General features: G+C 43.5%; 1 protein-coding gene across 1 annotated transcript; it reads right to left on the bottom strand.

Annotated features, from left to right (window-relative positions):
* Positions 1 to 239: 239 nt before the first annotated feature.
* On the bottom strand, positions 240 to 91,046 carry FER1L5 (fer-1 like family member 5; the record flags this gene model as incomplete). The annotated part of the gene is made up of 50 exons (XM_083368855.1): positions 240 to 410; positions 745 to 892; positions 1,669 to 1,778; positions 4,963 to 5,174; positions 8,431 to 8,530; positions 9,597 to 9,738; positions 11,012 to 11,107; positions 12,780 to 12,868; positions 14,625 to 14,764; positions 16,040 to 16,188; positions 17,081 to 17,251; positions 18,967 to 19,058; positions 19,572 to 19,727; positions 20,661 to 20,783; positions 21,692 to 21,811; positions 25,682 to 25,707; positions 27,624 to 27,867; positions 29,192 to 29,353; positions 30,447 to 30,545; positions 32,342 to 32,503; positions 34,123 to 34,304; positions 37,045 to 37,122; positions 38,308 to 38,449; positions 40,444 to 40,617; positions 41,742 to 41,905; positions 44,986 to 45,088; positions 47,500 to 47,614; positions 50,450 to 50,613; positions 51,378 to 51,509; positions 54,186 to 54,341; positions 56,399 to 56,588; positions 57,752 to 57,852; positions 59,398 to 59,522; positions 60,225 to 60,402; positions 61,212 to 61,325; positions 62,619 to 62,731; positions 65,286 to 65,368; positions 66,315 to 66,358; positions 68,836 to 68,904; positions 70,110 to 70,207; positions 71,296 to 71,419; positions 72,596 to 72,711; positions 73,987 to 74,017; positions 74,799 to 74,849; positions 77,383 to 77,445; positions 79,826 to 79,954; positions 81,548 to 81,655; positions 85,661 to 85,769; positions 88,566 to 88,657; positions 91,005 to 91,046. The coding sequence occupies 50 exons, from the start codon at positions 91,044 to 91,046 to the stop codon at positions 240 to 242; spliced, it is 6,102 nt and encodes a 2,033-aa protein (XP_083224981.1).
* Positions 91,047 to 121,896: the final 30,850 nt, after the last annotated feature.

Here is a 121,896-nt window from a genome sequence, read left to right as displayed (position 1 = left end):
TGGGAGCTGCTGGTGGTCCTCTCTTGGGAGCTGCTGATGGTCCTCTCTTGGGAGCTGCTGATGGTCCTCTCTTGGGAGCTGCTGATGGTCCTCTCTTGGGAGCTGCTGGTGGTCCTCTCTTGGGAGCTGCTGATGGTCCTCTCTTGGGAGCTGCTGGTGGTCCTCTCTTGGGAGCTGCTGGTGGTCCTCTTTTGGGAGCTGCTGATGGTCCTCTCTTGGGAGCTGCTGGTGGTCCTCTCTTAGGAGCTGCTGGTGGTCCTCTCTTGGGAGCTTCTGGTGGTCCTGTCTTGGGAGCTTCTGGTGGTCCTGTCTTGGGAGCTTCTGGTGGTCCTGTCTTGGGAGCTGCTGGTGGTGATGACACCTTTGAAATTGTCTGCATTATTTCTGAGGTTGTCCATGTTATTTGAAAGCTTGTGTTAATATTATTTTTCGAAGACTGCTTGGACCAAAATGGACCCTGGGATTTCATTGGATTGACCAACTTCATGGCCAGATAACCCTGAATAAATAAAGAAAGAAGATGGAGGAAACCAGTGAAAGCTGTACTGTATTATTCATCCACCTCCCTCTCTCTCTCTCTCTCTCTCTCTCTCTCTCTCTCTCTCTCTCTCTCTCTCTCTCTCTCTCTCTCTCTCTCTCTCTCATAGCACTCATATGACTGACTGAAAGAGTCCCACCCTTATTACTTATATGATGATTCCCCTTCAGGATTACATTTTTGCATTCTTTTCTCAGAAGACTTACTGGAGCTGCGTAGATGAAATCTACAAATAGCCAGATCACCAGCAGGATGCAAATGAAAATTAGGATCTTCCATTTACTCTTCTGCCATATAATAAAATGGATGCTCTTTAAGGGGGCTGTGAACCATAGGAAAGAGGTCGCTGGTCTCCTAGTTTGAGGGAGAAGAATGAAGAGAGAAGTGATGAGACAGCAGTTGTATTCATCTTAGCTTCATTCATCTTTTATTTGCTTATGCTCAGTCATCAGCTGAAGACCAGCCAGGGTGGTTTGGCATCTTTGATCCCTTACCATTTATTTCTGCTTCATCCTGGACTCCATACTTGAAGGACCCCACAATGGTGTCACTGGGGCACTGGGAGAAACATACATTGCCCATCACATCTACAAGACTTTGGTCAAAGATTGTGGTTTCTCCAAGATACATTTTACAGAGTCTTTTAACCCTTAGACCTGGTCAGGGTAAACTAATTGGGATGAAGGTGGTTTAATTTGCACTTTCCTGCCTGTCTGTTGAGATTCTCAATCATCCAGGTCACGGTTGTCCCAAATGTGCTTTGTCCAAAAGGTAACTGAACTTTCTTGGCTTTTTTTCTTTGAAAGAGAGCAAAGAGAAACACGCGTCTTCAGTCTCCCAACTACTAAGAAACTACGGCCAATTTCACCCAAGAAAGAGAACCGAAGAAGCTTCTAGGATGAGAAGCAAAATGTTTTCAAAGGAAAAAGAAATCAAGAGAGTCCGGTCGCCTTTCGGAAAAGCACGTTGGGGATACTTTCCTGCCTCAAAATCTGCCAAACCCTGTGAATGGTGATGTAAGGCTACCGCTTCCTTCCATACTGTCTAAAGATGAGAGGCATCACAGTTCTGAGGACAGTCACTTCCTCCACCAGGTTTTGTGTCAGAGGACACCCAACTTCTGATCTTACTCTGGTGACTTCAGAAAGGGGTTCGTGTTGGGCTCTTCTCTTCCTCTCCCAGCTGGCAATTCTTCAGCCTCAAGATCAGTCAGCAACTCCAGAGACATTTCAATCTTACCCTAGAAAGCCAGAGACACAAGAACATGGGTTGGAGTAAAAAGTCATTCCCGGTGGGCTTGGCACAAAACAAGCACGGAGCCAACTGCTTATTTTGTTGTTCTTCAGTTACTCAGTCATGTCTGACTCTTCACTACTCCAGGGATCATAGCATGCCAGGCCCTTTTCCCCCACTGTCTCCCAGAATCTGCTCAAATTCATGTTCACTGCGTCAAGAATACTATCTAACCATCTCATCCTCTTCCATCCCCTTTTCCTTTTGCCTTCACTCTTGTCAAGAGTGAAAACTTGACAGCTACATGCCTTATAGTTTTCATCTTGTCATTAAAGTAAGGGGGAGGGGGGATGAGGCTTCTAATGAGCTAGTTAGAGAAACGAAACCACTCCAGTTCTGCGGATGTTTGTTGAAAAACAGCTGCAAGAAAACTTTTTTGAGGACATTCTAACCATGGGGAAGAAGATAACAGAAGGTTCTCCAATCAACAAGAAGATGTTTACATGAACTACATGGACACCTGGGAGGTTTGGCTGGGAATGTCATTGTTATATGCTTTAGTTAGATGTCTTCAGATTTTAGAGTTAGTTTTCCTTCACCTATACCATGCCATGTATTCAATAAACCAGTAAGATCTTTAGAAATGAAAGAAATCCTGGACTTTATTTGGATTCTCAAGCTGGAGGTTGATGCACCCTTTCCCAACCTTAGGGCCTTTTCTAATGAATCCTCTCTTGTCATTTGGTGGTCAAATTATTTGAGATTCAGCTTTAGGATCTGTCCTTCCAAAGGACAGTCAGGGTTGATTTCCTTTAGGGTTGACTGATTTGATCTCCTTGCAGCCCAAGGGACTCTCAAGAGTCTTCTCCAGCACCACAGTTGGAAAACATCAGTTCTTCGATGCTCAGCCTTCTTTCTGGTCCAACTCTCACAGCCATACTTTACCATTGGGAAAATCATAGTTTTGACTATGCAGATCTTTGTCAGCAAGGTGATGTCTCTGCTTTTTAAATATGCTCTCTAGGTTCCTGTGATACAGGTAGTCCTCAACTTAAGACCACATTTATGACCACAATGTTCATTACTAAGCAAGGTATCATAGTTCTGATAGGTGAAACTCTTCAAAGAACTTCAAGGCATTGTTTACCTTGAAGAATCTTTATTGGAGTAGTATAGCTTCAGCAGTAACATAGTTGAAGCCAAAATCTGAATTCCCCTCCCCTGAGCACCTAGTATCAAAGCACAATTCCCTCCTCTAATTAACAGTCATAAATCACATTCTCCAGTTAGTTTGAAATGCAGGCTTTCCCTCCATTACTCCATCCCTCCATTTCTTATCATCTCTTATTTCAAAAGCCCTGAATTCACACACTATTGCAATATTGTTATGTCTAACGTAACTCTCATCACATTCCTCCTCCTCCCACAGTATCATCTAATTCTAAAAGTATAAGAAAGAAAAAGGCTGCATCTCCATATGTTGTCAAAGCAAGAACATCCAATGTTAGCAGCATCGACACAAGGTGGTTGTTAAGTGACTCATGCCTGATTTTATGACCTTTTTGCCACAGTTGTTAAGTGAAACACATGGTTGTTAAGGGAATCTGGCTTCCTCATTGGCTTTGCTTGTTGGAAGTTGGCTGGGAAGATTGCAAATGGTGATCACATGATGCCTGGGACGTTGCAATGGTCAGAAATCCATGGTGGTTGCTAAGTACCTTAATTCTGATCACATGACCTTGGGAATGCTCTGATGGTTGTAGATGCAAGGACCATTATAAGTCACTTTCTTCAGTGCCATTGTCATGAAACAAATGGTTATAAGATGAGGACCACCTTTATATATGTATCACACATAAAGCAAAGGGGGATCCCAATTTGTGGACCAAAGCATCGGATAGCCAATATGTCAGCCTTAAGAACTTGAGTACTTTGCTCAGTCTTCCTTGATTAGTACTCCACCATAGCCATCCTAGACTTGCAGGAAATATTCTGTGCTGTCTGGATTGGTAGACATGAATCTGGAGCATAAACACCAACAAGATACTTCAGCCTTTTGGGTTGGTCTCAACCAGACTTTCCCAGGCTGATGATCTGCAAGATGAGTTCGTAACACATACATCTGGGAGGGTTGGGTTTGTGGGATGCTGGCTCAAAGACATGGAGATGCTGAAGAAATAAAATATTTCAGAAGAATGATCTTTCCAAGGTGGAGGGGTTAAAAATGAACACATCTGCCTCCTAATGGAATATGAATTCAAACTTAGAAGCCGAATCCTGAAGGATCATCAAGAGATGAGAGATTCCAGTACCCCAAGTTCTTAACTGACCCATCATTGCTTGATCAATTGTGCAGAGAACCCAATAGCCCAGACATGTTAAACACAAGGCCGGGGGGGCGGATCTGGCCCGCGAAGTGGTTTCATGTGGCCCACGAAGCCATCCTGGAAACAGTGAGGGAATGGCCCCCACTGCCTTGGCCCTGGCCCAGAGACCCTCCTTCTGCCAGAGACCCTCAGATCTGTCCCACTCCTGCCCAGGCCCCCATAGGCACCCTTGATGCGAACGATGTAGAGCTGGCCACGCCCACCCAGTAGGCCATACGCACTCTAGCCACACCCACCCAGTAGACCACGCCCACCCTGGCCACACTCACCCGGCCCCTTGAGGGCAACTGCAATGCTGATGCGGCCCTCAATGAAATTGAGTTTGACACCCCTGCAATAGCCGATAGCATACAGGAAATCCTCAGCTTAGGACCACAACCGAGCCCCACATTTCTCTTGCTAAGTGAAACCAACAATTTGCTAAGTGAGTTTTGCTTATTTTACCACATTCCTTGGCGCAGTTGTTATGTGAATCACTGCAGCTGTTCAGTTAGTAACACGGTTGTTAAGTGAATTTGGTTTCCCCATTCACTTTGCTTGCCAGAAGATGATCATGTGACTCTGGGACACGGCAACCATCATTAACATGCATCAATTGCCAAACCTCTGAATTATGATCACACGACCATGGGGATGCTGCAACGGTTGTAAGTGTGAAAAACAGCCACAAGTCCGTTTTTTCAGTGCTGTTGTAACCTCGGTGACTAAAAGAACTGCTGTAAGTCAAGAACCACTTGTAATTGGATGTTTTAGAGACAGCCTACCCCCCCTACCCCGCCCCCCCGAAATCTTTTCCTGACTTACGGACACTCGTGGTTTATCTTTCTCAAAGACAATGCAAGGCCACCAGCCTCTCATGTTCCTCTGGGTGAACAGAGAAATGCACTTTTGTTTGCGTCGGCCAAAAGGTGTGGAAGAGCCGGCAGCTCTGCTGTCATCCTGCAGGACTTTCAAAGTGCAATCACGAGGCCGTTTGGCCGGCCGTGGGATGCTGGTCAAGTTGATTTCCAGATTGCCTACAGGAGGAACACAAGTATAAGGTCTCCTGCCTTGAGCCAGGGGGCTGGACTAGAAGACCTCCAAGGTCCCTTCCAGCCCTGTGAATCAAGAGTGATGACGCTAGCCTGCTTCAGCTGGGTTCACATACTATGTTAATCTTGGGCTAACAAAATATTACAACGGGGTTCACACAACATGCCATCTCCAGAAAAATGTACATTGTGGTTTACTGTTATATTCTGGCTTTTACGATGTGCTAAGACAATGGGATCCGTGATATTTAAAAATCACAAATACCCACCCTGCTTTTCACACAGTCTTGTGAGGTTTACAAACTCGGTTTTCAAGAAGGGTCTGATCTGTCTTATTTTAGCAGCAGGCAGAGCTGGGGGGGCAGAGTTAAGCATGTTACCAGCCTAGAATAATTATGTTCCCAACTCCTCTTGAATTAAGTCCAACTCCTCTTGAATTCCATTGATTCTACGTTCTATGATCCGATGGTTCACAGAAGGTAACACCAAGCAGCCTTGCTAGGTTACCAATTAAGACTATGCATGAAAGAGCTGCAAGAAGTAACAGGTGGAAGATCATGAAAGAGAAATCCAACCTAGAATTAAGGAGAAATTTCCTGATAATGAGAACAATTAATCAGTGGGATTATAACAGTCTGAGGGGCTGTCACATAGAAGAGAGGGCTCACCTATTCTCCAAAGCACCTTAGGGTAGGACATGTAGTAACAGATAGAAAGTTATCAAGAAGAGGCCCAATCTAGAAGTAAGCAGGACATTCCTGACAGAACAATTAATCAGTGCAACAGCTTGCCTTCAGGAGCTCTGGATGTTCTTCTTTTTAAAGAAGAGACTGGACAGCCACTTGTCTGAAATGGTGTAGGCCAGGTTTCCTGCTTGAGCAGGGGGTTGGACTAGAAGATCTCCAAGATCCCTTCCAACCCTGACTCCAAATCCTCACCAGCTTCTCTCAAATGATGCACATCAGATCGGTTGGACATCAGCTTCATTGATGCTTCCAACCATGAAGATGTGAAGCCAAGCAGAGGGTTTTGTATCATCCAAACCTGGCCTAGTTTTACAGAATAGCTTAAGAGCAGGGCTCACCAGAAAAGTACGCAGAAAAGGGATGCAGTGGCTCAGTGGGTTAGGATGCTGAGCTTGTTGATCAGAAGGTCGGCAGTTTGGCGGGTCGAATCCTGAGTGCCGCGTAACAGAGTGAGTGTCTGTTACTCGTCCCAGCTTCTGCCAACCTAGCAGTTCGAAAGCATGTAAAAATGCAAGTAGAAAAATAGGGACCACTATGGTGGGAAGGTAACAGCGTTCCGTGCGCCTTTGGCATCTAGTCATGCTGGCCACATGACCACAGAGACATCCTCGGACAAACACTGGCTCTTCGGCATTGAAACGGAGATGAGCACCGGCCCCTAGAGTCGGAAACGACTAGCACGCATGTGCGGGGGAACCTTTACCTTTACCTTTACACCAGAAAAGTAAGCAAATAAATACATGAAATAGTGCAATGGACCATCTTCGCTTGGAGAACCCGAGATGAGTATGGAGAAACTGGTTATTCTTTCTTACATATGATGCATTCTCTTGCACTTTTTTCTGCAACTTTGTTACAGTCCTTGTTTAGTAGCTACCTTGGACAGCGACCAAGTTACAAACGGTGCTGAAATCATAACTTTGCAACTAATAGCCACATTTAAGTCTTTTGCATTATCAGGTGTTTGCCATTGAAGCCAGGATGCGCTGTCCTCCATAAAATCGCAAGCATGGTCACGAGATTTTTCACTCAGCAACTGCTTTGTTTAATGACCGAGTTGCCAGTCTCAATTGCAGTTACTAAAGTGGACTACCTGTATTGGATTTATTTCCTACTCTCCAGGAGTTCAAGGTAGCTTACATGAATACAGAAGGGACCTGGGTGGTCTTTTAATCCACCCTCTGCTTGAGCAGAAGATCTTATTCCAGGGGTGTCCAACCTTGGCAAGTTTAAGACCTGTGGACCTCAACTCCTAGAATTCCTCAGCCAGCCATGTTAGTTGGGGAATTTCTGGGAGTTGAAGTCCACAAGTCTTAAAAGTTGCCAAGCTTGGACACCTTTGCCTGATACCATTCCAGACAAATGGCTGTCCAGTCTCTTTTTAACAACCTCCAGTTTTGGAATACCCACCACTTCGGAAGACAAGCCATTTCACTGATTAATTATTCTCACTCTCAGGAAATTTCTTTTTAATTCTATGTTTGATTTCCATCCATTACTTCTTGTCTTGCCCTCTGGTGCTTTGGTTGAGGCTGTCTCTTCTCTACAACGATCTCCCTATGAGATTTATTGGGCAGAGAGAATGTGTGATTGGCCAAAAGTCACCCAGGCAGTTTCTAAGCCTGAATGTGGGTTTCCTTGCACTGACTGCTGGTTCTCATTCAGCTTGACCAAAAAGAATGTGCTTTTGAAGCTCCTGTCAAAAGGAAAAGGGTTTGGGTGATATTCTCATGAGCGGACACTGTAAGTGTTCCTGCACCTTTATAGGAATATCATGTAACAAAACATGTCTGATCTCAGAGGTTAAGCAGGGTTAGGCTTGATTATTGTTGAGATGGGAGACAAGGGGTAACAAAGCTGTAGGCTAGACTAGGGGGAGGAGAACATACACTGAAATAAAGCAAGAATATGTAATTCTTGAATGTCGTCATGAAATGCCTGGTTGCATTTATGGACACCAGTAGTCAAGCATGACTTCTGACATGACACCAAAAAAAAAAAAAAAGATGATGAGGCTGCAGAAAGACTGCAGAGAAGAGCAACAGATAAAGGGTCTGGAGACTAAACCGTACAATGGAAGATTGAGGGAAGTAGGTATATTTAGCCTAACAAAGAGAAGGACCATGGGTGACATGATAGCAGTCTTCCAATATTTGACAGGCTGTCACAGAGAAGAGGGAGACTCAGCCCAGTCTACCTCACAGGGTTATCATGGGGAAACAATTGAGGAGAGTGTTGATGCATACCACCCTGCAGTTCCTAAAGGAAAAACAGGCTATACCTCAAGTGAATGAACCATAAATGAAGGAGGTCCTTTTTAAGGAAGTTCAAACTAAAGGAAAAATGGTTTGAAGTGGTGGGTGGTTTTTTTTGTTTTTGCTTTTTACTTTCACACAAAATGAGAATGCTGAGGGGGGACTCTTGTTGAGAAGTAGCAGAAAAAACATTTTTCCCTCAGAGTTCCCAAGGGCCTTCATCACGTTCAAAAACCTTACCTATGAAATCATCAGCTGAGAATTTATCATTATCCCAGACTTGGATGATCAGTTTTGGAGGTACTTTCTGCATGGTCTCATCCAGACTCCAAAAATGTTGCTGCAAAAAACAAAAACGGACGGGAGGAAAATGGGCATCAACAATCGTAACTGTGCGAGGGATTAAAGTGTCCCAGGGGGCCACCACTTAAGTAGGAGTCAGCTGTGTGTCGCAGCTGTCAAAAAAGCCAACGCAGTTCTAGGAAGCATCAACAGAAGAACAGCATCAAGATCGCCAATGTTGGTACCGCTGTGTACTCTTGCTGCTTAAAAAAAGACTAGAAAGTATATATATCATTGCATGGCTTCCCCGGTCCATCTCAGAAGGTGGCACCATTTCACCATCTTTGGGCTTGGAAGATAATGGCTAATACTTGGATAGAGATCACCAGGAAATTTCACAGCTAAAAGTGAAATTGGGAAAAAAAATTTTTTTTAAAAAAAGGAAGAAGCCAGTGGCTTGTCCACAAAATCATTAGGAGTCAAGATTGACTGGCAAGAGATTGGAAAATGAAAAACAATTCTAATAGCGCCAAGAAGGCCCTCAAAACCTTGCTCCTGGTGTTACCTTCAAGTTTCCACTTTATTTGTATCCCACCTTTATTATTTTTACAAATAAATCAAGGCGGTGTGCATATCCCATGCACTTTCCTCCTCCTATTTGCCCCAGAACAACCACCCTGTGAGGTGGGTTGGGCTGAGAGAGAGAGAGACTGGCCCAAAGTCAGCCAGCTGAATTTCATGACTAAGGTGGGACTTGAAATCATGGTCAACCGCTTATTTAGCCTGGTGTCTTAACCACTCTAGTTCTTCAAAGAGTTGGATTTCAGTCTCCCAAGGGGTTTTATAAAGGGCAAATGAGATTACACACACAGAGTGAGTGAGTGAGTGAGTGGGAGGGAGGGAGAGAGAGAGAGAGAGAAAGAGAGAGAGAGAGAGAGAAAGAGAGAGAGAGAGAGAGAAAGAGAGAGAGAGAGAAAGAGAGAGAGAAAGAGAAAGAGAAGAGAGAGAGAGAGAGAGAGAGAGAGAGAGAGAGAGAGAGAGAGAGAGAGAGAGAGAGAGAGAGAGAGAGAGAGAGAGAGAAATGGGAACTAAAAGCCAGCTTATGCCCCTATGCTTCCACCCACCTTCTTAGTGAGGACACAGACTTGCTCCATGGGCAAATAATCCAGAGTAAATATGAATCGCCAGTTGAAGTTGCCTTCTCCTGCCAAGGACCTATAATGGACATCTGTTCTTTGCTTGTCTTCCTCCTGGCCATCCAGCCATCTGGGACCAAAGCAAAGGAGAGGGAAAGAAATATTTTTAGTCAACTCGAGTGTGGGGACAGATGTTGTGAATGGTGCATTATGCAAGTAGGTTGGAGTTTTGGCCAACAGGTGTAGACAGAAATGACAGTGGCAAATGTCCATTGACTCTCTGTTGGCGTGTAGGTTGTGTGGAAATGCATTAAGGAACTTGATGGTGGTGGAAAGGAAGCTGTGGTCAATGACTGCTTTGATCCTCCATTTCTCACAGAAGAGTTTATGGTTTGGGGTTACGGGATGAACAAGGAAAGAGGAGTGGAAGTAGGAATCCAGGAGCGGCTGTCAGGGGATTTTATTGTTGTTTTTAATATATTATTTATTGTTTTAGCTTGGGCATTGTGTTTAATTCTTTTTAACTTTTGTATCTTTGTATTTTTATATGTTTGCCCTGTTCACCACCCTGAGTCCTTCGGGAGAAGGGCGGTATACAAATATTATTATTATTATTATTATTATTATTATTATTATTATTATTATTATTATTATTATTATTATTATTATTATTATTATTAAATGCAAAGAAGAGAACAAGTAGGACTGAGGCCTTAGAATAGAATAGAGCTGGAAGGGACCTTGGAGGTCTTCTGGTCCAGCCCCCTGCTCAAGCAGGAGAACCAATACCATCTCACACAAGTGACTGTATAGCCTCTTCTTAAAAACCTCCAGTGATGGAGTGCCTACCATTTCTGGAGGCAACTTCTGTTCCACTGGTTTAATTGTCCTCACTGTCAGGAAGTTCTCCTTAATTCCAGGTTGCTTCTCTCTTTGGTCAGTTTCCAGCCTATGTTTCTGGTCCTTCCCTCTGATGCTTTGGTGAATAATTTGACCCCCTCTTCTTTGTGGAAGCCCCTCAGATACTGGAATACTGCTATCATGTCTCCCTTATTTCTTTTTTTCTTTAGACTAGCCTTAGCCAAAGGAAAGATAAGACTGGATAAAAGAGAGGGCCAGAGTGAGGGATCTCCATGAACTTTTTCTGTATCTCCTCTTCCTGCCCTTATGCTGAAGAGATGGGAAGAGTTATGTTACTTTTGGTTTCAGAAGAAACCAGCCAACTTTGGGACTGATGACCTCTATTTGTATTATGTTACTACTTTTGAATATTGTGGAACCACTTTCTTTCATTGGAGGAAAAAAACAACCCCGTGCTATTAAGAATGGGGGAAATGGATTCCTTATAAAAATGCAATTGTTTGGGACTCTGCAATTCCCCACCAACATCGCTTATCTCATACCCTTTCACATAGATGTCGCTCATCTTGTCTCCAAAAATATTGGTATCTTCCAGATCTACATCTTTTGTGTTCCAAATTATGCAGCGAAGCTCGTATCTAGAAAGAAGAGAAAAGACGTTGACATTCTGTTGGGAGGGGGGAATCTTTGAGCTGCCTGTGATGTGTTTCTTTCACTTTGTTCTTCTGCTACTTTGATGTATCGTTGTGTGTGAAAGGGGGAGAGATGAGCCTGGGGCCACCTGCCTTATCTCTACTCTGGGGGAGCAGAGGATGCAACGCCTGGGAACAGCAATTTATATATATCTCTCTCTCTCTCAGCCTCCAGTTCCCATAACAACTTCACACCTTTGGATTGGCTGGAAATTTTATTTTATTTTATTTATTTTAATCCCATTTATATCCCGCCCTTCTCCGAAGACTCAGGGCAGCTTACAATTTTAAAGCACAAATCAATGTGCTTAGCAATAGCAATAGCCTTCATTCTATGTATATGCCTGCTTATTAGGGCTTTCGGGGGGCCCTCAAGCGGCATTATTACAAAGTCAGCTTATTGCCCCCAACAATCTGGGTCCTCATGGAGATGGACTGGGCAGTTGGGCATCTGGGAGGGTTTTTGAAGAGAAGGGTTTAATGTAATGTTTTTCCACGGGAATATTCAGATCTTGCCTTGCTGTTCTGCTTTCACTATCTCTCAACAAAAGTTCCTTTTGAAACAATGCCAGTTTCAAGAGTTCTGCTTTCTTGAGAGAACTAGCTGAGGCAGGACCTTACACTTTCCTATGGTACAGAGTGAACCTGAACCTGGACCTCCCCATTCTTAGCTCAACAAGGTTGCCGCTACCCCACTCTACTTCTTGGAGGACAAGGAAGAAGCTTCCACAAAGAGGAGGCTACACTTGGGCATCCCCTGAGCAACAACATAGAATCGGCTAATTCTTCCACAATGGCAGCCAGAAAGCCCATGTGATCTCCTGACTTACAACACATCATTATGAGAGGACTTCAGGATTTGCCATATACTACATAATAAACAAACTCTGGCTCTTGACAGAGTAATTGATCCAGAGTCCCTCAGTGAGCTTCTGTGGCCAAGAAAGAACTAGTATGTGGGTTTTTCTGTTCCTAGTCCAGCCCTTTCCTCTTTAGGCCAAATGACCCTTGGGCTAAGAAAGAGGGTCTGGTTCCAAGCATCAGGTGCAACAAATCAGGATAGGGTTAGGATAGAGCCAGGATACAGTTCAAAAGACTTCAAGGGGGTGGGGCAAGGCTGGACTTAGATTTCTAACTACCTCATCAGTAGTGAGTTTAACTGATGATGCATTTAATCCCCACCTCAGGCTCACCTGGTTGTTTCCTACATCAATTCATCTACAGAATTTCCCAGGACTTGGAACCCAGATTGCATCAGCCCTCGTCTGACACCTTCACTATTTTACCACACTGACTGGGGGGCTTTGATTTATTTAGTGTCAGACCAGCCCACAAACTTAAATCTCTAAGTAAAAAAGCAATTGTTGGCTCAATTTCCTCAGAAAGGTACATTTTTATTAGAGATCAAGTGTATTGCAGCAATGCATAGCCAGGTGACCTTGAAGCAGCTTCTCAAGATGGCACAGCACCTACTTTTGATTTCCCAAGCATGGCCCACCCCCTTTGCCCCTCTTCTCAACAGTTAATGGCAGACTGTCAGCACACATCAACGAAGCACAAGCAAGCCTGAGGTGGCAGCTGATGTTTAGTCTTAGGGGAAAAAATTGGTAGCACCTACTTTCTGGTTTTTCGTGGGGTGATATCAAAAGGAGGTCCTGGGTCACCCAAGTAAAGTGGGAAGATGTCCACCCACATTTGCAGTTTACCCTGGATAGGAGAGAGGCACAGGATTTATAAGACAATATTCATAATGACAGATTTGCTGAGCAGGAATCTCTCTTCCTTGTCAGGGATGTCCATAGGAGGACTAAAAAAAGTCAAGGTGGCAGCCTGGATTTGGAATTCCACTCCTTTTTATTTTTTATTTATTTTATTTTATTCAATTTATATACCGCCCTTTTCCCGAAGGACTCAGGGCAGTGTACAGGGCAAATTAAAAAATACAATATACAGATTAAAATATGATTAAATTAATAGCCCCAACACATTAAAATTGGATTTAAAACCTGAAAAACCCCTCAGTCCAGGCTGGCCAGCTCAAATAGCCAGGTTTTTAGGTCCCGGCAAAACGAACGAAGGGCCGGGGCGATCCGGAGTTCCACCGGCAGCTGATTCCATAGGGCAGGCGCACCCACTGAGAACGCTGTCCCCCTGGGAATCACCCGCCGGCACTCCTTGACTGGCGGGACCCTGAGGAGGCCTTCCCTGTGGGAGCGCACGGGATGATGGGAAGTTGATGCTGGCAGCAGGTACTCCCTAAGATAATCCGGGCCCATGCCATTTAGGGATTTATAGGTCATCACCAGCACCTTGAATCTCACCCGGAGGGCAACTGGAAGCCAATGCAGCTCGCGGAGAAGAGGCGTTACATGGGAGTATCAGGAGACCCCCATCACAACTCGCGCGGCTGCATTCTGCACCAGCTGAAGCCTCCGAGTGGTCCTCAAGGGCAGCCCCATGTAGAGAGCATTGCAGTAGTCTATCCGGGAGGTCACAAGTGCATGAGTGACTGTACGTAGGGCATCTCGGTCCAGATAGGGCCGCAACTGGCGCACCAGGTGAACCTGCATTTTTGCATGCATTGTGCATGCAATGCATGTAAGAAGGGGGGGGGCTTCAACCAACAGCTGTGGTCACCGTCTTCACTTTTTTTTTTGACAGTGCTCCTTGCCTATGTCCACAAAGGAGAGAAAACTCCACAGGGATCTGATTTAATTGATTACATCCTAAAAAGCTTTGTGACTTTCTGTCATTCATTCATTCAATAAAATATGTATACCTTTCCTTATTGTCTGAAAATCAAATGGCATACAAAAACTCAAATAACGGATGAAATGGATGAAATAGTTATCTAAGCACATCACATCATCTTTTGTCCTCGAGGATTTTTTTTTTAATGTAGCTATCCCATTGGCTTCTCCAACTGAGCTTAAGTGTACAACTCAGGTTTAAAATATTCACAAAAGGGAAACATTGGGGTCTTTTATGGGTTTAATTCACAGCTTTCTATTGGCAGAAAGGAAGCAAATGGATTGAAATCAATAAATGCTAGAGAACTGAAGCAAAATGGTGTTGGACTGAAGGTGTGGAGATTAAAGTATACTTTACTAAAGCCAAGCGGTTACAGAAGAAGTGGAGCTTGATCAGAGGGTTTCCCACTCGTCCCCCTCCGGCCCCCGGGTGATCAAGATCAAGAACCCATTTCCAGAAAACTTGGGAAATTTGCATTTGTAATCCAAAGACATATGGAGACCACCAAATTGTGAAGTTGTGGAGCTGTTGTAGAAGATAAATAAATGTGTCCGGTAAACACTTAGATGCTCTAATTTCCCAATCTCTGAAACTCAGCCAAATTATAGGATTACAGTATTGTCCCCCCCCCCCACTCCCTGGACTGTCTGATTCTTCTTTCTATCAGCTAACAAGCATAGTGTGAAAATCTGAATGTGAGATTAAGGGTTACTTGGTCAATTCCAGGTAGAGCTGAGTCGTAGAGAGTGCGAGTTTCTATGTGTTCAAAGACCAATCCGCACATCCGGAGAAGGTGGAGGGCCATACGCTCTTTGGCAGGTCCCAGATATCCATGCGAAGGCAAATTGGTCTCTGAAAGGAGGAAACATCGGATGGAATCCCGTCAAATTGAACCCAAGGCTTTGACTAGGCAAGATATTCATTGTTGTGGTTTTAAAAGTGGGGATAAGAGGAAGAATCTAGACTGAAAAATATCTAGTGAGGGTTTGAGTGAAAGCCAGGAGTTCCAAAATTTAGTTCATTCCCTTTCCTTTTGGTCAGGAGAAGGGTGATAGCTGGAGAAACCTTTAACCTGCTTTCCAAACTGGTTGCTAGACAACAGCTCCTGTTACTTGACTTTCTGCAGGCATCTTCGTAGCTTTCTTACCTGGGTTTGCAACAGTTAAAGGAGTCTCTGAATTTGCCCCGAGCTGCCAACCTCCACTTCCAAGTTGTGGTGCTCTTTACCCATTCAGAAAACTACACTGCAAAATTAGTTGTCTGCGGTGCTGACAACTACCCTGCCTCTGATTGTTCCTAGTGCCTGCTAGTCCTTTGATTTCCCTGCTAGTGGCAAGGATGAGTAGAGTATCCAATGTCGGAATAAAGTGAAAACATACATTCCAGAACGGCTGAGAAGAACTTAGGCCCATCTCATTTGAGGAAGGAGGATGAGATGAAGACCATGTCATGGGAACATGACAGGAAAAAGAGGCTAGATCATATCCATAATAGCCAGTTTGGACTACTGTTTAAGGCACAGGCTAGAAAATGGGAGACTATGTGTCCTGCCTTAGGCATGAAAGCCAGCTGGGTGATTTGGGGCCAATCACCAGGAGACAGTGAATTCTAGTTCTGCCTTAAGCATAAAAGTCAGCTCAGTGACTTTGGGCCAATCACCAGGAGATGGTGAATTCTAGTCCTGCTTCAGGTATGAAAGCCAGCTGGGTGACTTTGGGCCAATCATCAGGAGAAGTGAGTTCTAGTCCTGCCCTAGGCATGAAAGCCAGCGAAGTGATTCTGGGCCGGTCCCTCTCTCTCAGCCCAACCCACCTCACTGGGTTGTTGTTGTGAGGAAAACAGGAGGAAGAAGGCATGTTCACTGCCTTGACTTAATTGTAAAAATAATAAAGGTGTGATTCAATCATATAAACAAAATGGGACATGGCCTCAAGGTAACGACAGCTTCAATCAGGCTCATGTTTGTTGACCACAAGGAAATACCTCATTCCAGCTATGTGAATTTCAACTCCCAGAATTCCCCAGCCAGCAATGGGAATTCTGGGAGTTGAAGTCCGTGCAACGCTGCCAAGGATGAGAAGCACTGCCTCCAAACCGTACAGTACTGAAAATTCCCTGGAAACTCACCAAAGTCAGAAAGCAGATAAGTTCTACCCATGAAAATGGCTTTGCTTCCATCTTCACTTATCTCTGTATGAGGCAGGTTTTTTGCCTGAGTATGATTTTCCAAGAGTTCACTTGGAAGAAGCTGATCTCTCCACTGTGTGGGGCCAGCCCTGCAAGAGGGAGAAGAGGTTAAACAATGTTTGTAGAGAACATTTTCAGAAAGACTGTGCTTTTTCTTGAAGGTATCACTTCAGTACAGAATAACAGAGTTGGAAGGGACCATAGAGGTCTTCTATCCAACCCCTTGCTTAAGCAGGAGGCCCTATTCCATTCCAGACAAATGGCTATGCAATCTCTTCTTAAAAACCTCCAGTGATGGAGCACCCACAACTTCTGGAGGAAAGATGTTCCACTGTCAGGAATTTCCTCCTTATTTCTAGTTTGGATTTTTTTTTTGTTAAGTTTCTATCTGTTACGTCTTGTCTCACCCTCAGGTGTTTTGGAGAATAGGTTGACCCCCCTCATCTCTGTGACAACCCCTCAAATATTGGAATACTGCCATCATGTCTTCCCTAGTCCTTCTGTTTGTTAGACTAGAGACATTTCCAGTTCCTGCATGTGGTAGATGAAAGCAACCTGAATTTCTAAAGTTTATTTATTTTATTTATTTATTTAATTTTATTTATATACCGCCCTTCTCCCGAAGGACTCAGGGCGGTGAACAGGGCAGATGTATAAAATACAAAAAATACAAAAGTTAAAAGGAATTAAACATAATGCCCAAGTAAAAACGATAAATACAAATGTTAAGAGCAATAAAAAACCCAGCCCACCCCCTATCAGGCCAAGCCGGCTTGTTCAAACAAATGCGTTTTCAGATCGCGTCGGAAGGAGCGGAGGTCGGGCGCCATCCGGAGCTCAACTGGCAACCGATTCCATAGCTCTGGGGCGCCCACAGTTGAGAAGACATTCTTGGCAATTTCTGGGGGATGACTCCCAAAACATCTGGAAGCTGCTATGATGAGAAAGATGGGATTACTCACACGTAGCCTTAGTACTTACACACAGTAAGTCTGTGGCAGCCCACAGTTGGCCCCATAATGAGACATGAGTCGGTCCTCCAGGTCTATGGTGGTTTCCCCAATTGGGTCATCAGGTGAAAATAGATCAAAATCAAATAAGGAGATCTTCAGGTCCTTTTCTAGTGGGATGGTGCATGTAAGTTCATATGTTCTTGAGATATCACAGAAAAAAAAAGAAGATATCAAATTCTGGTTAAAAAATCCAACAAGGCAAAGCAGCAGAGACATTGTATTCTCCAATGCAGAGGCGTAAAACTGCCAGCCCACAGGCCGAATGCATCATAGTGAAACCGCGCCCACCCTATTGCCGGCAATGGGGAAAAAGTACGATATGTCGTGACACGTCACATGACGTTGCGAGTTTGACACCCCTGCTCTAATGTAAACTTTATGAGGCATTAGCAAACCAGTAAGATAGAAGGGAAGCTAGCTCTCAGGAAATGGCGGGAAGCAGATAATTAAAACAGTGAAATTTTCCCTCCCCCTTCTGAAAGTTCAGGTCACATTGTCCAATGTATCTTCCAATAATTGTTATGAGAAGAATCTTCAGTTTGCCAAAACAATTCCTCAACGGCTTTGGCTATCATATTGATAAGAAACACCTGTGGATCCCAAACTCTCCCCACTTCCCACCCCCCATACTGTAGGTAAGAAAGAAGCATTACAGTGTTCCTAAAGGCAGTAGGCTTCGTAACTTGACAGAAGATATAAGTGCCCCACTCCTATCATTCTGGTACCTTTACTCGCTGAATAGGCTCCTGGGCCTAGGAAATTTGGGAGCTGTGACCCCCAATAGTTTTAAATGTTGCCTGGTTACAGAAGGCTAGGCCAAACCTTTGAATGCCTTGTTCGTGCAAGCAGAAACTTAGGACTCTTGTACAGAAGGCTCTTTGTAAAAATAAATTTCATTTTTAACAATTAAAAGAGAACGACACTTAAACTTGATTTACAATTACAGAATGAAGCAAAATATTTTAACATTAGATATATTGAAAGGATATTTTGAACAATGGACCCAGAAGCTAATTTTAATAATATCTGCCTCTATAGATAGACTGTGTTTAGAAGGTGTTACAGAAGAGTAATACCTAACAGGACTGATCCTAAAGTGGATTTAAAAAAGACAAGCTACAACAATATGAAAAAAAGATTTTCTTCTATAGAAGGCTATTGCTAAGCACATTGGTTTGTGCTTAAATTGTAAGCCGCCCTGAGTCTTCGGAGAAGGGCGGGATATAAATGGGATTAAAATAAATAAATAAATAAATAAATAAATAAATAAATAAATAAATAAATAAATAAATAAATAAATAAATAATAAATAAACTTTCTATAGAAGAAGAAAAAAGAATTATGTAAAGAAGCGATTTCCCACATCACAACAAGTCTAAACAATTTTAGTAACTTATGTCTTAAAGTACAACAAACGATCTCATCTTTTCATATCCCATCTCTTATCTACCATTTTTCTTTCTTTTCTTCTTTCTTTTTTTATGTACCTTCTATTTTCTTATTTTCTTATTTTTATTTTTAGGTTGTATTAATTTTTATCATTGTAATCTATATCTGTCTATCTATCTATCATCTATCTATCTATCTATCTATCTATCATCTATCTATCTATCTATCTATCTATCTATCTATCATCTATCATCTATCTATCTATCTATCATCCTCTATCTATTGCCACAAAATAGTTAACCACGTTTGAGAGGAACATGGTAATCTGCTCCATATGTAAGAGTAGTATTCAGCATATTCTGCAGTCCCAAACTATGTTTAAGCATGTGACTTGAATGCTGGTCAGCAGCAACAAAGCAATTTGACCCAACGGACAGTTTTCCACAACTAATTTGGTAGACTGACCTTCCAAACACAGGATCCAGGGTGTTGGGTATATACTCTTCTCGGTCATCCAGTCTTTCTTTTCCTAGCTTGATCTTGATGTAGGGGTCACACTGTAAAGGGGTGCAAAGAAAAATCTCTACATTCTCTTCTCTGTGTTCTGTCCCCAGCCCAGTACACACAAGACACAAAGGGGTGGTTTTGTTCTCTTTCTTAAATTAGGCTCACAAACACACAGTTACAGAATAGAGACAGGCTTCTCCCCAAATTTCAACAAGTTTGGCTTACCAGAGTTCCAAATCAAAGCAGGATGAAGGAGAGTAGCCAGGTGGAATCTGAGAGTCAGAGCTTTTAGAATCTGCCTGGCTACTCTCCTTCATCCCGCTTTGATTTGGAACTCGGGTAAGCCAAATTTGCTGAATTTTAGCAGATTCATCAGCTGGTGCCGATTCAAAATCGAAGTTGCAAGGTTCACCAGTCAAGACACATGAAATAGAAGTTAATGGGCAGTTGTTGTCAATGTTTGTGGTTGCTGCTCCAAACTTTACCTTGAATAACTCTACCAACTGGCCTCTGGAAGAGGATTTTCTACGACTGCAGCAAAACAACGAAGAAAAGATTATTACCAATCCATTGAGGTCTTTCGGCTGGAGATTAAAAGCTCGAACGATATAAACGCGAACCAGACAGTCCTGGGAGACATTGGCAGGAAGCTCCTGGAACTGACGTGGTGGAGGCAGAATTCTGGGGTCTTCTGGCAAAGGATAGATCCGGAAAAGGCCCTGTAGAACAAGGCGGTGGTCAATGGAGGCTTCCAGGAGAAGCACTACTGCATTTCTTTCCCTGAGACAAATTCTGTGATTTTGAGCAAATGAACAAATGATATTGTTTCCCCTGACTCAATGATGCTGGGAATTTGGTTTTCCACAGGGTATTAAAGAATTGGGAGATTTGTACACATCAACCTAAAAATCAAAGGCCCTTTCACTGGAACACGTTATACTCTTTTGTCCCCACTATACAGGAGTAAGGGACGCGGTGGCTCAGTGGGTTAGGACGCTGAGCTTGTCAATCAGAAGGTCGGCAGTTTGGCGGGTCAAATCCCGAGTGCCGCGTAACAGAGTGAGCACCTGTTACTCGTCCCAGCTTCTGCCAACCTAGCAGTTCGAAAGCATGTAAAAATGCAAGTAGAAAAATAGGGACCACTACGGTGGGAAGGTAACAGTGTTTCGTGCGCCTTTGGCGTCTAGTCATGCCGGCCACATGACCACGGAGACGTCCTCGGACAAGTGTTGGCTCTTCGGCTTTGAAATGGAGGTGAGCACCGGCCCCTAGAGTTGGAAATGACTAGCACGCATGTGCGGGGGAACCTTTACCTTTCCCTTTTTATAGAGGAGCACGACAGGAGTTATTATTTCCACTTTTCATTAAATAGCTTGTTGTTCTGATTTGTTTTATCTTAAAATGCTATCATCAGATCAATTTGACACCATCTCTGTCTACAGCCAAATCTATATATACATTCATTTCCTTTCTTTTGCATTTAATTTAATTAATGCAATTTCTCTATTCTACATGCTGGTCTATGACTTAATAAAGATTTAAATTGAGAAGTGGCTAATTTAGAGAGAACAGGAAAGATAGGAATCCAGATTTCCTGGGTGAATTTCCTGAGGCAATTTGCCAGAGAGGGGGATTGGGGGTCTTGTTTTCACCTTAAATTCTCCCCCCACAACAGGGTCATCATCTTGGACCTTTCCTCGGTATAGCTGAAAAGTCTGACAGAAATCCTGGAAACCGTGGAATTCGGGAACTTCTTCCAGCTCACAATTATAGATCTGGGAGCAAATTATTTAAAAAAAAATCAGTTGAAATATTCTTTATTTTCTCTATGTATGTTTGCATGATCTTTATTCTCTATAGGTATCTTTATATTATTATAGATTCTTCTTCTTCTACAATATTGTAAATGTAATGTAGACGTAGATTATTATTAATTCTACAATATTGTAGATGTAATACACCTGTTTGTATTACATCTACAATATTGTGGATATGAGTATTCAGTAGATCATTTAAAAGTCAGTTGATTTTACTTCACTTTCTCTGTATATGTTTGCACAGTCTTTATTCTCTGGTCTGAGCATCCTTCCATTACTGCACTAACTAACCACAAATGGTCCAAATATTGTATACATTTATTGATTTGCAAAATTTGTGAGCATTTAGGCCTCCTCCTAACCCATAAGAGATTATATTTACCACACTGCAGGATGTTTTGTCTGTATGAGAATATTCCTACTTGAGTTTGGATTTGGTTTTAACATAGTTTGAATTATTGTATTACATTGGGCATAATTATTTAATTCTTTTTTAACTTTTGTATTTATATTTCGATATTTATTGCCCTGTACACCGCCCTGAGTCCTTCGGGAGAAGGGCGGTATAAAAATTTAATAAATAAAATAAATAATAAATAATAACGGAAAGTACTTTGAAAAAGTTCCCTGAATTCCTCAGCCAGCATTGCGTCTGATTGCAAAAGGTGGCTTACAATATCCATTTTCACTGGATATGGAGACCAGCGCCAAGCTTCAGAGAAGGGTGGAGACCCATTTGGTGGAAATTTGATGAAGTGAAAAGCAGTTGAGTCACCTGCTCTGTCTGAGGGAACTTGGGAGCCGGTGTTTCTTGTGACAATTGTTGCCTGCCCTGTATTCCTATGATATTTCTCTTAAAAGCACACCTTTATGCTATCATAGCCCTTTTCCAGGTAATGCCCACTCTTGGATAAATCTCCCATTGTTGCATAGTACTTGCTCCACCAATCAACTTCTTCTTCCTCTTCCTCGTCCTCCTCATCTACCTGTCAAAAAATAAAGAAAGAAGGTCGAGCATGGCCCTCTCCATGTTTTCCAAATGGAATGATCTTGGTTTGCTCTCTCCAACCAAAAGACTTCCTTGCACTGACCTCATTTCTTATTAGCTTCAGGGACCAACCGTCAGGCATGAAGACTCAGGACCATACATTGAATTCCTGATGAGCTGATCTATTGCTCATGCCTATTCTCAGGGCTTTTTTTTGTCATAGAATGCCCGGAACGGCATTCCGGCCCCTTTTTTCAACGGAATTTGTGGGACTAAAAATAGTTCCGTCAGACCTTCCAACTTCTTGTGAAAAAAAAAAAAGATCTCACAAGGAGTTGGAAGGTCTGACTGAACTTTTTTTCAGCCACACAAACTCCGTTTCCCTGCAGCAGAAGAGAAAAATGCCAGAGCTGGAAAACAGGTTAGCAAAGAAATGCTTTCTGGAAGAGGGAGGAGCAGCGCCAGGAAGAGAAGAGGCAGGAAACGGGGCTGCCCTTTCCAGAAGGGAGAAGGGAGACGTGGGACAATGCAGGGCAGCAAGCAACTGCTCTTCTCTGCTCTGCATCCTTGCGCAGAGCTGCTCTGTTCTCCGTTCTCCGTGACACAGGCAACAAAGAACTGGCAGAGAGAGGCAGCGGAGCAGGCTTGTGCCACCCGGTCATGGCGCAAAGCCATGGGAGAGTTGGCGGAGGACAAGGTGGCTGCACCCGGGCAGATGATCTGCTGGGGAAGCTTAAAGAAAGTCCCTCCAGTGGCACACAGCAGCAGTGGAGCCATTCAGCATCACTCCCCCCCTGGCTCCAAAATGGCGGAGAGGGACCAGGCCTACCCTGCCCATCCCATCTGCCGTAGCATGGCAGTCCGGCTCGGGAGGGGAATGAAAGGTCGCTGATCAAGGAATGGCCTGGCTGGGGAGGGGGGCTGAGTTCCGGCACCATTTTCTTAAAAAAAAAAGCACTGCCTATTCTCAAGAATCCAGTCAACTAACAGTCAGCACTAAACTAGTGCTAGATAAGAGTCAATGGAATTCATAGGGGCTGGACTTAGACCACTTATGGGAACATAAAAACTCTAAGCCGATTCCTCTCTTGACTCCTCCCCCAGTTTCTGCCTCTCCTTCTCCCACATTGACCCACATAACTTTCTTGGTAGCAATACAGGTAATCCTCGATTTATGACCGCAACTGAGCCTAAAATTTCTGTTGCTTAGAGAGTTGTTAACTTAGTTTTGTCCCATTTTATGACCTTTCTTGCCACAGTTGTTAAGTGACTCATTGCAGATCTTAAAGTGGTAACTTTGTTCTTAAGTGAATCTGGCTTCCCAATTAACAATTAATCAGTGCAATGGCTTGTCTCCAGAAGTTGTGGATGCTCCATCACTGGAGTTTTCTATGAAATTGGTCAAGAAGAGCATATGGGGTTGGACTAAAGCAACCATGAGCAGGGAGTTGGACTAGAAGACCTCCTAGGTCCCGTCCAACTCTGTTAACTGTAACCTCTTTAACTATATTCATCAGTCTTACAGGGCTGGCCCTCCCATGAAGTAGAGTGAAGGAAACCCATCAGGCAATCAATTCCAGACCAGGAAAAAATTGAACATGATAACTATGTATATACTATGTACAGTATATTACCATAGAAGAGGGTCTCCAAACCTGGAAACTTTAAGACTTGTGGACTTCAGCTCCCAGAATTCCTCAGCCAGCATAGCTGGCTGAGGAATTCTAGGAGTTGAAGTCCACAAGTCTTAAAGTTTCCAGGTTTGGAGCCCTACTTTGGAAAGCAATGTATTGATAAGGCTTCCTACTTCGAGTGCAACCTTAACATGGGGAAAGATTTAATTTCCCCTCTTGATTTGGGGAGATCACCTTTGGCATTTATTTCTCTGTCAGGCAGCAAAATATCTCCAAGGAAATGTTTGGGTGGGAAAAAACAAACAAACCAGGCTCCATGTTTCAGAGGGAGATCTGCAAAGGCTTTGGAGTTTTTTATCACACAAAAATGCAACAACATGAAAATTTTGACCCTGACTTACCTTCTTTTCTTTTGATTTCCTCCATGACCATAATTTAAAGCTGCCCAATCTCTGTAAGAAGCAGCAGAATTAATCTTAATTATTAGTTATTACTAGAATTCGTTATTCTGTTAATCTCTTGAGAAAATTAGTTATCATGCTATACTTTCTACTTTTAGAGGATTCTGAGATTAAAAACCTGGATGCTGATGGTGAAGTTATGGTTGGTAAAGACAGTCTGAACCTCCATGGAGCAAATACTTTACTACTAATCCAATACCCTTCCTACACAAGGAGGATACTCCCTCTCTATTTATGGAACTTACATACCACTTTAACCATGATGTTTTAGTGGTACTACAACGCACTACAATACAATAGGTACAATAATACACCAGATCAGTGTATTCTTAGCATGACGGCTGGGAAATTCTGGAAGTTGAAATTCATACATCTTAAAGTTGCCAAGATTGAAAAACAGCCAATTAGAGTTTTATAGCTGATAACCAGTACCTTGAATTAATAATAAATGCAGATTGTGCAATATTCTTATGCCACACCAGGCCTGGCTCATTGTGGATAGCTACATTCCACACTAAATGAAGCTTCCAGAAAGCCTGCAAAAGCAGCTCCAGGCAAAGTGAATTACAGCAGTCCAATTGATAGGTGACAAAGGCATGAGTGACAACAGCCAGTACCCTGTTTTAGGAAAGGCTGCAAGAAGGCAACAGAGATTTCTCCATCAAGATAATCTTCTTTACACCTGGCCGTGGCATCTGAGCAGGACTCTTGAGTCCAGGACCACTAACCCTCCTTGACTGTACCTCTGCTCTTCTAGTAGTAGCTCAACTTTGTAAGAGTCAAACCTGGAATTGCTTGGAAGAACATCACTGGAACAGCAGCTCTATTGTGCTTGGATGGAATCTGAACCTGTTCCCCTCTATTCCATCCCTGATTCCCACCAGATATTGAATTAGGACCTCCAGTGCATCCCTACATGGTCTGGAGATACACAGCTGGCTATCACCATCATATGGATGATAACCTCTCTTGTGCTGATGGATGGCCTCCTCAAGGAATTTCATGCAGACATTGTCAACACAATGAGGGAAGAGAATCAAATCCATGGTGGAATGTCCAAGGACTGATCTCTCTTCTCCCATAACCACAAATGGATCCTCCTGGTCAGAAAGGAATTGGAATAAAAATTAAGGAAGTATTAAAGATGCAAAGATGCAAGAATAGAATGATGGTCTTGTTATATCCTATCAAGTTGTTCCTTTCCTTAAACATGCATTTATTTTGGGTAATGGGGCTATGCAGGAAGGACTTTAAGAAGTTGCTGATAAATGCAGTGAGTGCACCCACATTCTGTCTTCACCATGCCACTTTTTTCCACTCCAGCCTATAAATGACTGGATCTCACTGAATCCTACACACACACACACACACACACACACACACACACACACACACGTGTGTGTGTGTGTGTGTGTGTGTGTGTAACAGCTTGCCTCCAGAAATTGTAGGTGTTCCTTCATTGGAGATTTTCAAGAAGAGGTTGGACAACCATTTGTCCAGAATGGAATACGGTCTCTTGCTTGAGTAGGGGTTTGGGCTAGAAGACCTCCAAAGTCCCCTCCACACCAATTATTCTATGTGATTCTGTTTTAATGGGCCAGATCCTAAGTGTCTAACCTATAGCTTACTATGTAATTCAGTGCTCTGGGCCAAAGTCATAAAGCAGAAGTCTTTTCCAAGCTCTGCTATTAGAAATGCTAAAGCACAAGTCCCATCACAAAGAAGAAAAGAAACAAAATGTTGATTGTGACACCAAACAATAGGAATGCTTACCTTTTTAGTCTTCACCTTTTTCGTGACTGTTAGGGGGAAAAATACATTGAGAAAATTCATAAACGTTTGAGCAGGAACAGAATTCACCCTCTTAAGGCGGTCTAGTTCAATGAGCTTTCACTTCTTGTCCTTCAGAAAGTTCAGAAGGGTTTTTGTGAAACTTCCAGTGACCTCAACTGGCTTCGCCTAACCTTAGTTGTAGATAGATTACAAGCTCCCCAAAATCTGAGCTGACTGTGCTAGCTCATCTGAGCAATGATGTTACCTAGTTTGGGTAATGAAAATAACTAGATTCAGAGAGCACCAAGACCCCTCATTTCAAACCTAAGCTACAAATGTTCTCCTTTATTGATTCTGACAACCTTTTCTCAGAAAACATTGTGGAAGAGAAACATTATTGGAAATAAATAGGAGGCTGAGGATCTTGCTTTGATTTGCAAGATACTGGTGGTCAAGTTAAAAAAAATGAAAAGAAACCACAACCAGAAAAGGTGAGGACATGAAGACGTTGACAGTCATATTGGTGCTATTAATTACTTCTACTGACCCAGGGATTGAATGTAGAAGAACCACCTCTTGCTGCTATGAATTTTTTTTGAATACAGGTAATCCTCATTTAACTACCACACTTGGGACTGGCAGGTTTGCCGTTAAACTAAATGAGAAATCATGTCACCATGACTGCACTTTCCTTTTTCCCAGGCCCCCATCCTTTGGAATACTGACTCTGGCATTAGGCAATTGTCAAGAAGATAATTAACATTTGTATTTACATTCATTAGAGAGGAAGGGATTTCTAGAGAGCAAGCGGATACACAATGGGGTATATATTGGCTGATTGCATAATGTGCTAGAGGCTGCTGGTGCTACCTCATTCCTTTCAATGTGTATTCCCCATTGTGTGCTTGCTTATTCTCTTGTAATCCCTTTCACTCCAATCTCTCTGTTTGCAAGAGATGATGATGGGGAAAGAAAAACAGGCCAGACACAGGACAATACATACTAATTGTAATGGTGATCACACGACTGAGGGACTCTGCAAAGATCATAAATGTGGACATGGTTTCAGCACCGTTGTAACTTTGAACAACTGCTGAATGAGACAGTTGCTAAGTGAGGACTACTGTAACTAGAACAAATAGATGCTACTTCATTAGAACTTTTAGAATGGTGACTGAACGGCCATCCACTTTTCAGGAATTAGCAGGTGGTTGAACCTAAAGTTTTCTCCAGCATGAGGCTGTCTTTATGTTGGCTTAGTTTACATGCTGTGCTAGGCCGGAATGTGGGTTGCTTGGTTGTGGCTTAGATGCTGTGTGAACCCATCCCATTGCGATATACAAAACAATAACACTGCATATGTGATCCGAGATTCTCTCTTGGTTGCCAGTAGGTTTCCTGGACTTCATCAACAACATCTGGGAGACTAAGAACAAAAGATATGGGACCAGGTTATCTAAGGGACCATCTCTTGCTGGTCACTTCTACCCAATCCACTAGAGTGGGGAGCCAAGGAACGTTGCAGTTCCTGTCCCCTAAGGAGATGCATCTGGCGGGACCCAGAAGAAAGGCCTTCTCTGTGGTGGCTCCCTGTCTCTGGAACATCATTCCCCCAGAGATTAGACTGGCCCCCACTCTAACACTCTTTCGGAAGGCACTGAAGATGTGGTTCTGCAAGTAGGCCTGGGGAACCCAGAGCGGGATGGAGACCATGAAATGGCTAGTTTGAATGTGTGTTGTTGCTGGGGTAGGGAGTTATTTATTTTATTATTATTTTTCTTATTTTTACTTCTTGTGTATGGTATTTGCATATCCGTGTAAGCTGCTCTGAGTCTCCATGTGTACGTAGGTGGCAATATAAATTTTCTAAAATAAATAAAATAAATTTTACGAAATGGTCAGCATGGAAAGCATTAAGACCAGTCTGTGGCATGCTTGTAACTATTTGGCGCCATCCTGTTTTCCAATTTGATGAATAAAGTGTTGACAACTGACTTATTAAGACATTTATCAAGTATACCTCGGGGTGGTAGGTTGTGGGCTTTGCTTTCTTCCAATGGATTGCAGTAATATTGACTCAGAGATCTGACAGTTGCTTGTCCCACCACTGGCTTATATCCAAAATCTCGGTGATCAATCACCTTCAGCTCAATGGGAGGGGAATAATCTTCATCAACAGGCAGGTACTGAAAAAAGTAAAGATGGAAAAAGGAATCTTTTCAAGAGAGTCAACAAAGGGAGCATCCCTCAGAGATTACTGATTAAAGGTAGTCCTCGCTGAACAAGAGAAATGGGGACTGGATGCAGTTGTCAAGCACAATGTCACATAACTATATCATTTAATGACGGCAATAGGAACAGTATCCCCTTGATTTTGGGCAAGTCCCTTTGTCTCAGCCCAACTTACCTCCCAGGGATGTTGGGTGGAAAAATAGGAGGAGGAGAAAGGAGCGTTGATAATTTCACCACCTTGAGTTATTGATAAAAACAACAAAGGTGGTGTATGAATAAAAAAATATTAAAAAAAATAAAAAAAAATATGGGTTCTTAAGCGAGAACCTAACATGCCTGCATCTTGTGACTTCCTGCTGGCTTCCCACAAAGTCAATGAGGAAGCTGGTAGGAAGTTGAAAATCCCAGGGGACTCGCAAGTGGTTTGTGGGGAAAGTGAGATCTACAGAGTGAGGTGAAGGTATGCTGCGTCGAGTGAATGTGGGCTGGGTACACGGTCCTGTAGTCCCACGGAACTGCATGTGGGCTGGGGAGGAGTCGCTGTGATGCCATGGGAGGGTATGTGGGCCAAGCTGGGGGTGCTGCAGCACTGTGCAAGTGTGTGCAGCTGGGCAGGGAATGCCTGCTATGAAGGACAAGAACCTTGGGATTTTGTGCTCTGTAGGGTCTCCTTGAGAAAAAAAGTGGTCGGAGTGACTTTATTTGTGGGAAATCAGCAGAGAAGGTTGCAAAGAGCAATCATGTGACAATGGGATGCTGCAATTGTTGTAAGTGTGAGCTGGTGGCCAAGTGCCTGGATTGCAACCACATGACCATGGGGTGCAGCAACCATCAGAATTTTGAGGACTGGTTGTAAGTACCATTTTATTTTTTATTTTTTATTTTAATTCCATTTATATCCTGCCCTTCTCCGAAGACTCAGGGCGGCTTACAAGCTTAGCAGTAGCCTTCATTCTATGTATATGTCTGCTTATTAGGGCTTTCACACACACCCCAAGCGGCATTATTACAAAGTCAGCTTATTGCCCCCAACAATCTGGGTCCTCATTTTACCTACCTGGGAAGGATGGAAGGCTGAGTCAACCTTGAGCCTGGTGGGACTCGAACCTGCACTAATTGCAGGCAGCTGGTGTTGCTTAAGGAGGCATTAGCCCACTGCGCCACCAAGGCTACCATGCATTCGGTGCTGTCACAAGCGCTGAAGAAGCGCTTGTTAACCAAGGACTGCTGGTATTCTGCTCCTCCCTCAGTTTCTTAAACTTTGCTTATGTAACTCACCACTTTCATGAGGTAGATGTTAATTGAAAAATTGGGGTATTCTTGGAAGTTCCTGATGGTTGTTGTCTGAATGGACTCTCCTCCGCACTCTATGATGAGGCTAGGATTGTTGACAACCATCAGATTGTAATTCTTCAAGTCTCGAAGACCCCAGGCAAGAATCTATGGGGAGATTGGCAAAATAGTCAGCTGAATCTTCCATTGATTGGGTATAAGATTCCCCCTCCTCCCCCAGTTGATCTTAACTTTTAATAAAATCTCCTGGTCAGAAAAGGGGCTAACAGAACTTTATGCTGCTATTTGAAGAATGGGTGGAGAGGAATTCAGTTTAGCAATAGCAAAAGACCCTATTGTAGCCTACAAAATATAAGTGCTTGGTGAGGAGCCAGTAGAGGAAGGTCATTCTTGTTGTTGCTCACTTTGTCCTGTTCCATTGCTTCAAAGCTTCCTTCATAGGTGAAGCCTGTCACTCACAGTGGGGCTTGACCAGAAAGAGAGATTCATAGGATAATAATAATAATAAGTTGGAAGGGACCTTGGAGGTCATCTGGTCCAACCCCCTGCTCAGGCAGGAAACCCTATACCATTTCAGACAAGTGGCTGGCCAGTCTCTTCTTAAAAACTTCCAGTGTCAGAGCATTCACCGCTTCTGGAGGCAGGTTGTTCCACTGGTTAATCGTTCTAACTGTCAGGAAGTTTCTCCTTAGTTCCAGGTTGCTTCTCTCCTTGACTAGTTTCCATCCATTGCTTCTTGTCCTGCTTTCAGGTGCTTTGGAGAATAGCTTGACCCCCTCTTCTTTGTGGCAGCCCGTGAGATATTGGAACACTGCTATCATGTCACCCCTCACCCTTCTCTTCATTAAACTACACATACCCAATTCCAGCAACCGTTCCTTATATGTTTTAGCCTCCAGTCCCCCAATCATCTTTGTTGCTCTTCTCTGTACTCTTTCTAGAGTCTCAACATCTTTTTTACATCGTCGTGACCAAAACTGGATGCAGTATTCCAGGTGTGGCCTTACCAAGGCATTGTAAAGTGGTATTAGTACTTCACGTGATCTTGATTCTATCCCTCTGTTAATGCAGCCTAGCACTGTGTTGGCTTTTTTGGCAGCTGCAGCACACTGCTGGCTCATATTTAAGTGATTGCTGGATTGCTGGGCCTGTCGCCATTCTTCCATTCCCAGGATACCTGTGGAGAAACTGCCTGCCAACCAAGACGTCTGGAGCCATCTGAACTGGTTCACAAGCTCACCTCCACAGCCATCAGCCTCAAGATGGGCCGGATTCCTTTGGGGATTGTGTAAACGCCATCTTTCCAAGCAGGAGGTGGAAGTTTCCCCATGGATCCATCCTGGAAGAAGAAAAGGGAGAACTTTCTGAAGTTGGGCACCATGGCTTTCAGATGAAAGTGATAGAACCATCCAATCGATCAGAATAGAACTGGAAGGGACCTTGGAGGTCTTCTAGTCCAACCTCCTGCTCAAGCAGGAGATCCTATACCTTTTCAGACAAGGGGCTCTCCAATCTCTTCTTAAGAACCTCCAGTGATGGAGCACCCACGATTTCTGGAGGCAAGCTGTTTGACTGGTTAATTGTCATCACTCTCGGGAAGTTACTCCTTAGTTCTAGGTTGCTTCTCTCCTTGATTAGTTTCCATCCATTGTTTCTTTCTAGCCTCCTGGTGCTTTGGAAAACAAAATGACCCCCTCCTCAAATACTGGAACACTGCTATCATGTCCCTCCTAGTCCTTCTTTTCTCCAGACTGGCCATATCCAATTCCTGCAACCATTCTTCAAATGTTTTTGTCTCCAAGCCCTTAATCATCTTAAGTTGCTCTTCTTTGCAGTTTTTCCAAAGTCTCAACATCTTTTTTTTAATGTGGTGACCAAAACTGGACACAATATTCCAGGTGTGGTCTTACTAAGGCTTTATAAAGAGATACTAATACTTCACGTGATTTCGATTCTATGCCTCTATTTATACAACCAAGGATTGCATTAGCTTTTTTGGCTGCTGCCGCCCACGGCTGTCTCATGTTTAAGTGATTGTCCATTAGGACTCCAAGATCCTATCCTCCTGTGAAGAATCAGAATTGCACATAAATTGATTTATTGCTCAGGCTATATATAAGATCTAGTCAACTAACAGTTGGCAGTAAATTGGTTCTTGGTAAGAGTTAATGGAATTCAAGAGGGACTGGACTTCGAAACTAATCAAGGACAGAAGCAAGCTGGAATTAAGGAGAAACGTCCTATCATTGAGAACAATTAACCAGTGGAACAGCTGGCATTCAGACATTGTGGATGCTCCATCACTGGAGGTTTTTAAGAAGAGTCTGGACAGCCACTCATCTGAAATGGTATAGAGCAGGGGTGGGCAACCTTGGCTCTTTTATGACTCATGGACTTCAACTCCCAGAATTCCTGAGCCAGCCATGGTATAGGGCAGGGGTAGGCAACCTCGGCTCTTTTATGACTAATGGACTTCAACTCCCAGAATTCCTGAGCCAGCCAAGCTGGTATAGGGTGTCCTTCTTGAATAGGGGGCTGCACTAGAAGACCTCCAAGGTCCCTTCCAACTCTATTCTGATTCATTTGTGGGCATGTAGCAATTCTAGGCTAAGTCCTCTCTTGGCTCTGCCCCCAGGCTGTGCCAGCTCTTCTCCTACAACACCACGCTGAGCAGTAATTGCAAGAAAAATTACTGGCTTTCAGATGCAGGCATACAACCCTGGCAGAATCTTTCTTTTTTCCAAATTTTTATTAAAGTTTACCATAAGATAAAATACAAACAGAAATTAAGAAAATTAAAGAGAGAAAAAGAATAGTGCAGAAAGCAGTAAGAAAAAAAACATAGCAGCGTCTTTTTTCATTGCAGTAGAATAGAAAAAAAATTACAGAATCAACCTTTTGCTTTACATTTCTAAATGTTTCAAGCCTTTTCTGCACCATTTGACTTGGAAAAGACCACTCAGTTTCATGATCACATCCCCTTCCTCCTTTTCCGAAAATGCCAAGGTTTGCTGAGAAAAAGGATCAATCCATTGCTCCCTTTGACAATTTGGTGCTATGTACTTCTGACAGTTCCTCTGGGGGTCCTCAAAACCTGGAATGTGACTTTTTTGTTGTTGTTGTTTTGTGTTTTACCTTCCTGTCCAAGAGAAGCTCAAAAGCAGCCATGAGATAACCATTCTCCTCTTCGTTTTTGGTGATAGAATACTTTTGGAGACGGGGTATCATTCGTAAGTTGAGGTCCAAGCACACAGATGGAATACAGGTGCATCTTCCCATATAATCATTGGATCTGGCCTATCAGAAAGAAGTGATGCAAAGCGGATAGGTGTGTGAACAATGTAACCGAGGGCAAAAAAGATGCATCTGGGTGTTGGGTACGATAATAAAACAACCACCCAGATGCAGAAGACATTTAGAGAAGTTCTGTGTAGGGTTAAATGTTCTGTGTAAAGTTAGATGTTCTGTGTAGAGTTAGATGTTCTGTGTAGAGTTAAATGTTCTGTGTAGAGTTAGATATTCTGTGTAGAGTTAGATGTTCTGTGTAGAGTTAGATGTTCTGTGTAGAGTTAAATGTTCTGCGTAGTTAGATGTTCTGTGTAGAGTTAAATGTTCTGTGTAGTTAGATGTTCTGTGTAGAGTTAAATGTTCTGTGTAGAGTTAGATATTCTGTGTACAGTTAGATGTTCTTTTTATCATGTACGAGGCACATCTTGAAATGACAAGAACCAGTGGGGTACAGTGGTGAAGATTTTGAAATAAGACCAAGGAAACAGGTTTACATTCTGATTCAGCCAAAGAAACTCTTGGTGTCATTTGGGGCCATCTTGCCTCAGTGAGTTCTTCTTTTATGGATAAAATAAATGGAAACTCCCAAGGAGCTGGTCTGAGGATACTAATGGGAGAGAAATCTAAGAAAGGTGAATGAATGTAACTTTCACGAAGCAAAGGAACAAGTAGCTGAGGGAATATTGGTACCTGAGAAAATGGAAGGCATGAGAAAGAAACTCAGAATAATGTCACCTTGATTTTGTTAAGCGTAACAAAGTGGGGGTGGGGTGGGGTGGGGTGAAGAGAGAAAGTCGAGGCTTTCAAGATTCCACAGTCATATCCTGCAATGGTGTTTTTTTTCAATTTTGACAACGTCAAGATGTTTGGATTTCAACTCCCAATATTCACACATCTTAAATTAAATAATTAGATTAATTACTAATAATCAATTAATAATGTAATTAATTACTTCACATTTTTATTCAATTATTTAATTACTTAATTAAAATTAAAATAATTATGTAGCAGTCTGTAGAATATATAGAATACCATTACATTCTGTAATGTGGTGTCTCTCTTGTGGGGAAGTTCATAATTATGGTCATTTTGATGGAGAGAGGGAGGGAAGAATGGTTTGGGGAGCTGAGTCCTGGAATCATTAGTCCTTTGGAGTTTAGGTGAGTAGAATGAGAGAAGGGAAGCAAAGGAAAGTCTACAAAAATCTGAATATTGATTAGCACTAAGTTAAAAATGTTTTGGAAAAAAAGCCAACTTTTCTTCATCTAAATTGGGTGGTTAAGATGTCCCACAGATGTTAGGCTTCAGACCAGACATGGTCAGGATCCCTCCAAGTTCAGAGACAATCAAACTCTGCATAAAATCTATACTCTGACTTATTTTAAACAGGATGGTTGAATTACATGGGCTTCATCATCCAGTACATACTCTTGATACTCTCAGGCTAGATGGTACAACTGGAGAAGTAAGCCGACATAATGTTGGAATTTCCTGGAAATTATTGTAAACCAAAAATAGCAAAATGCCAAAGTGACAAGGGCTGAATCTCGACAGGGTCAGTAAGCTGTGACTTATTCTGATGCTCACTTTCTGTTCTTGTCAGCCAGTGAAATGTCCCAGATACGTACGCTTGAATCATAGTCAAAGATCTCCACGGCCACAATGGGGGGGTCCTGCGCAGTCCCTTGAGGGTCTCCATAAACCAAAACGTCTTCAAACAGGAGGGTCTCATCCCAGCAAGGGTGCAGTGTACCATTGATAATGTGGGTGCATTGGCTCACATGAAGGAAGGAGACATGAGCCACAGGATCTGTCAGAGACACAAAACCTCACTTCACTAAAGTATTTAATTCGCATCCTGCCTTTACTATTTTTTTTTATAAATGACTCGAGGTGGCAAACAAATCCAACACTTCTTCCTTCTACTTTTTCCCTACAACACCTGTGAGGTGAGTTGGGTTGAAAGAGAAGGACTGGCCAGCTGGCTTACGTGGCTGTGGCGGAACTAGAACTCACCGTCTCTTGGTGATTGGTTCAAAGTCACCTAGTCAACTTTCATGCCCAATGTGGGACTAGAACTTGCTAGTATGTTTGCTCCAAAGTCACCCAGCCAGCTTTCACGGGGATCATTCCAGACGAATGGCTGTCCAGTCTTTTCTTAAAACTTCCAGTGATGATGCATCCACAATTTCTGGAGGCAAGCCATTCCACTGGCTAATTGTTCTCACTGTCAAGAAATTTCACCTTAGTTCTAGGCTGGATCTCTCTTTAGTGATCTTCTAAGATGAGATTTGAACTCACACTCTCCTGCTTTCTAGCCTGATAACTTTAACCACTAGACCAGGGGTAGGCAACCTCGGCTCTTTTATGACTCATGGACTTCAACTCTCAGAATTCCTGAGTCAGCATAGCTGACTCAGGAATTCTGGGAATTGAAGTCCATGAGTCATAAAAGAGCCGAGGTTGCCTACCCCTGCACTAGACCAAGCTGGCTCTCTTCACTTCCTTCTTCTTTTCTTTTCTTTTTTTCTTTCTTTTTTCTTTCCTTGGACTTACATATTCTTCAAAAGGCCTCTGAGCATTTTACATTCCCCTCTGACAGTAAGAAGGGTAAAAATCAGAACCAAAACCTAACAACCCTTATCTGTCCTGTTCTTTGACAGCGGTAAATTGAAATTGACTATAACACCAATTGCAATTATAATAACTTCAGGAACAATTCATTATCAAACAAAAAGCCAATTTCTGTGCTGCTCAGGGCTGTTTTGAAGTAGAGTGGCTAGAAATATAAACAGAAATGCAATGCCAAGAGAAAGATGTCCTCTCGTACATTTTATAAAAAGATGCTCGTCTGTCTATAACACAGAGGCTGTATTTGTTCTATCTGTTGTTTCCTTGTGCTTATTTCCAGTTGTGAGAAGATGTAAATCCACTCTATTCAACACTAGCCAGATCCCATCTCAAGTGCTACGTTCAGGCATCTCACTAACAAGGTTTACTATTTTGCTCAGTATCTTCTCGTTAGATCCTCACATGATAAGTTCATTTAGCTACTTTATTGCTCATGCTTATTTCAGAGGAATCTTCCCAGACTGATAGTCTGCACGTAGACCAGACTAGATAAGTTTCAATAGCATTCAAAGGAAGGGAGGGTGTTCAGATCTTGTTCTCTTATGCCCAGTGCTTTTTTTTTTTAAATAAAAGTGCCGGAACTCACACATGTCATACAACCTGTCTTGCCTAACCTACAAGGTTCCATCCAAAAAAAGGTGCCAGAACTCCGTTCTGGGCGCTCTATGACAAAAAAGCCCTGCTTATGCCTATATAAGGATTCCAGGCTAATTCCCTGCTTGACCTCTCCCCCAGGCTCAGCCAGTCTTTCCTTAGTACTTCTCCTGAGACTTAGTTTCTAGTCCTTTTACTATTGGTAACCTAAATTTATTTATTTTATTTATTTATTTTTATTACATTTATATCCCGCCCTTCTCCGAAGACTCAGGGCGGCTTACAAGCTTAGCAGTAGCCTTCATTCTATGTATATGCCTGCTTATTAGGGCTTTCACACACACCCCCAAGCGGCATTATTACAAAGTCAGCTTAATTGCCCCCCAACAATCTGGGTCCTCATTTTACCTACCTCGGAAGGATGGAAGGCTGAGTCAACCTTGAGCCTGGTGGGACTCGAACCTGCACTAATTGCAGGCAGCTGGTGTTGCTTAAGGAGGCATTAGCCCACTGCTTCACCAAGGCTCATCATTTAGTTTCAGATTTGGAGAATGTCACCAATAAATAGTAAAAGGACTCAAAACTAACTCTTACGAGAAGATACTGAGTAATCTAGTAAGCCTCAATAAGACGATGGGAAGAAAATGCTTATATTCTTCAAGTCCAGGAAATGGAGCTGGTGAAGAAGCTGAGAAGTCGGTAAACTATTATTCCAGGTGGTAGAACATGGAGTAACAGTCTTAAGATAAAGGAAAGAAGATTCTAGCTTTCTCTGGAAAATTTCCAAATAATAGGGACAATTTGACAGCGGAACCAAAGACTCAGAGAGGAGGTGGGTTCTCTTTAACTTGATGTGTTCATGTTAAGGCTGGACAACCATTGGTCAGAAGGCTTTAACCTGGATGGAGGATTGGACATTCAACCTTCCAAGATTATGATTCTAGGATCTTTAGTCTTATATAGGATTCAGGACTGTCCAAGAATTTAGATTTGGATAGCCACATTGCGTTGAATTTAATTCCCTTTCTGTTCCTTCTTCTGGTCTAGATAGTTCCCCATGGAGAGGACTGTTCTTTCCATAGGAAAGATGGAGATACATAGAAAAGCTGCATTAAGTCAGATTGACTTAATCCTAGCATATGGGGAGGAATCTAGATCAGAAAAGCCATCAACTCCTCCCAACTTCAAAGGAAGAACAACACTTATGCCTTTGCATGCATCTGAGTAAATGAATAGGGATGTTCACGATAGACAGACACGAGGGAAGGGTGAACCAATTTTATCTTAGCTGGGTGTTTAGGAGGCATCTCTTTTATAATGCTTACCTGCAGTCCCTTTCACAATGCTTCCCAGGAGATCCCTAGCTTGGTACATGTAGCAGCGCAACTGGAAATACACTGGACCTAAAAAAGCGGGGAAATTTTTTATGAGTTCAATTTTTCTTCTGGCTTCTTTAGCATCGTTTCCCAAAATGATACTTTATCAGTTCTCAGAAGGCCCTTTGGGAATCTTAGAATTTTTAGGTTCACACTAATGGTATACTTGGATTTCAGTAACACATTTGACAAAGTAGAATTTCACAGCCTACTTCTTGGAAAAATGTGGGATAGACAGCATCACCACCTGATGGATTCGCAAGTGGCTGACCAACCCCACTGAACTTCTAGTCTTCAATAGAACGGCATCTACATGGAGGAAAGTAAGCAAAGGGGTACCCCAAGGGTCTGTTTTAGGCCCAGTTGTCAGAACCCATTCCTATTTCATTTCTATCTATCCCCTCTAACCCAAAAGCATATATCACCTTTCCCTGGATTCTGCCAAATACCCAAGGGGGAGGGGGGATGTGCCCATGGGTTTATTGCCTCTGCTTCCTCTATCTGCTACAATGTAACCTTTTGCTTTTGTTTATTGCCTTTGCTTCCTCTATCCGCTACAATGTAACATCTTGCTCCCCTGCGCTATCTCTCTCTCTGAACTTATTTCCCTAAACCTTCAGATAGAACAAGGGAAGGAATAAAGAATGTAACCTCCATGCCTGGTTTATTTCTACGATCCCAGAGGAAGGTGTGAAGAGCCGTAAACCATCGCTGTGTGATCTGGAGATGGACCGATGTTATCTCCCCTTTTCCCACGATGGACCCAATACCTAGGGATTGGTCATCCCACACTGGCCGGATGGACTATGGGGCGGGGTCTTGCCTGGGAATACCTTAACCTATCATTCTGCGGGGAAAATCTCAGATCCTGTCTATTATGCCTGCTATCAACTGCTCTTAATAAAAGTTCCTGTTGGAAGAATTCGCTTCCAAGAGTTCTGCTTTCTTAAGTTGTGGGATTGAAGTGGGTCCTGACACCAGTACTCTTTGATATCTTCATAAATGGTTTAAATGAAGGAACAGAAGAGGAACACATCAAATTTGCAGCCAGCACTAAGTTGGATGGTTTTCAAAAGGATACGTTGGACACCCTTTGTGGCTGTCCTTATATGAGCCAATCTTCCCTAACACTACTAGTTGGGTCTTCTAATGTGTGAAAGCCAACTCCATCTGAAGGACCTCAACTGGAGAAAGATAGTTCTGGGAACTCACTCTTGAAGACACAGAAGAGAAGAGGAGTATTCATCTTCAAGAGACTTTGTGAAGCTGTTGGTTCTAATTCAATCTCCTCTTTTTCATCTTTCCTTCCTTCTTCAGGTTTTCTTTTTTTCTGTTGTCCACCAACCTCCACTCCCTGAAATAAAGGAGATATTCATAATGCTGGGCAAGGAATACCCCAGTGCTGTTACTCTTGGGGGATTTATGGTCTAAGATCCTCCCAAAAGGTAATGCCAAGAGCTAACCCAAGGTACTTTTTCAAGAGGCCACTGGACTTCCTTGTTTTTCTTTGAAGACGTTTCGCTTCTCATCCAAGCAGCTTCTTCAGCTCTGGCTGGATGGTAGGGAATGGAAGGATTTATACTCCTTGCAGACAGCTGGTCATTTGCATTCTTTTAGAGAGTTGTTGAGGCAACCTGGAGGTTTATCTGTGTTCTCCGGGTCACCTGAGTAGTGCAAATGGGTGTGGAGCCTTCTTGGCTGCAGGATTTTTTCTTCCCTGTGTCCCTTCCCTGTTGAAGGCAGGCACAGGCTGTTGGGGATGAGTCTGTGTTGTCCGCATCTCAAATTGAAGCAGAAATGGTTTCTGTAATCTGCAATGTTTTCTGGAAATCTGTTCATGCTCCCGCATCCTTCGAAGGATGTTCATTCCAAAGTACATAACTAAATGTCTATGGAGATTCTCAGTCATCCAGGTCGTGGTTGTCCCAAAGCAACTGGACTTGCTTGTATGAGAAGTGAAATGTCTTCAAACAATAAGAAGAATGTCCACATGCCACCTGAAAAAGTACCTTGGGACAAGGTGACCGAGAATCTCCATAGATTGCCAGGGGCTAAACAGATCTTTCTCCAGAAGGAGCATCTGCTTTGTCTTGAAGCCCAGGCCAATAAATAGTGCAGGTTAATTCACCGAGGCTTCCTGATATGGAAATTGCACATGGGTGCTTAATATCGAGAGAGAGAGGCTTTTGGAGGAGTTGGTGGCGGCAGCAGCGTGCTCCAGGGGCGAAAAGAAGCAAGGCCTCTTTAAGGAAAAGGTGGAAGAGTCAGGATCAGAAAAAGGAAAGAAGGCGAGGTTGTCAGAATACAAGCTAACTTGAGGGCTAATCCACAGGGAGCCCCATTTCCATCTGTCCTGTTTGCCATCGTTCACTCCCTAGAGACTAAAATGGACAATGTGAAATTTGAGCGGGCCACGAACAAGGAGTATATATCGGAGGTGGTGACCCTTTGAGAGCTGTATGCAACGAAATTTCATTTTGATGTATGCCGATTGGTGTACATTCAAAGTGACCATAAAGTTATCATCATTTGAGTAAGGATCTGGATCTCTTAAGGAGGACAGATGAGACATTGTTTGCCCTTGAATACCAACTTATGTAACGTTGTATTTTCAAACCAGTTCTTGCACCCAAACATAGTATCTTTCAAAATCCGCCCTTTTCCAAAAGTTGCAAGAATGGGGGGAAAAAATGAGCTAGAGAAGAGTTTGGACAAACAGTGCATACTTTGATGAAAATAAGGGATAAAAAGATTGTTTAAGCAAGATTGTTTGCAAAACTACATTAGACAAAATTGAAAAAAAAAGATGCATGTTGGAAGGAATAAAAGTAATCCATTTTCTGCAATCTCACAAGGTCTTCACTCCTACCCAAAACATACAGTATATAATCTGGGTTTGAACAACCCAATAGGCAAGTGACAAACTAGCCAAGATTCAAACAGGTGAAATTTAGCTTGTTGCCAGAGAGACCATAGCTAATTTTCCCAGATGCCAAATTTATCCACCAGTTCCCCCAAAGTTCGGAGCTCAAGGGTCAAACCTAACCACTCTAGTGACCTGGATAAACTCAAAACTGATCTATACAGCAAGGAGGCAGGCCACAGACTGCCAGGAGAGAGAAACTTTGAGAAAGCAAAAGACTGAATTTGGCTTCTCCTTTTGGCAGGGAAATTCCTGGGGAATGTCCCTGCCAAAAGGAGAAGCCAAATTCATATATAAAGACGGAGATTGCAACCATGTAATTGAAGTCCATCCCCTTTTAATCACTGCCGTCTTTTTGACACACACACACACACCGCTGACAACCCTGGTTGTGTAACAGCTGCTGAGCAGCTGCCTTCTCTTACCAAGGAGCCTTCCAAGTAGAAAATGGGGGCCACCAAGCTGGGTGCCACAGGAGCAAGCTTCCTGCGCCAACAGCGTCGCCGGAAAACATCATCCGACTGCCTCTGGAGGTGGAATCTCCAGCCGTAGAGCGGAGCATATTCCCAGACATCCTCTTTCACTTTAACATCTGAATGCTGCAGGAACCACAGGGAGAAAGTCACTGATTGTGAAGTCTTATCTTAGCCAGAGTTAAGCCCTGCTCAAGTGGGTAACCCAGAGAGGTAGCGTGGCCAATGATCGGAGTTTTGCAATTTATTTATTTATGGATATCCCACTTTTACTATTATTCATTTTGGAAATAAGGTGGGGAACGTTCCTAATACTCTTTCCTCCTCCTCCTCTTTTCCCCACAACAGCAACCCTGTGAGGTGGAGCTGGGCTGACTGACTTTGGGCCAACCACCAGGAGACCCTGAGTTCTAGTCCTGCCTTAGCCTTGAAAGCCAGCTGGGTAACTTTGGGCTAGTGCAATGATGGCGAACCATTTAGAGACTGAGTGCCCAAACTGCAACCCAAAACCCACTTATGTATCATCGGGTGCTGGGTGGGCGTGGCCCATTGGGTGGTTGTGGCCCATTGGGTGGGCATGGCCCATTGGGTGGGCGTGGCCCATTGGGTGGTAATGGCAGACTAGGTGGGACTAAAAAGTTCAATCAATCAATTCCAACTTTACGAGATCTTTTTTTTTCCCCGCAAGAAGTTGAAATTGATTGATTGAACCTTTTTTTTTTGCACACAGCAGCAGAGGCCTAAAGCGAAAAGGTTTTATAAAACCCAGCTGAAGGCCTGGGACTGGGGTGAGGGCGCACGTGCCCACAGAGAGGGTTGCGCATGCCATCTGTGGCACGCGTGCCATAGGTTCGCCACCACGGGGCTAGTCCCTGTCTCTCAGTCCAGCCTACCTCCCTTTTTTTTGTTGTGGGAAAAAAAGGAGGAAGAAGATTTGTTGGATATGTTCACTGCCGTGAGTTATTTGTAAATATAATAAAGGCGGGATATGAGTAAAATAAAAAAAATTAACAAGTTATGATGAAGACGACGTAATGGAGCATCTCCTTGATAGACGAGCTCCATGCTAAGGCTACCATCTTGTTCAGGTTTCCCAGTGCAGTCTCCTTAGCAGCACTCTGGGTCAAGCCTGCCCTCGACTCGGGCCGCCCTCCACCAGCCTGGTAAAATGTCCTGGCTTCCAAAGTCCCCCCCTTCCTTCACCAGTGACTTTCTGCTGGACAACCACCCCCCGAGTTAAGATTCGGTACCAGCTGGAGAAAGGCGGCCATCTGGTTTTCTCGCGTCTCCCTGCCGAGGTTCCGGAAACGCTTCCTCAGCCAGCGTCGCCTCCGCTGCGTGTGGTAGGTCTTCTCAGCTGCATTCCAGGAGCGAGGAAACTCAGCCGGCGGGATGGCAATGCCGTACTCCCACCCTGAGGAGGAAAGAGGCCCGTAGGCAAACGATGGAGCAACCGCTGCAATGCTTCCCTTCCAACACCGCCGCCTGTTAGGGACCCACTTAGAACTGTCAGGCGTGAAAAACCGGGATCCCACCTGAAGTTTCAATTAGATGGATTGTTTACTCATGCCTGTGCACAGGAATAACACTACAGCCGCACTAGGGGCCAGTACATTTTAATCCATATTGTGTGGCTGTAGTATGATCATTTACCCTTGTGGGAGGAGATTTTGCAGTATCCGAAGCAGAAACAATTAGATTCTGCAAGAGCCTCGCGCCATATAGCATCAACCTTGTTAACTCTCAAGAGTTTTTCCCCCACTATGTATCCTAAATGGTTTGTTAAGTATTTAGAATGCACTTGCTTAAGTCCCAAACACGGGACAAATCTTATTGTCCCGTGTATGGGACTTAAGCAAGTGCATTCTAAATACTTAACAAACATTTAACACATATCTCCCTTGCTTCTCAGCTAACAAAGAGAGACAGCCTGTGGCTCCGGAGCCGCATGCGGCTCTTTCAGCTGTCTCCTGTGGCTCCCAGTCCTCTGCCATGTGCAATCCCCCCCCAAAAAAAAGTGGGACTAAAAAAGTTCAACCAATCAATTCAAATATGCAGGGTAGGTGCATATCTCGCCTTGTCTCCACTCTTCAGTCAAACCCTGTTCTGCACATGTGCGCATGTATGCGCATGTACACACATTTTTTGCGGCTCCCAGTTTTTTCTTTTGTGAGGGAACCAGTTCCAAGTGGCTCTTTCACTGTTTCAGGTTGCTGACCCCTGGCCTAGGGGTTAAAACAACTGCTTAAGATGCAGTTGGCCCAGGTTCGAATCTCAGAAGGGTATGGCTGACTGATGAGAACAAATAAGTTTGAAATGATCATATCTGTCTCCCTTTATTCTTTGTTAGCAAGCCAAAAAATTTACATACACACACACACAAACACACACACACACACACACACACATACCTCTCACCTACCAGCCATTTGGAAACCCGCCTTGATTGACAGACGAGTCCCAACCACCAAGAATGATACCAGACCCAAACTCATGATAACATCACATGACATCACCACCACACAACCATTCAAAGAGCAAATCCGAACCCACAATGATAACGACGCACAACCACAAAACAGAAACCTAACTACAGCTGCAACATCAGCCACTTTAAACCCCTCCAAACCACACAATAAGCAAACTGACACCCACTATAAAAACATGGCACCACCACAAACACGAAGCCGAACAAAAGCAGCACAACTCACCAGCTCAGGTCTAAGGCTGGCAGCTGAGACCAGCCCATCCACTCAAAACACACCCCCACCCAATCAGAACACACCCACCATTCAAAACACACTCCCACCCAATCAGAACACACCTAATCCCCCACCCAATCAGAGCACACCTTCACCCACAGAACACACCCCCTCTGGCAGTTTAAAAAAGAGGAACAAACAGCCACTACCACATGCTTCTCCCAGAAGAAGGAAGCTGAAGCCACCAGCCTGAGGATGACGGATGGGATTCCGTCGAAACGTTGCTCCTACACCTTCAATTCTACGCGGGAAAAAACCCAAATGACTAAAGATCCACATACAAACACCCGCGAAAACCTCAGAAAACATATATATACATATACATATACATATACATATACATATACATATACATATACATATACATATACATATACATATACATATACATATACATATACATATACATATATATAGTCGGCAGTTTGGCGGGTCGAATCCCGAGAGCCACGTAGCAGAGTGAGCGCCTGTTACTCGTCCCAGCTTCTACCAACCTAGCAGTTCGAAAGCACGTGAAAATGCAAGTAGAAAAATAGGAACCACTACGGTGGGAAGGTAACAGCGTTCCCTGCGCCTTTGGCGTCTAGTCATGCCGGCCACATGACCACGGAGATGTCCTCAGACAAGCGCTGGCTCTTCGGCTTTGAAACGGAGATGAGCACCGGCCCCTAGAGTTGGAAACAACTAGCATACATGTGCGGGGGAAACTTTACCTTTTTAATCTATATATTATAAAGGTTATCTTATCTTGTTATTGTCTTTATTTCATCATCATCATCATCATCATCATCATCATCATCATCATCATCATTATTATTATTATTATTATTATTATTATTATTATTATTATTATTATTAATTGCTTTGTGTGAACACTGAGTGCTTCTGTACCAGAGACAAATTCCTTCTTTGTCTAATTCCACTTGGCCAAATAAAGTATTCAGTTCAATTCAATTCAATCAACTCAACTCACGGTTAGCACTATTTTGGCACTGGACAACAGAATTCAGGAGGGGTTGGACTTAGTCCGTTTGTGGCTATGTAGGGACTCTAGGCTTCTTTTGACTCCACCTGCAGGCTCTGCCCCTCCTTCTCCTACATCAACCCTGCAATGCGAGTAGAGATGGCAGAAGCTGTGTTCCAATGCCAAAATGCCTATTTTGTCATTTTCCTGATTAGCAACAGAACACCCCTGTTCATGCAGGGCAGAACAGAACAGATACGATGGGCCTTTCAAGAGTCATTATTCTTTTTTATTCAATCACCATCCTATCCTCCTACCCAGAGGAAACCATAAGACAATATTCATGCATTGGGTAAGGTTTGTATATATTACTAGATTTTTTTTTAAAAAAAGCCCTGCTAAATCTCCCTCCAGAACTTTGATGGATGGTCCCCAGTCATTTATCTCCCTAATATATAGTAAAGTAATCTTTATTGTCATTTTTTTACTGTGGGCACAACGGCACACATCAAAAATGAAATTTAGTTGCCCGATCTCAAAGTAAAACACATACATGACACACACCTAAAGCACACTATAAACAACATATGTATAGACCCACACCCCTACATATACATAACAATAAAATATTAAATACTGTCCATCTTGAATATATATAATATGTGCCCTTCCCCTCAGTACTTTTCTTTCAGCTTAAAACTGCTTCAATTAAATAGCTGTGTTGTATTTCCCAAAGAAATATCTATCTAGCTGTAGCCAAACACTTGCCGGCATCGTCCACGGCTCGATTCACCTCCACTTTCCATTCTTCCACAAAGATCCATCCAGGAGGACACAAAATGTCTTCTTTCCGGGGAGTAGGAGCGCCGCTCTAAGAAGGGCAGGGGACAACACAGAGAGTAGAAAATGGGAGGAAGGAAGTCCTAAATGTGTATTTGAAATGCAACAGCCCAGAAGCCTGCAATACCAGTATGCAAACTGGCCACCAGCATTTTGGAAAACTTTTAAAGAGCTAGGAACGTCTTCGCAGTTGAGTTTCCAAACCATGTTTGGGGGGGAAAATGGTAGAGTTCGTTAAGATTTCCTGATAGGTTGATAGGAAACAAACTTGTGGTGGGAAGATGAAAACAGAACAAGAAGCAGGAAAGGAACAGGCCACCCAGGAGAAGCATATGATGTGAGCGAGGAAACCTGTTGGACAAGGAAGTGTTAGAGTTAGAGAACCTGCATATGGAGTTGTTTTGAGTTAGGAGACATTCGGTCAGTTGATAAAGCTCTTTGTAAAGTCGCGTGCTTCACATAGAGACGGACACAGAGCTGGGGTAAAGATGAGTTTATTCTGAACAGAACGAACTGGGGAAACAGGGAAGCCTGGCATCTATTTGTACCTGCCCAGGTGGATGGCATCCAATCAGTTCAAAACTGGGCTTCCTGCCAGTGCAGGTGACAATGGGTGTAGATCCTGGCTTCCCACCAGGCTGACCATGCCTGGGGCTGTCAACAGCTTAACTCATTAGGCTTATCCTGAGTGAGCAGTTATCGCCCGGAGCTGTCCAACCCCTCTGCTGATCTGCACCATCAGCCTCCTGCTGTGCTGTCCTTTGTGTATGCTGGGAGGCATACACTGCACTCTTCATCATTATTGTTAAGGACACATTTTGGAATCTGTCCTCTCTTTGTTTCTTCCCCCTTTGTTTTATTTCTCCTAGGGGGGAAGCCAGGAGGGAGAAGAACCCTCTTACTTTGGGCCTTGATGATTGGACGAAGATATCTCAGATGTCATCTTAATTGGAAAGCTGAACAGAATGGTGGAGGGAAAGTGCAACGAGTCCTCCGAGGTCAGCCCTGTTTTGAGCAATCTGGGAAGGCAAGTTTGGACGATTGAAGACCCCCCCCCAGAAGACCCAATACATTGTTATGTGCCGACTGTAATATTTTTGGAGACATCAAATTGCCTGGCCGACCTTGTCTAGGCTGAAAAGCTAAGCAGGAACATAAAAGTAAACAGTTGAGGTTTTACACTACGACCTTATGCTACTGCACCAAAAGGAGTTGGAAGTCAATGCCTTTCTTTATCTTTTCCCCTTTCCCCTACAGTTTTCTCTCTTCCCCTCTCCCTCCCTTATTTTCCCACTATCTTCGTTTTTCTTTGTATTTTCATCTTTCATAATTTTGATGAAGTAATAAAAATATTTTGAACCAAAACCTAAGCAGGTTCATATTTGGCTAACACTTGGATGGGAAACCTCTGTGAAACGCTTGAGCGCTGCCAACACTGAGAAGTCAAAAGACATCCAAGAAGAAGCCAGTAGCATTGTGGATGTGTCAATCATCAGCAATCAAGGGAGAATTTACATTTAGAAGGCTATTCCAAGGATTGGACCTAGTTCAGGGGTAGGCAATCTTGGCTCTTTTATGACTCGTGGACTTCAACTCCCAGAATTCCTGAGTCAGCCACGCTGAGGGGAAAGGGAGAGGTTTCCAAGCTGAGCCGTGCTGGCTCAGGAATTCTGGGAGTTGAAGTCCACCAGTCACAAAAGAGCCACGGTTGCCTACCCCTGACCTAGTTAGTCTTTGGGTGGGAACTCTTGAGGTTCTAGGCCAGGCAGTGAAGTCAAAAGAACTGCTTAGAAAGGAAGCAGGAGAAAATCTCCTCCATATTGCTGCCAAGAAAATCTTACGCATGTGTCCTAGGAACTAGCTGGACTAGAAGGAGACTTTCCTTTTTAAGACTCTGAAAGCCTTTTGCTTTGAAGATTTTGTACAGAGCTCACCTTGAAAAAGAGACACCCTTGAAACACATGCTGGGAGATTTTGTATGCTCCATTTTGGGTCTTCCAGTTTCCCCCCTCCCCCAAGGAAAAGAGCCTTGGTGGAGCAGTGGGCTAATGCCTCCTTAAGTAACACCAGCTGCCTGCAATTAGTGCAGGTTCGAGTCCCACCAGGCTCAAGGTTGACTCAGCCTTCCATCCTTCCGAGGTAGGTAAAATGAGGACCCAGATTGTTGGGGGCAATAAGCTGACTTTGTAATAATGCCGCTTGGGGGGTGTGTGAAATCCCTAATAAGCAGGCCTATACATAGAATGAAGACTATTGCTAAGCACATTGATTTGTGCTTCTTAGATTGTAAGCCACCCTGAGTCTTCGAAGAAGGGCAGGATATAAATGGGATTAAAAAACCCCAAACACTTTCAGCCATCAAAGAGAAGAGACATCCCCCGCCAGCAATCCTGGCTTACCTTCTTTATTTCTCTTTTATAAGTTTCAACCTGAGCCACTCACCGCATTGCTGTAAGGGATCTTGGCTGGTTTCCATCGACGGCCAGATTGTCGACTCTGGTTCTCGTAAACTTCCTGCATCACTTCAGAATAATTGGTCTCTTTGTCCAACAAGAGCCTAGTCAGAAGCATAGTTCAACAGAAAGCTTGTGCTGATATCAGTGGAAGCGCTTGCCTTCTGGAGTTATGGCCCACTGGGTGGGTGTGGCTGCGGTGGTAATGGCAGACTGGGTGGGACTAAAAAGTTCAATCAATCAATTCCAACTTTGCGAGATCTTTTTTTTCCTGCAAGAAGTTGAAATTGATTGATTGAACCTTTTTTAATTTTTGCACATGGTGGTGGAGGCCTAAAGCGAAAAGGTTTTATAAAACCCAGCTGAAGGCCTAGGACTGGGGCAACGGTGCGTGTGCCCACAGAGAGGTCTCTGTGTGCCACCTGTGGCATGTGTCCCATAGGTTCGCCACCATGGGTATAAGGTCTCCTGCAGGGCTTTTTTTGTCACAGAACGCTCAGAACGGAGTTCCAGCACCTTTTTTGGATGGAACCTTGTAGGGTAGCAAGACAGGTTGCATGACATATGTGAATTCCGGCACCTTTTTCTTTTACAAAAAAAGCACTGGTCTCCTGCCTTGAGCAGAGGTTGGAATAGAAGACCTCTAAGACCATTTCCAGCACTATGATTCAATGATTCTTACCTCTGTCGAGCTTACTTTATTTAGCACTTTCTCAGCATTATGGATAAGTCAGGTTTGGTTTTTTAAGATTAAGGATTTTTTTTCTAAATTTGCATTAACATTTTAAGTCTTTTGACCATACACATGTACACATTTTGGGGTCATTTAGCCTAATGTACATGGTTTCTGCACACATCTTTCCCTAAATTCTTTGATGGTGATCTCTGCTTGTTTTCAGGAATGGCTATTCTTTTTTAACATCAATAGATCACCTGTAGCTTTGAGTTCTGAACATACTGCTGCGTCCTCTTATTCTTCTCTGCAATAATCTTCTGAAATAGGCTGGGCTGTTTGCTGGTGGAGCCATCAGATGAGAAAGTCTCAAGAACAGGAGCCATCAGTGGGAGGGATGTTTGAGGGAAAGCACATGTCTTGAAGGACAGACCTTTCTCCCACGGAAAATAGCTCGGCTTCTGGACTTGGGTGAAAAGCAGGGGTGTTCAGCAAATGGGCATTATGGTCCAGACAGAATGCCTGGGCATCACCATGACCAAAAAATGAAGGAAGGGGGTTACAATCTAAAGAAGTGACTTCTTAAGCCAGCTTCATTTCCAGCTGGTTTATACCCAGGAATCAAACAACTGATAGCTACAGTATGAAAAAAATAAAACAAAACAATTTTAAGATAGAACTGAAAGCTAAATTTGTACTTTTGTTTCTTAGAATTTTCTTCTTAGCCCGTTCAAAAAGTAGGTTAAATTATATGTTTGGGTGTATCTACGTGAGCACTTAGCACTAGCACTGCAGTTTTATGCTAAAAAAGATTTGTAATAATTAGAACTTTCCCAAGGGCTATTTGCTGGGATTTAACCCCTGAACTTTGAGCTTCCAGTAAAAGAAAATATATGTAGCTCAGGGTTGAACTATGCCAGGGGTCGGCAACCTCGGCTCTTTTATGACTCGTGGACTTCAACTCCCAGAATTCCTGAGCCAGCATAGCTGGCTCGGGAATTCTGGGAGTTGAAGTCCACGAGTCATAAAAGAGCCGAGGTTGCCGACCCCTGAACTATGCAGTCCTTGGTGCCTTGATGATGTTACATAGAAACATTTTCAAGCAAACAACCCACCTTAGAGAGCACCGAAGACTGCACAGTTCTAAATTATTATTTTTACGGAATTTAACTTCCTTGCATTCTTTTTTTCAGCTTCCGTTGAAGCAGTCTTTCCCAACCTGGGCAAATTCCAGGTGATAGACATCAGCTTCCAGAATTCTTTAATCAAGTCCAAAAACAAATGGGCAGAGCTAACCTTTTGAAGGAGAACTTAATTCATTTGTGCCTTATCTTATCTGGATGCTTCCTCATAAATGCTTCTCTGCACGGTGCAGAGAAGAGCAACAAAGATGATTAGGGGACTGGAGGCCAAAACATATAAGGAACAGTTGCTGGAATTGGGTATGTCTAGTTGAATGAAGAGAAGGGTGAGGGGTGACATGATAGCCGTGTTCCAGTATTTCAGGGGCTGCCCCAAAGAAGAGGGAGTCAAGCTATTCTCCAAAGCGCCTGAAGGCAGGACGAGAAGCAACGGATGGAAACTCATCAAGGAGAGAAGCAACCTGGAACTAAGGAGAAACTTCCTGACAGTTAGAACAATTAACCAGTGGAAAAACCTGCCTCCAGAGGCGGTGAATGCTCCAACACTGGAGGTTTTTAAGAAGAGACTGGACAGCCATTTGTTTGAAATGGTACAGGGTTTCCTGCCCGAGCAGGCGGTTGGACCAGATGACCTCCAAGGTCCCTTCCAACTCTGTTATTCTATTCTATTCTCAATTTAGTAAAGAAATGGTAAAGGGTGACTTCCGTTCTATTCAACAGTTAAGATCCTGTCCACAGGTATGCAATCAAAGCTCCATCCATTGGCTGGCATCTTGATCTTCCAGATTATATCCCATGGATACCACTCTTTAGACACAGCTTCGTCGATGTCTCCTCAGAATGCCCCACTTTTGGGCCATCATTTCCATCTGTTGTCCTACTATTTGAGACATCCTGCAAGACTTGCTTTGCACACCATTACTTTGATAGTTTGTCATTTATTAAGCATTTCTTCACATTCTCCTGTTCTCCACGTTTTGGGTTTTATGGTGGACAGGTATTTGAGACCTTGTGAACCAAGGACATGTGTGTGTGTGTGTGTGTGTGTGTGTGTGTGTGTGTGTGTGTGTGTGTGTGTTAAAGACAAAAAAAACCAAACATAATTATTAAATCCATCAGCTCACCTCCTTTGGGGTTCCACAGCCCACTCGCCGTCCCATTGCCAACCGGTGGGTAGCTGGAACTTGTCTTTGGGGAGGCTGACCTGTCCAGTCACATCTGAAAAGTTGGGGTGCGGCATAAGATCCATGACTCCCCATATTCCGTGTGTTTTCTTTTGGTTTTCATACTGAAAACATCAGAACACAAACCCTCATCCATGGGCCAGTGCTGGGATGCCTTCTAGATTGTTCTTTCTCACTTTTGGGTTCCTTCACTTAGATATCGCCATAGAGCAGGACTTGGCAGGCCGGCCTTCCCCAGGGCTGCCCTGTCTTTTTGGAACAGTTTCCTTCTCCCCCCAAGATTAGCTAGGACAGTGATGGTGAACCTTTTAGAGACCGGGTGCCCAAACTGCAAACCAAAACCCACTTATGTATCGTTGGGTGCTGGGTGGGCATGGCTCATTGGGTGGGCATGGCTCATTGGGTGGGCATGGCCCATTGGGTGGGTGTGGCTGCAGTGGTAACGGCAGACTGGGTGGGACTAAAAAGTTCAATGAATCAATTCCAACTTTGCAAGATCTTTTTTTTCCCCACGAGAAGTTGAAATTGATTGATTGATTGAACCTTTTTTTGTCTTTTGCACATGGCGGCAGAGGCCTAAAGTGAAAAGGTTTTATAAAACCCAGCTGAAGGCTTAGGATTGGGGCGACAGCCCGCATGCCCACAGAGAGGGCTCTGCGTGCCACCTGTGGCACATGTGCCTTAGGTTCGCCACCACGGACCTAGCATGAAAATGAGCCCCAAAAATATAAAGTTGTTCTGCATTCTGCATTCCATTCAGTGACCTTGCTAGCTAACCAGAGATTTGAATTCAGTTCCTGCCAACTAAGAGCATCCTGGATTTCCCCCCCCATTCCCGCCCACCCCGAACTCTCCTGCCTCATCTCACCGTTTCCGCAAAGACGGCAATCCTCCCTTCACAGCAACTCATGAAGTCTGCGCAGTCGGCCATCCGCCCCATCCACATTCGAACCCGGAGCAGAGCCGGGATGGGGCTGTAATTCATTTTGCTTTGCGTACCCTGGAAGGTGGGTGGACGAAAAGGAAAGCCTTATGCACTTCACGTTCCTTTCATCATTAGGGTTGCGAATGACTTGTGGGTCTTAAAGGCTGGCTGGATGTGGCCCTGTTGTTTCCCATCGCTTTGGCAAAGCCTGGGATATTGCAAATCCTTGACATTATGCAGGCAATCAAAGAACGTGACTGACACGGAAACTCAGAATGGAGAACCCCTAGAGCAGGGGTAAGCAACCTTGGCTCTTTTATGACTCGTGGACTTCAACTCCCAGAATTCCTTAGTCAGCATGGGGGAACTATGTCCCCCTCATGACTCGTGGACTTCAACTCCCAGAATTGCTGAGCCAGCATGGGGGAACTATGGCCCCCTCATGACTCGTGGACATCAACTCCCAGAATTCCTGAGCCAGCATGGCTCAGCTTGGAAACCTCTCCCTTTCCCCTCAGCCTGGCTGGCTCAGGAATTCTGGGAGTTGAAGTCCACGAGTCATAAATGAGCCAAGGTTGCCTACCCCCACATCATCTTTGTTGTTGTTACAGGTAGTCCTCAAATTACAACTGCAATTAAGCCCAACATTCCATTGCTAAGCAAGATGTTTGTTAAGTGAGTTCTGCCCCATTTTACGGCATTCCTTGTGACAGTTGTTAAGTGAATCACTGCAGTTGTTAAGTTAGTAACAAGGTTGTTAAGTGAATGGCTCTCCCATTGACTTTGCTTGTCATAAAGTCTCAAAAAAGGGGATCACCAGGACCCTGGGATGCTGCGACCGTCATAAATATGAGTCAATTGCCGAGCGTCCAAATTTTGATCACATGACCGTGGGGATGCTGCAAGGGTTGTGTGTAAAACGGTCATCAGTCACTATTTTCAGCGGCTGTTGTAATTTTGAATGGTTGCTAAACAAATGGCTTGTAAGTGGAGGACTGTCTGTATTAGCCTTCAAGTTAGCCTGGAGAATTCCCTGCAGTCTTTTTTGGGAACTTTTTTGGAAATGGTTTCCCCTCATCTCCTCCTCCTTCTTCTTCCTGGGTTTGAGAGGGAAGGACTGCTCTGAGAGACCTAGCTGGCTTGGTGCACAAGATTGGACTAGAACAGGCTTTTCACCCATTGTACCACTTTTAGGATATGGCAACATCCGAGGACCACCAGTCACCCAGCAAGGTGTCAAAACCTTGATGACCAAAAAAAAAAAAGGAAAAAAGGAATGAAGGACAGGTAGTCCTCGACTTACAACAGTTCGCTTAGTGACTGTTCGAAGTTACAATGGCACTGAAAAAAGTGCCCCAAGCCACAGCCGAGCAAGACACCTGCCTGCCCGCCCGGCGGCGCTCTTCCTCCTGTCCGAGGTTTTCATTGCTGTGAGCATTTCTGTTGAGGATTGGCAGTGGGGGTGGGGTGGGGGGTGTTTGGTTTTTATTTCTCCCCCTCTGCTGGGTGGTTGCAGCAGGTTTTGGTCACTTCACATGACCCTGGGACACTGTGACCATTAAAAATATGAATCAGTTGCCAAGCATCTGAATGTAAATCACAAGACCCTGGAGATGCTGCAACATTCCAGCTGATCGGCGCTTCTTCTGGGCTCAGCAAAAGCACCAGGATCAGCGCTCCAGCTGGAGCCTGGCGCTGATCCTGGTGCTTCTGCTGAGCCCCGACAGCCCTGCAGCTCTAGCTTGTGTGTTGCTGCCTCCGGTTCAGCTGATTACCCTCCCCCACTACCACTTTTCTAGGTGGTCGCGTACCACCTGCCAGGTGCCAATGTACCACAGGTGGTACCCGTACCACTGGTTGAAAAGCCCTGGACTAGAACATAATGCTAGCGTAGACTTATAATGCATAAGATATCCTGCTTTGGGCAGGGAGTTGGACTAGAAGACCTCTGGGGTCCCTTCCAGCCTGATAATTCTAGAATTAGCTCATCCAGTTGTGCTTTCTGTGTGGCCTAGGTGGGAAGGCTGGCGCTGAAAATGTGGAATGGATTGTACTGGAGTTCCTACACTTCCTTTGAACGGAAAAGAGCTGCCCCATGAAGGGCGGCTTCTCCTTCACAGAGAACATAGAACGTAGGGCTGGAAGGGACCTTGGGGGTCTTCTAGTCCAACCCACAACTCCTGGAGGCAAGCTGTTCCATTGTTCTCATTGTCAGGAAATCTCTCCTTTAGTTTAGGTTGGATGTCTCTTTAATGAGCAGCTTCTTCTTCTTCTTCTTCTTCTTCTTCTTCTTCTTCTTCTTCTTCTTCTTCTTCTTCTTCTTCTTCTTCTTCTTCTTCTTCTTCTTCTTCTCCTCCTCCTCCTCCTCCTCCTCCTCCTCCTCCTCCTCCTCCCCCCCCTTCCTCCTTCCTCCTCCTCCTTCTCCCTATTCCTATTCTTCTTCCTCCTCCTCTTCTTCCCCTTCCCCTCTCTCCTCCTCCTCCTCCTCCTCCTCCTCCTCCTCCTCCTTCTCTACAGACTTTTCAACAAAGCCTGTGATCCTCTGTGAGAGATGCTGTCTAGCAGATCCTGTACTGAGCAGGCGCTGGGAGTAGAAGACCTCTAAGAATCCTTCCATCTCTATGGTTCCGCAATTCTCGGAAATAGGGAGGGGCTTGCAAAAATGTCTGTGGAGAACCAGAAAAACCCAAAGGCATCGATTCCTGAGTTGGTTGGAGCAAGAATGACCCAAACCAAAATGCCTCTTGTTACCTTTAGGAAGAGGGTGTGTGTTTTGCCGCACAGCCTGCCTTTGGCGTAGGGGCCATCTTTGGAGAACATGATGGACTGAGACTTCACGCGGGTGTAGGCCACACGCCGGTCATCCAACAGCATCCAGATCACCACATCTGGGATACTTATTTGAGTCTGAAAAGGGCAGAAGGAAAGAGAGGCAGCCATTGCTTCCTGAGGCATTTCTTTATAATCCTGCTGTATTCTGGAGTGCTAAAAGCAGGGCTTTTTTTCTCACAGAATGCCCAGAACGGAGTTCCGGTACCTTTTTTGGATAGAACCTTGTAGGGTAGGCAAGGCGGGTTGTATGACACGTGTGAGTTCCGGCACCTTTTTCTTTTACAAAAAAAGCACTGGCTAAAAGGAAGCAGGTCCGTGGAGATTCTCAGTCATCCAGGTCACAGTTGTCCCAAAGGTGCTTGTTTTTTTCTTCTTTTCTTCACGAGTCAACCTGACTTTCTTGTTTTTCTTTGAAGACGTTTCGCTTCTCATCCAAGAAGCTTCTTCAGCTCTTCAAAAAGTGAGAAGCGAAACGTCTTCAAAGAAAAACAAGAAAGTCCAGTTGCCTTGTGGAAAAAAAAAGCACCTTTGGGATAAAATGAAACATGAGTGGATTGGAGAAAGCTGCTCTATTTTATAGCCAACTTTCAGAAACAACGTTCAAATCCTCCAGAAATCCTCCTCACATCCTAGACCAGGGGTAGGCAACCTTGGCTCTTTTATGACTCGTGGACTTCAACTCCCAGAATTCCTGAGCCAGCCATGCTGAGGGGAAAAGGGAGAGGTTTCCAAGCTGAGCCATGCTGGCTCAGGAATTCTGGGAGCTGAAGTCCACGAGTCATGAGGGGGCCATAGTACCCCCATGCTGGCTCAGGAATTCTGGGAGCTGAAGTCCACGAGTCATGAGGAGGCCATAGTACCCCCATGTTGGCTCAGGAATTCTGGGAGCTGAAGTCCACGAGTCATGAGGGGGCCATAGTACCCCCATGCTGGCTCAGGAATTCTGGGAGTTGAGGTCTACAAGTCATAAAAGAGCAGAGGTTGCCTACCCCTGTGGACCTAGACACAAACTGTTTCAACTTCTCCCCTCAGGATGCCACTACAGAGCATTGAAAGCCAAAACAACAAGACACAAAGATAGCTTTCCCCCCATGCTATCACTCTGCTGAACACCTAATTCCCACAGCACTTTCTTAGGCCTAAAGATATTTTACCCATGTAGTAGGCTGCACAGGTAGTCCTCAACTCATGACCACAATTGAACCCAAAATTTATGTTGCTAAGTGAGAAATTCTGTTAAGTCAGTTTTCTCCCATTTTACGACTTATCTTGCCAGAGCTGTTAAGTGAATAACTGCAGTTCTTAAGTTAGTAACACAGTTGTTAAGTGAATCTGGCTTCCCCATTGACTTTACTTGTCTGAAAGTTGCAAAAGGGGATCTCGTGACTCCGGGATGGTGTGACCGTCATAAATATGATTCAGTTGCCAAACATCCAAATGTAAATCCCATGACCATGGGGATGCTGGAATGGTCACAAGTGTGAAAAATGATCATAAATCACTTTTTTCTGTGCCATTGTAACTTCAAACCGTTACTAAATGAACTGTTGTAAATTGAGGACAACCTTGCTATTATCCTTCTCATTTTTCTCATCTTTCTTACTACCCTCTCCTATTGGTATCTTATGGTTTATAACTTGTTGTTTGTATCCTATGATTAATGATTGTACTTATGTTTTATGATCTATGACCTATCACTTTGTGGTTTGAATTTATACTGAGAGCTTATGACCAATTCTGTGTGTGTCCAATTACACTTGGCCAATACATCCATCTCTCTCTCTCTCTCTCTCTCTCTCTCTCTCTCTCTCTCTCTCTCTCTCTCTCTCTCTCTCTCTCTCTCTCTCTCTTCTTTTCCTTTTGATCCTGGTGCCTAATATTCCTTCACAATTAATCAAGAGATTAATTTTGGATTATATAGATTTGGGTGAATTTGCATGGTCTGATCCTTGATCACAACTTTCACTTGAGTTCTGGACACATCTAGGTTCCGCTTCTGGAGAAGACACATTGGAGAAAGGCATTTTGGAATGAAAAGAACATGAAGGTAGATGGCACCTTCATGGGGCAGAGCCCGTTATCCTGACAGTCCACACACCCCTCCACCCTCTAGAAGCTACAACCAGGGGTACCTCCGTTGCAACTGAGGCAATCTGATTCAGCCAACCCTCAACTTTAGGGATGAGTTTCTGCAAGGGAGTTTTCCAGCTGGTTTTCTCTGCGGCCTTGCTGATTTGTTGGAGCACCCGAACACGGAGCTTCCACAGCTGTTTATCAAGGACAGTCACAGCTTTCTGGATGTCCAAGGCTGGCAATGGCTTCCTGAAGATGGAAAGGGGAAGAAGAGTCAATAAAGATGGAGGCTCAGGAGATCAATGCCCTAGAACAGGGGTGGGCAACCTTGGCTCTTTTATGACTCGTGGACTTCAACTCCCAGAATTCCTGAGCCAGCCGTGCTGAGGGGAAAGGGAGAGGTTTCCATGCTGAACCATGCTGGCCCAGGAATTCTGGGTGTTGAAGTCCACGAGTCATAAAAGAGCCAAGGTTGCCTACCCCTGGGTTAGGCCTAGGCCGCTTTATGACTTGTGGACTTCAACTCCCAGAATTCCTGAGCCAGCCATGCTGAGGGGAAAGGGAGAGGTTTCCATGCTGAGCCATGCTGGCCCAGGAATTCTGGGTGTTGAAGTCCACAAGTCATAAAAGAGCCAAGGTTGCTTATCCCTTGCCCTAGAACTAGATAGGTACAGAGAGATAATGCTTTTCCAAATTTGGGGCTGTTTAAGATGATGTTCTCCACCAGCCCTCTTTCACCAATGGATCACCTTTTCCCACAGCTACTTCTTTCCCTGACTCTTCCCTCTGGGTCACGTTTGCATGAAATCTAGGTTAGTTCTAGGCCAGGAAATGTGCCCGCATTGTTGTTATTCATTAGCATTGATTTTCCAAACCTTTCAAAAGAGGACTGAAGTCTCAGAGGTGGGATGTATTATTCTCTAATATATTTAGTCACTCTTTAGGAGAAGGGTAAATAAATGTTTCCTTAAATTTCTTTATGGAAGGGGTAATCAAGATTAAATAGGCAGTTCTGAACAGTAATTAAAACCTGAGTCCATCCTTAAAAATTAGATTACTGTGCTAATTCAAAGCCTTTTTTTCCCTAAAGAAAAGCATTTGGTTTTTGTTGTTACTGAAAATACTTCCTCTACTTAAGTCATAGTTAGGTCTCTCAGGATTTGTTGAATAAACCATACCTGATTGGATTAAAGCAACACGCCAAACTATAAATCAGGGGTCTTTGAACTTGGCCCTTTTATGACTTGTGGACTCCCAGAATTCCTCAGCCAGGCACGCGTGCCTGGCTGAGGAATTCTGGAAGTCCACAAGTCATAAAAGGGCCAAGTTCAAAGACCCCTGCTCTAGTAGATTTGTCCTCCCCAGAAGCCACATTTCTGTTAGAGTATCCCCCTCTGCTCATGAAAGCTTACTTGCAGTCTTCAACCAATTCTTTCTGCAGCTTCTTCCAAACAACACCCACCAATGGGTCATGGGGCAGGTGGATGGTTTTAAGAGTATCCAGATTCTTTTTCTGTTGGGAAAGAAACACACATCAATTCTTGCCACCTGTGTCTCTTCAAGTGAAGTGACCTCTGGCTATAAGGTAAAGGTAAAGTTTCCCCCGCACATGCATGCTAGTCATTTCCGACTCTAGGGGCCGGTGCTCATCTCCGTTTCAAAGCCGAAGAGCCGGCGCTTGTCCGAGGACATCTCCATGGTCATGTGCTCGGCATGACTAGACACCAAAGGCTCACGGAACGCTGTTACCTTCCCACCGTAGTGGTGCCTATTTTTCTACTTGCATTTTTACGTGCTTTCGAACTGCTAGGTTGGCAGAAGCTGGGACGAGTAACAGGCGCTCACTCTGTTACGCGGCACTCAGGATTCGACCCGCCAAACTGCCGACCTTTTGATCGACAAGCTCAGTGTCCTAACCCACTGAGCCACTGCGTCCCTTCTGGCTATACTGGGGGGGGGGGAAATGCAGAAAATCTCCCAGATATCTGCCTGCTTCCAGCCTTTATAGTTAGAAGCAATCACTGGGTTTCAAGGAGGTGCCAAAATGGCAGTTACCATATGGTTGAAACACAGCACAAGTTTTAAAAAAGGAAAGGCCCGGCCATTTTGATTTTTTTGATCACCACCCCCATCCTGGGAACATGCCTGGAATCAAAGAAGAACTGGTAGATCATCTGTTAAGAAGCAGAATGCTATAGGCTAAAAATCACCAATCATAGTCTAAGTGTGGCTCAAGACCTGTTTGGCCTGATATGTCTAGTCTAATGAAGAGAAGGACGAGGGGTGGGATGATAGCAGTCTTCCAATATTTGAAAGGCTGTCACAGAGAAGAGAGGGTCAACCTATTCTCCAAAACACTTAAGGGCAGGACCAGGAGTAATGGGTGGAAACCTATGAAGGAGATATCTGCCTTGGTGGAGCAGTGGGCTAATGCCTCCTTAAGTAACACCAGCTGCCTGCAATTAGTGCAGGTTCGCATCCCACCAGGCTCAAGCTTGACTCAGCCTTCCATCCTTCCCAGGTAGGTAAAATGAGGACCCAGATTGTTGGGGGCAATTAAGCTGACTTTGTAATAATGCCACTTGGGGGGGGGGCAAAAGCCCTAATAAGCAGGCATATACATAGAATGAAGGCTAGTGCTAAGCTTGTAAGCCGCCCTGAGTCTTCAGAGAAGGGCGGGATATAAATGGAATTAAAATAAAATAAATAAATAAATATCTGACCTAGAACTAAGGAGAAATTTTCTGATTATGTGAACAATTAATTGGTGGAATGGCTTCCCTCCAGAAGTTCTGGGTGTTCCAACATTGGAAGTTTTCAAGAAGAGATTGGGCAACCATTTGTCTGGGATGCTATAGGCTCTGCTGTTTGGGCAGGAGAATCGACAATAAGACCTCCAAGGTCCCTTCCAACTCTGTTATTCTGTATATTGATCTAAGCAGCCAAATTTGAAGACACCGATATGGAAAATGCATTCCTCTCCCGTCAACAACCCTCCATCACACTTTTCTTGGGTGAATTGGCATAATGTCTCCTTCTCTTCCTCTTGGAAGCTTACCAGCCTCTCATGAATGAACTGGAGGGTGTTTGTGCAGGCAACGCGGTAGCTAACATCCTCCCAGAATGAGGTGATGGTCACCATGGGTTTAGTGTCATACCAAGGTAGGTAATAGTAGAAATTGCCTGCAACAGAAGCAATCTGGTTTTGCATGGAGTTCACAGCGGGGCTACTGAGTATCAAATGAGGTCATTGATCTTTATTTAGCACTGGATGGTTGGGCCTGCCCCAACTTGACTCCATAGGAAAGAAAGATCCTTGCCTCCATTTCTAGCAAAAAGTATACTTTTACTAAAGGCAAGTGGTTACAGCGTAAGCAAAGCCGGATCTGAATATACCCACATAACCCCAGTGTTTTTCCCTTCTCCTGGACTATCCTCCCACTGGTCATATTGCTAATGTCCAATGCTATTCAAATTAGGCGTTTTGGTAACAGTTCCACATTTTGGTGCCTCTTGGGTGGTTGTTTACATTCCATTCCTCTGCTTGTGTCCTTGGATTGTTCAGCCGTTGACTCTGGTTCTTGTCACCCCCCCTCCCTACATCCCCTCCCATCTCCCCCTCTCCTCCTTTATGGCAGGATGCCATCAAAGCGAACTCGGACGGAAGCGGTGTGATGGCAGATCTGACATGGAGACTTTGGTTTTGCTCCAGATGCTTTTCCTTCTGCCCTTAATTCAGGGGCCTTCAAACTCGGCCCTTTTATGATTCATGGACTTCAGTTCCCAGAATTTCTCAGCCAGGCATGCTGGCTGAGGAATTCTGGGAGCTGAAGTCCATGAGTCATAAAAGGGCCAAGTTTGAAGACCCCTGCCTTAATTGCTTACCATCGTAGACAGCATGGCAGTACTGAGTGGTGGAGGCAAACGGTTTGCAGGTCTCATCAAATTTGTTCCCGTAGTTCCCCAGGCTGACCTCAAACTGGATCTGTTCCGTGATATCAGCCAACATGGTGGCAGAGTAAAAGACCACACACAGACCATACCGGAACTGGGGCAAGAAGTACTGGGAAAACCAAGAATGGTCATGGGTTATGCAAGAAAGGTGTAAGTTAGCCCAGATCATCCCACATAATTTGCTACTTCCAACTTGGGTTTATAAATTCGACTGAACTATTTTCATTCATTCAGATTAAAGCGGATTAATTGATTAAAGCTCAGTTGCTAGTTTCAACAAAGACATTCCAGCAATCCAGCAAATTCGTAGCAAAAAAGATATATATATATATTTGTAATTTTTTTTACATTTTGCCCATTTTCACCTTAATGGATTTGTTAATTTCAATGATTTAAAAATCAGTACTGCCCACCTAAGATAGAAATATTTCAGGGAAATTCAAAAATATAGTACTAAAACTCTTAAATGTGTTCGGCAACTATTAAGCCAATAGCCCTAAATAGGACAGAGCATAGAACTCAATTTTTAATAAAGAGCAATACATTTTTACTAAAGAATCAACTGAAAGGGGTGTAAGAATAGCATGTTTGCCATTGTGTGGGTCTCTGGAGGCTCTGTGGCTTTCTACACTTTTTATACTTCCTTTAGTTCTCATTAGGGCTTTTCCTGTTTGGGAACTATGGGTAACCATGAAGGCTGTAGAGGGATGGAAATACAGGTAACCAATAGCGACACCTTCCACCCATCCAATGATCAAGGCATCTCAAAAATATCATGAAGAGCAATTTGCAGGAAGATCATAAACATTTTTAAAATAAGGTTGCAAAATGACTCTGGAGAAAGTCCACGGCATATTTCCTGTTCTAGGAGATATTTTCTTGCAAAATCATTGTGGATCCACTTCACTGCCGGGTTACCTGCATCTTTTTAACAGTTTCTTCAGGGATGTCATCAATTTTCTGAACTGGGATGGGTTCCCTGATAGTCCGCAGCTCCATAAGAACTCTTCCACGATATGTGGTCCCTTCTTCCTGGAAAAATGTGTGGAGAGATTGTGTCCGTGGAACAAATAGCAGATTGCAATTGCCAGAAGAAAAGAGAAGCATTAAAAAAAATGCCAGGAATCTTTTCATACGTTCTTGAATTGGGCGGGTCTTATATTGTGCAGGTTGATATATGTGTGGAAGTTTAGTCTCTTGGCCATGCAATCAAGTAATATGGTCTCAACTGAACATGAGTTGATTCAATGGAAGGACGGAGCTTGGAAGTCATAAAATTTACAACACCAGATGGTGGCCTGTAATCCTGAGAATATGATTTTTTTTTTACAAAAACAACAACAATAATTTTAATTTCTGACTGCATGATTAGGAAAGCCTGAAACATGAGAGATCAAGAAATCAACTTCACAGAAAGGTTAAAATTACTTTCATTGAGATCTTGCAAGTCTAATTGTGTTGGAACTCTTTCCCCTACTTATACTGCAGGGAATCATAGAGGTGTCTGCCTGAGCTGCTTCCAAATGCTATCTGAATGTTCTAGACTTTAAAAAAAATGTTTCGCCTCTTGTTGCCTTGACGATGGAGCTTACGTATCTCCACCGCCTATTTTGCTCCTTAAAACCCTTAACTGTCAAAAAAGGTGCATAAATTTCAGGTCTGTGCTGCAGATGGTCTATCCACTAAATCAGGGGTGGAGAACAATGGACCCTTTATGTCTTGTGGACTTCAACTGAGCTAGTTGAAGTCCAGAAGTCATAAAAGGCCCATCGTTCCCCACCCCTGCAGTAAATGGATAGCCCTAAACGAGGGGTAGGCAACCTTGGCTCTTTTATGACTCGTGGACTCCAACTCCCAGAATTCCTGAGCCAGCATGAGGAAACTATGGCCCACTCATGACTCGTGGACTTCAACTCCCAGAATTCCTGAGCCAGCGTGGGGGAACTATGGCCCCCTCATGACTCGTAGACTTCAACTCCCAGAATTCCTGAGCCAGCATGAGGGAACTATGGCCCCCTCATGACTCGTGGACTTCAACTCCCAGAATTCCTGAGCCAGCATGGCTCAGCTTGGAAACCTCTCCCTCAGCATGGCTGGCTCAGGAATTGTGGGAGTTGAAGTCCATGAGTCATAAAAGAGCCAAGGTGGCTTACCCCTGTTAAACCTACGGACAAACAGGCAAAGCCGATCTCTCTCTGAATGTATGTGCCATAATCCTATAAGTCTGTTTAACTTTTCAGCTACTGTGTCTTGCAGGACAAATGGAACAATCCATTTTAGACCTCCCCTCAGAACACTTTGCTTGGTTTAATGGGACAAATTTACCGCCTGAATCCTGCGTTTCTCAGGAGATTCATCTGGATTCAGAAACTCCTGCTGGCTTCCGTAGAAGGTGAGAAAGCTGGGACCAAAGCAAGGTAAGAAGCCTGAGGTCTCTTCTGAAAGCAAAGAGAAAAATGAATTTGCACACTGGCTGATGAATTCATGGGTTTCTCTTGGCTTATTTCCTGAAAGCCTCGGTCCAGTTCCCAAATCCCACTGAAGTGATCAGCCTAGAGATTTTTTTTTAATGCAAAGTAGAAAAGATGTCAGAAAGATGTCAAGAACAGAGGGGTAACAATACAAGTAGTCCTCAATTTACAACAGTTCATTTGGTGACCATTGGAAGTTACAACGGCCCTGGAAAAAGTCACTTATGACCGTTTTGCACACATGACCATGGCAGCATTCCCAAAGTCATGTAATCAAAATTCAGATGCTTGGCAACTGACTCGCATTTATGACGGACGGAGTGTCCTGGTGATTCCCGTCTGACAGACAAAGTCAATGGGGAAGCCAGATTCACTTAACAACTTAAGAGCTGCAGTGATTCACTTAACAACTATGGCAAGAAAGGTTATATAATGGGGCAAAATTCACTTAACAAATGTCTCACTTAGCCACCTAAATTTTGGGCTCAGTTGTGGTTGTAAGTCAAGGACTACCTGTAGTAGAAACTAAATAGAAATATAAGTTACAGCAACTCTCTGCTTGTTTGTGCTCCACCTGGAATACGGCCTCCAAAAATTAATCCTGAGGAAATTTGCCACCTGATAGAAAGATGTTGGCCTATTTCACGATGCATTTGGGCATGTGATGTGAGTTAGAAAAAAAACATATTTGATAAAAAAGAAGGGAAGTGGAGAAAGGCAAATATGGGGCAGAAAGTAGATAATCGAGATCAACGAGATCATGGGAATATCCTTGGGAGAACTTTGAGTATGGTAAACATTTGTCCACACAGTCCCCAGGAACGGAACATGCTGTGATGGCAACCGATGAACTGAATTTGAGATAAGATCAGATGGGGGTGGGGAGTGTCAGGGTGTATGGATCTTCAAAGGGGTGGTCAAAACTTTTTTCCAAAGCACTTCTTGAAAGAACATCAGTGCAGCAAAGGGTGCCCGTACTGACACATTTAAGTGAGGCTGAAAAAAGTACAGAGAAGGGAAAACAAGAAAAGAACAAAATAACCCTTCATTATATCCAAATTTGTGACTTTCAACACCCAGAATTCCACAGAAGGCATATCAAATGCTGACACTTCAGAAAACTGAACTCCAAGTATCTAGAGGGTTATGGGTCCTGGGTCAGGGAAATGTGCGACTGAAATGGTCCCACGATGCGGCTGGATGTGAATGGGTGGAATAAGATGTCACACACTCTGCTAATACCATCACTAGAGAATGCCTCCAAAAGTTAAGGATTGGGTGAGCTTGGATGGAAACAGCTGCCACCTCAGAGAAAGAACTCAGCACCAGATTAGCGACTTTAAAACCAAACGGGAACATGTTGAAAGTGGCCCAGTGGATGATTAGTGGTGTTGTGATTCCGTGCCAGCCAGTGGACCCGGCAGTTGAGTCTGGGAATCAGAGGAGGAGGAGGAGGGGCCTGGAGAGCCAGCAGAGTCGGAGGAAGGCTCTGATGAATTCCAGGACTTACAATCTGATGAAGAGCCTGGCCCTTCCACTCATGCTCAGGCTGAGACCCAGCTGTGCTGGGAAGCTGAGTTAGACTCTGAGGACTCACAGTTGGAAGACATCATAGACGCTCACAAATGCCGACAGGCAACAAGAGCAGGACAGAGGGAGGCAATGGGGCGACTCCAAGGATGAAGGAGAAAGCATTGAGAAGCGACGCCTTGGGGCTGCATAATAAAAAGGGAAGGTGTGGACGATGTTGGTTGCTGAAGGCAACCATTTGCAAAGGACTCAAGTTTCATGGGATCATGTTCTGATTGCCTTGCCTGTGAACAATTCTCCATTTGAATCGTGTTTTGTTTGTCTTTGCTTTTGGGACATTTTGCAGGTCTGTAAATAATATTAAAAGGGGTTTGTTTTTTCTGCATTTCCAGCCTGCTTGTTGGAAGAGGTGTTTGTTCTTGTGAGTTAACAAGGAAGGACTTATGTAGGCTGGGACAGAACAAGTGGAGACAAGATGGAGCTTTCAACAAAGCAGTTGCATGTCTGGCTCTACAAATAATACTGTCAAGTTCATGGGAGGCAAATGACATCATGGACATCACAACCCCATCCAAGCAAATGATATAACTGGGCAATGATGTAATAATGCAACTGACGGCATCAGGGCTTCTGTTGGAGAACTATGATCTTGAGGTTCTGCACTTGTTGTCACTGTGTGTTGGGGGGAGAGAGCACGGGGGGAGGCTCAGCTAATCTCAATGTACACATGTTGTACTTTGACAATAAAGGTTGTTTATTATTATTATTATTATTATTATTATTATTATTATTATTATTATTATTATTATTATTATTATTATTATTTATTATTATTATTATTCTGAAGCATCCTCAAGGGCAGGGGTCTCCAAACATGGCAACTTTAAGGCTTGTAGACTTCAACTCTCAGAATTCCCCAGCCAACCATATTGAGTGGGGAATTCTGGGAGTTGAAGTCCACAAGTCTTAAAGGGGGTGGAAAAGTTCTTACTTTTTGTTCCAGCTCCTGCGCAAGAGATCTGGGAAAGGCTGATGAAGGCTGTGCCCAAGATGGTGCCATCTCCGTCTTCTGCCCTAGGGGGGAAACAAGAAATACTGGGAGTCTGCCAGTATTTCATTTTTTAAAATCCCTTGTAGAAATATGCTTTTTAGTGGAATGGGGGTTAGATAAAACCCTTCAGCACTTTTGATGGGCTGTCTGCTAAAGCAAAGCAAGGCTACGGCTAGGGAGCAAATAGGATGTGTATTAGATAACTCCTGAAGCATTGATTAGCCAAGGCTTAGGAATAGGGACGACTAGAAACAGCTAGAACAATTGTTAGATCATTATTAAAATGTTGATTAGATTGGATTAGATTTCTTATATATCCCACCTTATCCCACCTTCTGCTTTGGTGAAAATGTATAAAGTTTTCTTAATTCTATTGTTCAAGGTCCCTTGGCATTTTGGCCAGGACCCCTTTTCTTGGAGCGCTTCAATAAAAGGAAACAAAACCTGCATCCCGTGTCTGGTGTTCTCCATTGGCCTCAGCATCAGGCTCACACCCAAATTGGGGACAATTGCTCTTTAAAAATAATTACACACACACACACACACACACACACACACACACACACACACACAAATTAAATAAAGCTTCATCATGAAGAAATTAATTTGTCATGGGGAATAGCAGGCAAAGGGCTAAAAAGTCTCTCTCTCTCTCTCTCTCTCTCTCTCTCTCTCTCTCTCTCTCTCTCTCTGTGTGTGTGTGTGTGTGTGTGTGTGTGTGTATGTGTGTGTGGTTGTTTTGCTTTGCTTTGCTTTGGAGATTGACTGATTCCAGAATGGATGATTGACAATTTAAAACAGAAAAAGTATAATGAGTCTTATTTTCTATTCCTGCTGCTTCCAATGGTGGCATGATATACCATGTTTGAAAAATACCAGGATATGCTTTATCTAAATGCTTTGGGGGCAAACATTCAAGATTTTATACAGTACTGAAGTGCAGAAATAACAGAAACTGCAAGTACTCACCCATCCATAACAGTGAGTTTAATGAGATCACAGATAGAAGGCAACTGCAGTGAAAATACAAAAAAATAAATAAAAGAAAAACAAGACTCTCTTGAAGATTATTTGATTCTTGGTGACTGCATCGCAGGGGTTTTCTCGACAGAATATGTTAATAACCATTGTAGAAGGTGGCTGTGGCTACGTTCTCCATGAAGTTAGGTATACAATGGTTAATAACATTTTCAGCATCCCTCACCAGAGAAATCTCCATGTGCGAGAGAGAATTCCCATACTTTCTCAGGTCCAGAAAAGAATGCAAGGTGGAAATGTTGCAAAATCCAGGAGTTTCCTGAAGTCCTTCTGTGGCTCAAATAAAAATAAAGGTGAACTTTTAGACATATTTAAATCAGAAAGATTTAAAGAAAGTCCTGAGATCCCTGGTACCACAAAGGTTTCTTAGTGTTGTGATTCAGGGTCAGCCTGTGGGTTCGGCATTTGGGTCGGATGATTCAGAGAAGGAGGAGGGGGGTGTTGGAGAGGTTGCTGAGGGGGTTGGAGAGCTTGCTGATGAGAGCCCTCAGCCAGGCCCCTCCCACCTGGTCACGACGCAGACCCAGCTGTGTGAGCCTGACAGCGTGGATGAAGATGACCCACAGCTGGCCCTGTTCAAGGACGCCCGACTCAGGAGGCAGTCAATCAGGAGTAAACAGAGGAAGGCAATGGGGCACCTCGGAAGGAGGCAGAGAGAAGCCACGCCCCGAACTGTATAAAAGGGGAATGCGTGGGAGGGCTGGTTTGCTGAAGGCAACTGCTTGATTAGTTCCTGTTTCATAGCTCCTGTTTCATGGTTGGTGTCTTGTTTTGCTCTGTTTTATCTTAATAAATTTGGCAGGCTTAATTCCAGCCTCTTGCCGTTTGTAAAGGGGTTGTCCCTGACTTTTCTGCAAGGCCGGTAGCAGGCTGGTACAGAATACTTAGGGCCCTGTGGATTTAATCTCAATGCCAGGTGCCAGGGAATCACAATTTTGGGAATTCTCAGGTCTTCCACTGGGAACCCCAGAACAGAATCACCAGTGCTTTTTTTTTTGTAAAAGAAAAAGGTGCCGGAACTCATACAAGTCACACAACCTGCCTTGCCTAACCTACAAGGTTCCATCCAAAAAAGGTGCCGGAACTCCATTCTGAGTGTTCTGTGACAAAAAAAGCCCTGAGAATAACAGAGCTGAAAGGGACCTTGGAGATCTTCTAGTCCAACCCCTGCTCAAGAAAGAAACCCTATACCCTCCTGGACAAATGGCTGCCTTCTCTCTCCTTAAAAACATCTGGTGTTGGAGCACCCACAACCTGGGGAGGCAAGCTCTTCCACTGATTAATTAATTATCGGTGTCAGGGAATTTCTCCTTTGTTCCAGGTTGGCTCTCTGATCATCTTCCATTTGTTACTACCTGTCCTCAGGTGTTTTGGAGAATAGGTTGACTTTCTCCTCAAATATTGGAACACCACAAGTCCTGAATTACAAAACTAGGGGAAAAAATATCTGATTTACTTTGGAGGTTTGGGGAAAAATATATATATGCGTTTGTACCATTTTCAGAGAGAACCAAGAAAGAATTTAATTTGAATGCAAAGACAGGTAGTCCTCAATGTAGTAACTGTTCAAATTTACAACTGACCTTCCTGGGGTAGTTATGACCTGGATTTGTGGTTCTAATGGCCAGGACACCCCTTCACAGTCATGTGACCATACTTTGGGCCCTGAGCCACATTTACAGCTGTTTGCAGCATGCTGCAGTCACGTGATCGGATTTTACAATGGTTTTGCCACGGATTTGCCGAACAACCATGGCATTTGCCCAATGATTGCAGTGTTTACTTAATGTCTGCCGCAAAAAAGGTTGAAAAAATTGGGTTGGTTGGTCACCTGGGTGACCTCATTCGTGACTCTTATGTGTCACAATGATGACAGGCAGGCTCCATTGTGGTTCTAACTCAAGGGCTACATGGCTTTGCTGCTTTCGTTCTCAAACTTCTGTTACCTTTATATAAAAGATAAAGGTAAAGGTAAAGGTTCCCCCGCACATGCGTGCTAGTCATTTCTGACTCTAGGGGCCGGTGCTCATCTCCGTTTCAAAGCCGAAGAGCCAGCGCTTGTCCAAGGACGTCTCCGTGGTCATGTGGCCGGCATGACTAGACGCCAAAGGCACACGGAACGCTGTTACCTTCCCACCGTAGTGGTCCCTATTTTTCTATTTGCATTTTTACGTGCTTTCGAACTGCTAGGTTGGCAGAAGCTGGGACAAGTAACAGGCACTCACTCTGTTACGCGGCACTTGGGATTCGACCCGCCAAACTGCCGACCTTCTGATTGACAGGCTCAGCATCCTAACCCACTGAGCCATCGTGTCCCTTTACCTTTATATGGGACCCAATAAATGGAGCAGTGAGGGACCCAAGTCAGAAAGGAAGTATATTCATGGGCATTCTCCTGCTTACTGATAAATTTAGCCTGCTGTCAGTGACATCCAGTCCTTTCCTGGCTTACCTGCATGGGAAAACAGAGCACCTGGTTCCAGACAGGATTGGTGTCTCCAAAAATGATCTTGGTCCTTAGCTGGACGTAATTGAGAAAGAGAGCAAATCAATCAGGAGCAGACAGGCAAAGTCATAATCCAGCAGAATGTTCCCCCTGACTTCTAAATCAGAGATCGAGGTCCCAGGGGCCAGGTTGGCATATTTTGGCTCACCTGTGATGGTCGCGGATCACCTCCAGCTGACCAAGCACAAAGCCTTTGGTAAGGGGGAATGTTTCTTTTGTCAGTAGGGCACAGATGATAAACATAGATGTGCTTTTGTGTAAATATATGCAGGCAAGGAGTTAATAAAATTTATGAAGGTCTGGTTGGCTTCATTGACTTACATGCAGAACTGATGTATTTGTTATGCATCTATCTGGGCTTCCTCTTTTGTAAAGGACTTGGAGTCCTGCTATTTGATAGCCATTATTGAGCTTGATTATTTTTAATATGAATGTGTTGCTAAGGTTCTCTTCATTATTTTAAAAACATTTAACTTAAACGGCAAGGGTGGGGGAGGGACTGGATACATAGAACATAGAATAAATAGAGTTGGAAAGGACCTTGGAGGTCATCTAGTCCAACCCCCTGCTCAAGGAGGAGACCTTATACCATTTTGGACAAATGGATGTCCAGGCTCCTCTTGAGAAGCTCCAGAGATGGAGCGCTCTCAACTTCTGGTGATAAGCCGTTCCACTGATTAATTGTTCTCACTGTCAGGAAATTTCTCCTTCGTTCTAGGTTGGATGTCTCTTTAATGATCTTCCATCCATTGCTTCTTGTCCTGTCTAGATCGACTCCTTGTTCTCTGTGTGCGTGATGCATATACAAGGGAAGGTGATGATTTTTTTTTGAGGCTTCTGTGAATACTTTTGTGGTGTGGTGGTGCATTGGTTAGAGTGCAGTATTGCAAGCTGACTCTGCCCATTGCCAGGAGTTTGATCCTGACCAGCTCATTTTTGACTCAGCCTTCCATCTTTCTAAGGTCAGTAAAATGAGGACCCAGAGTGTTGGGGAAAGTATGCTGACTCTGTGAACTGCTTAGAGAGGGCTGTAAAACCTAAGTGCTATTGCTATATGTGACTCTGTGGTCTGCAGTAGAGATTTACTGTTGTTGGTGTGTGTGTTTTAAAGTGTGTCATAAACTTACTATGCCATTTACTAATAGCACATAGTTGTCTCCTAAAAATAATAGAATAGAATAGCTGGAAGGGACCTTGGATGTCTTCTAATCCACACCCACCACTCTCCCTGCAAAGTTAACTTCCAGAGAAGGGTCCACAGATATGCTGAAGGGATCCAGAGGTGATGCTGTGAAAGGTGCCACCATGCCATCTTGTACTGCAAAGAAGATCAAGCCAAAGGCTAATTAAAAAGTAAGGAACAGGCTTATTTTTAGCAACCCACTTTATTTTAGCAACCCGCTTATGTCTTGCAGAGAGTGGCTTGTCTGAAGCAGGATTTAAACTGGGATGTTGTAAATTGGTGCTTCCTTTCCTTTCCTCTCTTTACACCATATTTTCTTTCTTTTTCCATTCCCCCCTCCTAGTTTTTTTATTACTTTTAAAAATTTCTCTTTACATTTTATAGTTTGATAAACTAATAAAAACATATTATGATAAACTAGGATGAGATAGAAAATGGAAAGAAGGAAGATGGGAGATAAGGTGGCTATGCAGACACTAGACGCATTTGAAATAGATTATGAGACCATTAACAATTAATTATAATTGTAATTGTAAATTCCATAGTTGGTTGAGACTTTGTTTGTCGGCCTTTCCAACTGCCAGGATTCTCTGGAGCAGCTCCAAGACTGTAAAAGAGTTTCTGGGTGGCTATAGGGCCTCTGTTGACTATAGATTCTCGACCCCATTTAAGGAATGGATACCAGACTAGAGAAGAACATATTTATACAATCTTCTCATAAAGTTAAATTGGCAGAGTTGACCTCCCACTCCTTTCGAATGCTTTGGAACCAACTGCATTTCAAGATATTAGGACCTATGCAGTGATCAGTCAAGAAGCAAACAATGGCTCAATCAAGAACTGCCAAAGAAGACAACAGTAAATGGTCCAACCAACTGCCATTGGGGCAGTAGAACCTGCAAGATCACTCCATTGACAGGGCCGGCACTAACACTGATGATGTTCCCTAGTTTGGGTAATGAAATGTCTGCATAAAAACAACCAAGCTCGGAGAGCACTAAAGACCCCTGATATTACGACCTCTGCTCCCTACAGGAAGCAAATTCTCTCCCGTCTCTTTTGGCTCTCTGGCTGAATGAATGTTCCACAACAACCATACATGGTCAGAAACACTAGAATTGCCACCCCTTCATTCTTGCACCCGCAGCCAGATCCCTGTCTTTGGCAGTGCCATTAATTTCCTCAGTAAAACAAGGGGATGATTTGTTGACTTGAGCACCTACTTTGTGGAACATCTTCTGCTCGGTAGATGAACAGCTGGAGGGAGGCTGTGCGTGCAGCTGGCACACTTGCCAGCTGTAGGAGGTTGGATTCTAAATCGCCAGTCTCTGCTGGCTGGTCCAAGTCCTACAGAGAGTAGAGAAGGAATCAATCCATCCGTAAGCAAGATTCACGGATCTCCTCCCACAAAAACTCAGTTGAATGTTCTAGTTTCTGATGTGAAGTTGTGTTGGAGAAGATCCAAGTTCCAGAAGATCCTATCTCAATTCAAGGAAATTTCCTTAATGACTTTGGACCGTGAGTCCCTATCTATAGCCCAACTTACCTTGTAGGGAGGTTATGGAGAGAATTAGAAGAAAGAAAAGCTATGAACGTCACCGCGAGCTCATGAGGAAAAGGTAGAGTGGTGGTGAAGAAGTTGGACTAGGTATATAGGTAGTCCTTGCTTAACAACCACAATCAGGATTGGCAATTCCATTGCTAAGTGACAGGATCATTAAGTGAAACATCAAACATTCTGCTTAATTAGCCCAAAGTGGTCATTTAGTGAGCCTGATGGCCAAATGAGAACCTGTCAATCCCACCAGGAAGACCAGACCAGAAAAATCAACTCGACAGGATCACTAGAGCTACCTTTATTAATATTCCTTCCTTCCTTCCTTCCTTCCTTCCTTCCTTCCTTCCTTCCTTCCTTCCTTCCTTCCTTCCTTCCTCCCTCCCTCCCACCCTCCCTCCCTCCCTCCCTCGACTGCATGCTATTTTTTGGTCTAATGAAGATACCAGCCTCACATAAACATTTTTAAAGGTAAAGGTAAAAAGGTAAAGGTTCCCCCGCACATGCGTGCTAGTCATTTCCAACTCTAGGGGCTGGTGCTCATCTCCGTTTCAAAGCCGAAGAGCCAGCGCTTGTCCGAGGACGTCTCTGTGGTCATGTGGCCGGCATGACTAGATGTCAAAGGCGCACGGAACGCTGTTACCTTCCCACCGGAGTGGTCCCTATTTTTCTACTTGCATTTTTTACGTGCTTTCAAACTGCTAGGTTGGCAGAAGCTGGGACGAGTAACAGGCGCTCACTCTGTTACGCGGCACTCGGGATTTGACCCACCAAAGTGCCGACCTTCTGATCGACAAGCTCAGCGTCCTAACCCACTGAGCCACCGCGTCCCCATAAAACATTTTTACTGTTGCCCAACACATTTACCTTTCCATTTTTATGTAACAGTTTAATAACTAGCATCATACTCAATGATCCTGGATGATGATCTTATATTGCTGACTTTATTAAAACAAGAAGATTTTTACCGGTGCACGATCCCCAGCTCCCAGGACACAAAGGGTGACCTTCACGTAGCCCTTAAATCCAGCATTGAGATTCACTGGATCATAGAGGCTCAACCATTTGTTAATCAAAGCATGACCTAAAGAAAAGAAATAACAAATATACTGACCCACACTTGCCTTCACTCTAAATCAGGGGTGTCAAACTGCCGGCTCTTGGGCCCATTGCATCATGTGGAGGCCGCGCCCACCCCAGCTCTGGCAATGCCAAAAAAGTTGCGATACGTCGTGACACGTCATGTGATGTGGCGAGTTTGACACCCGTGCTCTAAATTGTTCTCAGTTAACCCTACTGATATCCACACAGCCAAATCTAACTGATTATTCAGCCATGTGACACAACTTGCCATAACAACAACAACAACAATAAAGTTGGAAGGGACCTTGGAGGTCATCTAGTCCAACTCCCTGCTCAGGCAGGAAACCCTATACCATTTCGGACAAATGGCTGTCCAGTCTCTTCTTAAAAACTTCCACTGTTGGAGCATTCACAGCTTCTGGAGGCAGGTTGTTCCACTGATTGATTGTTCTAACTGTCAGGAAGTTTCTTCTTAGTTCTAGGTCCCTGACTGGCAGAAACTGTTCTTGTGTTTAGTCTAGTGGTTAAAACGCTAGATTAAAATTCCAAGGACCATGAATTCTAGTCCTGATTTAGGTATGGAAATATTTATTGGCCCTAATGTATGGACACATCTAATGCTACCCACCTAGCTCTCTGCTGATTTCATTTTTTTGAAAGGTATTCTTTAAACTAAGACAATAAATTCAGTGGGAAGTCAACACACTAGAAATTAAAGTGCCCTGTGTTTTTAATGTTACCTTGGTCTCAGGGTTCTAACTAAGATACCTGCAGCCATGCTTCATCTGGAAAGGTATTCATTCCCCCGTCAACAGGAGAAGACAAAGTACATAGGAGAAACCATAGGAGGTGTCTGGACCCTTTCTGGACCTGAAAGCTAAATTGAACTGATCCAGTGTGGGAGATCTCCAGCTTGTTCAAAGAGAATCTCAGAAGAAGACAATGGCAAACCATTCTACTGTTGATTTCAAAAAAGCTGATGGCCACAGGTTTTGGGGCACTACTCCAACTCAAAGTAGAGTTGGTCTTTACAAACTGAAAGAACATCTAGAGCAGAGATTTCCAAACTTGGCAACTTTACAACTTATGGACTTCAACTCCCAGATTTCCCCAGCCAGTTATGCTAGCTGGGGAATTCTGGGAATTGAAGTCCACAAGTGTTAAAGTTGCCATGTTTGGAGACCCCTGCTCCAGAGGACTACAAATAGACATCATGTGACAGGGAAAACCTCCTATCCCCATCCTACCTTCCATAAGGTGAAAATGGCGCACGTACCTGGAGAGTCATATACAAGCCCCATCTCAATCTGCAAAAAGAATGGCATAAGTCACGGGAATAGCCCAGGAAGGAAAAAAATTGAGCTACAAAAACATTATATAAAATGATAACAATTTTCCAATAGTACCATTTGGATTTTTTCTTTTTCTTTTCTTTTTTTTTTAAAAATGAAGACTGAAATTTTATTGAAATTTGAAATTGAAGTTTTTACAGAAATGGCTTAAAATGTTTTGAGATGTAAGATAAAAGCTTGAGGCTGTAGCTTTTTTTTAAAAGAATGCTACTGCATATAAAAAAGGCAGAAGTTGTTTGTGTTCTTTTGCTCCTATCTGACTTTCCCCAGACTTAGGAAGATCAACATTAGCTATTTTGTGGTATTGGGTGTTTCTGGGGGCAGGATGGGGGAAGAAGATAAAATAACAGAATAACATAGTTGGAAGGAACCTTGGAGGTCTTCTAGTCTAGCCCCCTGCTCAGGCAGGAAACCCTATACCATTTCAGTCAAATCTCATCAACTTCCAGTGACGGAGGACCCACAACTTCTGGAGGCAAGTCGTTCCACTGATTAATTGTTCTCACTGTTAGGAAATTTCTCCTTAGTGCTAGATTGCTTCTCTGCTTGATTAGTTTCCATGTTTGGTTGACAGACTAAATGTTTCATTGACAGATTAAACAGGAAAAATAATTGACCTGATGTTAGGATAATAGGTAAGACAGTAGAGCAGAAAGCATTGATTAAGCATTGTTAACAAATCTAGAAGTCTACCAAGTTTGTAAATCTGGTCAGCAGTCAAGTAGCAGTTGCTCACCTTGAAGACACCAATGAATGCATCTGCTCTGACAGCTCGAGAGTTCAGCACCTGTTTAAGATCAAGTAGAAATTCCCATTATAAAACTTTCTTATTATAATAATAGGGGGACCGCAGAATAGAAGAGAAAGAACTGGAGAAGATATCAAACTACAAAGGCCTGCAAATAGAAGTAGAACAACTGTGGCAAAATGAAGCAAAAGTAGCACCAATAGTAACAGGCACCTTGGGAGCAATCCCAAAACAACTGGAGCACCCCTTGAACATCATCAGCATTGACAAAATCACCCTCAGTAAATTGCAAAAGACTGTCAGAAACCCCTTCATTTCCTTCTTTTGAGGCTCTGCTATTCTAGTGTGGGAGGAAGGTTTTCTCTGCTGGGAGGGGGGCTTGTGGATGTACACTTCCTCTGTTTTGTTCCTTTGAACTTTTGATGTATCTCTTTGGGTGTGAAGAGGGGAATAGAATGTGCCAGGGGCTATCTGCCTTATCTCCAGACCATTGCAAGATCCGAGATCCGGTGAAGCACCTGGGAATCGTCCCTTATCAGCTCTGGTTCCCATAGCAACTTTACATCTGTGGATTAGCAGGACATGAACTGAATAATTGGGCTCTGGGGTGGGGTTTTGAAATGACTATTTTAATGTAGCAATTTGCATGGGAAACCTTTAGACCTTGCTTTGCTCTCTTGCCATCACTGTCTCTCAATAAAAGCTCCTTTTGAAACAATGCCTGTTTCAAGAGTTCTGGTTTCTTTGGAGGAGTAGCTGAGTTAGCTTTATTTAGTACAGCTTCCATCCTGCAATTCCAACCTTATTGTTGTTGTTGTTGTTGTTATCATCAACACCTGTCTATCCCAGGTCCTTTGGAAAGACTTGATACATGGAGAAAAATGCCATATCCAGTCTGAATATCTGGCTGACCGTGTAACAATCTATAATAATGTCAAGGTTCTGACCAAGCAAACACCTTTGAGACATTTCGATCTCTTAATGTAAAACTTTATTGAGTACATCACTTCAGCACTAATGAAAGCAAAACCAGCTCTGGCAAGACCCCTCCCAAACCCATATAGTAAAAACATTGAATTCTCCCTCCTCCCTCTGGGCCTGGTCACATTGCCCTATCAAGTAGAAAAATATTGTTATGAGAAAGCATCTCTAGGTCTGGCCAGACACCTGGTGTAACGGCCTTGAGTCTCACGGTCTGGCTTCTTAATCTTTGAAGTCTGCATTCCAAACATATCCCCTCCACACCCCTGCAGGTTCTTTGGTATGCTGAGGAATAATATTTGTTGCACCAACAAAACTGTGCTTTGAAACCTGACAAATAATCTATTAAATTTATAGGCCACCCAATGTCCAGTGACTCTGGATGGTTAAAACACATTTAAAAAGAGACAATACAAGAACAACAAAAGCCACACGAAACAAAGGAACATTGGCTCTCTAAAATGGTTTCCCTTTTGCAAAATATGTGCACCGTAATGTCCTAAACGGGGCGGGATGTGATGCAGAGTGTAGGAAAAGTGGGAGGCAAAACAGTCTGGAATCCTTAGTATACAGGAAGAGGCCCAGAATGGACCATCCCTAGACTTTCACAGGGTGTATCTATAGGTAGTCCTCAACTTACCACCTCAATTGAACCCAAAAGTTTTGCTGCTGAGCAAGACAGTTGTTAAGTAAATTTTGCCCATTTTGCAACCTTTCTTGCCACAGCTGTTAAACAAATCACTGCAGTTATTAACTTAGCAACACAGATGTTACGTGAACTTGGTTTCCCATTGACTTTGTTGTCAGAACGTTGCAAAAGGTTATCACATGACCCCGGGGCACTGCAACCATCATAAATACATGCCAGTTGCCAAGTATCCAAATTTGGTCATGTGTCCATGGGGATGCTGCAACAGTAATAATTGTGAAAAATAAACCACTTTTTTCAGTGCCCTTGAAACTTTGAGCGGTCACTAAACAAATGGTTGTAAGTCATGGACTACCTGTAATTGTTATGGGGACTGTGCTTCAGTCTGGCAAGATTCCAGTCTATAGGTAAGCAACAATAAAGGAACTACTCTAAGTAAATCATCATGTCATTCTTGGTTCCTTGTCCCTGACGTTAAACTTTCCCATCTGCAACTCTGCACTGCATTCTACTGCATCAAATTAGTAAAAGGATTCTAATTCAGCTGCATCTGTTTTGTTCCTTCCATAAAGCTGGTTTTCAATGTAATTGTCCTATGCATGGGTTGTTTTGTGCTGCTCTGTTGGGAAGCAATTAAGGATTTTTACACTGAAAGTGTCGTGCTGATAAAATCCAGGGTTATTCCACCCACCTTCATTTCCAGATAGTTGGAGTAACATCTGGATGCTAATTTGTAATTTGTTGCCCTTGTCCCATCTGCAGTTCTGTTGGGCTCAAGATGGCTGTCCTTGGATTCCATTTTTAGTGTTTCTGCTGCTCCAATGCAGCTTCATCCCAGTCAGGACAAATATTTCATTATCTTTTCCAGGAAGGAAACACAGGATCCATAATGGAATTCAGATGTCCAAAAAAGGGCATGAGGAACAGAGTTTGCTTGCTTACCTGTATGGTAATGAACTGATCAAAAAGTCGAAGAGGCGTCTCATTGAAATTTTGGACGAAGGTCTACAGGATAAGGAAACCAAAGTTTAATGTTATTTTCTTGCAGTTGTACATAAGAATGGACTTTAGATTGGCCTTTGATGACTATTTGAAAGCAGAAACATGATTTTAGTCATTAAAAAGCAAGCACCATTTTTAGAAGGCACTTTTTTTCTCCAACAAAAGTTGCGTAGCAGAAACAGAACAATACTGAAAAGCAAGGATGTGGACATTGATTCCCAGTCCGTTCATTTTCTTAAAATATTATTTTTCTTTCAATTTAAGTGCTCTGTATAACAAGTTTTTTTCTCATTAGGTTTATTACATGTGTGCAGATGAGCGTTAGAAAACATCTAAGCACACCTGATTAAAAATTGGGTTTAATCGTAAACCTCTCTGGATAAAATTGTTAAAGATTGGATATCATAGAAAATCATTCTGTTGTTACTAAAGACGATATTGAATTGCAGAAGCCAAGAGATAGATTAGATGTAAGGCGATTTTCCACATATCCTGACCATTTGGGGAACGCAACGTTTTGTTGACTGACCACAAGTGATGGCTGCCACACTGAGTTACATGGTTGGCCTATGTTGTGGAAAAACCTACTCCTCCTAGCTATCGTTTAGTAGAGAGTTTAAATATATCTTCTCAAATGTGTCTTTCTGAAATTTTACGGTATTTGTGTTGTTTCTTTCATGAAATATATTTATTCAGCTGCTCAGAGACATTTAAGAGTTGAGGAAGGAAGGAAGGGGAAAGGAAAGGAAATGAAAGGAAAGGAAAGGAAAGGAAAGGAAAGGAAAGGAAAGGAAAGGAAAGGAAAGGAAGGGGAAAGGAAAGGAAGGAAGGAAGGAAGGAAGGAAGGAAGGAAAGAATGAAGGGGAAAGGAAGGAAGGAAAGAAGGGAGGGAAAAGGAAAGCAAGGAAGGAAGGGAGGGAGGGGAAAGGAAAGGAAAAGGAAAGGAAAGGGAAGGAAGGAAGGAAGGAAGGAAGGAAGGAAGGAAGGAAGGAAGACGAGAGGGAAGGGAAAGGAAGGGAAGGGAGGAAGGAAAAATGACATATTAGAAAGCAGGGTGATTGACATTTTTTAAAAGTTTTGTAAACTGATGTTAAATGAATTAGGGAAAGCCTTCCTTATATTCATTATAGTTCATAGGGGAGGTTTGGCAATGAAATGTGCAGCACAGTGTCACAAAGCACACTCCCCTTCTTCCGCATCTGAAGTGGAATTTATATTGCAAAGTCAAGTGGACGGTGCACCATTCTGATAACAAGTAGGTTTACTAGTGAACCTTGGCTTATATTATTACCGTTAATTGTAGTAAAAAATGAGATACGAATGTAGGTATTTGTGGTGTTTATGGAATCTTCCGGTTTTTTTAAAGCAACTATAGAAAAAGAACGTTGGAGTGGAATCTTGCTTTATATATATACTAGGGACGCGGTGGCTCAGTGGGTGAGGACGCTGAGCCTGTCGATCAGAAGGTCGGCAGTTTGGCGGGTCGAATCCCGAGTGCCGCATAACAGAGTGAGCGCCTGTTACTCATCCCAGCTTCTGCCAACCTAGCAGTTCAAAAGCACATAAAAATGCAAGTAGAAAAATAGGGACCACTACGGTGGGAAGGTAACAGCGTTCCGTGCGCCTTTGGCGTCTAGTCATGCCGGCCACATGACCACGGAGACGTCCTCGGACAAGCGCTGGCTTTTCGGCTTTGAAACGGAGATGAGCACCGGCCCCTAGAGTTGGAAACGACTAGCACGCATGTGCGGGGGACCTTTACCTTTATATATATATATATATATATATATATATATATATATATATATATATATATATATATATATATATATATACACTGCTAAGCTTGTAAGCCGCCGCCCTGAGTCTTCGGAGAAGGGCGGGATATAAATGGAATTAAAATAAATAAATAAAAATATATATGAATTTTATCAATTCATATGTCTGACATACATAATGTTTCCTCCTTCTGCAAATTCAAACCTTAAGTACTGCTTAAAAAGAAAAAGAGGTATAGATACCCTTAAATCCAGCTCTGTTCTTGGTGACCACCAATTCCTGGAGCTCCATGTCTATGGAGATTCTCAGTCATCAAGGTTATAGTTACCTCAAAGGAGCTTTTTCACGAAGCAACTGGACTAGCTTGTTTTATTTTGAAGACGTTTCACTTCTCATCCAAGAGCTGAAGAAGCTTCTTGGATGAGAAGCAAGACGTCTTCAACGAAAAACAAGAAAGTCCAGTTGACTCTTGAAAAAGCACCTTTGGGATCCTGGAGCTACAGTTCAATTCACTGAATATTAATTAGCTTAGTCTTTTTCCTAACAGAATAAAATGCTTGTGAAAAATCTTCAAATCCCAGAAAATAATCTCCTGAATGCTAACCTCATTATAATATGGATTGTTTCCACGTCTGATTCTTGTCCGGAATGTATAATCTCCAATAGTTACTTTCACCACTGGTTTGACGTTGTTTTCTTGCAGTTGTCGACATTCAATGATTACAACTCGCACCTGCAAGCGAGAAATGGCTGGTCGGTCCCATCGTGCAAGCTGTTGTTTCCCAGCCTACGTATGCCCTTGCTACTTCACAAGGCAACCCCTCTTTTAACAGTAGACTGGAAAAATAAGCCCCTTTTTATTTGAGGTGCAGACCTTGTTCACAAAACAAAATGGAGCATGAGCCAAAACAGGAAATAACTCACTGGTAAAATAAACAGAACATCATCTCTTGACACAGAAGTTCTTTGCAAACAGTTGCCTCCAGCAACCAGCCCTGCCCACACATTCACTTTTTGTTACGCAGCCCCCAAGGTGTGGCTTCTCACGGCTTTCTCCTTCTCCCCTGGAGCCACCCCATTGCCTCCCTCTGTCCTACTCGTGTGACCTGTCTGCGTTTACGAGCGTCTGAGGTCTTCCAGCTGTGCTTCCTCCAAGCCCGACAGACTCCCAGCACAGCTGGCTCTCAGCTTGATCATGAGTGGAGGGGACAGGTTCTTCCTCACTTTGTAAGTCCTGTAGCTTCCTCTGACAGCTCCCCAGGCCCCTCCTCCTCCTCCTGATTTCCTGGACTCAGCTGCTGGGATCGCAGGCTGGCATGGAATCACAACACAAGCATTCTCAGAAGATGCACCATTTCATGTTCTGATGAAGTTTGTCCAAATGGTTTAGGAACTTTTATGGGTTATCGACAGTGGTGGGATTCAACCAGTTTGCACCACTTCAGCAGAACCGGTAGCTAATTTTTTGTTGCCCAGGCCCACAATGGACTTCTGGAAGTGGCACCCACACAGAGAACTGGTTGTTCACATATTTGAATCCCACCACTGGTTATCCAGCTTTGTGTGCAAGTGGCCAGTAGCATGAAAATGGGATGATCTGGTGGCAGGAACTGTGTTTTTTTTTCTTGAGGAAAACAGAAATGTTCATTTTTCCAGGAATGTGTTATTCCAGTTTAGCACCACCAGACATGGTCTGTAAAAATCGGGATGACCATGAGATTTCTCTGAAGAGATACAGGAAACGTGACCATTTTGCAGTCATCTATTTATTGTTCAGATTTTTGAAGATTAGCTCTTGTAGGTTTAATACGTGGGTCCTAAAGAGTTAGTACATTTCTGGAACATTGGGAATAATAAATAGTTATTTATTGATTAATGAAAGTCTTCATGCTTTAATGAAAAGGATTTAATTTAATTAAAATTAGGAGTAGGGGTAAAATGATAGCAGTCTTCCAATATCTCAGGGGCTGCCCCAAAGAAGAGGGATTCAAGCTATTCTCCAAAGCACCTGAAAGCAGGACAAGAAGCAACGGATGGAAACTAATCAAGGGGAGAAGCAACCTGGAATTAAGAAGAAATTTCCTGGCAGAACAATTAACCAATGGAACAACTTTCCTTCAGAAGGTGTGGGTGCTCCAGCACTGAGCAGGGGTTGAACTAGAAGACCTCCAAGTTCCCTTCCAACTCTGTTATTCTCTTAAGTGATAGGACATCCATTTCCATTTACAAGAATTACAACAGAAATGACATCTGCTGAAAAATCACCAGTCCTCTCAATGTATTTCTTTCTTTCAAGTATCAAGAGCTGAGTGAGCTGTTGTGTTACCTGGAACAGTTGCTTCTTGTTGGAAAGCTCTTTCATGGTGGTTGATGTTGGAGCTGGCACATGAGCCCCCTCGGTTTCTTTCAGAGTAAATTCTTCTATGCTAGAAGCCTTGGCAAAGAAGGGGCAACAGACTGTGGAAGAGGGCAAGAAGCACCATTATCAACACTTGGCATTTATCTGGGACATTCTTCTTAAGCTCTCACATATTTATTTATTAGAATTATTTCTCACTTTTCCTTTGAAAGATCAAGGCAGCATATACAGCACTACCTCCTCCTACTTTTCTCCAAATTATAACTCTTCAAAGAAGAATGGTCAAAGTCCTCCAGGGAACCTCTGTGGTTAAAGGCAGTCTAAAACCTGGGTCTCCCTAGAGCAGGGGTAGGCAACCTTGGCTCTTTTATGACTCATGGACTTCAACTCCCAGAATTCCTGAGCCAACCATGCTGAGGGAAAACGGAGAGGATTCCAAGCTGAGCCATGCTGGCTCAGGAATTCTGGGAGTTGAAGTCCATGAGTCATAAAAGAGCCAAGGTTGCCTACCCCTGCCCTAGAGTTAATCCAGCACCCTTCACCAATAGACCATGTCGAGTGTGAATGCTCAGGGACTTCACACTGACCCCTACATTCAGCCGCAAATGCACAGGAATCTTTCCTCTTGGGGAAAAAAAAAGTTCAAATATACAGGAGTGGGTGTGGTATACTATAGGTAGTCCTTGACTTATGACCACAATTGTGCCCAAAATTTCCATTGCTAAATCAGACAGTTAAGTGAGTTTTGTCCCATGTTATGACTCTTCTTGGCACCCTTGTTAAATGAATCCATGCCGTTGTTAGTTTGGTAACCTGATCATTAAGTGACTCTGGCTTCCCCAGTGACTTTGTTTGTCAGAAAGTTGCAAAAGGGGATCACATGATCCTGGGGCACTGCAACGGTCATAGATCTGAGTCAGTTGCCAAGTGCCTGAATTTTGGTCATGTGACCATGGGGGATGCTGCCACAGTCATAAGTATGAAAAATGGTCGTCTCTTTTTTTCAGAGCCTTCGTAACTTCCAACAGTCACTAAACAAAAGGTTGCAAGTCTTGACTACCTTTAACAGTTTGTCAAGAATAACTCGAAAAGGAGGGGGGGAAAAATCTCCTTTTGGGAAAAGCAGCAAATTTGTGACTTTCATGTTATTGATATCTCATTGGTGTTAGGGTATCTCTCAACTGTCCCCCCAAATCTTGGTTTGTTTTTTCATCTGTGTCGCCATTCTAGCCTATTGTTACTTTCTCCAGAATAGTGTTATTCCAAAACCAAAGAATCCTTTCATTTCCTGAGTGATTTATTTCTCCTCAGAGGATTACCTGCAGGGGAGGGACAAAAAATAAAATAAAAATAAAGATGGCAGCCACAAATTCACATTTGAAGCGTTGCCTTTTTTATGTATGCTGCATATGCAATGACTTCTCTCAGGTGACTTCTTTCCCCATATAGATATTTTGATATTTCTTTATTTTCAACCTTAGTTTGTGTGTAAAAATGGCCTGGTAAAAATGAGAATAATTCAGAAAGGGAAAAAACTAATTTTGAAACTTTAGGAAAACCTAATTTTGTGGGGGAGTTCTTTTTTAGATTGTAAAGGGAAGATATGGGTCTTCATATCTCTAAGAGGATCGGACCTTGCTTATTCTAGCCCTCTCAGGGCTTATGCTAACCCTAACCCCAAACACCTCTCTGATCTATGATCATAATAAAAAGTTTTGATTTGATTTTTTTTGTTACTCCAATTCATTAACAGGAATACACAGATTTTACCCGTATCTCTTTTTGTTACAAAACACCTATTTTTTCTGGGCAAATAGATGGGGAAGAAATGGCGGTAGTGACAGATTTCATTTTCCTGGGCTCCAAGATCACCACAGACAGGGACTACAGCCAAGAAATTAAAAGACGCTTGTTCCTCAGGAGGAAAGCCATGGCAAATCTAAACAGCACACTAAAAAGCAGAGACGTCACCCTGCGAACAAAAGTGCGTATAGTCAAGGCTATGGTCTTCCCAGTTGCAATGTATGGCTGTGAAAGTTGGACCATAAGAAAGGCTGAGTGCCAAAGAATTGAGGCCTTTGAACTATGGTGCTGGAGAAGACTCCTACAAGTCCATTGGGCTGCAAGGCGATCAAACCGGTCAGTCCTAGAGGAGATCAACCCTGACTGCTCTTTAGAAGGCCAGATCCTTAAGCTAAAACTAAAATACTTTGGCAACCTAATGAGAAGGAAGGACTCACTGGAGAAGAGCCTAATGCTGGGAAAGTTTGAGGGCAAGAGAAGAAGGGGACGACAGAGAATGAGGTGGCTGGATGGAGTTACTGAAGCAGGAGGCGTGAGCCTAAATGGACTCCAGAAGGTGGTAGAGGACAGGAAGGCCTGGAGGAATGTTGTCCATGGGGTTGCGAGGGGTCAGACATGACTTCGCAACTAACAACAACAACAACTTTTTTCTAAACATGAAGAGCTCAAAACAGTCCAGACAAGGAATTAGAAATTAAAATCAGTGCAAATTCCAAGCAAAACATACGTTAGTCCCCCAAAATAAATACCCAATACTTACTCAATTTCTTTAAATCATGTTTTCTTCTGTGTGCAACCATTTTAGTTTCCGGTGGTGAAAAGCAGATTTTTAGAGTTATGGAGCACTGGAAGCATGAAATCAGAAGAACTCTTCTTAATTTATGCATAGGTAAAAAGAAAATCTGGCTGTGTTTTTCTTTTTAAAGTATGGTATCTATCCCCACTTACGAATAGATTTCTATAGGATGAGAAAAACCAACCTTTTTTGGGGGGTGGGGCAAACCCCCTTTTCATGCAAATGTGAAGACAACCTTCTGCTTTAATAGGTGAGATTCAAGGTGCTGGTGATGACCTATAAAGCCCTAAATGGCTTGGCTCCGGGATATCTGAGGGAACACCTGCTGCCGGCATCAAGTTCCCTTCGTCCAGTGCGCTCCCACAGGGAGGGCCTCCTCAGGATACCGCCGGTTAAGGAATGCCAGCGGGTTATTCCCAGGGGAAGGGTGTTCTCTGTGGGCACGCCGGCCCTATGGAACCAACTCCCCACGGAACTTAGGACTGCCCCCGACCTTCGCTCATTTCACCGGGACCTGAAAACGTGGCTCTTCGAGCTGTCTGGCCCAGGCTGAGGGGTTTTAATTTTTTATTGGGTTTTAGTTTTAAATTTTGGGGACTTGATTTAATTAATTGTTTTAACTGATTTTAATTTTTGTATGTTATGCTTTTAATCTTCCCTGTAAACCGCCCTGAGTCCTACGGGAATAGGGCAGTATATAAATTTAATAAAATACATGGTTTCACAGTTGATTAAAAGTTTCCTGCTTGTATTGATATTGATAGGGAAAATAATTTTTAGCAGCACTGAAGAGAGGCTGAATTCCACTAATAAAAGGCAGAAAACTGAACCTGAAGCATTCAAGGAAATACTTCAACATCTTTATTCTGAGATTACCACAGTGTTGGTGTTCTGTACCAGCCTGCTACCGGCCCTGCAGCAAAAGCAGGGACAACCCCTTTACAAACGGCAAGAGGCTGGAATTACGCCTGCCAAATTTATTCACATAAAACAGAGCAAGACAAGACACCAACCATAAAACACGAGCTAAGAAGCAGGAACAATCCAAGCGGTTGCCTTCAGCAAACCAGCCCTCCCACGCATTCCCCTTAAATACAGTTCAGGGCGTGGCCTCTCTGTGCCTCCTTCCGAGGTGCCCCATTGTCTTCCTCTGTTTACTCCTGACTGACTGCCTCCTGCGTCGGGCGTCCTTGAACAGGGCCAGCTGTGGGTCATCTTCATCCACGCTGTCAGGCTCACACAGCTGGGTCTGCATCGTGACCAGATGAGAGGGGCCTGGCTGGGGGCTCTCATCAAGCTGTCCAATCCCCTCAGCAAGCTCTTCAACACCCCCCTCCTCCTCCTCTGAGTCGTCCGACCCAACTGCCGAACCCACAGGCTGACCCTGAATCACAACAGTTGGTGAACATCCAGTCTTCATCGCAGTTCACAGCAAAGCACTTCAAATTTAATACATCATTTTTATTTCCTTCCTGACTTACCCCGGTTGGCTGCAGACTCTTATTCCGCAGGCTTTGATTCTTCTTTATAATCATAACATTTGGTTTTTCAGCTGCTCCTCCTAAGGATATATCTGCACTGCCAAAATCACTAAAGTTGGGGAGAAGTGGAAACGTCAGGAAGCAGCTTTGAAAAAAGAGAGGTTACTGGTAGCAACCACAGGGTTAATTGGATTAGGAGGAAGAATGATGTGACTTCTTAGGAGGAAGAAGGAACTTAAGGACAAACTTCTTCACAGCAATCACAATTAGTCAATGGAACAGCTTGCCTCCCAGAGTTTTGGGTACTCCATCGCTGGAGGTTTTCAAGAAAAGACAACCCATTGTCTGGGATGGAATAAGGACACCTGCCTTGGACAAGGACTAAAAGATCTCCAAGATCCCTTCCAGCCCCATAATTCTATGAAAAAATAACACTCAATAGGTGGAGAAACGTGTCAAATCCAGTCTAAACCTCTGGCTGACTCTGCAACCAACCATAATATGCTACTCATCACCCAGCAACTCTGAGAACAAAGAGCTTGTGAGGGAAGCTAGTATGGGTGTCAAGAGTAATTATTTAGAGATAAACTGAATTCACTAATCAGATAGATTTTGTTGGACTTTGGAGAATGAGGGGGTTATGCTCCCAACTCAAGTTCCTATCTTAACATGGATCTTGACTGAATATCCCCTAGCTGGGTAGTCGCCCATTTAAATGACTCTTTGCACATAAATCTAACAAGCCAAGAAGAAGGGTTGTAGACAGCAGACTGAAGGGAACAAAACACTGTGAAATAGTGATACATCAAGACCAAAGGAGACTAACATCTAAAGGAGGCTGTTCCACACAACCAGAGAATCAAAAGTAGATTTTTCTGATCTGCATTGGCTGGAGTGGGGTTGACAACTTGCCCGCTGAACTTCATTTCTATATAGGCATTTTCCCCTCTAATCCAGTTGGCTGCTATGCATTACGGGAAAAAGGACCCCTCATTTCAGGTCATTGTTTTTCATTATCATTTCATCCTGGTCTGCTGTACATCTTATTTCCATGTCTACTGCTTGACTAGTGAAAAACTGAGTAATTTTCTTTTACAAGTTCGCCGCGGAGTCTCTTCTTCCTCTTTTTAAAAATCTTTTCTGGTGAAATTGACAAGAATTATAAGAAGTGTATGGAGATCATGCTCTGAACAGAACATCAGGTCTTCCAGTGTAGCCAAAACAGATAAGGGTCGTGATCAAGAAAGAGATTTCTTAAGGAACTTCATTTTCAGCTAGTTTATATGCGCAGCTCAAGTAGCTGAAGACTGCTGTGCACAAAAGGCAACTTGAGGATTTAAGCTGAAAAATCTCCACCGAAGACCTGTCCTGCTTATCCCTTGAACTGACTTTTAAATTTTGACATTCTGGCTTTTAAGAGGTTTCGCTTTTGTGAGCGAATATAGGCTTTTAAAAGAAAAAAATGCAATGGATTAATCAATGCACACCTTTAGATCCCATTTCTCCATCTGGCCAAACCAGGTATAAGGTCTCCTGTTCAAGCAGGGGGTTGGACTAGAAGACCCCCAACCTGTTATTCTATGTTCTATTTGACCTTAGCAGTGTTCCAGTATCTGAGGGGCTGCAACAAGGCAGAGGGGGGTCAGGTTGTTCACCAGAGCACCAAGGGAAGGATGAGAAACAATGGTTGGAAACTGATCAAGGAGAAAATCAACCTGGAATTAAGGAGAAAATTCCTGACAGTGAGGACAATTAACCAGTGGAACAACTTGCCTCCAGAAATTGTGGGCACTCCATCACTGGAGATTTTAAAGAAAAGACTATACAATCACCTGTCTGAGATGGTGTAGGTTCTTCTGCTTAAGCGGGGGGGGGGGGGGCTGGACTAGAAGACCTCCAAGGTCCCTTCCAGCTCTATTCTATTTTAACACAGAAAATATTATTCAAGGAGAGGACCAACCTAGAAATAAGGAGAATTTTCCTGACAGTTAGAACAATTAATCAGGGGGATGGCTTGCCACTAGAAGTTGTGGATGCTCCATCACTGGAGGTTTTTAGGTTTTTCTCTTGTCTGAAATGGTATAGGGTCTCTTGCTTGTGCAGCGGGTTGGACTAGAAGACCTCTAAGGTCCCTTCCAACTCTGTTATTCTGATAATAATAATAATAATAATAATAATAATAATAATAATAATAATAATAATAATAATAATAATAATAATAATAATAATAATAATAAAGTTGGAAGGGACCTTGGAGGTCATCTAGTCCAACCCCCTGCTCAGGCAGGAAACCTTATACCATTTCAGGCAAATGGCTGTCCAGTCTCTTCTTAAAAACCTCCAGTGTTGGAGCATTCACCACCTCTGGAGGCAGGTTGTTCCACTGGTTAATTGTTCTAACTGTCAGGAAGTTTCTCCTTAGTTCTAGGTTGCTTCTCTCCTTGATTAGTTTCCATCCGTTGCTTCTTGTCCTGCCTTCAGGTGCCTTGGAGAATAGCTTGACTCCCTCTTCTTTGTGGCAGCCCCTGAGATATTGGAACACTGCTATCACGTCACCCCTCACCCTTCTCTTCGTTCAACTACACATACCCAATTCCAGCAACCGTTCCCTATATATTTTAGCCTCCAGTCCCCTAATCATCTTTGTTGGTCTTCTCTGTACCCTTTCTAGAGTCTCGACATCTTTTTTACATTGTGGTGACCAAAACTGGATGCAGTATTCCAGGTGTGGCCTTACCAAAGCATTGTAAAGTGCTATTCTGGAAGGTTTTGCCTGCAATGAAAGGAAGTGAACTGGACAGCACTCTTTGGGCTGAAACAAGGAAGAAGCTGGCTGTGGTTAAACAGCAGATTTGTCCCCATGTCGGACAACCTAATTATACAGATCCTTCTTTCCATGATTCACCTGTTTTGAATTTTCGTGCCCCATTCAAGGAGTTTAACTGTGGCAAAAGAACTGTTGTCCAGAAGCTCCTCATCCAGATACCACAGCAAGGTCTGCAGGGCAAACACAAAGAATAATCAACAACGCAACATTTGAAGGCCAGTCATTCGCTCTTGTTGTTCTGCACAAATTCACAGCATGCAAGACCATCAAAGATTCTTCCGGCTGTCTGTCCATAACTACAAGGTATTTATCTACTTCTCAAAACGAACTCAAAAACTGAGACTGTCACCAGGATTAAGGAGTTTAGGAAAAATATAGACTTCATTGATCCTAGCTCCAGTTCTGTCAACTTTATGGTATATGCAGAGAACCTTCAAAGCAACAGTAAAAAAAAAATGGTTTGCTGGGATCTTTTTTCCGGGACATTTCTTAACTTCCTTGTTTAGTTTTACCTCATTCCAAATTGGATTCTGGTCCTTCTGCACAACTCTTGTGCTCCTTTCAATGCCTAAAAAAAATAAATCCTTTGAATTAATTCCAGCCGTTTCCTGATGTTTTGCCTCTTACAAGCATAGCTCTGACAGAGCACATGAATAGCATGGCTGATTGATCGATCGCTATGTTCTTTCAAAAGCAGCCATCTCCTTTTTCCAGGAGCAGATGGACCTCTGGGATACACCTACTACAATTTTGGGGGGCCTCAGGTCAGGCCACCTGTACCAGAAATGCTGATGGGGTTCCAGTTATGCCAACTTCCAAACAGAGATGATGAGCTTGCAAGCAAAATCTGGAAATGTTTATGCCTGGGGCAGAAGTAGACCAGACACATCAAAATCAGTAACAGATAGGTGTAAAATCTACACTTAATAAAACCTCTGAATTCTGCAGTGACCTGATAAAAAGTGGGCAATCTGTGGTACTCAAAAGTTCTGAGTTTCAGAAAAGCACTAGACCCACATTCAGAATAAAACTGACTGATAGGTCATAGCCATGGAGGATCTCTGAATCCAAAACTTCCATCAACCTGCCCCCACTGGTCCACACTGGAGTCAGCGACTGATGATAGTTTACCCAGTGGCCAATAAACTTTCATGGTGGAAATTGATAGGAAATCTACTAGTCACTTTTTAAAATTTGGCCTGTATTAAAACAATAAGGTAACGCCAGTTGCCAACCTGATTACTGTTAGCACAATGTTCCTCAACTTCAACAACTTTAAAATGTATTAGATTTCAGTTCCCAGAATTCCCCTGCCATGCTGGCTGAGGAATTTTGGTTGTTGAAGTCCACGTATCTTAAAGTTGCTGAGGTTGAGAAACATTGCTATAGGACAGGGATCTCCAAACTAGGCAGCTTTAAGACTTGTGGACTTCAACTCCCAGAATTCCTCAGTCAGAGGAACATGATGGCTAGGGAATCCTGGGAGTTGAAGTCAAGAAGTCTTACCGTTGCCAGGTTTGGAGACCTCTGCTGTAGCAGAATAGGGCATAGTTAGCTCAAGAAGTGATTGCATTAATGGAGCTATCTGACATGATTTAGCTGGGGACTATGGGAGTTGTAGTCTGATAATCCAAAAAACAGCAGTCTGGGAAATACTGTATTCCTTAATTTGGCCTAATTACCTTTACTCATTCTGATAGTAGGTGTTCTTACAACTTGATAGAGTGTTAAATGTGGGATATTCTACAAACAATGTGCAGTTATTTCTGAATGATGGACTATTAGCAGTCAAGCTGAGACAACAAAAAGAACTTTGCAGAGTGAACATATTTTCTTGGGGGGGAAAGGGGACAAATCTGAAAAAGGGACAAATCCGAAAGTTGATCATAAGGATTAAAAAAACGTTTGTTACTTTGCTTTACAAAAGGAAAATCAAGAGCAAAACCAAGAAAATAAATACTTAATTATTTAAACAATAAATATTAAAGGCAGTTTTCTGAAATAAAGGGTGGCCCTTTGGAGGAGGGTATGTATCATCACTATGCTGATACAATTAGTGCAAATTTTGCAAAATGCAAGTAGGATCTATTTGCATACTTCCCCCGCTATCCATAGAAGCAGGAGTTTCCTATTTTCTGAATTTTTTTATCCTCTTTGGCATTTCCCCAATTTGCATTCACAACCAGATAGAATTTTTACTGAAAACACAAGCAAATTGGCTTTCTAAGCTCCCCAAAAGTAGGGTGTGGGCATAAGAGGAATCTATTTTAACCTACAGCTAAGAAGAAACTTCCCGACAGTTAGAACAATTCACCAGCGGAACAACCTGCCTCCAGAAGTGGTGAATGCTCCAACACTGAAAGTTTTTAAGAAGAGACTGGACAGCCATTTGTCCAAAATGGTATAGGGTTTCCTGCCTGAGCAGGGGGTTGGACTAGATGACCTCCAAGGTCCCTTCCAACTTTACTATTATGATTATGATATGTAAAAACGGATGGGATTCAGATACGGCTTTACCTCTGAAGGTGCCAACCACAAATGTGTTGGGCTGAATTGCATGTTCGGGAGACACATGAGCCGACAGAATAATAATATGCAGCATCTTTAGTTCTACTCGGCTGTTTTTCTCTCCAGAATATATTGCTGAGCAAAGGTCCTTTTCACGACTCTCTCTCCTTCTGGAGCCCAGTGGTCTGTGACTATTGAAGACCTCGCATCATCTCCACATCTCCACTCTAGGATCCACTTGAAATCTTCTTCAGAAGGTCCAGTGCAAACGATTCTGGAAGTGGAACTAAGGAAATCTGATGTCACAAAGCATAAAGAAAGGGGCGATGACATAAAGAAATGGGAAGTTATGACAAGTTTATGAAGTGAACAGATAGCTCAGGTGCTTCCTACTGGGTAATCAATGGGGTTGTAAGATATGTTTTAGAACTTAGAATCATAGGGTTGGAGGGTACCTTGGAGGTCTTCTAGACCAACCCCCTGCTCAAGCAGGAGACCCAATAACACTTCAGACAAATGGGTGTCCAGTCTCTTCTTAAAGGCCTCCAGGAATACCTACCTACCTACGCGCATGCAGGCATATAAGAAGTGCGAAAGTTATTTTTCTATCAGAGACCTCCTTCGGCATCCATCACATTCCTGCTCCCGTCTCCATGTCTTGTTAAATGGACTTCTAAAGGGATTTTTAAAAGTCCATACGTCTTGCAAAGACATTGCTTAAGAATGATTTATTGATTATCCCAAGTCGTAAGAATATCCCTCATTTACAAACTGCAAAGTTTGGGTTGACAGAACTGCACTTACCCAACTGATAAGATATGAGTGTAAATGCTGAAAGGAAATTATATTGTGCAATAAGAGATATGCTCTTAATACCTTCCCTCCTGGTACATTTGTCCCAAGGACCTTCCTTCCATATGTTAGAAGGGGGAAAGTGAGGAATAGGGATGTAAAATTACTCATGGCAAATTTGAATTTCCATTGGTTTTACAGCAACATCTCAAGCATCAAATGGCTAACTGGTATTTTACCAATCAATCAGTCAATCATCATTTTCATCTGAAAAGGGGGCTTCAGTGACTCATGCGGTTAGAACGTTGGGCTGATGATTGGCAGCCTTGTGTTCGAGGCCCGTTGCTACCTTGGGGTGAAGTGAGCTCCTGTCACCCGCTCCAGCTCCTGCCAAACCAGTGGTTCAAAAGTGGCCAACTGGGCCTCTCCCAGGCAATGATGTCACCACAAATCTTTGGTGCTTCCGACAGGGTAGTATTAGTATCATCTGAAAATAACGTATTGAAAGTTGCATACAAATAATCTAACAATGTTTAAAACCATAGCTTACAACAAGGGAGTACATGTGCCGGAGGGAAAAAGAGGTCTATTTGCATTTTAAAAGTTTTATTGCCATTTTATAGTGAGAGTTATATATATTAAGAGAAAATAAAAAGGACCATGCATCAAAAGATTTTTTTTGTCTACATAAAATTCAGATCTATAAAGGGTTAATAGAAGAAGTATGAGGCACATGTTCTAGGAATCCAAGCAGCTCTCTCCATCTGATGTTTTTCCATATGATTTAGAATTAAGCCCAAAATGTACTACGCAGGAAGTAATGGTACATTTTTGTGCCTCTGTCTCTTATTTGTAAAAAGTCACCAAGGAGCCTTTTTGTTTCATTTTTCATTCTGTTACTATATAAATCTGTTATTTCAATCCAATTATATTTATATGATATAGTTACAGTCTTGTAACTGTATTACAAGCAGTGGCACTCTAGGGGGTGGAATGCTGACCAACAGTGAAGAGACATGAACAAGCACTGTGCACAGTGGAAATCAGATGGTCACTGGGGATCGTATTCCAAACAAACACATCCAGAAGGCCTTCAAAGTCGGCCCGATTCCAGGCGAAAAGAGAGAAGTGAGGCTGCAGTGGTACAGACATGTGGTCAGAGCCGGTGTGGAATCCATCAGCCTAGAGAGCTGCTGTTCTGTACCAGCCTGCTACTGGCCCTGCAGCAAAAGCAGGGACAACCCCTTTACAAACGGCAAGAGGCTGGAATAAAGCCTGCCAAATTTATTCACATAAAACAGAGCAATACAAGACACCAACCATGAAACAGGAGCTAAGAAACAGGAACTATCCAAGCAGTTGCCTTCAGCAAACCAGCCCTTCCACACATTCCCCTTAAATACAGTTCAGGGCGTGGCCTCTCTCTGCCTCCTTCCGAGGTGCCCCATTGCCTTCCTCTGTTTACTCCTGATTGACTGCCTCCTGCGTCGGGCGTCCTTGAACAGGGCCAGCTGTGGGTCATCTTCATCCACGCTGTTAGGCTCACACAGCTGGGTCTGCGTTGTGACCAGATGAGAGGGGCCTGGCTGGGGGCTCTCATCAAGCTGTCCAATCCCCTCAGCAAGCTCTTCAACACCCTCCTCCTCCTCCTCTGAGTCGTCCGACCCAACTGCCGAACTCTCAGGCTGACCCTGAATCACAACAGCTGCTGGCACCAAGAATGACCCCAAAAGCAATGGATGGACTGCCTGCAGGAAGACATGCAAGCTGCAGGCATATGCCCCACCCATGCTGAAGACCAGATGAAGTGGCAGGCAAAAGGCAAAGCTGCAGACCCCACAATACGATGGAAATAATGCAAAGAACAAGGAGGAAAAAAAAGAAGACTTATATTTTTGCCTTCCCGGGTAAACTAGGAAGAAAGCACAACCAGATGAACTACTTTATTGTAAAGCTAGATCAGGGGTGTCAAACTGCCGGCTCGTGTGCCGGTTGCATCATATGGAGGCCACGCCCACCCCAGCGCCAGCAGTGCGAAAAAAGTCACAATACGTTGCAACACGTCACGTGACGTGGCGAGTTTGACACCCGTGAGCTAGACGGACAGAACCTTGGAAGTCTGAAAGTACAAATCTTCCACTGTCCCTCTTTAAAGCCTTATTAATTAGGACGGATCTTTCCTAAGTTTCTTCCTTTGACTATTAAGCAACTGCAGGCTCCTGCCTCTTGTCTGATCATTCCCTAGACAGCATCTTTCCCTCTCACCCCTCAAGGTCATTCTCACATACGGTCAGGCTAAGTTTCGCAATGTTAACCTAGGTACAGTGGTGAGAATCAGCTGGTTCGGACCATTTCGACAGAATCAGTAGCTACTTTTTTGTTACCCAGGCCCAGAATGGACTTTTGGTCCATCTGAATTTTGATCATGTGACCGTGGGGATGCTGCAACAGTCCTAAGTAGGAAAAATGATTGTAACTTTTTTCAGTGCCGTAGTAACTTCAAACAGTCACTAAATGAACTGTTGTTGAGGACTACTGTAGTAAAATTGATGAGTAGCAAACAAACTATGTGACTTACCCCATGAGCCTTTGTTTCAGCTGGGAAGAATTTCCTATCTGTCCCTTTTCCTATGGCAGTGTCCTTCCCAGCATGGCCGACTTCCTGTCAGCCCTCTGTAGCTGTCCCCTGCTTCCTTTTGTGGCACATCGAGTACTAAACAGAGATGAGTACTGGGATAATATTTTCATCTCAAAATGTGTCGAGTATCAAATTCAATGAATTTTGAAGCAGTCAAGTACCAAGGTACCACTGTACTTGATAAAGCATGTCTGGTGCACTGCAAATCCGTGTATTCAGTTGTAATAGCAACACAACTTTCCTCTCTCAAGTGGATGCTTATGAGATCCCAGGTCTCTTTTATTAAAAAAAAACGTAGTCGGGGCAGCTGGAGTGGGGGGGTTGGAGGTGGGGAGCACGGTCCAAAAAGTGAAGATAGCAGCTGGGATCATGCAATTGCCATCTTGATATTTTTACCTACATGATGAAAACTCCTTAATTTCACAACACATGGAGAGACCTAACCGTAGTTTCAACTGGGAAACAGTGTGCATCCTAGACCAGGGGAAGGCAACCTTGGTTCTTTTATGACTAGTGGACGTCAACTCCCAGAATTCCTGAGCCATCATGGCTCAGCTTGGAAACCTCTCCCTTTCCCCTCAGTGTGGCTGGCTCACGAATTCTGGGAGTTGAAGTCCACGAGTCATAAAAGACCAAGGTTGCCTACCCCTGTCCTAAACCAAGCTAAGTCCAAAAACATTAAAAAATTCCTGGAGCCCTGGCAATAAGATAAATTGGCCTTCAACAGGCACATAGAGATAAGCAACATCTACATACTATTCAAAAAGATACCATGGATACTATAATGTATTGGGCTTGCTTTGTTAAGGGAACACCACGTGGTAATTGCTGGAAGCTGTCTAACGGCTCCCAGCTCCTTAGACAACCCATCTCCCGCACAGCTATTGGTTGCCTCTAGGGCGACAATAGGTTGTTTCAAACCTATTGGCTGCCGCCTAGAGGCCAGGGTATAAATTGCTGCGTCTGCAGCCCTATTTCCCAGTTCAGATCCTGCAAGCAATAAACCATGTTCTTTGCTGAACTCACTCACCTTGTCTTCATTCCTGCGCAACGAACCCAGTACTTAACAGATACCATGATACAAAGTAGGTCAAAAGAAAACTAAGCCACCTTTAAACTCAATTTTGGGGAATTCTTGACTTTTTATTGGATGTGCCCATATCTAATAATTTATTCCGTGGAGTTTTATATGTGCTGCCAATAGATATTTTTCAAAGTATTTTTTATAGAAATAGATTTTTAATTCTGTTAACACTGGCTAGGTACGTTGTTAGAGCTGACCAGGTGATCAATGACTAATGGGCTTGCTTCTCTGTATTTGTGTCTTACAGTTCAGATGTATGACCCATGGGCAGCAGAAAATCTGAATCTTCAGACCAAGTTCTCCAATAATATCTGTATCTGCTGAAGGAGGCAATCATCTTAACATCTCTGGAACAGGAACACCAGTTCTGAGCAATCTTTGGGTCCAGCCTTCTATATCCCATCTGCCTGAGCAGTTGACCCCAGGCATTCAAAGCCATTTCCGTCCAGGAGATTCACACCTCCCAAATATCCATGGAGAACAACTGCAACCTCCCACCTTGGCAGCCAGTAACCCTCTCATTTCTGCCTTTCCTCAGCCTTGCAATATACCACCTCAGTATGAAAATCTTCCTGGCACCAGCCCCGTACAGCAAATACACAAGCCTTCCTACCCCTAGCATTGGCTGTCAACTGGTTAGAGACAACACCTTGGACACAAACAACCAAAACCTGTGCCTTCAGTTGGCACAGAGGAAGGCTTTTGGAGAAGGACCCAGGCAACGAGCCTCTTTGTAAGATGAGAGAACCCTGAAATTCTGACTCCCATCCCTTTAATAAAAGAAAAGACAAGGAAAAAGATTAAGATGCTGATGTGAGAGATTTATTCAGGTTCATTTACACATGAGAGGTTTATTCCAGTGTGTCAAAGTGAAGAGATCAGGCACCACAGCGCTTTGACAGGTCATCAAGCCTATAGAATTCATATTCACATGTTTCTCGATTTAACACTGTTTTGCATCCTTCCCTTCCAGCAGTACCACCATGCCTCCAAAGGGGGAAAAGGAGAAGGAAGAAGTAGTTATGATCAGTCAATGCTGATTTTAAGAAAATATCTCTAAGATCACCTGCCACCTTAGAACTTGCAGACAGCTATTGAAACTTTCTGGGAGAAAGGTTGATTCAGCCAAGGCTTGGCTTGATTTTAAAAAACCAATTCTTGGAAATGCTGTTTTTCATGGAGAAATCTCAGGACTGAGACAACCAGAAATTCATTTTGAATGCCCGTATTGATTGCAATAAGATTATCAAGAAATGTAACCAATGCCAGAAACTGTTAGCGTAGGCGCTTACTTGCTCTTGTTGAATTTGCTCTTTGTTTGCCTCCAGCAGCACTCTGGGCGTTACCTTCCCACCTTAGTGGTCCCTATTGTTCTACTTGCAGTTTTACATGCTGTCAAACTGATTCTTTAGTTGTAGTCAAAATTTGAGTTTGTATATCTAGGCTGACATCTTTTTCTTTTCTGTAGCATCTTATTTCATCACAAACTGAAAGAATAGTTTTATGTATTGCTTTTAACATAAGGAGAATTTGTTCCTGATCTTCATCCATATTCTCTTAGTAGTGTGTTAAATTAAGAACTTTAAAGTCAGAGAGTGAAAATAATTTAATAACTGAATATAGAACACAGCTGAGCTTCTCACAGCTGATAATTGTCAAAGTTAAAAAAGTCTTATCTGTAGTCTGGGCTTCCAGCCAAGTCTCCTTTAGACTATAACAGGTTATAATATCAAACTTAGCCACAAGATGTCACCAATGCCATTTAAAGTTATTTTAAGTCCAAAATTTTTATAATCCTTTTTCCAATTTTATTTCTTTTTGTAAATAAAAACCAAGGTCTTCGATAAGGATAAAAAATCTTTTGGTCCCCAAATTCTAGAACCATATAAATCCAGTTAGATTAAGGTTATTCTTTCAGTCTCATTTATCGGAACCATGACATCAGTCTAGCACAATACCAACAAAGAGGAAAAATAACAGCTCTCAAAAGAAACCAGCATGGCTGCATAAAGAACTCTCTGATAAACTGAAAGATAAAAAGGACAAGTATAGAAAGTGGAAACAGGGGCACATAACTAAGTCAGAATATCAGCAAATAGTCCGAGCCTGGAAAGACGAAGTGAGGAAAGCTAAGGCTCAAAATGAACTAAGTGTTGCGACCAAAGTCAAAAATAACAAAAAAAAGAGCTTCTTTCAACATGTAAAAAACAAGAAAAAAGTGAAGGAAATGATTGGTCCATTAGTGGGTGAAAACGTCAAGAAGGTGACAAGCAACAGGGAGATAGCAGTTTTTTTGCATCTGTCTTTACACAAAGGGAAAAAACAGACCAACCTATCAAAAATAGTGCCATAAAAAACAGAATAGAAACACGTTAAGATAGGCAAGAAAATGGTAAGTGAGCACCTGACCAGCTTAGACGAGTTCAAATCACCAGGACCCGATGGATTACACCCCAAGGTTCTCAAGGAACTGGCAGATATGATCTCAGAACCACTGAACTATATTTTCAAAGATCCTGGAGCACTGGGGAACTACCAGAGGACTGGAAAAGAGCTGATGTAGTTCCCATCTTCAAAAAAGGGAAAAAATGGATCCAGGAAATTACAGACCTATCAGCCTGACCTCAATACCTGGGAAGATTCTGTAAAAGATAATCAAACAACGAATCAGCGAGCACCTAGAGGCAAACAAAGTCATTAGTAAAAGCATGCAAACAACATGCAAAGCAGTAGCTACAGCATTTGCACAACCCATTAAATTTCTTTTGTTTAAATGTCACATCTTTTCCCTTCCGCTTCACCCAGACCTTTGGGTGAGGTTATAGTGCAGGATATTTTTTAGGAAATGAGAATGTGGGTTAATGTTTTAAGCAGTATAAGCCGTGGCATGAATATCGCTGTTGTCATGAGCAGTATGCCTAAGCTGTGATTACTCCAAAGATCTATCTGGGAAAAAGCTCACTGATTGATTGAAGCAGAATATTTGCTATATAAATTGAATGAATGAATGAATGAATGAATGAATGAATGAATGAATGAATGTTGCCTATTTAGTTTGTGAGATACTGAACACACTGATATCAGGTCCCAAAGACCAAGACCAAGAAATGGAATTATTTGGAGCAGTTTAGACGCAGTCCTAGGCTGCATCGATCGAGGAATAGCATCCAGGCAAGGAGAAGTGATGCACTGGTAGACCACATTTGAAATACTGTTGATGGTTCTTGTCACTATGATACAAAAAAGATGTTGAGACCCTGGAAAGTGTGCAGAGAAGAGCAATAATATGATGAATGTCTGGAATTAAAGCATTCTGGGATGTGGAGAATGATGTCCACAGGCTCTTCTAATTCTTAAAGTTACATTTCTAGCTTTTGCAGTGAGAGAATCAAAGAGTGATGAAAGCTAAAGAAAGAAATCAAGGGATATTTCTGTTTCTTTGCTCCCGTAACTTCATGATCTCTACACTCATTCTCAGGTCCCAAAGTTTACAATGCTTCTGAAGTGAGAAATTTGTATCACAGCATGATTGTTTCAATGACTCTGATAATCTGCACTTATTATTCAGTTCAAAGATCTGACTGTAAAAGGTGTCTCTTTCTCATCTCTTTTGCATACAAATTACAAAGACAAATCTATTAAATAGTCCTGCTCATTATTTCAAGATGAGCCAACCCCCCCACAACCCCCCACCCACCAAAACTGAATAAACATTCAAAGAAAGAAAAATGAAATCCAGGTTGCTTTTGTATGTTTTATGGTTGGAAATACAAATAGATACACAGACACAAGCACAAGCACACACTCCAGCTTCCTTTGATCCAGATGCCTTATAAAAACAAGATGAAGGAGAAAGAAACAAAATGGTCAAAGCCTGTGGTCAGTCCACCTTTGCAGCATTGTATCATAAGTCCAAAAGTCACACAACGTCCGTCTCTTGGGCACAGCTGGACAGAAGGGCCATCCAGCAAAGCTTTGGATATTGCCAACATCCAAAGATCTAGAGCTCAGAGGGATGGCCCTTTGATATTAAATCTTTAGCAACTCATATTTTCTTACGGTGGTCCTGAAATGTAGAGACGCGTTACAATCACCAAACCATCAGGGGCTGTTGGGCTGAGGACACAACCTCTTAGGTGTCTTCTGCATCACTATTGAAACGGATACCTGATCTTGGAAATTTTGAATACATTCCGCCCCCCATAAAAATTATTTACTTTAGAGAACTTCAGCAATTGTTTAAAATGGTATTAAATTGAAATGGATTAAGAACATGTGGTTAAGAAACTCAAAACCCTCTTATTCCTGCACAGCTGAAGCAGACTAAGGATGCTAATCTTTGACCATTCAGGTTAGCTGAAGGCATAAAGAAGTCATCTGCTGCCCAAATGAAAGCTATTTCCCACCTCTTGGAAAGTGAAGATTGTCTACCAGGGAAGGTGAGTGGTGAGAAGAAGGGCTGGATGATTTCTTTCCCCCAAGCTCAACTCTTGATAGCCATGACTGATGCGCTCCTTGCCTTCTGCAGTGACATCACGTTTCATCATCAGCTTCCACTCTGGAAATTCTTTTGGCATCTCAGAATGTCCAGGGTTACCGTAGGGACAGAGTAAACACTTTTAAATGATTCCAGCCTTACTGACCATTTTTTACTGGATGCTGAGTGGTTAGCAGGCAGCATCTATATCTGTCGTTGTTCGAAATACAGTATTCTCCCTATCATGGCAGGTAGGAATTGGGCCATCTTGCTCTTTGAAGGAATCTCTTCTTTCTCCAGAAGATCCAGTTAGAGGGGAAATCATTGCATAACAGAGGCAGAGCTGGGGAAAGGAGGAGGTTTGGGAATGGGCTGTACAAGAGAAGGAAATGATAAAATAAGTCAGAACAAAACCAATAAGGGGACCCATCTCTCAATCCAATTTTGGGTAATTCTTGACTTTTTTTCTTGGATGTGCTCATATATTTGGCACTATATTCAGTGGAGTTTCATATCCACTTCCAATGAATACTTTTCAACGTAGTTTTTGATAGAAACAGACATTTAATTCTATTTCCTCATCTCATCAAAAATTTAGCAGGGGGACTAATGGAACTGAGGGAGTAAAAGAAATAGGCAACACAAAACTGGAGAGCCAAACTGCCTTGCTTTAGTTGTATGTGGCCAAGAAGACAGTTTGGTACTCTTTTTTTTTTTAAAAAAAAAGAAGTTTTATTGGTTTTCCAGTTTAACATCTATATATTTAGAAAGCATCATGGTGACTGGGTAATCAAAAATTCAATAACAGACTTTGTAGTACATAGTTCAGGTTACATTATCAAAACATCCTTCTCTATTTCCCTTAACATTTAATAGAACATGCTTAAACTAATAAATTTCTAAGAGTAACATGGTCAATTTAAAAATTTGTCAATCCAATTTTAGTTAAACATATCCATGTCCTGTTATTAAATTTTACCTAGTTTTGATTTTGATTATGGTATTCAAGTTTAGCCTTTGACATCCAAAATAGTATTCACAGCCAAAAATTCCCTTATTTCACTGCACCAAAAATTGTAACATCTAACATATACACAATAGCTGAATAACTAAACTCTACCTAATAGACATTTTCTATTTCACATTGTAATACATGAACGTTATTAATAAGGTAAAAGTAAAGGTTCCCCCGCACACGCGTGCTAGTCGTTTCCAACTCTAGGGGCCGGTGCTCATCTCTGTTTCAAAGCCGAAGAGCAAGCGCTTGTCTGAAGACATCTCCGTGGTCATGTGGCTGGCGTGACTAGATGCCAAAGACGCACGGAACACTGTTACCTTCCCACCGTAGTGGTCCCTATTTTTCTACTTGCATTTTTACGTGCTTTCGAACTGCTAGGTTGGCAGAATCTGGGACGAGTAACAGGCGCTCACTCTGTTACATGGCACTCGGGATTCAACCCACCAAACTGCCAACCTTCTGATCAACAAGCTCAGCGTCCTAACCCACTGAGCCACCGCGTCCCTGTACATTATTAATAGAACAACCTATATTTATCAATCTACATCTACTTATACATAACCAAATTCTGTTTTAATTTTTAGCTAATTCTTAGTTCTTAGTTAAGGGACATGGCTTTGAAACAGAGATGAGCACCGGCCCCTAGAGTTGGAAACAACTAGCACGCATGTGTGGGGGAACCTTTACCTTTACATAGTTCCTAGTTAAAATATTCAAACATCTTTTAACATCAAACATAGGATCCAAACGCCAAATTTCCGTTATTTCAGTATACAAATTATAATATCTGAAATAAGCCTGATAAATACATAAGCACATTCTAGTTTTATCTTATAAACATTTTCTATTTAAGATCCTCAGTGCTTTTTTTGTAAAAGAAAAAGGTGCTGGAACTCACATATGTCATACAACCCGCCTTGCCTACCCTACAAGGTTCCATCCAAAAAAGGTACCGGAACTCCGTTCTGAGCGTTCTATGAGAAAAAAAGCCCTGAAGATCCTAATAGGTCAGAGATTCTTTAGTTGGGGTCTGGGTTTCAGTTTGTGGATTGAAGGTAACACCTTTATTTTTCAGTATGGAGATAAATATCTCAGTGGCTTTGTGGATTTTTTCAAGTATGAGCTTATAGTCAAACGAAGTTTGTCGCTGGCCTCCCTCCATTTGGAATAGTTATAAATAGTCCTTTAGTGGAGGCTAGTTTTTAAACAAAAGTCAGTAAATGTTCACCTCCACAAATCTTAAAAGCTGAATTCGCCACCCAGCTGTTTCAGGTTTTTATCTTTAGCTCGTGCCAAGGACAGATCCAAATTATAAAATTTATTTGCCAGTAATATTCACTTGCTGAACCAAGCTTAACTACAAGATGTCCCCAGAGCATTTAAAATCCTTTTCAGGCAGAGTAAATTTTATCAGGTTTAAATCCTTCTACATGTTTTTTCCCCTTTTTTCCCTTTTTATTTGTCAGATAGATGGGATAGCCAGTTCCCATGAAAATAGAAGTTTTGGGGTCACCAAAAATTAGTTAATAATATTTTTTCAGGGTTTTTTTTCCTCCCGGTGTGTTCAAAAGCCGCCATTTAACAGAGTGGAAAAAAAGTTTCCTTCCCTCTCTCCTAACAAGGGGAAACAGATTCAAAAGGCTTTTCGCAGGAACAAAGTAAAAAGTTGGAATAAAGAGAAGGCAGTTCTCACCCAGCTCCTCCGCTGTGTTTTCAAGTGCTAATTTGTTAATTTGGCCTCTGAAGGGAACAGCAGAAGTGATGGGCCATGGGAGTGGCCGATCCTTTCTTCGTCGATCTGAAGAGCTGCTCCAGGTTGACAGGAGGGCTGCTGCCCTTCCACCATCGATCAAAGGATCCTCTCCCCCACTCGTTGCCCCTCCAGGGTGACTTTCAACCCCTTTACAGGGGTCCCCCAGCGAAAGAAATCCAGATGATGTGAGGAGCGATCGCCTCACACATCTGGCCATACTCTGAAGCATTACCGGGAATACTATCTACTACTTGGAAGGTCCCAACTTTTGTGTCCCCCAACTATTTTTATTTGGAAGGACTTTAAGGTCAGTGGGGTGCATCTCTCAGACCGCTTAGGATGTGACTGAGGGCTAAACTCCATGATGCCCTCAGCCATCCTATCTGCTTCCAAGGACATTGTAAAGGAAGGAGAATGGTCCTTTCTTAGCCACTCATTTTTCTTTCCCTTTCATTCTGGGTCACGTGTAGAACTGTATTTGTGCCTGGGGGAGTAATATGTGTTTAGCTCCTCCCTGACATTTCATGATCAGGACCTAGATCCAAAAAAGAATCACAGATGTTCTCTGATTGAAACAGATCAAATGGTTTCTGACTTCTGTTCTTCTTTTTATATGTTTTACAGATCAGCTTCATAACACAGAGACCCTAGAAAATCTGAACCTTCCGACTCACAGTTGCCCAATACTTATAGCCGTATCCACTCTAGGAAGCAATCTTCCTAACCTCCCTGGAATGGCAACACCAGTTCTGAGCAACCTTTGGATCCAGCCTCCTTTTCCCCATCTGCCTGTTCGGCTGATCCCAGGCAACACCAGCCTCCAAACCTTTCTACCTCCAGGAGTTTCGCACCTCCAAACCGTCCAGGGTGAACATCTGCACTTAGCCAACCTGGCAGCCTGTAATCCTCCCGTCTCTGCCTTTCCTCAGACTTTCTATGCACCTCCGCCACCTCAGTATGAAACTCTCACTGACACCGGCAACCATCAGCAGATCCCCAGGCCACCCTACCCCCAACATTGGCTTCCAGGTCCTTCATTGCAAGGTAAGGGCTACTTGTGCAACCCTGGAACTTGGTCTCTCATCCACAGAATGCCATAGATAAGACCTAGCCACAGATGTCCGACACATGTCCTGGAGGTCTTTAAGATAGGTTAGAGCTAGGGTAAGAGATGTTTCTTGAAGACCGAGATGCTATAACATAGTTTTCTTGAGTTCATTTATGAAATGGGACCAGCTGCTTGCACAGGACTCAGTGAAGAGCTACCTCCATCCTCTTCTGCATCTCCATCCACTTGCATAGAGCTCTGAACGACAACTTGATAGGAGTCACAGGCAGATTGAGCCACCAAGGCAGGATCAGCTTGAATAGTACAGAGTCCGCTCAGTTTCTCTTGTTGACTCTTTCAGAGGTCAGAGCCCCAGAAGAGGAATCACAGAAAGCCCAGACTTTCCATCTTCCAGGCTCCCTGGATCAGCCAAGTAGTAGCCTCCATGCATTTGAGGGATCACCTTTGGCTCCTTCTTCATCGTTGCACTATAATCTGGAGGACATTTCTCATCTTATTGGGTTGGAAGGTGAGTGCTAACCATACTTGGTACCAGGTATTACTTGCAGGTACTGACCTTTCTTATCCTTTGGATGACATCCTGGACTTCAAGGGTGGTGAAGATGTAAGAAGGGAATCCATAGCTGGGAGAAAGATGGTAGAGAATGTTTGCTTGAAGAAATACCTCTTGACTTCTTTCTTTCAGTGGGCCAAGCTCCAGGACACCCATCAGATGCCATTATGGAGATTGAGGTCCCACAGGCCTCTCCAGACCAAGAAGCATCAGAGCCACACCAGGGCAAATGTTTTGGGTTGAATGGTGAGTGCCAAAGCATTGCAGATGGGAAGACTATCCACCAACCCAGGGTAGATACTTTGTAAGATGCCTGAAGCTGCAGAGTCTCCTCATGCTCTTCCAAGATGTGTGAAATGTTGCTCTGGGCTTTAGAGAAGACAGTGCATTCAGAATTATCCCCAATCAATAATAGACGGCAATCCAGAGCCTTACCTTTCCCTTCCCTTCCTTTCCCTTCCCTTCCTTTCCTTTCCTTTCCTTTCCTTCCTTTCCTTTCCTTTCCTTTCCTTCCCTTCCTTTCCTTTCCTTTCCTTTCCCTTCCCTTCCCCTTCCTTCCTTCCTTCCTTCCTTCCTTCCTTCCTTCCTTCCTTCCTTCCTTCCTTCCTTCCTTCCTTCCTCTTTCCCCATTACCTTCCTGGGAAGAACATGGAGGACCTCATTTGTCAGCCCTAAAGGATGACTTGAATGTGTAGCAGGGGCTCCGGACTGAGTTTCCTGACACTGAATATTTTTTTTCCTTCTATCCCTTCCAGTTAGTCAGTTGCATCAATCATCAAAAGGCAAAGGAAAAAGAAAAACCCCTGGGACTGAAGAAGACCCTCCAGCGAAAAAATCCAAGGAGGGGAAGAAAACTCAGCATCCAATGCCATCTAAGACCAGGGCAAAAAGGCAGCCAAGAACCAGACCTTGCAAAGACATCGCTGTAAAGGTGGCAACGGATGCTCCTAAAACAAAAATATTCCCTTCTCTTCTGCAAGCCCCACAAAATCAGTTCCAGGGTAAGATGCCTGCTGAACTTCTGTCTATGCACGAAGACCCAAAGGTTGCGCTTCCTGAACTTCTTCCACAGCAGCCAGGGGAACAGTGTGACTCATCAGGCTTGGAGAAGAGTCAGCCTAAAAGCCAAAATAAACAGGAAGCAAGGAAAAATGTGAGCCTGTGTGGGGCAAAAAGCAGAAAGTGCTACCCCAGAAGAGAAACGGAAGGAGCCCCAAAGCCAGTCCCAAAGACCAACCTGGATTGTAAACTGATGGAGTCTGTGCAAGTGTTTCACCCACTGGGGCAGCAGAACGTTCCATCTCTGCCAAGCAAGAAAGTCCATTCCGTTCTACCTCAAAAGCCCGTTCCAGACAATCTTATCCCAAAGGCAAAGCTTTTGCCCAAATCATCAGCTATTCCATCTTCCCAACCTCTGATCACTGCACCGAAGCCACCATTGCGCTTCCTACCTGCCTCTCAGCTGCATCCCCAGTACAGGCCACCAGCATCCTCTGTGTCAGAACTACCTTCACACCCTCCGTCCAAACCTTTATCCCATTGTCTGACCAAGCCCCAGTCACAGCCTTGGCAGAAACGCTCGTTAATTCCTGTGCCTGTGCCTCCTCAGCCACCAAAGACCCTTGGGAAGCAACAAATCCCACCTGCAACGAAGACCTTGGATTCTGCACTTCTACCCAGAAGAGGCTCACCTGCAACAATCCCACCTGCCACAATCCCACCTGCAACAAAGACCTTGGATTCTGCACTTCTACCCAGAAGAGGCTCACCTGCAACAATCCCACCTGCAACAAAGACCTTGGATTCTGCACTTCTACCCAGAAGAGGCTGGACAACCCAGGCTGCAGCTCCTGGGAAAACCACCAGTCTGGGGTCGAAGCCAGCTGGCGTAGCACAAAATGTTGGGCACTCAAGCAACATGGCAGCACCAACCAAAGACCCAGTGCCCAAAGGTCCACCTTCTTCACCACCATATAAGGGGGACACATTCAGGCCCTGGAGAATGCCACCCCCTGACTTAGAGGTCTCGCGACCCATCACGGATGAGCAAAGGCCCATTCGGGAGAAGATGAAGCGAGAAGCTCAGAAGGAGAGGGAGGAGGCAGCCTGCTGGACTTCGTTGGGGAGAATCAAGGCTTTTGAGGAGCGGGAGAAAGAAATGGACATCTCCCTACATTATGGCTATCCCAGCTTTGGCTGTCCTTGGAGAACATCTACTTGGGCTGGTCCATCTGGAAGACTACAGTCTGGGAACATACAACTACAGTTGGGATTGCACTTTCGGTCAACAAGAGACTGAGGGGGTCATCAACCAATATGTCCCATGACTGCTTCACTTAGCAATCACCATCCCAGTGGTCACGCTTGTGGTCGTTCACTGAGAATAGAGGGTCGTTGACCAAGGACCCATCCCAGTACAAGCATTCCACGCTTGGCCCCTCAACTCCCCCCCACTTCCCTGTCTGCTCCCAATCTGCCCTATGGCTACCCTAAACCCTGTTGGCCAAACCCCAGCAAGGCACAGCCATGTAGCCTGTTCCTGACCGCAGCCCCCACCCAAAACCGAGGGTCCTCATTCCTTTGGCCCCCAGTCCACCCTCCCCCCCAGATATCCCTGATTTTAATTAACAGGCTTGAAATGGGATTCACACATGGTTGCTGCTAAGGAATTTTAAAAAGAAATGTATTTATTTGGATTTTTTGTTTACAGATTATAACTTAATATATCAAATATTTGAAATTAGACTTCCTTTTAACATACTGTAACATTTAGAAATAGAAGATTCTTTTTTTTACCATAAATGTATTGCTTTAGATTAGTTAAACATTCTTGTTCACTCTTATTACATTCTTATGAATTCAATTAATAGTCATATTACTTTGAGTATCTTAATTACAGATTTGATTGTAATATTTAAAGTTAAGTTAAAGTTCTCAATATATTCCTTGTGTTTTATATTCTGTCTTACAATAAAATGTTTTAAAAAAATATAAAAAGCACTTCCATATTCTTGTAAGAGAAAAACCCCTAATCATCCTAAAAATCAACCAAGTATTACATCCACTTCTTTCTTTTTGTTTCTTGGTTCCAAAAATGAACTGGATGGAGAATCTCTTGGGGTCTCTTCCATGCCACGGAAGGAGCAAAGCAATGGCGCAGAAAAACACAGAAGGAAAGAAGGAAGGAAAGAATTTCAAACTGACAAATTCTTGGAAACATTTCCCTTCATTGCAAGAAAAAAGGGATTGTTAAAACCACTTAAGATGTAGAAATTGGTAAATTATCACACTTGAAAATGTCCATGGATTTTTACTTGCCAGTCAGAAATTATGTAAGAATTTAATTCCAGTGTCATTTAATGCAATTTTTAGATTAGATCTTATTGAAGAAACATTTGTCTAAATTGCATTTATTTCCAAACTAACATTCTGCGCAGATATTTAAAAATTCCCCAGTGCTAATTAGCTCCCAGAAGAGCTAGCTGGATTTTCCCAAATCCTGGAGACTGATATTTGGACAGCTATTAAAGGACTCCAGTCCCAAAGAAGCCTCTGATTGATTGATTGTTTGATTGATTACAATTATGCAACACCCATCTCGTCAGAGGCAACCCCGAGTGGCTTAAAAACATTAATCCACCCTACATTAAATTAATGAAACAAAAAATAAGAATAAAAAACAATAAAGCCAGACTTTTTACTAAATTTCTCAAAGCCTCTAATGAGGTGGACACTCCTCTCTTTAAGAGAAACTTAAAGACAGGCAGACAAACAGACACATAGAGACACTTACATATGATGTTCATATTCTTTTCCAAAGAGTTAACTTGTGATGATATACAGAAATCTTGTGAACAAATTCAACAGATGTTTTCAAAATTCACTTCTGTCCCACAAAGATTTTTAATCTGAATCACAAAGATATTTTCAAAGCCCAAGTATGTTTCTCTTCTCACCATCACAAAGATTTGGTCCGAGTTAAAACTAACGCACCTATTTTCCAAAATACCAGAAGACAAGAAATTAGGGATGAAACTAATCAAGGAGAGAAGCAACCTAGAACTAAGAAGAAATTTCCTAACCTGAGAAGAATTAACAAATGGAACGGCTTGCCTTCAGCGCTTGTGGTGCTCCATCACCGGAGGCTTTTAAGAAGAGGCGGGAGAGCAATGTGTATGAAATGGAACAGGGCCTCCTGCTCGAGTAAGGGTTGGACTTGAAGACCCCCAAGGTCCCTTCCAAGTCTGTTACTGTTACTCCGATCATGAAAATGGATAGTTAATGACCATGTCATTAACTTAACAGCTGCAGGGATTCACTTAACAACTGTGGCAAGAAAGGTCGTACGATGGGGCAAAATTCACTTAACAATTGTCTCACTTAGCAACTGAAATTTTGGGCTTAATTGTGGTTCTTATGTTGAGGACTTCCTGTATATAAATTCTCTGCAATTGCTACATACCATTTTATTTTATTTTATTTTATTTTATTTTTATATTTATTTATTTATTATATTATTTTATTTTATTTCATTTTTTATTTCATCTTATTTTTTATTTTATTTCATTTCATCTTATTATTTTATTTTATTATTTTAATGTTATTTTATTATCTTATTTTATTATTTATTTTATTTTACTTGCTTTGAAATGATGATCAAATGACTGGCCCAGTCAAGAGACTGTTGACTGAAAATTGGGTCAACATTTAATCAACATTTCTCCTGGTGTTATTAGACATTTGGAAACAGTACAATGATTTGTTCAGAGGAATAAAGAGTTAATTTACCATCTTCAGTTAGAGAAAACTGCCCAATGCACTTTTGTCCTTGGCATGTAGCCAGCATGAGAGAGAAGATGATCAGACTGAAGAAAACTTTCTGGAAAATAAGAAAATAAGAAAATTTAAACCACCAGAGAACTTAGTAGTTGTTTGAGCAACTGACTGTTTAAAGTTTTACAAATGTCCCGTGTGATCATAAAATGTTGTTCATGAACTTTAGGAAAAGGCCTTGGGTTAAGTTTACAATCCTGTGCAAGTGTGCATTCGGATGTCTGTTGCACAACTGGGTCAACCTGGAAGATCTCCCTCCCCTCTTTGTGCCAGCTGCACACAATTCAGGAAAAACCGAATATCTCGGCCATTTGTTCATCTCCCTAGAAGTCCTCAGCGTGAAATGTCTTTCAGTCCTTTCCCCCTCCAGAGGCAAATCTCTCCATTGATATTATTGGGATTGACACACACAAACACACACTCTTTCTCTCTCTCTCTCTCTCTCACACACACACACACACACAGAGATGGAGGGAGATGTGCCCTACCCTCACCTCAGTTTGTGCCCCTTTTCATGCCTCCTCCCACCCATGATGCTCTGGGGCGGAAAAGTGGCAATCCTAACTCTGTATTCCTGAGTTGATATGTGACCCATACAATAGTTATTATTTTGGGGCATTTGTTTATCTCAGCTAATCCCACTAAATAGCTAGAAAACAAACACATGCAAGAATCCTTGCCCATATAGTACACCAGGAAATTTTGGACATTGCAGCCATCCCACACATCTTCATATATTTCTGTCTTTATTTAATACTTATAATGTGCAGAACCATCCCCTTATTATTTTAACCTTAGCTACGACTCTGGGTTCGGCTGCGGGAGAGTGTGACTGTCCCAATGGGGCCACCTCATTCCTCCAGCCCTTCTTTTCTCACGTCCAAGTTAAATTGAGTTCTGATCCTGAATTTTTTAAAAAGGCATTTTACTTACCATCTCGGCTTTGGGGAAGACCCAGGAAAGTCTTGGTGGGGAGGAAGGAGAAGGAGCAACACCTGTCTCTCTCAGGTCGGCTCCTCCAATTTAAACGAAAACCAAGACCGCCCCTTGTGCATATAAAAAAAAATTCTGGGTGAAAGTTGTGCCAAAAAATCCACTGCCAGAAGGAAAATATTTGCTTCCTGAGTAGTTTGTGTTTGTTTTGTAGATATGATGAAGGGAAAGTATTTCATCAGCTTCAGATCAACAGGGCCAGAAAAAGATCAAACTATGGAGAGACTGAACATCTCCAGCAGAATGTGAGAAGTTGAAACAGCCAGATGTGCAGCCTCCTCCTCAGTTTCCCACAAAATACCCCCTGCCCATCTTGAGTACCCGGGAGTGTAGACCACCAGGCATCTGACTGTCCTGCTGTAAGAAGTGGGACTTACTCTCACTCTTCCCAGGAACTCCCAGGCCAGAATCAGGCATTTTAGAGCATTTAAATGGCTTTCCCTGCAGGAGTGGTGTTATGTATTGGGCTTGTGGTGTACACTACGTGCGTTGCTGGAGGAGCTAATGGCTCTCCAGCAACCCAGACAGGCTGTCTCCAGTCCTGCAATTGGTCAGCCCCAGGTGGGAAGCATGGGTTCAAACCTATTGGCTGCCGCCTAGGGGCTAGGCTATATATTGTGGCTGGTTGCGGCCCTAGCTTCAGCACGGTTCCATCAAGAATAAAAGAATGAGTTATTCTACACTCAGCCTCGTGTCTTCCTTCCTGCAACTAAGAGCCCACAACATAATAGTGGCGACGAAGGTGGGATTCTGCCTCACTGATTAGAGCTGAAGTCAACGTGGGGTCGGCAACACTCGCTGGAGGGAAGAGGCATTTCCACACCCCTCTATAGGCCGGCTAGTAAGCAACACTAGCGGCCTCACACTCGGTGGACGCAAATCCCGAACACAGAAACAGGATCCGAAGATCGCAGGAAGCTGAAGGAGAATGCCGAAAGTCGGCAAATTAAGAGAGTTTGATGTAAAGCATCCAGAAGAATGGCCGTCTTACCTCTTGCAAGTAGAGAACTATCTGAGAGCAGAGGAAGGCCTGAAGGCCACCATGTTGCTTTGCGTGTGCGGGCCAGCAACTTTCGACCTAGCAGAGAATCTTTTTGCACCGATGCCCAGCGAAGCAGTAATATATGCAGACCTTAAGAAGAAACTAACCAGGCACTTCCAGCCCAAGATGTCGGAGATGGCGTGGCAATTCAAATTTGATCAAAGAGTGCAACTACCCAGGGAGACAGCTTCGGAGTTCATTGCGGGCCTAAGACAGGCCGCACGCCTTTGCAAGTTCTCAAACTTCGAAGAACAACTAAGAGACTGGCTTGTCTGTGGCCTTCATAACAGAACGCTCCAGCAGAGACTGTTTGCTAGACCCAACTTAACAATCTCCAAGGCACAGGACGAGGTGATGGCCAATGAAGCAGCCAGGAGTGCAGTGCAGACAGTTCAGCCCACCAAATCATCTAAAGTCGAAGAATCAGTCTATCTAGAGCAGACATGTCAAACACAAGGCCCGGGGGCCAGATCCGGCCCGTGAAGTGGTTTCATGCGGCCCGTGAAGCCATCCTGGAAACAGTGAGGGAACGGCCCCCACTGCCTTGGCCCTGGCCCAGAGACCCTCCTCCTGCCAGAGACCCTCAGATCTGTCCCACTCCTGCCCAGACCCCCATAGGCACCCTTGATGCAAAACGTTGTAGAGCTGGCCATGCCCACCCAGTAGGCCATACGCACTCTAGCCACGCCCTCCCAGTAGGCCACGCCCACCCTGGCCATGCCCACCCGGCTCCCTGAGGGCAACCACAATGCTGATGCGGCCCTCAATGAAATTGAGTTTGACACCCCTGTTCTAGAGGTCACCAAAGCCACTGGAGAATCGTCAGAAGATGAAGAACCTGAGATCAACAGACTTCAGAGACAATCCAATGCTCAAAACCGTAACAACCACCAGCGAGAAGACGCTTACAAGGCAGTTTTCTTCCCTATATATAAAGGGTGGGGAGGCAACCATCTTCGCTCCAAATGCAGATTTTGCTCAGCCACGTGTAGACCTTGCAGGAGAACGGGCCACATTGCGGTGGTTTGCAGAGCCTGCCAGAGAGACTGGCCACCCAAACACCAGTCAGAGGAACCGACAAGGAGAGGTACTGGGGCCCAGGGTCCAGTTAGTGTGGGGTTCTTCAGAAGCCGGAGAAGCACTGGGGCTCAACGCCCCCTCAAGCCTAAACTTAAGCTCTTGGTAGAGCTACAAGGAGTTCCATGTAAGATGGAATTGGACTCCGGCTCTGATTTTAAAAATATTGTAAGTTGCCCCAAACCTTGCCATGTGGATTGCATACAAATATTATATAATCGGTAAATAAAGGTAGAACATATGTTAAATATACATCAAATGATAATATGCTTCCCTACAAAGTCAATTCTTGCTCAATGACAGACCAAGGAGTTAACTAGGAAAGGCAAGAGGAAAATCTAGAAGAGGTCTGTGCAACTTGTAGAAGGGAAAGGCACCTGATCTCTTTTGCTTTTAAACAGCAGGAATAGTTGATTGAACCACGCATGGCTTTATTCCTGCAGCCTTTTGCTAAAGTCTGCAGTCCTATGCCAGGTTCTTTTGTGTCATAAGCTCAAACAGTCTGCTTGTCTGGCTATTTTGCCTAGTTTCCTGTACAATGTGATTTGCACAGTCCATTTTTTTTTTCAGGAGAGTGCCTTTGATATACAGGTAATTCCCCCAGGTACGAACATTTATTTGGTGAGTTTTCACACAAACAAAGTCATTCAGAAAGGGTGCTTACATTAGAAGTTCAAAATTGCAACCAAAAAGAGGTCCTTGTAACCATGTGACCTGCTTTAAGGCTCTGCCGCAGCAGCGGCCATTTTAACTCTGTGACTGGCCTGGGCCTTTGGGGCCTAGGAGAAGCCGGAAGGGTTTTGTTTTTCTGTCTCTGGCCAAACGAGAGCCATTCAGGGGCCGGTTTGTTTTGGCTTTTCCTGCAATTTGCTACTGGGAGTGCTATGGTGGAATCACTTCTGTAAGTATTTTAAAATATATATTTTGATACTTTATACTGCTTGCAAATAAACAGTTTGCAAGCACTTTGGGAACTGCTGTGCTTTTTAAGTTCTCTACTTTGCAAACTATTGTATTTGCAAACTATTGAGCTTTTGTTTTGGAGATTAGCATATATTACTGTAGTTTGTAGGTTTTAAATTTAAATTGCCACCAGAGCTTGTGGGTGCCCCATCACTGGAAGCTTGAAGCCTAAAGATTATTATTGTAAGACACAAAAGAAAAAAAATACAAAATGTTTAAATAAAATAAAGCACTACATTGATGGTAAATCACAGCCTCGTGTTTCAAAATTTTATGATAAAGGAACTCTGATTTCAGATATTTCATATATTAAATTATAATCTATAAAAATTCCAAATACATTTCTTTTTTAAATTCCTTAGCAGAAACTAATGGCTTTTGCTGAGGGATAGGAAAAATATGTAATATTCCTTGTAAGAATATTGAACTGCATTTTATTTTTTTTAACATTTTATTGGAAGAATATAAAATACAAGGAATACACTGAGAACTTTAAGTATTACAATCAAATCAGGAATTAAAAAATCAACCAGTCAAGATAATAGAAATTAATTAAACTCATACTAATAAAATAATAATAATAATAATAATAATAATAATAATAATAATAATAATAATATAACAATGAACACCCATTTTTCCTTGCTTCCTGTTTATTTTGGCTTTTAGGCTGACTCTTCTCCAAGCCTGAAGAGGTGTGGACCGTCTGAGAACCTTTGGAAGCAGAAGAGTCACACTGTTCACCTGGCTGCTGTGGAAGAAGTTCAGGAAGCACAACCTTTGGGTCTTCGTGCATAGTCAGAAGTTCAGTAGGCATCTTACCCTGGGGCTGATTTTGCAGGGCTTGCAGAACAGGAGGGAATATTTTTGTTTTAGGAGCATCCGTTGCCACCTTTACAGAGATATTTTTGCAAAGTTTGTTTTCCTGTTGCCTTTTTGCCCTGGTCTTAGATGGCATTGGATGCTGAGTTTTCTTCCCCTCCTTGGATTTTTTCCCTGGAGGCTCTTCTTCAGTCCCAGGGGTTTTTCTTTTCCCTTTGCCTTTTGATGATGGATGGAACTGACTAACTGGAAGGGATAGAAGGAAAAAAAACTGTTCAGTGTCAGGAAACTCAGTCCGGAGCCCCTGCTACACATTCAAGTCATCTTTTAGGGCTGACAAATGAGGTCCTCCATGTTCTTCCCAGAAAGGAGGTGATCCAAGGCCCTACTCCTACGCAGTATGAACCCAGCTCTCTGAAAGTGAAAGAAAAGGAAAAGAAAAGAAAAAAGGAAAAGAAAAGAAAAGAAAAGATGTCTGGAGGGTACCAATCAGCCCAAAACATTTGCCCTGGTCTGGAGAGGCCTGTGGGACCTCAATCTCCATAATGGCATCTGATGGGTGTCCAGGAGCTTGGCCCACTGAAAGAAAGAAGTCAAGAGGTGATTCTTCTAGCAAACATGCCGTACCCTCTTTCTCCCAGCTAGGGATTCTTTTTTTAAATCTTCACCACCCTTGAAGTCCAGGAAGGATAAGAAAGGTCAGTACCTGCAGGTAATACCTGGTATAAAGTATGGTTAGCACTCGCCTTCCAACCCAGGAAGGAGATGAGGAATGTCCTCCAAATCATAGTGTAAAAATGAAGAAGGAGCCAAAGGTGATCCCTCAAACGCATGATCCCTCAATCCTTGGCTGATCCAAGGATCCTGGAAGGTCTGGGCCTTCTGTGATTCTTCTTCTGGGGCTCTAACCTCTGAATGTCAACAAGAGAAACTGAGCGGACTCTGTTCTATCAAAACTGATCCTGCCTTGGTGGCTCAATCTGCCTGTGACTCCTATCAAGTTGTCCTTCAGTGCTCTACAGAAGTGGATGAAGATGCAGAAGAGGATGGAGATGGCTCTTCACTGAATCCTGTGCATACCAGGCAGCTGGTCCTGTTTCATAAATTAATTCAAGAAACCTATGTTAAAGCATCTTGGTCTTCAAGAAACATCTCTTACCCTAGCTCTAACCTATCTTAAAGAGCTCCAGGAGTGGTGGCACAGGTATCATTTATCTGTGGCTAGGTCTAGTCTATGGCATTCTGGGGATGAGAGATTAAGTTCCAAGGTTGCACAAGTAGCCCTCACCATGGACGGTTTGGAGACACAAAACTCCTGGAGGTACAACAGTTTGGAGGCTGGAGTTGCCTGGGATCAGCCAAACAGGCAGATGGGGAAGAGGAGGCTGGATCCACAGGTTGCTCAGAACTGGCATTGCCATTCCAGAGAGGTTAGGAAGATTGCTTCCTAGAGCAGATAAGGGTATGAGTATTGGGCAACTGTGAGTCAGAAGGTTCAGATTTTCTGGGGTCTCTGTGTTATGCAGCTGATCTGTAAAACACACATAAAAAGAACAGAAGTCAGAAACCATTTAATCTGTTTCTGTCAGAGAACATATGTGATTCTTTTTGGGATCTAGGTCCTGATCACGAAATGTCAGGGAGGGGCTAAACACATATTACTCCCCCAGCGTCCGATAAAAAATGGTCAGTAAGGCTGGAATCATTTAAAAGTGTTTACTCCTGTCCCTACGGTAACCCTGGACATTCTGAGATGCCAAGAGAATTTCCAGAGTGGAAGCTGATGATGAAACGTGATGTCAGTGCAGAAGGCAAGGAGCGCATCAGTCATGGCTATCAAGAGCTGAGCTTGGGGGAAAGAAATCATCCAGCCCTTCTCCTCACCACTCACCTTCCCTGGTAGACAATCTTCACTTTCCGAGAGGTGGGAAATAGCTTTCATTTGGACAGCAGATGACTTCTTTATGCCTTCAGCTAACCTGAGGGAGTGAAGGGGCTGAATCCTCAGCCAACCTGCCTTGATCGTTTGGTGCTTGTCACACCGCCCTACATCTCAGGACCATTGAAAGAAAACATGGGTCACAGGGCCACCCCGTGTGCTGTAGATCTTTGGATGTTGGCAGTATCCAAAGCCTTGCGAGATGGCCTTTTATCCAGCTGTGCCCAAGAGAGGGACATTGTGTGACTTTTAGACTTCTCCTCGGACTTTCCAGAAGCGGTGAAGTCCTGTAATCTTTGACTGTCTTTTTATTTTATCATTTGCCTATTATTTCCTTCTCTTTGTTTGGTTTAACTTAGGAATTTGGTTGGAAGATGAATGAGAGTTCTTTTTTTTTCCTTTTTTCCTTTTTTGGGCAACCTTAGGTTTCATCCTGCCAAGAATCATTGCTGGGCGATGGGCATCCACACAAATAAGATGGACGGAGAGAGAGAGAAATGGACAGGGAGTGAGAGAGAGAGACGGAAAAAGAGAGAGAATGTGTATGTAAAGGGAAATATGAGATCTTTGTTACTTGGGTACAATGAAGCTAATGGAGGTGCATTCCATTGCACCCAACGGAGGGTTTTCTTTCTCATTTCTGCAGTATAAAATGTACATTTAAGCTGAGCTGAATTTCTGGTACCTGACTAGACCGCGACATCCACTTTATTTTCTTGGCAACAATATAGATGTTCTTTTCCATTGCCATATTTTTTTTTGGGGGGGGGGTTGTCTTTCCTATCCACCCCAAGAGCATCTTTTTGGTGTTTGAGCTTGGTTGTTTCCTGCAGACATTTCGTTATCAAACTAGGTAATATCATCAGCATGATCTGTGCATATGGTTCACACAATTACACCCTAAGCTACAAGTGTGGTTCTTGCTCACACTCGCCACCTTCCTTGTCACCCTCCCCTTTGTTTCAACCCCCTCTGTACTTCCAGGTGAGGCTAACAGTGATTTACTCTTAATGTGGAAATGGGAAGGTGGGGGAGAGAAGAAGGTGTCGTGAGAAGAGAAGAGCAAACTCCCCCAGTGGCATCTCAATGAGGCTTCTTTGAAAGCAGAGGCCCATCTTCTCTTCTGACTGAATCTTCTGAACTGAAGGGGCGAAGGAGATGGGGGCAGGGTATTGGGCTTCTCCCCAACCTCCATGGAGCCCTTGTGCAAGCTCTACTCTTGAGTAAGGCTACAATAGGAACATGAGGATAAATAATAATGGGGGTAGTGGACATCCTTGCCTTGTGCCTTTTCTTATCTCAAAGCTCTCAGTACAGTGTACTCAGATGAAGAAGGAAGAATTGTAATATATCTACATCAAAACAGACATTGTTAGTGGCAATCTACGCCCCAAATAATAATTGGATATTTTGGAATCTCAAATAGTGTTCCACTTTTTTCATTTCTGCCATTGCCTGCTCTAGCTCTTGATTTCCTTGTCCAAATTCTTCTTCTTCTTCTTCTTCTTCTTCTTCTTCTTCTTCTTCTTCTTCTTCTTCTTCTTCTTCTTCTTCTTCTTCTTCTTCTTCTTCTTCTTCTTCTTCTTCTTCTTCTTCTTCTTCTTCTTCTTTTTGTAATAACATTTCTACCTTTTTATCGATGATGCCCTGAGTTTTATTTTCCTGGATTTTCTTTTCATTTTTAATGATCGTTTGATTTTGGGCTTTAAATTTCACCTTTATGTCCAGAATTTCTTCACTGACTTTCTCTAGTTTACTTTGTGTCTCTTCATGACTTTTTTGTGTCACTTCCTGACTTTTTTGTATCATCTCTTGGATCAGTTTTAATGAAGGCTGCATTTCTTCTTGAGCGGGGCTTGCAGCATTGTCCCAACAGATCCCTGGGTTGTTGGACTAGATCAGGGGTCGGCAACCTTAAATACTCAAAGAGCCACTTGGACCTGTTTCCCAGAGAAAAAAAACACTGGGAGCCACAAAGGCTGCTGTGCATGAGTTCTCTCTCTCCCTCTCTTTCTCTCCCTCCCCCTCTCTCTCCCCCCTCTCTCCGATCTGCTCATCTGGCAAGCTGGCTTCACGCTGTTATCGAACAAGCTGACACACATTCTTATTGGGCTGGCTCTTCTGCCCTTGAGAGCTGCTGCTTCCTGCGGAGATGCAGCAAAGGCAGGAGCTCCACCCAATAAGCTTGTCAGCTTCTCAAAGAACAGCATGAGTTACAGAGAGAGAGAGAGAGAGAGAGAGAGAGAGAGAGAGAGAGAGAGAGAGAGAGAGAGAAGGGAAGCACAAGTGCCTCTCTCTATCTCTGTCTCTCTCTGCAAACTGGGAGCTGCAGGAGAAGGTTGAAAGAGCTGCATGTGGCTCCAGAGCCACAGGTTGCTGACCCATGGACTAGATTGTCCCACAGAGGGCACAGAAGAGGTTTTCTTTGCAAGTCTGGTAATATTTGATGTACTCATTTTGCAACTCACAGTCTTAAACCAATATCCAAGATATAAAAAGAAGGCAGCTGTTGTATGGAAAATCCACCTCCTCCAGTCACATCTTGCATTTAAAATGTTCTCTTTCTCCATATAGTGTTGATTTAGTTTTAACCAAAGTCAACAAATGTAGCTGTAAACAATCTTTTCACTTTTGCTTGTAATCTCAAACCAAGACACTATATCATTCACAGATATCTGTCAAGGTCATTTGTAGTAAAAATACTTTTTCCTCCCCCCCTTTTTTTTTCTTGCTACTGTTGTTTCTTTTTCTGCCACTAGATGACCTCGGCTTATTTATTAATCTCCGATACCCTTAAAGTGCTTCCCCCGTGTTATAATTGGTCGCCGCTTTTAAATTAGTTTTTCTGGGGGTCTTTACTCTTTCAGCTTTTCCCCATCAGGGTCTCAACATTTTTTAATCCACAAGGAGAAGGAAAAGACTTCAGCTCACCCAGCCTCAGCTCGTTGTTGAGGATCAGCTGTTTTACAGAGCTTCCCTTCCGGCTGGAGACGACTTGGGCTGCCTTGGCTCTCCCAGCAGCCTTTCTTCCGCCCCTTTAGAGGGGTTCTTCAGTTTGTTCAGATTGGTTGCCACCAAATCCAAGCTCCTGGAATGCCCCTCTTTCTTTGTTGCCCCTCCAGGGCAGCTTTCTGGCCCTTTAAGGGACGCTGGGTGAAGCAAAACCGGACTGAGAAGCTGGAACTCCAGCTTCTTCCATCTGTCTCGTCCTCCACCTCGGTCTGGGTTTTGTAGAGGGATCTTCGAGCGGTACTCTAAGATGCAATGCCCCTTTCCCGCATTTGAAACAGCCTGTTGATTTCTTGGCCATGGCCGGTGGTTTTGCTGGTTCGCATGACGGCTCAGGAGGCGAGTGTCCCCATGGTTTTCCTCGACGGTGTCTCTTCAGTAGATTGATCTCTGCTTCCTCCGCTAGGACGTACCATTTGTCGCGTTGGTGTGGGTCTCCTCTAGGCATGCAAGCATCATACAGGTCGTAATTTAGACCATCTTTGAAATGGCTAAAGAGGATGTCTTCCGGCCAGTTCAACTTGTTGGCTATGGCCTGGATTTCTTGTGTGTATTCAGCTACTGAATTTGATTTGTTTTGATTCTCTCGCGGGCTTTTCGGTCAGCCAGGGGGTCCTCGAATTGCCTTCTCAAATAGGACATGAAGTGGTTGAAGTTGTGGAGTTCTGGGGCATTGGAATCATGCAGGTTCACTGTCCAATCTGTGGCCGCCCTGTCCAGAGCGGATTGCACAATACAGATACGAGCTTTGTCGCTGGGGATGTCTCTCCATACTCTTCCATGTAGCTCAGGACTTGGGTTAGGAAGAACCCCGAGCACTGCAACTCCCTCTAAATTTCGCATCCAGCAGCGGGAATCTTTGGGTGGACCAGTACCTTCACCACCGACGGTGTTCTCTTCCATCCCAATTGGCAGTTGTGGGTCAGTGGGGAGTGGGGGGTGCTGAAACGGTGGCTGCTGCCTCAGCGGACGCCCCTGGGACTTCAGCATCCAATTCCCCCTCAGTGTCTCTCTGGCTGCGGTCCAAGGTAGTGGAGCGGCCACGGGGTTCAGGTTTGTCATCCCCAAGAATGCCAAGGGTTTTCCTCATCAGGTGAATAGCTTTCTCTAAGATCCAATTCGAGTGCTGCACATGATCTCCTTCCTCTTCGCTAAGGTGAAGGGATCTCTCCATTTCTTGCTTCCATCCGGGTTGGTGGCTGCCACGTCTCATGGTCACCTTCCTTGATCTCTTCTCCCACTCGTCTTTCTTCCCAACGCCCATCAACCACCGATGGGTGCATAGCTGTGCATATCTCCCACTTCTTCTTTGGAGGAGTAGGACGTCTCGGATCCCAACAGCTGGCAGGGTACCGGCCGGAGGAAGGGCTCCCCATTTGTGGTGGGTTCCTTTTTCCCTGCATCAGTGTCTGACATTATAGTTTTTGCAAAGTCCCCTGGTAAGGGTCTTCCTTCCAGGTTGACTATTACTGCAGATCCTGTCTAATGTCAGGACCCACTTCAAGCCCACATCTTAAGAAAGCAGAACTCTTGGAAACAATTTCTTCCAAGCGGGAACTTTTATTAAGAGTAGGTGATAGCAGGCAAAATAGACAGGATCTGAGATTTCCCGCACAACACAGTAGATTATAGTATCCCCAAGCAGGACACCAACACATAGATCGACCGCCTGATGCGGGATAGCCAATCCCTAAGTGTTAAGTCTGTTGTGGGAACCAGCGAGATAACATTGGCCCATCTCCAGCTCACGCAGCAAGGGGCAGTGGCTTCTTCACACCTTTCTCGGAGAGCGTAGACATAAACCAGGCACTGAGGGTACATTCCTTATTTCCTCCTCTGTTCTTAAACTGACAGTTTAAAAGATAAGAGAGATAAGGCAGGGAACAGGATACAGACCCAATAAAGTAAAGGATTTCATTGTAGTGAATAGGGGAAGTGAAAGTAATAGCCCTGCAGGCATATCTCCCCTCCCCCTTGGAAGTATTTATTTATTTATTTTATTATATTATATTTATATACCGCCCTTTCCCTGAGGACTCAGGGCGGTTTACAGGGAATTAAAAATCAAAACATACAATAGTTAAAAACCAGTTAAAAAATATTAAATTCACCCTGTACATTTAAAAACCCCAGTTAAAATTTTCTCCTCAGCCTGGGCCCGAGAGCTCGAAGAGCCAGGTCTTCAGGCCCCGGCGGAATGATCGGAGGTCGGGGGCAGTCCTCAGCTCCACCGGCAGCTGGTTCCAGAGGGCAGGCGCTCCCACTGAGAAGGCCCTATCCCTGGGTGTCACCCGCCGGCAATCTCTCACCGGCGGAACCCTGAGCAGACCCTCCCTGTGGGAGCGCACTGGGCGAAGGGCGTTTGATGCCGGCAGCAGGTGTTCCCTCAAATATCCCGGACCCAGGCCATGTAGGGCTTTATAGGTGATAACCAGCACCTTGAATTTCACCCGGAGGGCAACCGGAAGCCAATGCAGCTCGCGGAGTAGAGGTGTTACATGGGAGTATCGGGAAACCCCCATTACAACTCGCGCGGCCGCATTCTGCACCAGTTGAAGCCTCTGAGTGGTCTTCAAGGGCAGCCCCATGTAGAGAGCGTTACAGTAGTCCAAACGGGAGGTCACAAGCGCATGAGTGACTGTGCGTAGGGCGTCTCGGTCCAGATAGGGACGCAACTGGCGCACCAGGCGAACCTGTGCAAAAGCCCCCCTGGTCACGGCTCCTATGTGATCTTCAAAATTGAGCCGTGAATCCAGGAGGACGCCCAAGTTGCGAGCCCTATTAACGGGGGGTAACACCTCACCCCCCATCATTAGAGGTGGAATAACATGGTTAACCT

Source organism: Vipera ursinii (assembly GCF_947247035.1).
Source record: "Vipera ursinii genome assembly, chromosome: 8".
NCBI classification, from domain to species: domain Eukaryota; kingdom Metazoa; phylum Chordata; class Lepidosauria; order Squamata; family Viperidae; genus Vipera; species Vipera ursinii.
Note: the sequence above shows the minus strand (reverse complement) of the source record. Positions and strands in the feature narration are given on the sequence as shown.